The sequence below is a fragment of the Salmo trutta genome, chromosome 13 (genome assembly GCF_901001165.1).
Source record: "Salmo trutta chromosome 13, fSalTru1.1, whole genome shotgun sequence".
Taxonomy (NCBI): Eukaryota; Metazoa; Chordata; class Actinopteri; order Salmoniformes; family Salmonidae; genus Salmo; species Salmo trutta.
This window is the reverse complement of record NC_042969.1, coordinates 18719316-18863494: the sequence shown is the minus strand read 5'-3', so window position 1 is coordinate 18863494 and position 144179 is coordinate 18719316. Positions and strand designations below refer to the sequence as shown.

At 41.6% G+C, this 144179-nt stretch overlaps 4 protein-coding genes across 12 annotated transcripts in view; all 4 read right to left on the bottom strand.

Annotated features, from left to right (window-relative positions):
• Positions 1 to 35847: 35847 nt before the first annotated feature.
• On the bottom strand, positions 35848 to 70798 carry LOC115205385 (uncharacterized). 4 transcript variants are annotated; one of them, XM_029771323.1, is made up of 5 exons: positions 70473 to 70798; positions 62002 to 62334; positions 47366 to 47536; positions 36778 to 36891; positions 35848 to 36519 (listed from the first exon to the last, which is right to left on the bottom strand). In XM_029771323.1, exons 1-5 carry the CDS (start codon positions 70522 to 70524, stop codon positions 36455 to 36457), a joined length of 735 nt encoding a protein of 244 aa, XP_029627183.1. In that variant the 5' UTR covers positions 70525 to 70798; the 3' UTR covers positions 35848 to 36454. The 4 variants fall into 4 exon arrangements, with proteins under 4 accessions (XP_029627183.1, XP_029627185.1, XP_029627184.1 ...); XM_029771325.1 differs by having other exon boundaries at positions 35848 to 36523; positions 70473 to 70792; XM_029771324.1 differs by lacking the exon at positions 70473 to 70798 and adding an exon at positions 62780 to 63117.
• Positions 70799 to 82969: 12171 nt separating this feature from the next.
• On the bottom strand, positions 82970 to 86008 carry LOC115205383 (uncharacterized). Of its 3 annotated transcripts, none has more exons than XM_029771320.1 (5): positions 85756 to 86008; positions 85108 to 85446; positions 84496 to 84750; positions 84062 to 84175; positions 82970 to 83951 (listed from the first exon to the last, which is right to left on the bottom strand). In XM_029771320.1, the coding sequence occupies exons 1-5, from the start codon at positions 85802 to 85804 to the stop codon at positions 83863 to 83865; spliced, it is 846 nt and encodes a 281-aa protein (XP_029627180.1). In that variant the 5' UTR covers positions 85805 to 86008; the 3' UTR covers positions 82970 to 83862. The 3 variants fall into 3 exon arrangements, with proteins under 3 accessions (XP_029627180.1, XP_029627181.1, XP_029627182.1); XM_029771321.1 differs by having other exon boundaries at positions 82970 to 83947; XM_029771322.1 differs by having other exon boundaries at positions 82970 to 83944.
• An 11777-nt stretch (positions 86009 to 97785) lies between these two features.
• On the bottom strand, positions 97786 to 124793 carry LOC115205382 (uncharacterized). The gene is made up of 7 exons (XM_029771319.1): positions 124545 to 124793; positions 123896 to 124234; positions 123286 to 123540; positions 122872 to 123081; positions 105231 to 105563; positions 99125 to 99238; positions 97786 to 98906 (listed from the first exon to the last, which is right to left on the bottom strand). The coding sequence occupies exons 1-5, from the start codon at positions 124591 to 124593 to the stop codon at positions 105271 to 105273; spliced, it is 1146 nt and encodes a 381-aa protein (XP_029627179.1). The 5' UTR covers positions 124594 to 124793; the 3' UTR covers positions 97786 to 98906; positions 99125 to 99238; positions 105231 to 105270.
• An 11627-nt stretch (positions 124794 to 136420) lies between these two features.
• LOC115205381 (uncharacterized) overlaps positions 136421 to 144179 on the bottom strand; it is a 24104-nt gene continuing 16345 nt past the window's right edge. For 2 of the 4 annotated variants that reach the window (XM_029771315.1, XM_029771317.1), the window contains 3 exons: positions 143779 to 144111; positions 137671 to 137784; positions 136421 to 137538 (listed from right to left, as the gene is read on the bottom strand). In XM_029771315.1, coding sequence (XP_029627175.1) covers positions 137522 to 137538; positions 137671 to 137784; positions 143779 to 144111 — 464 coding nt within the window. In that variant the 3' untranslated portion in view covers positions 136421 to 137521. Of the gene's footprint in view, positions 137550 to 137670; positions 137785 to 143778; positions 144112 to 144179 lie in introns of all 4 variants that reach the window. The other 2 variants (XM_029771316.1, XM_029771318.1) reach the window with 2 other exon arrangements.

The window sequence follows — 144179 nt, the reverse complement described above, 5'->3', positions numbered from 1 at the left end:
AGGGCAACTTCAGCAAACAGACAAAAAAACACATCTACATTATGTGTCAAATTACTGTATATTTCTTTGGAAGCTAATAGTCATATGTCTTTTTTGTTGTTGTTGAGATAGCCCTTTACCTTCAATGAACAGGTGTAGTCTCCTGGTGGCCAATGAACTTCCATTAGAATGAAATGTTTCTAAGAGGTATTCATCAGAATCCGATCTTTCTGTGTTATCCATCCTAAATGTCCTGTTGTTCATGAAGAACTCTGATCTAGCTTTAATGGAGTCAGCGATTATCATTTTGTTTCTTCTCATTCGGAGTATCTCTGTTGGTACACCAGTGGGATCTTTTTTAAATGTGAGTTCAGATACTGTGGTATCAGTCAGCTGGAGATAGACAGTTACACCCAGAGCTCCATAACAATGACATGCATTCTCTCTAGCATCACTGGAGGAGGTCATCATGCCTGAATTACATTCTCTGGAATATATTGCACAATGTGGAAGGTGTGCTAACGCATCGTGGAGTTGCATTATTTTTCGGAGAACGCACAGAGCCCTGAATTGATTATTGCTTTCATACCATCGCTATAAATTAACATACTTGCCTCTAGAATGTATTCCTTTGCCAATAGAAATGTGCCAACATCCACTGAAGTAGCTAGCAAGTCTAGCTAGCTAAATAGCTACAGTAGTTGTCTTGGTAATAAAAAAAAAGAAATGCTAGCTCAACTAACCAAACCGTCATTTTTGCTTACTATTATGAAAATCTAATTCAACAATGCCAATAATATTTTCAATTTGACGTTTGCTTTCAAAAGCAGCTAAAAAATAAAACATGTAAGAATGAGCTTCATAGCCATTGAATTAGACCAAGCAATTATACCGTGCGTTATAGGGAAATAATGCACGCTCCAGAATGCCCTTCAAGCCAATCAAAAACAAGTATTAAACAATGCAATGGTACAATTGTTTATAATCTAATTATCTGATTTGGAGGCTTGAACATCACAATAACATACACTTATAACTATTACAATCCTCTAAATGTATGAAGAGAGAAATAAAGCAAAAACGAGAAATGGACATTAATACCACTGCTGATTCACAGCTGCCAACAAAACAGAAAAACAATGAATAAAAAATAAACTACTACCATAAAAATATTTATTAGAAGTTAATTAATGCACACACTGAAAAAACTAAGGAAATTGTTTGGGCTGTTTTGAAAAAGGAATGAGTATTTTGTCTCCATTCTAGTTACTTATCAATCACTACTCTCTGGAAGCCTACTAATGAGTCCTAAACCTCTATCTCCCCTCTGTTAGCAAGTATCACAGGTTTGATCGCCTTTCCTCATTCTGAAGGCTGAGGTCCTTTTAGTTCTGCATCTGAAATGTGAGATGGGGTAAATCAGTGGTGTGAAGACACATTAAGTCAGATCCTAAGTAGTGGTGACACACATCTGTGCTGTACTGTAGCCTCATTGATAGTAACTATGGTAACATTATAGGTGGGGTGCTTGCTGTGTTCTAACCTGTGGTGCTGGACTTCTCCTTCTCCTCTGAATACAGCAGGCTACCAGCATCACTGCTAGGAGAAGACCACCAGCTGAACCTGACCCCAAGATGAGCGCAATGGGTAGACCTGGTCCTAGATAGAGGAGCAATAACATGGTGGAGAGGTGATGAGCATATTAATGAGTAGTAATAAACACAACACAACATACACCGACTGTACAATAAGAACACCTTCCCAATATTGAGTTGCAACCCCCCTTCTGCCCTCAGAACAGCCTCAATTTGTCAGGGCATGAACTCTACAAGGTGTTGAAAGTGTTCCACAGGAATGCTGGCCCATGTTGACTCCAATGCTTCCCACAGTTGTGAAAAGTTGGCTGGATGTCCTTTGAGTGGTGGACCATTCTTAATAAACACTAAACTGTCGAGCGTGAAAAACCCAGCAGCGTTGCAGTTCTTGACACAAATCGGTGCACCTGGCACCTAATACCATACCCCGTTCAAAGGCACTTAAGTGTTTTGTCTTGTCCATTCACCCTCTGAATGGCACACATACACAATCCATGTCTCAATTGTCTCAAGACAATCCTTCTTTAACCTGTCTCCTCCCCTTCATCTATACTGATTGAAGTGGATTTAACAAGTGACATCAATAAGGGACCATAGTTTTCACCTGGAATCACCTGGTCAGTCTTTGTCATGGAAATAGAAGGTGTTCCTAGTGTTTTGTAGTCTCAGTGTAGATGTATATCCAGGCACGTGCACAAATAGAGCTGTGCCCTCTTATAAAAAAGTGCCCTAGCAGCATGGTGGCATTTTGTCAAATGTAATAGTAATTTAAAAAAATACTTTGTGTCTTTCAAATGTTTTAATTTTAAATGTAAAAAAGTGCACATCAAACTGACTCATTTAAAAAACTTGAATCTTGGAAAATGTCCACTCCCCTGCACTTCAGCCTCTCACCCACACTCCAGCCCCACTTGTGCGCTTGTCTGACTTCTGCATGCAGTGGCCTCTGACTACGGACACTGGGCGGAGAGTGTGCATACTGGAAGGCTATGTTTGAGTTGGATCTGTAATGTGTATCTCTCTCTGTTAGGGACAGTGAAGGTGGCCATTGGACTGCTTGTTTGTATGAGGCAGATGTCAGCAGCAGCAGAAAAAACTCAAATCAACTAAAAATGAGACAGCATAGCCAATTAGCTGGTGTCATGACGTGGCCCTTTCTGGGTATAGATCGTGGCATCCCCCTCTCTCTCTCTCCTACACCCAAGTTCTGTTATCTCAGGTTGTAAATTCCTGCCGGAGACTCTCTCCCCCTGGCCATGCAGAATGAGAGACACATAGAGAGAACAAAGGATTTCACATGGCGAACTCCTAAATCCCCAAAATGGGAATTCGATACAAAATGTCCACTTGTGAGAAGGTGGGACAGGTCACTTAAGGGACGGGTATGACGAGTGTGTTTCATTTGGTGACCTCAGAGAGGACAGGAAACCAACATAACTATATCTCTGAAAGTGTACATTTGTCAATTATGGGGCTTGCATCTAATTCTTATATAAAATGAATGAGTAAAGATGAAGCTATTTGGGAAATGATGTAATGTGATGTTAAACCTTTAGTGTGAAAGAATTGTATTCCATTTAAAGTTTAACTAAGTCATTGGCCCGCCCCCGTGAGCACAGACATGATCTGGCGTCATAGAACAGCCCTTTTCTATTGATACAAATAAAACTCCCTCCTGGGGAAATCCTCTTCAGACCACAAAATCCTCAGTTTAAGCTAAGTTTGCAATGGTTGTTGAATTCCTAACCATACCACGTGGAGCATTGGCTACATGGCGGGAAATGGTTAAACTCTAAGACTATCGATCCCAACAGAATAAGAGCAAAACTTAGATACTAATTACTAGTCTGCAGCTAGAAATTATGTCAACCTGGGATGCGAAGACCGACAACCGCCGAAACATCTATCTATAAGAACATTTCTGAATGGTACTCTGAAGTATCCATCTAACCACGAAAGACTTGATCTCCAGGGAAGCAGAGAGAGAGACGATGATGAACTGACTCTCCAACAGAAGGACTGACGATTCCAACAGAGATCACAATGACACACTGGGCGTAAATATATATATTGATTGCAAATATTCCCGAATGTGTGAGCGTTCATTGTGCAAAGCATTGTGCAAAGCATTAGCATTTCAATTAATATAGTTATAGTAGTACTGTGTGTAGTGAGCCTTCTGTTCTCTCCCAGCTGTTCTCAGTCCACAACCACTTCCCTTTGTCCACCAAGCCGTCATATCGGCTTAGCCCACTAGGGAACCTCGCCTATCATTTCCTTGTAACCATATCTACTGTGTTTGTTTATGCATTTCTGTGATTATTAAGTTAGTTAGTAAATAAATGATTAAGACAATTGGTGTTTGGATGATTCATAGTAAAGGCTGGGTTCGTGCAGATAACCAACTATTTACGACGTTTGGAATGAGACTAACATGAGGTAACGAATAATTAATTAATTAGAAGACTAATTGATCAGATATTAAAATATCTAAAGAGTTATATTAGGAAGATTATAACTTTGTAATCTGAAGATTTTCCTTGCTGCCCCGACTTCCTAGTTAATTACATTTACATGATTAGTTTAATCACGTAATAATAATTAGAGAATTGATTTGATAAAATAACAGTCTTCACTTTAATGATTCCAAAGATATGTCACTAGCTAGCAGAATAACATCATCATTCACTATGATAGCCACTCTTTTCCTACTGTCAATAATTGAGTTGTCTCTAGACCAGTTACTAGGAGTTAATGTAACTTACTTGCTTACAATCTGTGATGAGGCCATAATGAATTGGCCTACACATATTGAAATTTGGAAACAGAGACAGTTGGTACAGTTTCCATTTCTATTTATGAAACAGGCCCATGTGGGCAGCCCTGTTTACAGCTGATGAGGACCCCCTGACTGAATTCAGGCCACCGTTACCAGGCAACAACACCCACAGAGCACAACAACAGCACTTATCTACAGAAGGTGGTAACACAGAAGCACATATAGCACGCTGACCACTTCCTTTTTGAGAATATAAGTATAGCATCCTAAACTGAAGGTCTAAATTATTCTTAAACTCTTACTGGCTGTTTGCATTCAATGATTCCATGGCTTTTAAGCCCCATATACATACGGAGTCTATAGAAGTCTACGCCCCCTTTTTTCCACATTTTTGTTAATGGCATTTTAAATTATTTAATTGTAATTTGTTTTACATTGATCTACACAAAATACTCCATAATGTCAAAGTGGAAAGAACATTTTACATAATTGTTTTTCAAATTAATAAAAATGTAATAACTACAATAGTCATGGCATAAGTATTCATCCCCTTTGTTTAGACAAGCCTAAATTAGTTCAGAAGTAAAATGTGGCTTAACAAATCACATAATAAGTTATATGGACTGAAATAATAGGTGTTGACATGATTTTTGAATGACTACCACTTCCAATGTCCCCCATACATACAATATCTGTAAGGTCTCTCAGTCAAGTATTGAATTTCAAGCACAGATTCAACTACACAGACCAGGATGCTTTTCGAAAGCTTCATAAAAATGGGCAGTGATTGAGAGATGGGTAACAATAACAAATCAGACATTGAAGATATCTTTAAATATGGGCAAGTTAATAATTATGCTGTGGAGAATGTATTAAACCACACACATCAAAGATGCAGATGTCCTTCTGAACTGAGCTGTAGGACAGGAATGACTGCTTGGGGATGTCACAATGAAGCCATTGGTGATTTTAAAACAGCTATAGAGTTGAAAAGTTGTTATGGGAGAAAACTGAGGATAGATCAACAATATTGTAGTGACTCCACAATAATGACCTAAATGACAGAGTGAAAAGAAGAATACAAATATTCAGAATGAAAATGTTCCAACAAGGCACTAATGTAATACTGCAAAAAAAAACATGGCAAAAGAATACAATTTTTGGCCTAAATGCAAAGCCTTATGTTTGGGGCCAATCCAACACAACACATCACTGAGTAACTGCCTACTTATTTTCGGCAAAGACTGGATGAAAAGAAGGATGAAAAGAAGTGAGATGGAGCAAAGCAGAGGTAAAACCTGCTCCAGGCCACTTTACACCACACACTGGGAGAGGAATTCACCTTTCAGCAGGACAATAACCTACAACACCAAGACAAATCTACACTGGAGTTGCTTACCAAGAAGACAGTGAATGTTCCTGGTCAAGTTAAAGTTGTGACTTAAATCTGCTTGAAAATCTAAGGCAAGACTTGAAAATTGCTGTCCAGCCATGATCCCAGACACCCTTTGAAAAGAATAATGGGAAAATATTGCACAATACAGGTGTGCAAAGCTCTTCTGCGACTTACCTAAGAAGACTCAGATGTAATTACTGCCAAAGGTGTTTCTAACATGTATTGACTCAGGGAGTGAATACTTATCTAATCAAGGTACTGTATTTTTTGTTAAAGGAATAATCCACCCCAAAATACTAATTGTGGGATTAACAGTGTTAAATAGTGTTAAAAAAAAAAAAAAAAAAAAAAAAATATATATATATATATATATATATATATATATATATATATATATATATATATATATATATATATATATATATATATTCAGTTGAAGTCGGAAGTTTACATACACCTTAGCCAAATACATTTAAACTCAGTTTTTCACAATTCCTGACATTTAATCCTGATAAAGAAAATCCCTGTCTTAGGTCAGTTAGGATCACCACATTATTTTAAGAATGTGAAATGTCAGAATAATAGCAGAGAGAATGATTTATTTCAGCTTTTATTTCTTTCATCACATTCCCAGTGGGTCAGAAGTTTACATACACTCAATTAGTATTTGGTAGCATTGCCTTTAAATTGTTTAACTTGGGTCAAACGTTTCGAGGAGCCTTCCACAAGCTTCCCATAATAAGTTGGGTGAATTTTGGCCCATTCCTCCTGACAGAGCTGGTGTAACTGAGTCAGGTTTGTAGGCCTCCTTGCTCGCACACGCTTTTTCAGTTCTGCCCACACATTTTCTTTGGGATTGGGGTCAGGGCTTTGTGATGGCCACTCCAATATCTTGACTTTGTTGTCCTTATGCCATTTTGCCACACCTTTGGAAGTATGCTTGGGGTCGTTGTCCATTTGGAAGACCCATTTGCGACCAAGCTTTAACCTGTTGGGGATAGGGGGCAGTATTTACACAGCCGGATAAAAAACATACCCGATTTAATCTGGCTACTACTCCTGCCCAGTAACTATAATATGCATATAATTATTGGCTTTGGATAGAAAACACCCTAAAGTTTCTAAAACCGTTTGAATGGTGTCTGTGAGTATAACAGAACTCATATGGCAGGCAAAAACCTGAGAAGATTCTGACCAGGAAGTGGCCTGTCTGACAAGTTGCTGTTCATCTTGGCTCTTTTTATTCAAGACTGAGGATCTTTGCTGTAACGTGACACTTCCTACGGCTCCCATAGGCTCTCAGAACCCAGGAAAAAGCTGAATGACGTAATTCAAGGCCCAGGCTGAAACACAATAGCGCGTTTGGCAAGTGCTCTATCAGAGGGCCATTAGACGAGGCTCGTGCATGAGGGGATAACATGCTTTTACTTTTTCTCTCGTTGAATGTAAACAGGCTTTGCCAGTCGGAATATTATCGCTTTTTTACGAGAAAAGTGGCATAAAAATTGATTTTAAACAGCGGTTGACATGCTTCGAAGTACGGTAATGGAATATTTCGAATTTTTTTGTCACGAAATGCGCTATGCTCGTAACCCTTATTTACCCTTCGGATAGTGTCTTGAACGCACAAACAAAATGCCGCTGTTTGAACATAACTATGGATTATTTGGGACCAAACCAACATTTGTTATTGAAGTAGAAGTCCTGGGAGTGCATTCTGACGAAGAACACCAAAGGTAATAACATTTTTCTTATAGTAAATCTGACTTTGGTGAATGCTAAACTTGCTGGGTGTCTAAATAGCTAGCCCTGTGATGCCGGGCTATCTACTTAGAATATTGCAAAATGTGCTTTCACCGAAAAGCTATTTTAAAATCGGACATATCGAGTGCATAGAGGAGTTCTGTATCTATAATTCTTAAAATAATTGTTATGTTTTTTGTGAACGTTTATCGTGAGTAATTTAGTAAATTCACCGGAAGTGTTCGGTGGGAATGCTAGTCACATGCTAGTCACCTGCTAATATAAAATGCTGGTTTTTGATATAAATATGAACTTGATTGAACAGACATGCATGTATTGTATAACATAATGTCCTAAGATTGTCATCTGATGAAGATCATCAAAGGTTAGTGCTGCATTTAGCTGTGGTTTGGGTTTATGTGACATTATATGCTAGCTTGAAAAATGGGTGTCTGATTATTTCTGGCTGGGTACTCTGCTGACATAATCTAATGTTTTGCTTTCGTTGTAAAGCCTTTTTGAAATCGGACAGTGTGGTTAGATTAACGAGAGTCTTGTCTTTAAAATGGTGTAAAATAGTCATATCTTTGAGAAATTGAAGTAATAGCATTTCTAAGGTATTTGAATAACGCGCCATGGGATTCAACTGGCTGTTGAGTAGGTGGGACGCAAGCATCCCACCTAGCCCAGAGAGGTTTTAACTTCCTGACTGATGTTTTGAGATGTTGTTTCAATATATACACATAATTTCACTTCCTCATAATAACATGTATTTTGTGATGTGCACCAGTCCCTCCTGCAGCAAAGCACCCCCACAACATGATGCTGCCACCCCCGTGTTTCACGGTTGGGATAGTGTTCTTTGGCTTGCAAGCCACCCCCTTTTTCCTCCAAACATAACGATGTTCATTATGGCCAAATAGTTCTATTTTTGTTTCATTAGACCAGAGGACATTTCTCCAAAAAGTACAATCTTTGTCCCCATATGCAGTTGCAAACCGTAGTCTGGCTTTTTTATGGAGGTTTTGGAGCAGTGGCTTCTTCCTTGCTGAGCGGCCTTTCAGGTTATGTCGACATAGGACTTGTATTACTGTAGATATCGATACTTTTGTACCTCTTTCCTCCAACATCTTCACAAGGTCCTTTGTTGTTTTTCTGGGATTGATTTGCACTTTTTGCACCAAAGTACGTTAATCTCTAGGAGACAGAACGCGTCTCCTTCCTGAGCGATATGACGGCTGCATGGTCCCATGGTGTTTATACTTGCATACTATTGTTTGTACAGATGAACGTGGTACCTTCAGGCATTTGGAATTTGCTCCCAAGGATGAACCAGACTTGTGGAGGTCTCAATTTTTTTTCTGAGGTCTTGGCTGACTTCTTTTGATTTTCCCATGATGTCAAGCAAAGAGACTCTGAGTTTGAAGGTCGGCCTAAACTAAATACTGCAAAGTTGCTTAGGAGCTAGAAGCAGAGCTGCCATGTCTGTCTGCACCATCTAACTCTATATCAGCATGTGAAGTAGCTAGCTACTGTAGCTGTAAAATCGGCCAAACAAACTGCACTATCAATTTAGGAGTCTATCTCACTGAATTCAACTTGCTGCTCGTCTCTGCCCAGAATAAGAGCAGAGTATGTTTCTTTTGAGGAGATGGGAAACTCCATTAGACTCGTATTAACGCTCATTGTGTACATTGCCAAAGCATTGTCAATGGACCATGCTGTGCATTCTTGGTGATTCTGAGAGCTCTCCTTCAAGGAGTGAATGGGAGTCAATTGAGATAATTAACTTGTTCTCTGTAATATCGTATAGTTTTGGACATTACATACTTTCGAGGCAAATAGGCAGTTTTCTCAACTCATACCCTGACTTTGAGAAGGGATTGAGTGACAATTAGTTTAGCAACCCCGTGCCGCAGCATGACAATGTGAATGCAATGGGTTGACAGTCACTTGGTGGGACGTTTCTCCATTCATTGCCCAATGGGATTCCTATCACCTCCTTTCTGTAATATCTCTGTTTTCCAGACACACAGGATGCATTGCGACATGATACTTGAAGGAGAAACCGAGTTGAATAATTTGGTACACTGTTTAGATTGGGCACATCTAAGCAAAATATATACTTTGTCATGACTTTGTGATCTGTTTGCTGGTAATTATTTTAAAAGCATTATGAAATGTGATAGTTTGTTATCCCCAATCTCCAGTGACGAGAATGCTGTAGCTATGATGTGTTCCTACACAATTTCCTGACTTTCACAGATGGACCACTTAGAAGTTAAATCATGGGGACATTTGTTATTTTACCCACTGATAGAACATAGGCTTTCACCAAATTGACAGGAGTTTCATGCTTTTTATTTCTGGGGGTGTTTGAATTTCTCGTCCACTTTGATGTTACAGAGTATGTTGTTTAGATCAATGATAAAAAATTACAATGAAATCCATTTTAATTCCACTTTGTAAACAATAAAATGTGCAGAAATCCAAGGGGGGTGTAGACCTTCAATAGGCACTTGTAAGCCTACATGAATGTGGATTTTTCAGTGTTGCCACATGTGCTGTCTCAGCATATTGTATTCACCTATGTCACACAATTTGTTTCAATATCCAGCAGTTTAAGGAAATGGTTAGTTGTAAGGAAGTAGTACTTATGATCTCTGCATAATGGAGATGTTGATGGTTTAGCTGGCAGTTACTTGGCTACTTTGATCTGCTGCACCTTATTACATTTGTTTTCGATTAAAATATCTTGTGTTATATGATGTTACTTACCTTCAATGTCCAGTTGTACTCGTCTGGTTCCCAAACGTAACCCATTGGAATCGTAGATCTCCACAAGGTATTGCCCAGAATGAGTCCTCTCCACATTGGTTAACCTAAAGGTCCCATTGTTGATAAAGAACTTTGATCTTTTTTCACTCGTTCCCCTAAAGGTGACCTTGTTTCTTTTCAGTGAGAATATCAGTTCGGGACCATCGGTGAGGTTCTTTTTAAACAACAATTCACATCCACTAGCATTGGTCATCAGCTGGAGATCCAGAGTTCCACTCAGAACCACAGAACACTGGGATGAGTTCTGAGTAGCATTACAGGTGGTCACCATGTCTGTGGCTGAGGAGAGAGAGACAGAAAGACAGACAGAGACAACTAATGATAATCACAATCTTGTCATTGGGATCTCAATGAAAGACATAATGGCCCCAAAAATGACATCTCTCTTTAAATAATTTGTGGCAATAGTGGCACTCATCTAATGCATGATGCTGTTTGCGCATTTGACTCAATAACCATTCACATCGTTACAATACAAAGTAGACAATAGAAACCATGTAGCAGATGCAGAATAAGAGGATAAGAAGCATCTTACCATGAGACACTCCTGTTAACATCACCATCACTAGTCCAAACACAGCCTCCATGTCTCTTCACACAACAACCTTCTAAGTCCAGTTACATTAAAAAAGAAAATAGTTACAGTAACTGATCCTTAAAGCCAGAAATGTATTTCCTTTTGATGAACCTAGTTGTCAAACAAGTAGTGTGGTGGTTGAGTCAGGAAACCAAGTGATGGTGTTGCCTCTGTCAAGAGGGGAGGTGCTTAACACATGGATCACATCTCACTTCTACATCCCATGGAGTCTGGCTTCTACCTCTTTGCTGTTTGGGATTTTAGGCTGGGTTTCTGTATAGCACTTTGTGACATCTGCTGATGTAAAAAGGGCTTTTTAAATAAATGTGATTGATTGATTGGCATGCAATGTCATACTGCTCTGAATAATAGAGGCACTTACACAACTGAAAGGGGAAAACATATTTTGCACACAGTCTATAGAAACAACTTGATCAGATGTTATATGTTTTTATAGTACTAGTGTGTCCTTTATTTTGCTGTGTTTATTTGGGCTCAGCATTGTAGGTGGCCTGTGTCAGTTACAAACCATTATGATCAGAATCGGAATCACCTTCATTCACCAAGTATATTTACACATGCTCAGAGTTGTACTTGGCGATATGGTGCTGCTAGTGATAGACAACACAGTCAGTTTTACTTGGTGATATAGTGCTGCTAGTGACAGACAACATACTGAGAGTTTTACTTGGTGATATGGTGCTGCTAGTGATAGACAGAAAACATACTGAGAGTTTTACTTGGTGATATGGTGCTGCTAGTGATAGATAACATACTGAGAGTTTTACTTGGTGATATGGTGATGCTAGTGATAGACAACATACTGAGAGTTTTACTTGGTGATATGGTGCTGCTAGTGATAGACAACACAGTCAGTTTTACTTGGTGATATAGTGCTGCTAGTGACAGACAACATACTGAGAGTTTTACTTGGTGATATGGTGCTGCTAGTGATAGACAACATACTGAGAGTTTTACTTGGTGATATGGTGCTGCTAGTGATAGACAGACAACATACTGAGAGTTTTACTTGGTGATATGGTGCTGCTAGTGATAGACAACATACTGAGAGTTTTACTTGGTGATATGGTGCTGCTAGTGATAGACAACATACTGAGAGTTTTACTTGGTGATATGGTGCTGCTAGTGATAGATAACATACTGAGAGTTTTACTTGGTGATATGGTGCTGCTAGTGATAGACAACATACTGAGAGTTTTACTTGGTGATATGGTGCTGCTAGTGACAGACAACATACTGAGAGTTTTACTTGGTGATATGGTGCTGCTAGTGATAGACAACATACTGAGAGTTTTACTTGGTGATATAGTGCTGCTAGTGACAGACAACATACTGAGAGTTTTACTTGGTGATATGGTGCTGCTTGTGACAGACAACATACTGAGAGTTTTACTTGGTGATATGGTGCTGCTAGTGACAGACAACATACTGAGAGTTTTACTTGGTGATATGGTGCTGCTAGTGATAGATAACATACTGAGAGTTTTACTTGGTGATATGGTGCTGCTAGTGATAGACAACATACTGAGAGTTTTACTTGGTGATATGGTGCTGCTAGTGATAGACAACATACTGAGAGTTTTACTTGGTGATATGGTGCTGCTAGTGACAGACAACATACTGAGAGTTTTACTTGGTGATATGGTGCTGCTAGTGATAGATAACATACTGAGAGTTTTACATGGTGATATGGTGCTGCTAGTGATAGACCACATACTGAGAGTTTTACTTGGTGATATGGTGCTGCTAGTGATAGACAACATACTGAGAGTTTTACTTGGTGATATAGTGCTGCTAGTGACAGACAACATACTGAGAGTTTTACTTGGTGATATGGTGCTGCTAGTGATAGACAACATACTGAGAGTTTTACTTGGTGATATGGTGCTGCTAGTGATAGATAACATACTGAGAGTTTTACTTGGTGATATGGTGCTGCTAGTGATAGACAACATACTGAGAGTTTTACTTGGTGATATGGTGCTGCTAGTGATAGACGACATACTGAGAGTTTTACTTGGTGATATGGTGCTGCTAGTGATAGATAACATACTGAGAGTTTTACTTGGTGATATGGTGCTGCTAGTGATAGACAACATACTGAGAGTTTTACTTGGTGATATGGTGCTGCTAGTGATAGACAACATACTGAGAGTTTTACTTGGTGATATGGTGCTGCTAGTGACAGACAACATACTGAGAGTTTTACTTGGTGATATGGTGCTGCTAGTGACAGACAACATACTGAGAGTTTTACTTGGTGATATAGTGCTGCTAGTGACAGACAACATACTGAGAGTTTTACTTGGTGATATGGTGCTGCTAGTGATAGATAACATACTGAGAGTTTTACTTGGTGATATGGTGCTGCTAGTGATAGACAACATACTGAGAGTTTTACATGGTGATATGGTGCTGCTAGTGATAGACAACATACTGAGAGTTTTACTTGGTGATATGGTGCTGCTAGTGATAGATAACATACTGAGAGTTTTACTTGGTGATATGGTGCTGCTAGTGATAGACAACATACTGAGAGTTTTACATGGTGATATGGTGCTGCTAGTGATAGACAACACAGTCAGTTTTACTTGGTGATATAGTGCTGCTAGTGATAGACAACATACTGAGAGTTTTACTTGGTGATATGGTGCTGCTAGTGATAGATAACATACTGAGAGTTTTACTTGGCGATATGGTGCTGCTAGTGATAGACAACATACTGAGAGTTTTACTTGGTGATATGGTGCTGCTAGTGATAGATAACATACTGAGAGTTTTACTTGGTGATATGGTGCTGCTAGTGATAGATAACATACTGAGAGTTTTACTTGGTGATATGGTGCTGCTAGTGATAGACACCATTTAGAGACACAATTAGAGGTCGGCCGATTATGATTTTTCAGCGTCGATACCGATACCGATTATTGGAGGACCAAAAAAGCCGATACGGATTAATCGGCTGATTTTTTTATTTATTTATTTGTAATAATGACAATTACAACAATACTGAATGAACACTTATTTTAACTTAATATAATACATCAATAAAATCAATTTAGCCTCAAATAAATAGTGAAAGATGTTCAATTTGGTTTAAATAATGCAAAAACAAAGTGTTGGAGAAGAAAGTAAAAATGCAATATGTGCCATGTAAAAAAGCCAACGTTTAAGTTCCTTGCTCAGAACATGAGAACATATGAAAGCTGGTGGTTCCTTTTAACATGAGTCTTCAATATTCCCAAGTAAGAAGTTTTAGGTTGTAGTTATTATAGGACTATTTCTCTCTATACGATTTGTATTTCATATACCTTTGACTATTGGATGTTCTTATAGGCACTTTAGTATTGCCATTGTAACAGTATAGCTTCCGTCCCTCTCCTCGCTCCTACCTGGGCTCGAACCAGGATCACATCGACAACAGCCACCCTCGAAGCAGCATTACCCATGCAGAGCAAGGGAAACAACTACTCCAAGTCTCAGAGCGAGTGATGTTTGAAATGCTATTAGCGCGCACCTGCTAACTAGCTAGCCATTTCACATCGGTTACACCAGCCTAATCTTGGGAGTTGACAGGCTTGAAGTCATAAACAGCGCAATGCATTGCGAAGGGCTGCTGGCAAACGCACGAAAGGGCTGTTTTTAATGAATGCTTACGAGCCTGCTGGTGCCTACCACCGCTCAGTCAGACTGCTCTATAAAATCATAGACTTAATTATAACACACAGAAATACGAGCCTTAGGTCATTAATATGGTCGAATCTGGAAACTATCATCTCGAAAACAAAACGTTTTTCCTGTCAGTGAAATACGGAACCATTCCGTATTTTATCTAACGGGTGGTATCCCTAAGTCTAAATATTCCTGTTACATTGCAAAACCTTCAATGTTATGTCATAATTACGTAAAATTCTGGCAAATTAGTTCGCAACGAGCCAGGCGGCCCAAACTGTTGCATATACCCTGACTCTGCGTGCAATGAACGCAAAATGACACAATTTCACCTGGTAATATTGCCTGCTAACCTGGATTTCCTTTTTAGCTAAATATGCAGGTTTAAAAATATATACTTCTGTGTATTGATTTTAAGAAAGGCATTGATGTTTATGGTTAGGTACAGTCGTGCAACGATTGTGCTTTTTTCGCAAATGCGCTTTTGTTAAATCATCCCCCGTTTGGCGAAGTTGGCTGTCTTTGTTAGGAAGAAATAGTCTTCACAGTTGGCAATGAGCCAGACGGCCCAAACTGCTGCATATACCCTGACTCAGTTTGCAAGAGAAGTGACACATTCTCCCTAGTTAAAATAAATTCATGTTAGCAGGCAATATGAACTAAATATGCAGGTTTAAAAATATATACTTGTGTATTGATTTTAAGAAAGGCATTGATGTTTATGGTTGGAGCAACATGTACCTAAGCGATTATATGCAACGCAGGACAGGCTAGATAAACTAGTAATATCATCAACCATGTGCAGTTAACTAGTGATTATGATTGATTGATTGTTTTTTATGAGATAAGTTTAATGCTAGCTAGCAACTTACCTTGGCTTCTTACTGCATTCGCGTAACAGGCAGGCTCCTCGTGGAGTGCAATGTAAAGCAGGTGGTTAGAGCGTTGGACTAGTTAACCGTAAGGTTGCAAGATTGAATCCCGAGCTGACAAGGTAAAAATCTGTCATTCTGCCCCTGAACAAGGCAGTTAACCCACCGTTCTTAGGCCGTCATTGAAAATAAGAATGTGTTCTTAACTGACTTGCCTAGTTAAATAAAGGTCTAAAAAAATAAAATAAAATAAACAAAACAACAACAACAAAAAGTTTGGCAAATCGCCGTCCAAAAATACCGATTTCCGATTGTTGTGAAAACTTGAAATCGGCCCTAATTAATCGGCCATTCCGATTAATCAGTCGACCTCTAGACACAATACAGACAGAGCAGTTTACAAAAAATGTACATTCATTCATATCCGTAGGGAAGTAAGGGTGCTGAGGGTGCTGCACCCCCAAAGTACTTCTTGCGGCTATGCATACATTATATGCAATTAGGTAGAGTGATATACACATATACAGTGGATAATACAGTTGATATGAAGAGGATTATACAGTTGATATAGAGTGGATTACACAGTTGACATACAGTGGATTACACAGTTGACATACAGTGGATGTACAAATGTAGTATAGTTCAGTTATTTTGTGTACCATTCAGAAATGTGATATGTTGATTTCTTTGACAGCTCGGACTGAAGGAGAAAATGTTTTTACCACAGAGAGTTTGTGTGGCCAACAATAACATTGTGTTAAAGTAGGCCAACTGACCGGAAAGATTAGCTACGAAGCAAAACCAGGCCTTTTAACTAGTTTATTAAGTAGAAGTCGGAAGTTTACATACACCTTAGCCAAGTACATTTAAACTCAGTTTTTTACAATTCCTGACATTTAATCCTAGCAGAAATTCCCTGTCTTAGGTCAGTTAGGATCACCACTTTATTTTAAGAATGTGAAATGTCAGAATAATAGTAGAGAGAATAATTTATTTAAGCTTTTATTTCTTTCATCACCATTCCCAGTGGGTCAGAAGTTTACATACACTCAATTCGTATTTGGTAGCATTGCCTTTAAATTGTTTAACTTGGGTCAAACGTTTTGGGTAGCCTTCTACAAGCTTCCCACAATAAGTTGGGTGAATTTTGGCCCATTCCTCCTGACAGAGCTGGTGTAACTGAGTCAGGTTTGTAGGTCTCCTTGCTCGCACATTCCTTTTCATGTTCTGCCCACAAATTTTCTGTAGGATTGAGGTCAGAGCTTTGTGATGGCCACTCCAATACCTTGACTTTGTTGTCATTAAGCCATTTTGCCACAACTTTGGAAGTATGCTTGGGGTCATTGTCCATTTGGAAGACCCATTTGCGACCAAGCTTTAATTTCCTGACTGATGTCTTGAGATGTTGCTTCAATATATCCACATAATTTCCCTTTGTCATGATGCCATCTATTTTGTGATGCACCAGTCACTCCTGCAGCAAAGCACCCCCACAACATGATGCTGCCACCCCCGTGCTTCACGGTTGGGATGGTGTTCTTTGGCTTGCAAACCACCCCCTTTTTCCTCCAAACATAGCGATGGTCATTATGGCCAAACAGTTCTATTTTTGTTTCATCAGACCAGAGCACATTTCTCCATCAAGTATGATCATTTTCACAAGGTCCTTTGCTGTAGTTCTGGGATTGATTTGCACTTTTCACACCAAATTACGTTAATCTCTAGGAGACAGAACACGTCTCCTTCCTGAGCGGTATGATGGCTGTGTGGTCCCATGGTGTTTATACTTGTGTACTATTGTTTGTACAGATGAACGTGGTACCTTCAAGCGTTTGGAATTTGCTCCCAAGGATGAACCAGACTTGTGGAGGTCTACAATTTTTTCTGAGGTCTTGGCTGATGTCATTTGATTTTCCATTATGTCAAGCAAAGAGGCACTGATTTTGAAGGTAGGCCTTGAAATACGTCCACATGTACACCTCCAATTGACTCAAATGTCAATTAGCCAATCAGAAGCTCCTAAAGCCATTACATAATTTTCTGGAATTTTCACAGTCAACTTAGTGTATGTAAACTTCTGACCCACTGGAATTGTGATACAGTGAATTATAAGTGAAATAATCTGTCTGTAAACAATTGTTGGAAAAATGACTTGTGTCATACACAAAGTAGATGTCCTAACCGACTTGCCAAAACGATAGTTCGTTAACTAGAAGTTTGTGGAGTGGTTGAAAAACAAGTTTTAATGACTCCAACCTAAGTGTATGTAAACTTCCGACTTCAACTGTACATGTTCTGTACCACCATACAGACCATTCTGTTGATAGGTTAGAGTTGATCTACTGGAGTGACTTGAAAGGGAAGTGAGAGAAGAGGTTAGCCTTATGGTGGCATAAAAACGTAGTTTCTCCTAACTTCTCCTAACTGAAGGCAATGTCCCTCAGTAATCACATTGATATGTCTAGTCCACAAAATTCAGTGTGATGAGATGAAGGCCCATTGGTCTGACCTCTTTGATCTACCTCAGAAAGGTAATTTGAGGAAGACAGTGGATGTGTGATGTTTTTCACATTCATTCATATTTAATTTGATCATTCTCAAGAGATTCTCCAACACTAAAAGAAAAGTATACAACATCAGACATAATTCATGTTTGAATGGGTTATCTTTATATATTATCAACAACTATCCTACAGTATAACGGACAATGGATAAATCATCCATAGGTCTACAGGGTACTGAGTCCTCATTTTATCAGCAGAAAAATACATACAGCAAGACCTACTGTCACAGGTGCTATGTGAGGTATGTGTCGTTGGACTGAACTCAGACTCTTAGCTCTGCCCAGAGTACGACATGTGATTTCATAGTCAACCTCATTCGGAACACAAATCAGATAGCCAGTGTTTAAACAAGAAGACATACATAAACATACAGGTTGTGGAGTGTAATTGATTTAATAGGCTGGTTCCACATCGTCGCTATAGGGAGCTTTAAGACTGAAGCAGCTCCTCTATCCGGTTGGCCATGATCCTAGTGTTTAGTCTCCTGAAGAAGGATTTAGTTTTGGACAGTTTATACTTCCTCTTCCTGTCCTTGCTCTTTTTGTGGTAGACCCCGTACCCGTGCTCCTCCTCCCCTTCCCTGTCCACAGTCCCCACACACCCCCGTTCAGGTCCGGGTCACCCCGGTGTTCTCCGAGGAGTACCTCATAGGGACCAAGGTCAGGTTCCAGAATATCAACCATGCCAGCAGCTTCTTTAAACACGTCCGTTCGCTGCTCTGCCAAGTCGTGGCTTTTTGTGGAGTTCATTAAAGTGCCGCACTGTCTTCTGAGGTTCTAGGTGATGTTCCAGGTTCCACTGTCTTCTGAGGTTCTAGGTGGTGTTCCAGGTTCCACCAGCTGGCAATATATCAACTATAAATTATCAAAATCTAATTAGAAAAACAGACAGATATATGGATCAACCAATGCAGTACTGGATGCAGTAGTGCTCCAGCTTCACTCCGTCCACTGCCAGTTTATCTAGCGTCAGTGTCTGGATGTCGGAGCCATGGTAAAAGATGAAATTGAATCCCTGATCATCCGTCATGATGAAGGTGACGTGGAATGGTGCTGGAATGTAGCTACCGCTTGAATGTATAGTTGCTGTTTTACGGGCTGTTGAACAAATCTGCAATATTGCTTGTTTTTTCGCGCTGATCTTAACATTGTTTGTACATAATGACTCCTCCATCATTTCCAGTGACTGAAAATGGCTTCTGGACATCGGAACCACATTCCAAGATGGCGTAGCAGTCAGGCATCTTTGTCTTCGTCTTGTCGTGTCCCATGTATATATCTTTTTTCTTCACATTTTCTTCGCATATTTTTCGTATATATTTTTAAAATATTTTTTTAACCTCAACTCCAACATACTTTCCTGCAACCCGCCTCGCCCAATGTGGTATGGATCTGCTATTTTCTTTACTTTAGAACCGGAACCCCCAACAGAAGCTAGCCAGCTAACTAGCTAGTAGTCAGCTAGCCACTGCTAGCGGTCAACAGCTAACCTTTAGCCCGAACAACTCCTGCCAGTCTGCACAGCGCTATTCAACCCAGAGCATACCGGACTCTTTTTCCCCACATCTACGGATTCCTACCACAAGCTCTTAACCTTTTCACCTGAATCACTGTAGAGCCTCCAGCCCTGCTCAATATGCAGGATAAGACAGGAGAAATACTCCAGATATAACAGACTGACCCTAGCCCCCGACACATAAACTACTGCATCATAAATACTGGAGGCTGAGACAGGAGGGGTCAGGAAACACTGTGGCCCCATCTGATGATACCCCCAGACAGGGCCAAACAGGAAGGATATAACCCCACCCACTTTGCCAAAGCACAGGCCCCACACCACTGGAGGGATATCTTCAACCACCAACTTACCATCCTGAGACAAGGCCGAGTATAGCCCACAAAGATCTCCGCCACGGCACAACCCAAGGGGGGGCGCCAACCCAGACAGGAAGACCACATCAGTAACTCAACCCATTCAAGTGACGCACCCCTCCTAGGGACGGCATGGAAGAGCACCAGTAAGCCAGTGACTCAGCCCCTGTAATAGGGTTAGAGGCAGAGAATCCCAGTGGAGAGAGGGGAACCAGCCAGGCAGAGACAGCAAGGGCGGTTCATTGCTCCAGTGCCTTTCCGTTCACCTTCACACTCCTGGGCCAGACTACACTCAATCAGAGGACCTACTAAAGAAATGAGTCTTCAATAAAGACTTAAAGGTTGAGACCGAGTCTGCGTCTCTCACATGGGTAGGCAGACCATTCCATAAAAATGGAGCTCTATAGGAGAAAGCCCTGCCTCCAGCTGTTTGCTTAGAAGTTCTAGGGACAATTAGGAGGCCTGCGTCTTGTGACCGTAGCATACGTGTAGGTATGTACGGCAGGACCAAATCGGAAAGATAGGTAGAAGCAAACCCATGTAATGCTTTGTAGGTTAGCAGTAAAACCTTGCCTTAACAGGAAGCCAGTGTAGGGAGGCTAACACTGGAGTAATATGATCCGTTTTTTGGTTCTAGTCAGGATTCTAGCAGCTATATTTAGAACTAACTGAAGTTTATTTAGTGCTTTATCCGGGTAGCCGGAAAGTAGAGCATTGCAGTAGTCTAACCAGAAGTAACAAAAGCATGGATTAATTTTTTCGGCATCATTTTTGGACAGAAAGTTTCAGATTTTTGCAATGTTACGTAGAAAGTTAGCATTATGTTTTCGAATGACATCCCCAAGAGGTAAAATATATAGTGAAAACAATAGTGGTCCTAAAACGGAACCTTGAGGAACACCGAAATTTACAGTTGATTTGTCAGAGGACAAACCATTCACAGAGACAAACTGATATCTTTCTGACAGATAAGATCTAAACCAGGCCAGAACATGTCCGTGTAGACCAATTGGGGTTTCCAATCTCTCCAAAAGAATGTGGTGATCGATGGTATCAAAAGCAGCACTAAGGTCTAGGAGCACAAGGACAGATGCAGAGCCTCGGGCTGGCGCCATTAAAAGGTAATTTACCACCTTCACAAGTGCAGTCTCAGTGCTATGGTGGGGTCTAAAACCAGACTGAAGCATTTCGTATACATTGTTTGTCTTCAGGAAAGCAGTAAGTTGCTGCGCAAGAGCTTTTTCAATTTTTTTTGAGAGGAATGGGAGATTCAATATAGGCCAATAGTTTTTTATATTTTCTGGGTCAAGGTTTGGCTTTTTCAAGAGAGGCTTTATTACTGCCACTTTTAGTGAGTTTGGTACACATCCGGTGGATAGAGAGCCGTTTATTATGTTCAACATAGGAGGGCCAAGCACAGAAAGCAGCTCTTTCAGTAGTTTAGTTGGAATAGGGTCCAGTATGCAGCTTGAAGGTTTAGAGGCCATGATTATTTTAATCATTGTGTCAAGAAATAGTACTAAAACACTTGAGTGTTTCCCTTGATCCTAGGTCCTGGCAGAGTTGTGCAGATTCAGGACAACTGAGCTTTGGAGGAATACAAAAATTTAAAGAGGAGTCCGTAATTTGCTTTCTAATGATCATGATCTTTTCCTCAAAGAAGTTCATGAATTTATTACTGCTGAAGTGAAAGCCATCCTCTCTTGGGGAATGCTGCTTTTTAGTTAGCTTTGCGACAGTATCAAAAATACATTTTGGATTGTTCTTATTTTCCTCAATTAAGTTGGAAAAATAGGATGATCGAGCAGCAGTGAGGGCTCTTCGATACTGCACGGTACTGTCTTTCCAAGCTAGTCAGAAGACTTCCAGTTTGGTGTGGCGCCATTTCCGTTCCAATTTTCTGGAAGCTTGCTTCAGAGCTCGTGTATTTTCTGTATACCAGGGAGCTAGTGTCTTATGACAAATGTTTTTAGTTTTTAGGGGTGCAACTGCATCTAGGGTATTGCACAAGGTTAAATTGAGTTCCTCAGTTAGATGGTTAACTGATTTTTGTCCTCTGATGACCTTGGGTAGGCAGAGGGAGTCTGGAAGGGCATAAAGGAATCTTTGGGTTGTCTGAGAATTTATAGCACGACTTTTGATGCTCCTTGTTTGGGGTCTGAGCAGATTATTTGTTGTGATTGGAAACGTAATAAAATGGTAGTCTGAAAGTCCAGGATTATGAGGAAAAACATTAAGATCCACAACATTTATTCCATTGGACAAAACTAGGTCCAGAGTATGACTATGGCAGTGAGTAGGTCCAGAGACATGTTGAACAAAACCCACTTAGTCGATGATGACTCCTTTTGGAGTGGGTCTGTGGACTTTTCCATGTGAACATTAAAGTCACCAAAAATTAGAATAGTATCTGCTATGACTACAAGGTCCGATAGGAATTCAGAGAACTCAGTGAGGAACGCTGTATATGGCCCAGGAGGCCTGTAAACAGTAGCTATAAAATGTGACTGAGTAGGCTGCATAGATTTCATGACTAGAAGCTCAAAAGATGAAAACGTCCGTTTTTTGGGGTAAATTGAAATTTGCTATCGTAAATGTTAGCAACACCTCCGCCTTTGCGGAATGCGCGGGGGATATGGTCACTAGTCTAACCAGGTGAGGCCTCAGAGATCATATCATCACTTAACCATGACAATAAATGAAAGCTAAATATTTTTATTATTGAATATTAATATTAATACATACTCTTATTTGAAAAAATAAGTTGTGTTCTGCACTGTTAATTATTTTTTTTTTTTGTCTTATATAGCTCGAGCTATCTTTTGATGGTTTTTATGCCTCATAACAGGTGATTGACCGTCCCCAGTGTTGCTTGTTGTTTTGACTTTGGTTGGAGGTGCTTTTTTTATCTGTAAGGTTTAGAAATATTGTCTCTTCCTACCAAAAACCTAGAAAGTCTTGGTTCTGTCTTACAATACTTGCCAAACAAAGCTACACTGACTGGCCTTGACATTTAACTATTTGAACATTGCTCTCAACGTATATATTTGTTTCTTTTTAGAAGTGCAAACTGAAGGTCAATTGAAAAAAGAAGATGGAGGGGAGTAAATTGGGTTATAATGCCTGAAGTAATTTGAGGAAAAAAGCAGCAAAGAATCCGTTAATTCTGTCAGTCCAGAGAGAGGTTCTGGAGGGTGTTCCGGAATTTGATGGCACAGGTCAAGACCCTAGCGTTGAAGATATGGACATGTCTGGTGTAGAAGTGGCGGATTGGGAAGGGTCAGGTGTTGACAATTTGTCAGACAGTGAGAGAAGTGAGGGAGAAAGTTCTACTGGTGATGAGAGTGAAGGCTTGATGGGCACCTGGCAGACTGGGCTGTAGTTTAGGATCCTGTTGATTACTTTGTCTGCCATGTTGATCATTTTTCAAATTTACCACCTTTTTCTTCCCAAAGATGGGCGATCTTTACTGGGCATCAAAACTCTGTACAAAATTGAGACACTGGCGGATGTCTCATTTCACTAATTTGGAATAGTCAATGTGCTTAACAAACAATTGCAAAGACTATGGTCTTGTGTTCCGGAAAGGTATGCTGTTAAGTTGCAGCTTAACTTTGATGGCCTTCCTCTTTTCAAGAGCTCTTTCATTCAGTTTTGGCCAATACTCTGAATTATCCAAGAACATGTCAAAAGGTCTGTGATTATTGCTTTATTTCTCGGTCCTCAAAACCAACTTCTTTGAATGAGTACTTAAGCAAGCTGGTCACTGAGTAAAAAAGCATAAGTGTGGGTTTTCTTTTCATGGGATTTTATTTCTTTCTTAAATGTAACTTCTGTAATATGTGATGCCCCAGCTAGATAATTTATAAAAAGTGTCAAGTCCCACACTGGATATAGTGGCTCTGACAAGTGCTACCAAAGGGGTGTCTACAAAGGCAACTGTGTGACATTTCCTGAGGTTAATGTCAGGCCTAGAACGAACAAGTACTTTAATCAGTTACTGGATGAAGAGCACCACCATAACCAGTCTCCTCTTTCGCATACTAATATTGATATGGTGACAGGCTTCCTTCATGAGTAGATGCATTTTCTTTGTTTTGGGGTCATGAAACGCCTGTTGGATCTGTGGATGGGCAGTAGTGGTCCACTGCACTGTCATATTTCTTCCTGTCAAATTAAATCAAATCACATGTTATTTGTCACATGCACCGAATACAACCGGTGTAGACATTACAGTGAAATGCTTACTTATAAGCCCTTAACCAACAATGCAGTTTTAAGACATTTTTGTTGTTGAAATATAACAAATAATTAAGTAGCAACAATAAAATAACAATAGCGAGGCTATATACAGGGGGTTCCGGTACAGAGTCAATGTGTGTCGGCACCGGTTAGTTGAGGTAATTGAGGTAATATGTACATGTAGGTAGAGATTAAGTGACGGTGCATGGATAATAAACAGAGTAGCATCAGTGTAAAAATGTGGGGTGGGGTGGGGAAGCTGTTAGGAAGCCTTTTTGACCTAGACTTGGAGAGGTTGTTATCCTGGCACCACACTGCCAGGTCTCTGACCTCCTCCCTATAGGCTGTCTCAATGTTGTCAGTGATCAGGCACTGTTGTTTCGTCACTGTTGTGTCGTCGGCAAACTTAATGATGGTGTTGGAGTCGTGCTTGGCAAGGCAGTCATGGGTGAACAGGGAGTACAGGAGGGGACTGAGCACGCACCCCTGAGGGGCCCCTGTGTTGAGGATCAGCGTGGCAGATGTGTTGTTACCTACCCTTTCCAACTGGGGACGGCCCGTCAGGAAGTCTAGGATCCAGTTGCAGAGGGAGGTGTTCAGTCCCAGGGTCCTTAGCTTAGTGATGAGCTTTGAGGGCACTGTTGTGTTGAATGCTGAGCTGTAGTCAATGAATAGCATTCTCATGTAGCTTCCTCTATCTTAGAAAGGCTTGTAGCTTTAAGGAGGTACACCCTAATGGAGTTTGCCAGAAAACCTTGTCCACTTGCTGACAGATTAAGATGGAAAGTGACAGAGCTGTGTCAGTTTTTACTCTACACAGGTCCACTTGTTCTCAAGGATGGGTTGTTATCTTTTAGCGAGTCCAGAATATTATATAACAATAAATGACCAACACATTACTTGTCTCAATTTTATTTGTAAAATTTTATTTCACCTTTATTTAACCAGGTAGGCTAGTTGAGAACAAGTTCTCATTTGCAACTGCGACCGGGCCAAGATAAAGCAAAGCATTTAGACACATACAACAACACAGAGTTACACATGGAATAAACAAACATATAATCAATAATACAGTAGAAAAAGTCTATCTACAGCATGTGCAAATGAGGTAGGATAAGGGAGGTAAAGCAATAAATAGACCATGGTGGCAAAGTAATTACAATATAGCAATTAAACACTGGAATGGTAGAATGTGCAGAAGATGAATGTGCAAGTAGAGATACTGGGGTGCAAAGGAGCAAGATAAATAAATAAATACAGTATGGGGATGAAGTATTTGGATGGGCTGTTTACAGATGGGCTATGTACAGGTGCAGTGATCTGTGAGCTGCTCTGACAACTATTTATTATTATTATTTATTATTATTATATTATTATTTGTGCCCTGGTCCTTGTTCAGCACTTTGGACAACTGTATGGTCAGGTATTTATCGTTTATCGTCCCGTACCCCTTCAAACATTCAACCTCCAGCTGCGTACCCCCTCTTGCACCAGGGTGAGCGCACTCTCAAATGCTGTTTTTTTGCCATCATTGTAAGTCTGCCACACAAACACTATATGCTACATTTATTAAACATAAGAATGAGTTTTTGTCACAGCCCGTCTTGTGGGAAGGACCAGGGCACAAATAATAATCTAATAATAATAAATAGTTTTGCTCTTTATTTAGCCATCTTACATATAAAACCTTATTTGTTAATCACGAATTGTGAATAACTTACCACAGGTCAATGAGAAGGGTGTGCTTGAAATGATGCATATAACTATTATTTTCACACACAAAATCATACAACAACGGAAAGACCTGTGTGTTGTTCTTGTTAATGCAGACAGAGAAGACCTCCAACTTCTTAATCATTGTAGTGGTCTGGGTATAGCCGGTGCAGAGGAGTCAGGCGCAGGACAGCAGAGATGAGTAACACAAGTAACTTTACTTTAACCTGTTATGGATAGGGGGCAGTATTTTCACGGCCGGATAAAAAACGTACCCGATTTAATCTGATTATTACTCCTGCCCAGAAACTACAATATGCATATAATTATTAGCTTTGGATAGAAAACACCCTAAAGTTTCTAAAACTGTTTGAATGGTGTCTGTGAGTATAACAGAACTCATTTGGCAGGCCAAAACCTGAGAAGATTCCAAACAGGAAGCGCCCTCTCTGACCATTTCTTGGCCTTCTTTGTTATCTCTATCCAAAATAAAGGATCTCTGCTGTAATGTGACATTTTCTAAGGCTCCCATAGGCTCTCAGAAGGCGCCAGAACGTTGAATCATGACTCTGCAGTTACTGGCTGAAAAACAGTAGCGCATTTGGTAAGTGGTCGATCTGAGAACAATGAGACGGGTGCGCGCGTGCACGAGACGACTCCATTTTCAACTTTGAGTCTTTGAACGAAAACAGGGTTTCCCGGTCGTAATATTATCGCTATTTTACGAGAAAAATCGCATAAAAATTGATTTTAAACAGCGTTTGACATGCTTCGAAGTACGGTAATGGAATATTTTTATTTTGTTTGTCACGATACGCGCAGGGCGCGTCACCCTTCGTTACCCTTCGGATAATGTCTTGAACGCACGAACAAAACGCTGCTATTTGGATATAACTATGGATTATTTGGAACCAAACCAATATTTGTTATTGAAGTAGAAGTCCTGGGAGTGCATTCTGACGAAGAACAGCAAAGGTAATCCAATTTGTCTTATAGTAAATCCGAGTTGGGTGAGTACCAAACTTGGTGGGTGTCAAAATAGCTAGCCTGTGATGGACGGGCTATCTACTCAGAATATTGCTACGTAACAGCCAGTGGAATCCTGTGGATTCAAATACCTTAGAAATGCTATTACTTCAATTTCTCAAACATATGACTATTTTACACCATTTTAAAGACAAGACTCTCGTTAATCTAACCACACTGTCCGATTTCAAAAAGGCTTTACAACGAAAGCAAAACATTAGATTATGTCAGCAGAGTACCCAGCCAGAAATAATCAGACACCCATTTTTCAAGCTAGCATATAATGTCACAAAAACCCAAACCACAGCTAAATGCAGCACTAACCTTTGATGATCTTCATCAGATGACACACCTAGGACATTATGTTATACAATGCATGCATGTTTTGTTCAATCAAGTTCATATTTATATCAAAAACCAGCTTTTTACATTAGCATGTGACGTTCAGAACTAGCATACCCCAACAACTTCCGGAGAATTTACAAAAAATTTACTAAATTACTCACAGTAAACGTTCACAAAAAGCATAACAATTATTTTAAGAATTATAGATACAGAACTCCTCTATGCACTCGATATGTCCGATTTTAAAATAGCTTTTCGGTGAAAGCACATTTTGCAATATTCTGAGTAGATAGCCCGGCATCACAGGGCTAGCTATTTAGACACCCACCAAGTTTAGCACTCACCAAAGTCAGATTTACTATAAGAAAAATGTTATTACCTTTGGTGTTCTTCGTCAGAATGCACTCCCAGGTCTTCTACTTCAATAACAAATGTTGGTTTGGTCCCAAATAATCCATAGTTATATCCAAATATCCTCTGTTTTCTTCGTGCGTTCAAGACACTATCAAGACACTATCCGAATGGTAAAGAAGGGTGACGAGCACGACGCATTTCGTGACAAAGAATTTCTAAATATTCCATTACTGTACTTCGAAGCATGTCAACCGCTGTTTAAAATCAATTTTTATGCCATTTTTCTCGTAAAAAAGCGATAATATTCCGACCGGGAATCTGTGTTTAGGTTAAAAGACGAAAGAAAATAAAAGCATGGGGTCGACTCGTGCAAGCGCCTCAGCCCATTGTCCTCTGATAGAGCACTTGCCAAAAGCGCTAATGTGTTTCAGCCTGGGGCTGGAATTACATCATTCAGCTTTTTCCCGCCTTCTAAGAGCCTATGGGAGCCGTAGGAAGTGTCACGTTACAGCAAAGATCCTCAGTCTTCAATAAACAGAGTCAAGAAGCTCAAGGAATGGTCAGACAGGCCACTTACTGTAAGGAATCTTCTCAGGTTTTTGCCTGCCATATGAGTTCTGTTATACTCACAGACACCATTCAAACCGTTTTAGAAACTTTAGGGTGTTTTCTATCCAAATCAAACAATTATATGCATATTCTAGTTACTGGGCAGGAGTAGTAACCAGATTAAATCGGGTACGTTTTTTATCCGGCCGTGCAAATACTGCCCCCTATCCCCAACAAGTTAAATGTTTTACTCCCCGTACCTGCTTCGTCTCTCCAGCGTCATTCCATGTGACGGAATGCAGCAGCCATTACACGAAGCATCGGGGAGTACTGGCGTTCCGGTTGGTATGGTGGCATTGGCTCTGGGTCGCCACCGATGGAACCGGGGATGCCTAGCCAACTCGACAGGCTTCCACACCCTGGCTGGCTCAAGAGGTTTCCTTGCCCCGGTTGGCTCGGCAGCTTCCCATCCCACGTCACTCTCCACCAGATCATCGGGCTCCCTCGCTGCAGCAGGATCGACAGGTGTCTTGCCTCAGTCGGATTGTCTGGCTTCCATGCCTCAGCCGGCTCGCCAGGCTCTCACGCTCCTGCCGGTTCGTTGGGCTCCCACGCCCCAACCGACTTGCTCAGAGCTCGTCTCGGCCGGTTCGCCCAGGTGGGATGCCGGGTGGAGCCCCAAGGGGGGGGGGGGGGGGGGGTACTGTCATATCTGCTCCCGCTCTTCCCCCCCTGGCGCTTGAGGGCGCTAGGCTGCCCTGCATCACGCACTCCTTCCATCCTTTACGCACACCTGCCATCCCTCGTCATGCGCATCAGTGAAATTGGACTCACCTGGACTCACTCATCTGTTTATTTCCTCCCCTATATTTGTCAGTTCCCTTGCTCAGTTCTCCGCTGCTGCATTGATTGTCTTTTGTTCGTTACCGGTTTGCTGACGCTGTTCCTGTCTCGTTCAATGTCCGTTATTTAATGTTTTACTCCCCATACCTGCTCCGTCTCTCCAGCATCATTCCATGTGACACTGACTAAAGGAATAATCAACCACAAACCACTAATTCCTAGGATTAACAAAGTTAAATAACACTAATATGTAATTTAACCTCTCTGGGGTATGCGGGACACACTCGCCAACAACCAGTGAAATAGCAGGGCGCCAAATTCAAAATAACAAAAATCTCATAATTCTAATTTCTCAAACATACAACTATTATATCCCATTTTAAAAATACACTTCTCGTTAATAAATGTGCAACATTTTGAGGTTTGTCTATTTTCTGAAGATGCATATAATTATAGTAGACTGTATTTTATGGTATTCTGATTTAATCTGATCATAGGGCAACAGAACATAAGTGGTTGCCTATGCAATGTTTTACCATAACTTATGAGGGACTTAATGGTGTTCTACAGCTCGATAAATTACTTTGCAATGACTCAGTGTCACAAATGATGGCTTCTATTGATTGTACAGCATACCCTGGGATAGCCTCGTATGTAATATAGCTGGACGCATTGGTCAACTAACGTTAGCTAATCATGGTGCCTCATGCTAGTTGTGTTAAACCCAGCTATAGTTTTGTTTCATTACTGGTAACAAGTTGGTTTAATCTATTAGTGATCATTAAATTGGTGATTGATTTAACGGGTAGTCATGGATACAGCACACTACTGATTACATGGCCAACGACGTGTGCCTCACCATTCAATAATCACTCCAAATGCATCTTCTCGTTATTGATTACATACCTTTCAACATCTGTTGGAAACTGGAAAAAGGACTTTCCTCCCTTGCTCTGGACAGTATTGTAGCCGATTGCTGCACATAGCCTCATCTTTGTATCTTCATAAAATTGCAGTAGTTATCAGTATCTTTGACAATAACACACATTACATTTTTTTAAGTTGCTTCCCCTCCCCTAAACAAAATCACAGAGAACATTTTACAGTAAAACATGTATTTATTGATGACATGTGTCTTATCGTGAAAAAAAGTTGATTCACAGAAGGAGTACTAGTGGCAACCTGCAAAGACATCGATTTCTAGCTATTTAAGCCAATAATTGTTTTTTAAATTGTGAATTAGCTAGCCAGCTAGATATCTACTTGGGACAAGCTAGTTAGCTAGCTATCGTCAAGAAGAGGATGAAGACCATTTGTGCCTTACTGAATAAGCATCATGTTCATTAGGAAAATGCCCACTATTTAGTGCATTTGTCCTAAACAAAGTCATCTCTATAAATAATTAGGTAAGTCAAGTCAACCAAACTTAGTGCACTGTGTTTGTTACAGATTCTAGTTTTGTAAACAGAAAACTGTATGGAGATCAAATGTTTAATTGATGAGAAAATTAGCAGAATGTCAGCCAAAATCCATCTAGCTCAATCTTCTCCCACTGCCGGCCACTGGTCTAACCATATTTGGTAGTGAGAGGAAACTCCAACCGGATAATTCACATTGATAGAACAATGAGACAGATATTTCACTGGATCTATCTGTGCTCATACCCTGACTTTGAGAAGGGATTGCGTGACGATGAGTTTAGCTACCGCGTGACACAGCATGAAAACATGAATGCGATGGGTCGACAGTCAGTTGGGTGGGATGTTTCTCCATTCATTGCCGAATGGGATTCCTATCACCTCCTTTCTGTAATATATCTGTTTTCCAGACACACAGGATGCATTGCGACATGATACTTGAAGCAGAAACCGAGTTGGATAATTTGGTACACTGTTTAGAATGGGCACATTTAAGCAAAATAAATACTTTGTCATGACTTTGTGATCTGGTGTGCAGGTAACTGTTTTAAAAGCGTTATGAAATGTGCTATTGTGTTATCCCCAATCTCCAGTGATGAGAATGATGTACAGTTCAAGTCGGAAGTTTACATACACCTTAGCCAAATACATTTAAACTCAGTTTTTCACAAGTCTTGACATTTAATCCTAGTAAGAATTCCCTGTCTTAGGTCAGTTAGGATCACCACTTTATTTTAAGAATGTGAAATGTCAGAATAATAGTAGAGAGAATTATTTATTTCAGCTTTTATTTCTTTCATCACATTCCCAGTGGGTCAGAAGTTTACATACTCAATTAGTATTTGGTAGCATCGCCTTTAAATTATTTAACTTGGGTCAAACATTTCAGGTAGCCTTCCACAAGCTTCCCACAATCAGTTAGGTGAATTTCGTCCCATTCCTCCAGACAGAGCTGGTGTAACTGAGTCAGGTTTGTAGGCCTCCTTGCTCGCAGGCGCTTTTTCAGTTTTGCCCACAAATTGTCTGTAGGATTGAGGTAAGGGCTTTGTGACGGCCGCTCCAATACCTTGACTTTGTTGTCCTTAAGCCATTTTGCCACAACTTTGGAAGTATGCTTGGGGTCATTGTCCATTTGGAAGACCCATTTGCGACCAAGCTTTAACTTCCTGACTGATGTCTTGAGATGTTGCTTCAATATATCCACATCATTTTACTACCTCATGATGCCATCTATTTTGTGAAGTGCACTAATCCATCCTGCAGCAAGCACCCCACAACATGATGCTGCCACCCACGTGCTTGAGGGTTGGGATGGTGTCATTATGGCCAAACAGATCTATTTTTGTTACATCAGACCAGATGACATTTCTCCAAAAAGTATGATCTTTGTCCCCATGTGCAGTTGCAAACCGTAGTCTGTCTTTTTTGGGGGCGGTTTTGGAGCAGTGGCTTCTTCCTTGCTGAGCGGACTTTCATGTTATGTCGATATAGGACTCATTTTACAGTGGATATAGATACTTTTGTACCTGTTTCCTCCAGCTTCTTCACAAGGTCCTTTGCTGTTGTTCTGGGATTGATTTGTACTTTTCGCACCAAAGTACATTCAACTCTAGGAGACAGAATGTGTCTCCTTCCTGTTTGTACTTGCATACTAATGTTTGTACAGATGAACGTGGTACCTTCAGGCGTTTGGAAATTGCTCCCAAGGATGAACCAGACTTGTCGAGGTCTACAATTTTTTCTGATTTCTTTTGATTTTCCCATGATGTCAAGCAAAGAGGCACTGAGTTTGAAGGTAGGCCTTGAAATACATCCACAGGTACACCTCCAATTGACTCAAATGATGTCAATGAGCCTATCAGAAGCATCTAAAGCCATGACATCATTTTCTGGAATTTTCCAAGCTGTTTAAAGGCACAGTCAACTTAGTGTATGTGAACTTCTGACCCACTAAAATTGTGATACTGTGAATTATAAGTGAAATAATCTGTCTGTAAACAATTGTTGGAAAAATTACTTGTGTCATGCACAAAGTAGATGTCCTAACCGACTTGCCAAAACTATAGTTTGTTAACAAGAAATTTGTGGAGTGGTTGAAAAACAAGTTTTAATGACTCCAACCTAAGTGCATGTTAACTTCCGACTTCAACTGTAGCTGTGACGTGTTCCTACACAATTTCCTGACTTTCAAAGACGGACCACTTAGAAGTTAAATCATGGGGACATTTCTTATTTTACGCAGTGATAGAACATAGGCTTTCACCAAATTGACAGGAGTTTATTGCTTTTTATTTCTGGGGGTGGATTCCTTAAAGAAAATGTTAGAATTTTTCTTCCACTTTGACATTACAGTTTATTTTGTTTAGATCATAGACAGAAAATTAGAATGAAATCCATTTTAATCTCACTTTGTAATAAAATGTGCAGAAATCCAAGGGGGTGTAGACCTTCTATAGGCACTTGTAAGCCTAAATGAATGTGGATTTTTCAGTGTTGCCACATGTGCTGTGTCTCAGCATCTTGTATTCACCTATGTTACACAAATTGTTTCAATCTGACAGTATTTCCAGCCGTTTAAGGAAATGGTTACTGGGTCTAAGGAAGTAGTACGTATGATCTCTGCATAATGTTGATGGTTTCCCTGGCAGTATCATGGCTACTTTGAACCGCTGCACCTTATTACATTTGTTTTGTATTTGGTCATTTTAATAGACAGGGGAAAATAAAATATGTATTATATGTGTTACTTGCCTTCAATGTCAAGTTGTACTCGTCTGGTTCCCAAACGTAACCCATTGGAATCGTAGATCTCCGCAAGGTATTGCCCATTGTTGATAAAGAACTTTGATCTTTTTTCACTCGTTTCCCCAAAGGTCACCTTGTTTCTTTTCAGTGAGAATGTCAGTGCGGGACCGTCGGTGAGGTTCTTTTTAAACAGCACTTCACATCCACTAGCGTTGGTCATCAGCTGGAGATCCAGAGTTCCACTCAGAACCACAGAACACTGGGATGAGTTATGAGAAGCATTACAAGTGGTCACTGTGTCTGTGGCTGAGGAGAAAGAGAGAGAGATAGCTCCATACATAGCTACATCTGATGTGCTACAGTAGAAATGACAACATGATATACAGAAACTATAATGTTAACGTAATAAGGCAGTTACTTTGATAGGAACGAAAAACATGTTCAAAAGTAATATTACTAAGGAAAAAACTACAAAGGCAATGTGGGCGCCAGCCAGAGGGGGGGAAAGTTCATGCAAGTTCTGAAGTTCTGTTCTGACTGGAGATGGCCAAATGTCTGCATTCTTGATCTGGAAGAACACTGGGGAAGTGCTTGGGCTTTCATCGAAGAGAAGTTTGTCCGGCTCAGTAATGATATTTGGAACCCAAGCATGAAAAAGTTAATACAACATGTTGATTATTTGAAATGATGAGTGCTTCTCGCAGTCACCTTTTCATGTTGTTTATTAAAATACTTTTTATTCAAATCATATGGTTTGGTTTCAATACTTCAAAACCAAATGGTGGGTCCAGGTAATCACAACAATAGATAGATGTTGAATAAATTGTGATTTCAATGAATGGAGCGAATTTGGAGCAGCATTTATTAAAAACAATTGCGAGGAGCAGTTTTTAGCAGAGCAATAAGCAGGATTTTCGACTGCTCAACTCCGTTTACATACTCTGCTTCGAGGCAAGCAACACTGAACCCTGCATAAGAGCACCTGTTGTTCCGTAGCAATGTGAGTGAGGCCTTTGAAATAGGTTAACATTCAGGGCCAGACTGATTACAAGGACGCATTATCAGAGCATGCACTGAACAGCTCGCAAGTGTCTTCACTGACATTTTCAACCTCTTCCTGACCCAGTCTTTAATACCTACATGTTTCAAGCTGACCACCATAGTCCCTGTGTCCAAGAACACCAAGGTAACCTGTCTAAATGACTATCACCCTGTCGCACTGGTCATGGTTCACATCAACACTATCCTCCCAGACACCCTGGACGCACTCTAATTCGCATACCACCACAACAGATCCACAGATGACGCAATCTCTATTGCACTCCACACTGCCCTTTCCCACTTGGACAAAAGGAACACCTACCTGAGAATGTTATTCATTGACCACAGCTCAGCATTCAACACGATGGTGCCCTCCAAGCTCATCACTAAGCTAAGGACCCTTGCACTGAACACCTCCCTCTGCAACTGGATCCTGGACTTCCTGACGGGCCTTCCCAGGTGGTAAGGATAGGCAACAACACATACACCACACTGACCCTCAACATAAGGGCCACGCGTGACCGCCCACAACTCAAACACCATCATTAAGTTTGTGGTACGGTGGCCTGATCACCGACAACGATGAGACGACCTATAGGTAAGAGGTCAGAGATGTGGTAGTGTGGTGCCAGTGTAGTACATGGGGATGTTTCAAACATACTCCTCAGCATTAAGTGTCCCGCTTGCATGGGCTCATTAGCTAGCTTTTGTGGTGGCACGATCGGCTAATACGCTCGAGGGAGGACAGTCAAGTGTGTTGGTGAGGAAAAGGTCCCGAGGTCGTGTGAGGTACGGGCCGATTTGGGAGGAAGTGGTACTCGCTACTTTACTTTTCAATTATTTCTCTATTTTGTTTCTCTCTGCAATGTTGGGAACGGCCCATATGCATTTCACTGTTAGTCTACACCTGTTGTTTACGAAGCATGTGACAAATACAATTTGATTTGATTTGTGAGGGTGACCTTCATTTTAAGAAAGTGTTACAGGTTCATGCTGTTTAATTTTTCATGAGAAAAAGTATTCGAACGCAATTTGTTTCCGTATACTTTGAAAATGTATTAATGCCATTGCTAATTCATATATGGCAACAGAATATAAAAAAGAAATGTAAAGCCAATACCATATAAAAATGTATTAGAAGTCAATTAATTAATACAATGAAAGAGCAAAGGGCTTTGTGCTTTCTTGAAAAGGTTATGTCGTGGAAATTCTTACGCAGGAGCACACAAAGTCAATCTTAAATCAATCATTGTCTATTGTCAGCATGCTGGAGAGGTTCCAACAAACATAATGCACCATAGTAAATGTCTGTCAGGAGCTGTGCTGGGGCAGTCCCAGCAGTTGTCTTATATACGGCTATACACAGACAAGTTATATTTGCATAATTAATTCATCATTACCATTTGTTTCATTCATGTGACCGACCAATACTGGTTCATAACATGTGACAGAATAATACCTCACGAGGCTTCTTCTCTCTAAGCAGAGACCTTGAAACTGAGATATCATTCGTTCTCAAAACAAGGTCTGGGCATACTGCCAAATTGCAGATACTGAGGATTCATTCAATCAGTCACTTGCATGAACACAGAAATTGGTTTATAGAAAAGCACAAACATAGAACATAGAAATTGGTAATCGAAAAGCACAAGTATAGAAGGTACTTATATTTTCTCTCTATTCCAGTTTATTTCAACTCTCAAACATTTCTGTTACTGTATATCACAACCCTGCAATGCAATCAATACACTGTAATCTACACTCCTTTAACATTTTAAATGATACTTAACACTAGAAAAGCCTAGAGGGACCCCCTTCAAGCCAATGAGGAGTCTTTCAGATGTCAACATGCTAACAGTCTAATTAATTAGTCATGTATGCTATTGGTAAAATAATAATTTGTTTGTGCTTAAGAAGGTAACATTATAATATGAAAGAAAATGTATTTTTTTAAAACAACTTTTTAATTGGTTTATGTAACAGTATGAACAAAATAAAAAGCACTAAAACACAACAACTCAAGAGTTAAAATCCATGAAATAAACATCATCACATAGATCATTCACTAGTCATGTTGTTAAGGGCAGGTCTTAAGGAGCATTATGAAATTAAGAAAATAAATGTCCAAAGAATAGAATTGCATTTTTGGGGTTTAAATACATTACCGTGCTTTGAGTTTCAAGATTAAAAGAGTGATAAGCAGTATTATATCATCGTTAGTCATTATTTCATAAGGTAATCTCAAAGCCTGGTTGATTCCCACAGCAACTCTTAGGACATCAACACCCTCCTCTGAGTCCCACCATGATCCACCTGAGATTCTTCATATTCCTCTGCTTACTGACCATCATCGAGAGAGAGAGAGAGAGAGAGAGAGAGAGAGAGAGAGAGAGAGAGAGACAGAGAGAGAGAGAGAGAGAGAGAGAGAGAGAGAGAGAGAGAGAGAGAGAGAGAGAGAGAGAGAGAGAGAGAGAGAGAGAGAGAGAGAGAGAGAGAGAGAGAGAGAGAGAGAGAGAGAATTAAGCAGAATAAAATGAGAAACATTTAAAACAAAGCTAGACCTTAATTGAAAGGTACAGTGCATGATTACTGACCTTGTTCTTGAGGACAGGTTTTCTTCTTGTAGAAACAGTATGATCCCAGACAGATTGCCATCAGAATGAAGACTTCAGCAAGTTGGAAATAAACAAACACATTGAACCCAGATCCTGTGGAAAAGAGAGACAGAATAACACATAAATTAAGAGGGGAACAGTAAACATGTCATCCCCCACGAATTATTCAGTCTCTTAGCTAAGCCACACCCTGTACTCCATGTAATGCACCAAAGAAAAAACGCCACCTGCTGGAGAAAAAGATTTTGGGTCCAGTTATCCCTCTCGCTTCACCTCCTCCTCTCCAGGTGTGAATCACAAATTTCATTTCAATACTATAGCTCCCACCTTGGGCCAATTGGTATATATTTGTAAATGCTGGATCTCTATGGGAAGACACATTTTACACCCAAGTTTCATAAAAATCGGGACAGTGCTGTCTGAGATATCGCATGTGACCAACATGCTGACTACACCGCCCACGTGTTGAGGGCACGAGCATTGAAAAATAAACATACAGTACATGTTATCAAACCCTTTTATCCACTCGTGCGCGTCAACGGGCGTCTGCATAGCCAGAAGCTAAAATAGAACTTGGTTCTATTTTAGACACTTGATGCACTGCAAGTCCCCAGTAGCAGTGCGTGGGTAAAATCACTGGGGAAGCCAAGCTAGAAGAAAAAGCCATATTACAACCTATATGTTGTGATAATTGGTGTTTGCTCTGTAACCTGTTATTTCATATGCCTTGCGACCATGATACAGTGAGGGAAAAAAGTATTTGATCCCCTGCTGATTTTGTACGTTTGCCCACTGACAAAGAAATTATCAGTCTATCATTTTAATGGTAGGTTTATTTGAACAGTAAGAGACAGAATAACAACAAAAACATTAAAAAAAACGCATGCCAAAAATATTATGAATTGATTTGCATTTTAATGAGGGAAATAAGTATTTGACCCCTCTGCAAAACATGACTTAGTACTTGGTGGCAAAACCCTTGTTGGCAATCAGAGGTCAGACGTTTCTTGTAGTTGGCCACCAGGTTTGCACACATCTCAGCAGGGATTTTGTCCCACTCCTCTTTGCAGATCTTCTCCGAGTCATTACGGTTTCGAGGCTGACGTTTGGCAACTCGAACCTTCAGCTCCCTCCACAGATTGTCTATGGGATTAAGGTCTTGAGACTGCCTAGGCCACTCCAGGACCTTAATGTGCTTCTTCTTGAGCCACTCCTTTGTTGCCTTGGCCGTGTATTTTGGGTCATTGTCATGCTGGAATACCCATTTTCAATGCCCTGGCTGAGGGAAGGAGGTTCTCACCCAAGATTTGACGATACATGGCCCCATCTATCGTCCCTTTGATGCGGTAAAGTTGTCCTGTCCCCTTAGCAGAAAAACACCCCCAAAGCATAATGTTTCCACCTCCATGTTTGACGGTGGGGATGGTGTTCTTGGGGTCATAGGCAGCATTCCTCCTCCTCCAAACACGGCGAGTTGAGTTGATGTCAAAGAGCTTCATTTTGGTCTCATCTGACCACAACACTTTCACCCAGTTGTCCTCTGAGTCATTCAGATGTTCATTGGCAAACTTCAGACGGGCATGTATATGTGCTTTCTTGAGCAGGGGAACCTTGCGGGCGCTGCAGGATTTCAGTCCTTCACGGCGTAGTGTGTTACCAATTGTTTTCTTGATGACTATGGTCCCAGCTGCCTTGAGAGCATTGACAAGATCCTCCCGTGTAGTTCTGGGCTGATTCCTCACCGTTCTCATGATCATTGCAACTCCACGAGGTGAGATCTTGCATGGAGCCCCAGGCCGAGGGAGATTGACAGTTCTTTTGTGTTTCTTCTATTTGCGAATAATCGCACCAACTGTTGTCACCTTCTCACCAAGCTGCTTGGCAATGGTCTTGTAGCCCATTCCAGCCTTGTGTAGGTCTACAATCTTGTCGCTGACAGCCTTGGAGAGCTCTTTGGTCTTGGCCATATTGGAGAGTTTGGAATCTGATTGATTGATTGCTTCTGTGTACAGGTGTCTTTTATACAGGTAACAAGATGAGATTAGGAGCACTCCCTTTAAGAGTGTGCTCCTAATCTCAGCTTGTTACCTGTATAAAAGACACCTGGGAGCCAGAAATCTTTCTGATTGAGAGGGGGTCAAATACTTATTTTGACATGCGTTTTTCTTAATTTTTTTGTTGTTATTCTGTCTCTCACTGTTCAAATAAACCTAGCATTAAAATTATAGACTGATAATTTCTTTGTCAGTGGGCAAACGTACAAAATCAGCGGGCGATCAAATACTTTTCTCCCTCACTGTACATAAGAAGACACAGTGGCAGAATAAATTCAACAACACATTTGTTTCATCACAAAACCGGACAGCAACAGCTGTCTGGTGAAATCCACAAAGCATACAGCATGGTCAAGCAAGTTAATGTTTCTGACATTTTCGGACTACTAAACAACTATTGATTTAAAACCAGAGAGTCGCAAAGAAAGTCGCAAAGAAAACAGGAGCAGCCTCCACTTTTCCAGCACCATTTCAACATCAACATTTCAACATCATCAAATCACCTGTGCTTAGTCTAACACAGTGACAACTAAAAGATACCAAAAACAATTTAATCCAATTAACGTACGCTAAATATGATGTGGCTGTCCATGGTTCTGATTTCTGTGTGTGTGTGTGTGTGTATGTTCGTGTGTGTGCAAGTAGAAAAACTCCCCCTACTGGCAGAGAAATGGCAATGCCATCCATCCTCCTCTCTTTCATGTTAACGAAACAGTCTCTCTCTGTCATACAGTACACGCTTTTATTTTTTATTGTCCTAGGCTACCTTACAAAAATGCTTGCTTGCATGGGCAACATTATCTAGTTATTAACATTAGCCTTCTACATCTAGCTACATACTGAACTTCCATCCTTTCTGTCACGTCCTGACCAGAAAAGGGTCATTTAGTTATTGTAGTTGGTCAGGAGGTGGCAGGGGTGTGTTAGTTTTGTGTGTTTCTGGGTTTTTTGGGTTATGTTCTATGTTAATATATTTCCATGTTCGGTCTAGATCTTATATTTCTTTGTTTAGTTTATTGCGCTGACCTTCAATTGGAGGTAGCTGTTCCTCGTTGCCTCTCATTGAAGGTCCTATTTAGTAGGGGTGTTTTTCCATGGGTTTTGTGGGTAGTTGTTCCATGTATAGTCAGAGCACCTTACAGGACTGTTTTTCGTCGTTCTTTTGTTCAGTGTTCATTTCTTTAATAAATACAAGAAGATGTTTCATGTTCCCGCTGCAGTTTGGTCCCATCATTACGACGAATATGACAGAACTACCCACCTACAATGGACCAAGCAGCGGAGGAAGGAGCAGCAGAGGTATCTGGAGTTGTGGACACGGGAGGAAATTTTGGACGGGGCAGGTCCATGGCACCAGGCTGGGGAGTACCGACGCCCTAAGGAGGAGCTGGAGGCAGCCAAGGCGGAGCGGCGCCATTACGAGGCGTTATACGCAGGGTTTGGCGAGTGCGAGAGGCAGCCCCAAAAGAAGTTTGGGGGGGCACACGGGTAGTATGGCTAAGTCAGGTCGTAGATCTGAGCCAACTCCCCGTGCTTATTATGGGGAGCAACGGATCATGAAGGCACCGAGCTATGCGGAAATACGCTCGGCAGTCATCATGCCTCAGCACAGCCCAGTTTGCCCTGTGCCAGCACTCCGCCCGTGCCGAGCTATGGTAACAATCCAGCCAGAACGGGTTGTGCAGGTTGTGCGCTCTAGATCTCCAGTGCGTAGTCAAGGCCCCATGTATCAAGTTCCTGCTCCTCGCACTAGCCCTGTGGTGCGTGTCCCTAGTCTGGCGCCTCCAAAGCCAGTCCCACGCACCAGGCCTCCAGTGCATCAGCCCAGTCTAGAATGTCCTGTTCCTGCTCCTCACACTAGCCTTGAGGTGTGTGTCCCTAGTCTGGCGCCTCCAAAGCCAGCCCCACGCACCAGGCCTTTAATGCGCCTGTCCAGTCCAGAGCTTCCGGCGACAGTTCCCCATCCAGAGCTTCCGGCGACAGTTCCCCATCCAGAGCTTCCGGCGACATTTCCCCGTCCAGAGCTTCCGGCGACAGTTCCCCGTCCAGAGCTTCCGGCGACAGTTCCCCGTCCTGTGCTTCAGACAGAGACGGCCTACAGTCCGGAACCGACAGAGACGGCCTACAGTCCGGAAACGACAGAGACGGCCTACAGTCCGGAACCGACAGAGACGGCCTACAGTCCGGAACCGACAGAGACGGCCTACATTCCGGGACCGACAGAGATGGCCTACAGTCCGGATCCGGCGCAGCCAGAGTCACCCTACAACAGTCCGGAACCGGCGCAGCCAGAGTCGCCCTACAACAGTCCGGAACCGGCGCAGCCAGAGTCGCCCTACAACAGTCCGGAACCGGCGCAGCCAGAGTCGCCCGACAGTCCGGAACCGGAGCTCCCAGAGTCACCCGACAGTCCGGAACCGGAGCTCCCAGAGTCGCCCGACAGTCCGGAACCGGAGCTCCCAGAGTCGCTCGACAGTCCGGAACCGGAGCTCCCAGAGTCGCCCTCCAGTCCGGAGCTCCCAGAGTCGCCCTCCAGTCCGGAGCTCCCAGAGTCGCCCTCCAGTCCGAGGTCTCCAGAGACGCGCCTCAGCCCGAGTTCTCCAGCGACGCGCCTCAGCCCGAGGTCTCCAGCAACGCGCCTCAGCCCGAGGTCTCCAGTGACACGCCTTAGCCCTGAGCCTTCAGCAGGGGTGGACAGGTTAGGTTGGGGACTAGGGCCAGAACCAGAGCCACCTCCGTATTGGGGAAGGGGGTTTGTTTGCACAGGAACCGTCGGTGACGGTGGCCACCCTCCCTTCCCTCCCTGTAGTTTTGGGATTTTTGTTGTGGGTTTTTGTTTGTGTCATATGGTTAAGGTGCATTCGGTGTCTGCACCTTTGGGGGGGGTATTGTCACGTTCTGACCAGAAAAGAGGTCATGTTGTTATTGTAGTTGGTCAGGACGTGGCAGGGGTGTGTTAGTTTTGTGTGTTTCGGGGGTTATGTTCTATCTTAATATATTTCTATCTTCGGTCTAGTTCTTATATTTCTATGTTTAGTTTATTGGAATGACCTTCAATTGGAGGCAGCTGTTCCTCGTTGCCTCTAATTGAAGGTCCTATTTAGTAGGGGTGTTTTTCCATGGGTTTTGTGGGTAGTTGTTCCATGTATAGTCAGAGCACCTTACAGGACTGTTTTTCATCGTTCTTTTGTTCAGTGTTAATTTCTTTAATAAATACAACAAGATGTTTCAAGTTCCCGCTGCAGTTTGGTCCCATCATTACGACGAATATGACACTTTCAGGCCAGGGACAATTTATGGTTGTATCAGAATTGCCGTTATAATCATTGGCCAGTATGGAGAACTAAGAAAAACCACAGGTCCAAATCCCTATCTCAACTAATGGCTAATTTAGAAAGGGACAATTATAACTAGCTAGCTAGCCAACAGAGGACAACAACACAACGAAATGCAACAATTCAAGTTGTTTCTGCTCTCGATGTGATATCAGTGAAGCCAAATCCAAACTGGCTTCCCTTTAAATGTTTTGTTGTTGCGCCAGGACCATTCACATTTGAGCTACTTCAGATTAGCTCAAAGCTGATTGGCTATTATTTTATACTTTTTTTACTAAGGGAGGCCAAATACTCACTGGCTTCCCTTGCAACAATGTCACACTCTTTTTAACCAGACAGCATCGGATAGATAGCCAACACATAATGTGACAGAGGGATGCTGTTACGCTTGCGTGGATGCTTACTCTGGTGAGATTCTATTAGCCTCTTGCGAATTTAAGGAAAATTATGAAACACAGAGAGTCAAAATAGTCATTATTTATGTTTTTTTCTTGGTAATTTTTTGGGGGGAAGACTGACTTACCTTGGCATCCATGAATACAAGCCACTACAAGTCCCACCTCTCCCTTCTACTCATTGTTTTTTACAATCATATACCCATGTGGACGATTGAAAGATAAACAAGGTCCACACTCCAGCAGGGGTTGGAAAGTAAATTATTTTCCAATTGTTTCATTCTGAACAGTACCATTTTTTTAGTTCCGTTCAGCTGTTCCGACCCAAAAAATTAAGTTCTGAACCGGTTCGAACCTAAAAACAGTAACGGTTTACATTTTTACTTTCTGTTCCTTTATAAACCTCTGAAATCAATTTTTTTTTTACATTTAGCTCAACATTAAATTACTTCACCAATGGATATAGCAGCTTGCTATGGTGCGGGCAAGCCATGCACAGTCATTGGACAGACAAGTGTTGTGTAGAGTGAGAGATGCGACTGAAACTTTGTGGGTGATGAGAGCACTGGGAATGAAGCGCTGGGCATCTTATTGTTATGACATACATTATCTGAACTGGGCCCTCAGAAGTATACCTTTGGAGGAGTGGCTTCTATGGAGGAACTTTGAATGTCTTTTACCTTCAGAGTTGGCTTAACTAACATTTGGACTAAAGCTAGCCCTTGATCATAACTCTCAGTTCCATTAAAGTACACATAATGCCATCTAGAGTTTGAGATCTAGACCAGAGCTTGCTAAGTTAGCTAGCTAACAAGCTTGTGTGCGCAGAGTGGCACCAGAATTAAAATTAAAATACATCTTACCTTTTTGTAGTTAATAAATCCAATATAAAACGTGATAACAATCGTATCCTTAACTAGCATTGAAAAAGTGAATGCATTCTTCTCTAATTCAATATCTCTTTCCCTAATTTCTGAATGAGGCTTGTAATGTCAGTAGCTAGAGTATACTATGCTTCGGAGGGAGGGGAGGCGCAGGTAGCCTATACACACACTGGCAAAGATTTTCAAGTTGCAGGCAGGCAGACACTGGAATAAGTTTCTAAGTGACAATGTGAGGGTTTGCTGTGGGACTGGAAAAATAATGTTCTCATGCTTTTAAAATAACAGTTATGTTCTGGAACAGTATAGATCACTTTCATTCTCGGTTCTGGTTCTGTTCCTCTTAAAATATCATTATTTTGTGGTTTTCAGTTCTTTTCCCTGAACCGGTTCCAACCCCTGCACTCCAGTCCATTTAGTGGTGGTAATGCACCTTAAAGTTAGTTTCCAACTGCCATCCAGAGAAGAAGAAGAATGAACGACAAGAGATTAATCAAAGAAAACAAACTAAAAAAAGAACTAGGTTCCCCCTTTGTCTGTGGATTATTTGTCGGAGTAGAGAACACACAACTTTGTGTAACTCAAAATGGGCATAACAATGAACCTCAGGATCTCGTCACGGTTTCTATATGCATTCCAATTGTCATCATTAAAATGCAATTGTGCTCCTTGTTCGTAGCTTATGCCTGCTCTTACCATAACCCCGCCGCCACCATGGAGCACTCTGTTCACAATGTTGACATACACGTGGTCTGTGGTTCTGTTGCCAGTTGGACGTACTGCCAAATTCTCCAAAATTACATTGGAGGCAGCTTATGGTAGGGAAATGTATCATTAAATTATCTAACAACAGCTCTGGTCAGCATGCCAATTGCACACTCCTTCAATACTTAAGGCATCTGTGGCATTGTATTGTGTGACAAAACTGCACATTTTAGAGTGGCCATTTATTGTACCCAGCACAAGGTGCACCTGTGTAATGATCATGCTGTTTAATCAGCTTCTTGATATGCCAAACTTGTCAAGTGGATGGATTATTTTAGCAATGGAGAAATGCTCACTAACAGGGATGTAAACAAATTTGTGCACAACATTTGAGAGAAATAAGCTTTTTCTAACCTCTTAGTGATCCCTTCACGCGCCAATCCCTTTAGCGGGATCAATTTGACAACATCTGGTGAAATTGCAGAGCGCCAAATTAAAATTAAAATACTATAACTTCTTACGGATCAAATCCCTTTAGCGGGATCGATTTGACAACAGCCAGTGAAAGTGCAGGGCGCCAAATTAAAAACAACAAACATCTCGTAATTAAAATTCCTCAAACATACAAGTATTATACACCATTTTAAAGATAAGATTCTCATTAATCCAACCACAGTGTCCAATTTCAAAAAGGCTTTACAGCGAAAGCACACCAAACGATTATGTTAGGTCAGCACCTAGTCACACAAAAACATACAGCCATTTTCCAGCCAAAGAGAGGAGTCACAAAAAGCAGAAATATAGATAAAATGAATCACTAACCTTTGATGATCTTCATCAGATGGCACTCATAGGACTTCATGTTATACAATACATGTATGTTTTGTTCGATAAAGTTCATATTTATATCCAAAAATCTCAGTTTACATTGACGCGTTATGTTCAGTAATGTTTTGCTTCCAAAACATCTGGTGACTTTGCAGAGAGCCACATCAATTTACAGAAATACTTATCATAAACTTTGATAAAATATACAAGTGTTATGCACAGAATTAAAGATACACTTCTCCTTAATGCAACCGCTCTGTCAGATTTCAAAGAATCTTCACGGCGAAAGCACACTTTGCAATAATCTGAGTACAGCACTCAGACACCAAAATAAGCTATACAGATACCCGCCATGTTGTGCAGTCAACAGAAGTCAGAAATAGCGTTATAAATATACACTTACCTTTGATGATCTTCCTCGGAATGCACTCCCAGGAATCCCAGTTCCACAATAAATGTTTGTTTTGTTCGATAAAGTTAATCTTTATGTCCAAATACCTCCATTTTGTTCGCCGTTAGGTTCACTATTCCAAATGCAAGGCGCATGCTTACTAAGTCCAGACGAAAAGTCAAAAACGTTATACTACAGTTTGTAGAAACATGTCAAACGATGTATAGAATCAATCTTTAGGATGTTTTTATCATAAATTTTCAATAAAATTCCAACCGGACAATTCCTTTCTCTTTAGGAATGAAGATGAACTCAGCTCGCTCCCTAGGCCGCGCACGTGACTGAGCTCATGCCTTTTTCTCAGACACCTGGTTCCATTAGCTCTTATTCTCTCCCCATTCACAGTAGAATCCTGAAATAACGTTCTAAAGACTGTTGACATTTAGTGGAAGCCTTAGGAAGTGCAATATGACCACACAGACACTGTATATTGGATAGGGAATCACTTGAAAAACTACAAGCCTCAGATTTCCCACTTCCTGGTTGGATTTTTCTCAGGTTTTCACATGCCATATGAGTTATGTTATACTCACAGACATCATTCAAACAGTTTTAGAAACTTCAGAGTGTTTTCTATCTAAATCTACTAATAATATGCATATCCTAGCTTCTGGGCCTGAGTAGCAGGCAGTTTACTCTGGGCACGCTTTTCATCCGGACGTGAAAATACTGCCCCCTATCCCAAAGAGGATAAATATTTAACTTTCATAAAATCACAAGTGCAATACATCAAAATAAAGCTTAACTTCTTGTTAATCCCGCCAAGGTGTCAGAATTCAAAAAGGCTTTATGGCGAAAGCAGACCATGCTATTATCTGAGGACAGCACCCCGCATACAAACACATGAAAATGAGATTTCAACCAGCCAGGTGCGACACAAAAGTCAGAAATAACGATATAATTCATGCCTTACCTTTGAAGATCTTCTTCTGTTGGCACTCTAAAATGTCCTAGAAACATAATAAATGGTCCTTTTGTTCGATACATTCCTTCTTTATATCCCCAAAATGTCAATTTATTTGGCGCATTTGATTCAGAAATACACCGGTTTCAACTCGCCCAACATGCCTACAAAGTATCTAATAAGTTACCTGTAAACTTGGTCCAAACATTTCAAACAACTTTCCTAATCCAAACTTAGGTACCCTAAAACGTAAATAATCGATCAAATTTAAGACAGGATAAACTGGGTTCAATACCGGATGAAAACAAAGTGAAGCGAGTTCCAGGTCGCACGCACCAGAAGACTTGAGTCCCTCTGAGTGACACATGGAACGAACAGGAATACTTCTTCATTTCTCAAAAGAAAAACATCAACCAATTTCTAAAGACTGTTGACATCTAGTGGAAGCCATAGAAACTGCAAGCATATTTATATTTCTTACCATAGAAATCTAAGGGAAAACCGCAAAAAAACAATTCCCTGGCTGGATTGTGCTCGGGGTTTTGCCTGCCAAATCAGTTCTGCTATACTCACAGACATTATTCAAACAGTTTTAGAAACGTCAGAGTGTTTTCTATCCAAATCTACTAATGCTGTGCATATCCTAGCTTCTGGGCCTGAGTAGCAGGCAGTTTACTTTGGGCATGCTTTTCATCCGGGCTTGAAAATACTGCCCCCTAGCCCAAAGAGGTTTTAAGAATGGAACATTTCTGGGATATTTTATTTCAGCTCATGAAATGAATAACACTTTACATGTTGAGTTCATATTTTTGTTCAGTATAGTTGGTTGAGTTCACAGTTGGTTTTGGTATTTTAACCTGCGTGTCTGGTGAGGATAGACAAAATCAATATGGGCACCATTGGAGACAGTTTGGTCTGAGACCGATTCACTGTCCCCTCCCAAATTTCATCTGTGAGGGACAACTAATCAGCAAATGAATAAAATCTGTTAAAAAATTACTATATCCAACTTACCAATAGCACCAGCGGTTACTTGACAGTGGAACTGGTTTACGGTTGGATTGTTGATATCATTTTTGACTGTATTGGCAGTTGTAGCCTCAACACGCTGGGGATCGTCAGTGGCATTCACCCACCCTGATATCTTTGTCCCGGTGGATAACGTACAGTTAACATATATGAGCCCTGTAGGCAAAATAAACAGTCACAAATCTGTGTTGAAAAGTGGTGAATCCCATGCTGCTTCTCCTAAAGGTCTATTGATGATTATGACAATGATGATGATGTTGATAATAATCATGTGTAATGTTTTGATAATATATCTGCTAAACTAAACAAAGACAGAATTGGATATTTGAACCATAACTCATATTCTATCTTAATATATAAGGGAGATGGACTTGACAGGATATGGTTTGACCATGCATGAAAATATTGGTGGGGCACACTCAATTAACAAAACGCATATGCATCGAAACCAGTACACATTGGCTACACATTCAATGCACTAATAACCAATCTCAGAAATGAGTTTTGAGCCACACACAAACATAACATTTGGGTTATGATCAGTTTATGGCAACTTCCCATATCTTTAGCTCTTATTGCACAAAAGACCACGGTAGTTGAGCATACTTTTATAGAGTGAACTATCTAGTAACCTGTCTGCAAAATTGTGACACTGCTTGCATCTGCGTGCCTGTTAATACAAGGTCCTGGTTAACAATATGCAATTTTTTCAACTGACGTTATTCCCTCACTTCATCTATATATTGTGGCAAAGAAGGGGGTCGAGTGATAAATGGCAGATATGTGAGGGCAGAACTAATAAACGGGCTCTGCCCGATCACTAAAATGGCCACCCCGATCAGAACTACAGATCACAAAATGGCCGACTGCCAAAACTACAATTCCCAGAAGCAAGGGGAACCCTCAGAAGGTGGAGCCGACCCACAGATAAAAGGTCAAGAAAAACCAGGAAGAGAGAGAGAGGGCGGGAAGGATCTATGAACCATAGAGAGAGAGACATTCTACATTGGCTGGATTTACCGTGTACGAGCTGGACTGTTTTGGACTTACCTGTTGGCGTTTAGACCTGGACCTACCGAGAACCAGATTTGTGTACCGAACCCTGCTATCCTTGACCTTACCTGCGGCCTGGGTGGACCAGGACAGAATAACAAACATACAGGTACTGTCATGTTCGAAAGAACTTTAATTCTGGGCTGACTTTGGTGACAGTTTCTCACTTAATTTGTGACAAACGCTCCTAGCTTACACACACACACACATATATATATATATATATATATATATATATATATATACACACATTGATCATCCTTGATGTGTTTCTACAACTTGATTGGAGTCCACCTGTGGTAAATTCAATTGATTGGAAATGATTTGGAAAGCCACACACCTGTCTATATAAGGACCCACAGTTCAAATCAAATCAAACCGAATTGTGTTAGTCATATACACGTGTTCAGTATATTCTATTGCGGGTGTAGCGAAATACTTGTGTTTCTAGCTCCAACGGTGCAGTAATATCTAACAAGTAATATCTAACAATTTCACAACAATACATACAAATCTAAAGTAATGAATGGAATTAAGAATATATAAACATTTGGAAGAGCAATGTCAGAGCATCATAGACTAAGATACAGTAGAATAGAATACAGTATAAACGTATGAGATTAGTAATGCAAAATACACTGCTCAAAAAAATAAATGGAACACTTAAACAACACAATGTAACTCCAAGTCAATCACACTTCTGTGAAATCAAACTGTCCACTTTGGAAGCAACACTGATTGACAATAAATTTCACATGCTGTTGTGCAAATGGAATAGACAACAGGTGGAAATTATAGGCAATTAGCAAGACACCCCCAATAAAGGAGTGGTTCTGCAGGTGGGGACCACAGACCACTTCTCAGTTCCTATGCTTCCTGGCTGATGTTTTGGTCACTTTTGAATGCTGGTGGTGCTTTCACTCTAGTGGTAGCATGAGACGGAGTCTACAACCCACACAAGTGGCTCAGGTAGTGCAGCTCATCCAGGATGGCACATCAATGCGAGCTGTGGCAAGAAGGTTTGCTGTGTCTGTCAGCGTAGTGTCCAGAGCGAGGAGGCGCTACCAGGAGACAGGCCAGCACATCAGGAGACATGGAGGAGGCCGTAGGAGGGCAACAACCCAGCAGCAGGACCGCTACCTCCGCCTTTGTGCAAGGAAGAGCAGGAGAAGCACTGCCAGAGCCCTGCAAAATGACCTCCAGCAGGCCACAAATGTGCATGTGTCTGCTCAAACAGTCAGAAACAGACTCCATGAGGGTGGTATGAGGGCCCGACATCCACAGGTGGGGGTTGTGCTTACAGCCCAACACCGTGCAGGACGTTTGGCATTTGCCAGAGAACACCAAGATTGGCAAATTCGCCACTGGCACCCTGTGCTCTTCACAGATGAAAGCAGGTTCACACTGAACACGTGACAGACGTGACAGAGTCTGGAGACGCCGTGTAGAACGTTCTGCTGCCTGCAACATCCTCCAGCATGACCGGTTTGGCGGTGGGTTAGTCATGGTGTGGGGTGCCATTTCTTTGGGGGGCCACACAGCCCTCCATGTGCTCGCCAGAGGTAGCCTGACTGCCATTAGGTACCGAGATGAGATCCTCAGACCCCTTGTGAGACCATATGCTGGTGCGGTTGGCCCTGGGTTCCTCCTAATGCAAGACAATGCTAGACCTCATGTGGCTGGAGTGTGTCAGCAGTTCCTGCAAGAGGAAGGCATTGATGCTATGGACTGGCCCGCCCGTTCCCCAGACCTGAATCCAATTGAGCACATCTGGGACATCATGTCTCTCTCCATCCACCAACGCCACGTTGCACCACAGACTGTCCAGGAGTTGGTGGATGCTTTAGTCCAGGTCTGGGAGGAGATCCCTCAGGAGACCATCCGCCACCTCATCAGGAGCATGCCCAGGCATTGTAGGGAGGTCATACAGGCACGTGGAGGCCACACACACTACTGAGCCTCATTTTGACTTGTTTTAAGGACATTACATGAAAGTTGGATCAGCCTGTAGTGTGGTTTTCCACTTTAATTTTGAGTGTGACTCCAAATCCAGACCTCCATGGGTTGATAAATTGGATTTCCATTGATTATTTTTGTGATTTTTGTCAGCACATTCAACTATGTAAAGAAAAAAGTATTTAATAATATTATTTCTTTCATTCAGATCTAGGATGTGTTGTTTAAGTGTTCCCTTTATTTTTTTGAGCAGTATATATATATATATATATATATATATATATATATATATATATAAAATACGGAATTCTAATTTGAGCAGCAGCAGCTGAAAAATGAGCTCTTACAAATATTGAAATTTACATGGTTTTTAGAGTGAAGTACATCGGAAAAAATCAAAAGAAAACTGCAAGACTGAATAGGAGAAAAAACAAGAAACAAACAAAGAAGATAGGCTTTTGAAAAAAGTTACTATTTTTCATAAAATTGTAGTTATCTTAGCTAGCTGAATTGTTTACCAGTTGCTAAGCAGTTGCTAAGCAGTTGCTAGGGACTCTTTTGGAAGAAGCTAGCTAGCTAACGAAGAATAACAAAGAATATCTAGTTAACAGAAGAAAAGAAAGAGAAAATCAGGACAGAAGAAAAAGGATATCAAAGTGAAACAGTTCTCTAAAGACACGAGATAATAATACAAGAAACAACACTTCTGTAGCTTGTCAACTATGTGTCTGTCTATCCCTGTTCTCTCCCCTCTGCACAGGCCATACAAACGCTTCACACCACGTGGCCGCTGCCACTCTAACCTGGTGGTCCCAGCGCGCACGACCCACGTGGAGTTCCAGGTCTCCGGCAACCTCTGGAACTGCCGGTCTGCGGCCAACAAGGCTGAGTTCATCTCAGCCTATGCTACCCTCCAGTCCCTAGACTTCCTGGCGCTGACGGAAACATGGATTACCACAGATAACACTGCTACTCCTACTGCTCTCTCCTCGTCTGCCCACGTGTTCTCGCATACCCCTAGAGCATCGAGCCAGCGGGGTGGTGGCACTGGAATCCTCATCTCTCCCAAGTGGACATTCTTTCTCCCCTGACCCATCTGTCTATCTCCTCATTTGAATTCCATGCTGTCACAGTTACCAGCCCTTTCAAGCTTAACATCCTTATCATTTATCGCCCTCCAGGTTCCCTTGGAGAGTTCATCAATGAGCTTGATGCCTTGATAAGTTCCTTTCCTGAGGATGGCTCACCTCTCACAGTTCTGGGTGACTTTAACCTCCCCACGTCTACCTTTGACTCATTCCTCTCTGCCTCCTTCTTTCCACTCCTCTCCTCTTTTGACCTCACCCTTTCACCTTCCCCCCCTACTCACAAGGCAGGCAATACGCTTGACATCATCTTTACTAGATGCTGTTCTTCCACTAATCTCATTGCAACTCCCCTCCAAATCTCCGACCACTACCTTGTATCCTTTTCCCTCTCGCTCTCATCCAACACTTCTCACTCTGCCCCTACTCGGATGGTATTGCGCCGTCCCAACCTTCGCTCTCTCTCTCCCGCTACTCTCTCCTCTTCCATCCTATCATCTCTTCCCTCTGCTCAAACCTTCTCCAACCTATCTCCTGATTCTGCCTCCTCAACCCTCCTCTCCTCCCTTTCTGCATCCTTTGATTTTCTCTGTCCCCTATCCTCCAGGCCGGCTCGGTCCTCCCCTCCTGCTCCGTGGCTCGACGACTCACTGCGAGCTCACAGAACAGGGCTCCGGGCAGCCGAGTGGAAATGGAGGAAAACTCGCCTCCCTGCGGACCTGGCATCCTTTCACTCCCTCCTCTCTACATTCTCCTCTTCTGTCTCTGCTGCTAAAGCCACTTTCTACCACTTTAAATTCCAAGCATCTGCCTCTAACCCTAGGAAGCTCTTTGCTACCTTCTCCTCCCTCCTGAATCCTCCTCCCCCCCCCCCCCCCCTCCTCCCTCTCTGCGGATGACTTCGTCAACCATTTTGAAAAGAAGGTTGACGATATCCGATCCTCGTTTGCTAAGTCAAACGACACCGCTGGTCCTGCTCACACTGCCCTACCCTGTGCTTTGACCTCTTTCTCCCCTCTCTCTCCAGATGAAATCTCGCGTCTTGTGAAGGCCGGCCGCCCAACAACCTGCCCACTTGACCCTATCCCCTCCTCTCTTCTCCAGACCATTTCCGGAGACCTTCTCCCCTACCTCACCTCGCTCATCAACTCATCCTTGACCGCTGGCTACGTCCCTTCCGTCTTCAAGAGAGCGAGAGTTGCAACCCTTCTGAAAAAACCTACACTCGATCCCTCCCATGTCAACAACTACAGACCAGTATCCCTTTCTTTTCTCTCCAAAACTCTTGAACGTGCCGTTCTTGGCCAGCTCTCCTGCTATCTCTCTCAAAATGTACTTCTTGATCCTAATCAGTCAGGTTTCAAGACTGGGCATTCAACTGAGACTGCTCTTCTCTGTGTCACGGAGGCTCTCCGCACTGCTAAAGCTAACTCTCTCTCCTCTGCTCTCATCCTTCTAGACCTATCTGCTGCCTTTGATACTGTGAACCATCAGATCCTCCTCTCCACCCTCTCCGAGTTGGGCATCTCCGGCGCGGCCCACGTTTGGATTGCGTCCTACCTGACAGGTCGCTCCTACCAGGTGGCGTGGCGAGAATCTGTCTCCGCACCACGCGCTCTCACCACTGGTGTCCCCCAGGGCTCTGTTCTAGGCCCTCTCCTATTCTCGCTATACACCAAGTCACTTGGCTCTGTCATATCCTCACATGGTCTCTCCTATCATTGCTATGCAGACGACACACAATTAATCTTCTCCTTTCCCCCTTCTGATAACCAGGCGGCGAATCGCATCTCTGCATATCTAGCAGACATATCAGTGTGGATGACGGATCACCACCTCAAGCTGAACCTTGGCAAGACGGAGCTGCTCTTCCTCCCGGGGAAGGACTGCCCGTTCCATGATCTCGCCATCACGGTTGACAACTCCCTTGTGTCCTCCTCCCAGAGTGCTAAGAACCTTGGCGTGATCCTGGACAACACCCTGTCGTTCTCCACTAACATCAAGGCGGTGACCTGATCCTGTAGGTTCATGCTCTACAACATTCGCAGAGTACGACCCTGCCTCACACAGGAAGCGACGCAGGTCCTAATCCAGGCACTTGTCATCTCCCGTCTGGATTACTGCAACTCGCTGTTGGCTGGGCTCCCTGCCTGTGCCATTAAACCCCTACAACTCATCCAGAATGCCGCAGCCCGTCTGGTGTTCAACCTTCCCAAGTTCTCTCACGTCACCCCGCTCCTCCGCTCTCTCCACTGGCTTCCAGTTGAAGCTCGCATCCGCTACAAGACCATGGTGCTTGCCTACGGAGCTGTGAGGGGAACGGCACCTCCATACCTTCAGGCTCTGATCAGGCCCTACACCCAAAAAAGGGCACTGCGTTCATCCACCTCTGGCCTGCTGGCCCCCCTACCTCTGAGGAAGCACGGTTCCCGCTCAGCCCAGTCCAAACTGTTCGCTGCTCTGGCACCCCAATGGTGGAACAAGCTCCCCTCACGACGCCAGGACAGCGGAGTCAATCACCACCTTCCGGAGACACCTGAAACCCCACCTCTTTAAGGAATACCTGGGATAGGATAAAGTAATCCTTCTAACCCCCCCTTAAAAGATTTAGATGCACTATTGTAAAGTGGTTGTTCCACTGGATATCATAAGGTGAATGCACCAATTTGTAAGTCGCTCTGGATAAGAGCGTCTGCTAAATGACTTAAATGTAATGTAAATATAAACATTATTAAAGTGACTAGTGTTCCATTATTAAAGTGGCCAGTGACTTCAAGTCTATGCATATATGGCAGCACCCTCTAATGTGATAGTGATGACTATTTAACAGTCTGATGGCCTTGAGATAGAAGCTGTTTTCAGTCTCTCGTTCGTATCTTTGATGTACCTGTACTGACCTCGTCTTCTGGAGAATAGCACAGGCAGTGGCTCGGGTGGTTGTTGTCCTTCATGATCTTTTTGGCCTTCCTATGATATCGGGTGCTGTAGTTGTCCTGGAGGGCAGGTAGTTTCCCCCCGGTGATGTGTTGGGCAGACCGCAACACCCTTTGGAGAGCCCTGCGGTTGCGGGTGGTGCAATTGCTGTACCAGGCAGTGACACAGCCCAACAAGATGCTCTCATTTGTGCATCTGTCAAAGTTTGTGAAGGTTTTAGGTGTCAAGCCAAATTTCATCAGCCTCCTGTGGCTGGTTTTCCCATTGTAGTCCGTGATTGTCTGTAGACCCTGCCATATGCGTCTCATGTCTGAGCCGTTGAATTGCTACTCCACTTTGTCTCTATACTGACATTTTGCCTGTTTGATTGTCTTACAGACGAATACACTGATACAGTTACTGACTTTACCAGGAAGTGTATAGGAGATGTTGTACCTATACACTTCCTGATAAACTTAGTCACTGTATCAGTGTATTCGTCAATGTTATTCTTGGAGGCTATCATCCGGAACATATCCCAGTCCGCGTGATCAAAACAATCTTGAAGCGAGGATTCTGATTGGTAACACCAGCGTTGAATAGTTCTTAGCACGGGTACTTCCTGTTTGAGTTTCTGCCAATAGGAAGGGAAGAGCAAAATGGAGTCGTGATCAGATTTGCTGAAGGGAGGGCGGGGGAATGCCTTGTAGGCATCCCGGAAGTTGGAGTAGCAGTGTCGAGTGTTTTAGCAGCGCAAGTACTACAGTCAATGTGTTGATAGAACTTTGGTAGTGTTTTCCTCAAATTTACTTTGTTAAAATCCCCAGCTACAATAAATGTGGCCTCGGGATATGTGGTTTCCAGTGAAGTTATTTGAGGGCCGTCGTGGTATTGGCTTGAGGGGGAATATACACGGCTGTGACTATAACCGAAGTGAATTCTTTTGGGAGGTAATACTGTCAGAATTTGATTGTGAGGTATTCTAGGTCGGGTGAACAAAAGGACTTGAGTTCCTGTGTGTTATCACAAACACACCATGAGTAGTTAATCATGAAACATACACCCCTGCCCTTCTTCCTGGAGAGATATGTATTCCTGTCTGAGCGATGAACTGAGAACCCAACTGTCTGTACAGACTCAGACAGTATATCCCGAGAGAGCCATGTTTCCGTGAAACAGAGGATGTTACAATCCCTGATGGAAGGAAATCCTCGCCCTGAGCTCATCAACTTTAATATCCAGAGACTGAACATTAGCAAGTAATATGGTCGGAAGCGGTGGGTGGTGTGCGTGCCTCCTGAGTCAGACTAGAAGTCCACTCCGAATACCTCTTCTCCGCCAGCAGTGTTTTGGATCAGCTTCTGGAATCAGTTCAATTGCCCTGTGTGGTGCGAACAAAAGATCAAATTTGTGAAAGTCGTATTCCTGGTCGTAATGCTGGTGAGTTACCGCCACTCTGATATCCAAAAGTTCTTCCTGGCTGTATGTAATAACACAAAAAAAATTCTGGGCTAATCATGTAAGAAATAACACATAAAAAACAAAATACTGCAAAGTTGCCTAGGGACAAATAGCACGGCTGCCCAATCTATTGGTGCCATTTTCCGTGGTGTTCAGTGGTTGACAGTGTATGTCAGAGCAAAAACCAAGCCAGGAGGTGGAAGGAATTGTCCGTAGAGCTCCGAGACAGAATTGTGTCAAGGCACAGATCTGGGGAAGGGTACCAAAAAATGTCTGCAGCATTTAAGGTCCCCAAGAACACAGTGTCCTCCATTGTTCTTAAATGGAAGAAGTTTGGAACCACCAAGACTCTTCCTAGAGCTGGCTGCCCGGCCAAACTGAGCAATTAGGGGAGGACCTTGCTCAGGGAGGTGACCAAGTACCCGATTGTCACTCTGGTAGAGCCGCAGAGTTCATCTGTGGAGATGGGAAGGACAACCTTCTCTGCAGCACTCCACCAATCAGGCCCTTATGGTAGAGTGGCCAGATGGAGGCCACTCCTGAGTTTTCCAAAAGGCACCTAAATGACTCTCAGACCATGAGAAACAAGATTCTCCGCTGATGAAACGAAGATTGAACTCTTAGGCCTGAATGCCAAGCGTCACATCTGGAGGAAACCTGGCACCATCCCTACAGTGAAGCATAGCGGAGGCAGCATCATGTTTTGTGGGTGTTTTTCAGTGGAAAGGACTGGTAGACTAGTCAGGATTGAGGGAAAGATGAACAGAGCAAAGTACAGAGAGATCCTTGATGAAAACCTGCTCCAGAGTGATCAAGACCTCAGACTGGAGTGAAGGTTCACCTTCCAACAGGACAATGGCCCTAAGCACAGAGCCAAGACAACGCAGGAGTGGCTTCGGTCTCTGAATGTCCTTGAGTGGCCCGGCCAGAGGCCAGACTTGATCCCGATCGAACATCTCTGGAGAGATCTGAAAATAGCTGTGCGGTGACGCTCCCCATCCAACCTGACAGAGCTTGAGAGGATCTGCAGAGAAGAATGGGAGAAACTCCCCAAATACAGGTGGGCCACGCTGGTAGCGTCATACTCAAGAACACTTGAAGCTGTAATCGCTGCCAAAGGTGCTTCAACAAAGTACTGAATAAAGGATCTGAATATTTATGTAAATGTAATATTTCAGTGTTTTATTTTGAATACATTCAATTTTCTTAAAACCTGTTTTTGCTTTGTCATTATGGGGAATTGTGTGTAGATTGATAAGGAAAAATAACAATTGAATCAATTTTACAATAAGACGAACATAACAAAATGTGGAAAAAGTCAAGGGGTCGGAATACTTTCCGAATGCACTGTGTGGGTGTGTGTGTGCGTGCGTGCATGTGCGTGCGTGTGTGTGTAGACATCATGGACAGTATGTGAATAGAATATTTAGTATATCTGTAGAATACGTTGGATAGAATAGTACATTTCCAGTAATAGTTGAATGGGATGGCTGTGTGGTCCTCCCACTACTTGGGAAACCATACAGTCTATTAGGCTACTGATTAAATAAATAATGATGAAATTCACATAGTGGTAAAAGTGCACGGTGATGAGCTTGATGCTGCTATCCAGTAAATATCGAGGGTCATATTCTGGTGACATGATTATCGATGCTTGGCTGCCGTTTGACAAATAAAAACATTCTAGCTCTTATCCATAATAATCTCATCATGTAGACGAACTAACCTACCCGCACAGCCTACCCGCACCGTATCTGCCAGCTATTGGCTAGAATGCACGTGCCAAGACCAGAGTAGCCACATTTGTTATTTAACGCAACAGTTTTTGTGATTAAACTATTGGTAGAGTTTAAAATACAATGGAAACACATTGAACTTTTGATTTTTATTCGGGACATGAAAACCTAAGCTAAAAGTACATGTTGTGTGCACTTTGTCATCACGCACTGATTTTTATCCGCAACAACTCTGTTTTGTGGAAAAACCACTGGTGGGAAAATGTTACACATTTTAGAATATTCGCATGAAAATCTGTCAACAACTGGACAGAAATCTAGCTAATGACACTTATTCAGATAATAATTTGTTATAATATTGGACTGTAGACAAGCTTTTGTTATTATTTCAGAGGCTAAAAACAATGTCTATCAAAAACACCTTAAAGCAGAGGGTTGATGAAAAACAAATTACTCAGTATGTACTCCACCATATCTCTAATAGTGTAACAACTGGAAAACAAATGTGTCAGCATTTCAGGTCCGTCATTGCAGAAGGTACACTTGACAGCAATGTATATAAACCTTGACACCATTGTGTTGGAGGGGTACATATCTTGCAGAATCTTTAGGTGCACCTATTTTATCCTCTAGAAATACAAAACGTAAAGGGACAAAGCCAAGCCTTTAACCATTGAATGTCTGACAGCTGTTAAATTCCAAAAGGATTTCCCTGTTTCCTTGTTCTTTTTATGAAAATTATTATCTTATGTGTTTATTTGTACACTTGGGACTTTTGATATCAATACCATTAATAAATAGACTGGGTTCTATTCTAAGTATACCTTAAAATTAGATTTTTCATTAGCTGAGAAATACCTGAGGGAATAGCATTAACCACAGAACGATATTCCTTGTGTGTAACTAGGGAAGGCTTTGACTCTTATTAACACTAGAACCCCATAGGCCGACGGCCACTAACGGCCCCCCAAAAAACCTACAAAAAAAGCTAAGCTCATTTGTCAGAATTTTTTAATCACAAACAGAACACTATTTAGAGCCTTTTTTCCCCACACCCATTCCTAACCTACAGCCAAGACAATATGCTGTAGGACAGGCGCTAATGCGTCTCTCTCTCCTCACTGAATGAACGACAAATGGACGAATGGGTGATAATTGTGCACCTTACTTCACAATTTAATTTAAATTAGGACTAACTGAATGACAAGGAGGGTCAAGAGGTTGATTTAATTTAGAACGACGAGTTTGTGCTATACCTATTTGTCAGTGTTGGCGCTCATGTCAAAAATTTGACTGCGTACCTTTTTACTTTGTAAAAATAACCTGTTTTGGGACTGTTTTCTTTACTATAACTCTACTACTAATCAAACGTATTTTAAGAGAACAAAAAAATGCTACATGTTGCAGTAGGCCTTCATAATAATGCAAAACATATCCTTGACTCTATCCAGCTGCCAGCCCACTGAATGAATGGCAAATGGATGGAATGGGCGATAACTGTACAAGTTACTTCACAATCGAATTTAAATTAGGCCTAACTGAATGATGAGGGTGAAGAGGTTGATTTAATTTGGAACAATATTAGTGTAATGGTGAGTTTGTGTTAAGCCTATTTATCAGCATTGGCACTCATGTTAATAATTTGACCGTGTGCCTTGATACTATTCTCCTTTACGTTTTACTTTGTAATAATAAGCTGTTACAGGACTATTGTATTTACTGTAGCTCTATTACTAATGTAGTGTAAGGGAAACGAAATCATGACCACTAACGCAGCATAATTGCTCTGGCTACTCAGCAAACACTAGTAACGTAATACATGTGACATTTAAATATGTTTTTCTGTCATCAATGGATGAATGTGCGATAAAAACCAGATAGAAACTGATAATGGTACATGTTACTTCAGTTAACTTTTGGTTAGCCGCTGATGTTGAAACCAAGTACGTGCTCAATGGCTTCCCATATCAGGGTAAAGATGAAACCAGGTCAGCCGGTGAGCGAATGTCTGAGACTGTGGTTTTGAGACTAATGGAGCCTTACATGTGCAAAGGCAGAAATGTGACCATGGACAACTTCTTCAGTTTCCCTGGCAGACAAGTTGATTGCAAAGAAAACTAGCCTGCTAGGAACAGTGAACAAACAAAGGTGGGAGCTGCCCCCCTCTGCGCAGAACAACATACCAGCAGAGCTGTACTCCACATCAGTGATGGAGAGTGGTAAAGCAACACTCACGGTGTACCGATATAAAATAAATAAGTGTTTGCATTCTCAGCGCCATGCATACCACTGGATCTGGCATGTGAGCTTCGTGAGCCGCCAAGCAGACCGAAACGGCAGCAGGTCCTGCTTTACCTCTTCCCCAAGCACCACAGCTCCCACACGGAAAAATAAAACACAATGTTAAGTTGGCAGGTGCACACGAAACAAGGGCCATGAAAACTGTGTGCAGTGCAACCGATTTGTTTGTAGGGCTTGCTCACACAAAGCCCCGAAGCTGTGTGCTGACTGTGGACCCGAAGCCCAAAGAGAAGACGGGATTGATTCTCATGTGTAAAGGCACAATACAGTGTCCATTGTAATCAACAAATGATTGTTTTTATATATTGTCATAAATATATTTACACAAATATTTCTTTATGCAATTATTCCTTTACAAGTGTTAATGCACGGGTGAATTTGTTTAGGATTACAGCAAATCATTTCACCTGCGCACCTGGCTGGTTATTTTATTATTATTATTATTATCCTCTTTTGCATTTCTTCTTTGTCAAAAGAACCTGTAACTGGACTTTATTAATTACTATAACTCTATTACTAATGGAATCTACAAATAAAGTTGGTCAAATGGATTACACTAATGGCTTTAATGTAAGGGAAACTAAAACAGGCTATAGGCCTATGTTTTTTCTAGGACTTTGTAGAATTATACAAAACATATCCTTGACTCTGGCTAAACAAATAACTATTGTTGTTATTTTTTATTGATATATTCCCATGAATGTTTAGTCATGCAATTAATCCTTTACAATAGTTAATGTCCTATTTATCAAGCATTTATTTATCAAGCATTGTTGATATGCATCTGAAGCATATGCTAAAGTAGACCCCCCCAACGTTCTCTAGGGGGTGCTGATAAACTGAAGGGACTTTGGCAACGTTCTCTAGTGGGTACTAACAGGCTGAAAGGCCAGGCGGTTCCAGTGTGAATTACTTCGTAACTTAACATTTGGCCACCACTATCAAACATGTCACCTACAAATATTATACTTTTCTCTGTCCAATTTTGCATAAAAATTATTTAGTTTTTAATAGTGATATTTCCATTATTTCACAGACTAGCTTTAAGAGGTGAAAAGTCATGCACAAAAATCATGTCCATGCCATAAGGGCTTGCTGATAGAAAAATATATATGTTGTAATTACAAGACAACAAAAATTGTAAACTCCCAATTTTCTTAAATATATTATGAAGAATAAAAACGATAAAGTCTCTGGAGGTGTTGTGCCTTTTTTTCAACCACTTAATCTTAAAGGTATTATTCATATCCACAAAATCCAATAACTGAAAACCTCTTTCTGCCCTAGTCACAGAGAGCAGAGATGATGTTTGTTTTTCCATACAACATTGGTAAATGAGTTGTTCATCTCCTTACATGTGGATTCATGTACAAAAAGAAATAGAACTGAATAAACAAACCTAGAGACACCATCAGCCTTCGTAAATAGAACCCTTACTAAAATGGATGTTTTGCTGGCTAGCTCTCCCAGCTGTTGCTGCAATGAAGTATATATATATTGCTGTGACATGGAATAATAGAACTGCTTGCAAATCACCTGCACTTGATGCATCTCCACTGTGACCATGGTGATTTCAATATTGTTTGTTTAAATCGATCAATAGTAGAGGACTTTCAGGACCATGCATTGTCATGTTGCACTGCAGTTAATCAGGAGATGAAGGCGTTGTTGTGGTATAGCTGACCCCAATCATTTCTGATTCATTTAGGATTTTAGACAAATATGACAAAGTTGACCAAAACTCTGGACACATTTTTTTAGGAATCACAGTTTTGAGAGAAATATTATTTAAAGTCAGAGAGGGCTATTGTAAGAAACTACATGAGCTCCTTTAATTAACAGTTATTGTATTTTTTCTCCAGTTTTTAGAATTTTAAACACTTTTTGGGGGAGTTTGAAATGGTGAAACTTTGCTCTAGACAAGGGCATTTCCTGGCACAGAGCCCACATGGAAATGAAAAATATTGAAAATATTTGACCTTTTAAAATTCCCTAAATGTATTTTTTAGGCTCAAATAATGAAATCAATAAAATTAAATAAAAAAAGTTTCCCTCCCAGACAAGGATTGCCCAACTTTCAAGTATCCCTATATAGTCAAGAGGGTTAGCTATTTACCTTCAATGAATAGGTGTAGTCTTCTGTTGGCCAATGAACTTCCATTAGAATGAAATGTTTCCAAGAGGTATTCATCAGAATCCGTCCTTTCTGTGTTATCCATCCTAAATGTCCTGTTGTTCATGAAGAACTCTGATCTAGTTTTAATGGAGTCAGCGATTATCATTTTGTTTCTTCTCATTCGGAGTATCTCTGTTGGTACACCAGTGGGATCTTTTTTAAATGTGAGTTCAGATACTGTGGTATCAGTCAGCTGGAGATAGACAGTTCCTCCCAGAGCTCCATAACAATGACATCCATCCTCCCTAGCATCACAGGAGGAGGTCAACATGCCTGAGGACAAAGTTGAACATTGTGTCACAATTCTGACACAACTGGTATAAGTGGGTAAAGTGAAAATATGTCACAACTATGACTGAACTGGATAGCTTTTTTGTAATCTAATTTTCTGACACTGAGTTGCCAATAACTTCAAAGATGACTTCTACAATGAGTGGGATACAGCAGAAAACAGTATTGAAACATTCAGATGGAGCTGTCTCAGGTTTAGCAGGAATATGCATATCTTTTATCATCAATATAGTTTCCAGACACCAATTATGCTGTTGCAATGATAAGGACACACAAGCAATCAAATGTTATACTCAGATATGGTTGGAATGGAAAACCTCTCTATAAGTCTCTGCATCCCTCCTGTCTCCATATAGCCATAGTCTTCAGTCTGAAAATAGTAGGCTCTTGCATAATGAGCTACGGCACAAATAAAGACGTAACTTACCATGAGACACTCCTGCTATCATCACCAACAATCCAAAAACAGCCTCCATGTCTCTCTCTTCAATCCCTAATTCAATTAACTGACTTCAAATGAGCCCCAAAAAGACGTTTCCTTTACTGTTGTCCACAAGTCTAGCAATGCAAGTCAAACTGAGAAAAAGCTGCAACTGAAACCTCTCTTGATGTGTTGTCTTCCTCGTTCTAGAATGAACAGTTCTTATCCAGCAGTTCTTATATTAGCTAGCCCCCCTTTCTCTGACAAAAAGGTGCGGAAACACAAGGTTGCTATTTAACTTCCTTATTTTGATAAAACAATGATACATTTGTCTCTAGACAAGAAGTCTTCAAATTTAGTTATCAAATCCAGAGCAAATACTATCATATTCAAATACACAGTAGGCGAGACTGAGGAACAAAGTAGCACAAGGCACAAAGTAACAACACAGTAACTCAGATTAGAAATGACGCAGAAAGCTGTTACTCAATCTGTTAATGCTTGGTTAGTGTATCTACATAACTAGGACGTTTTGCTTAAATACATAAATAATGTTTCGTTTTATTGACAATAAAAACATTTTCAGGCTGAATTCTAAATATTCTTGCCTACTCTCTTTCTTGATTATTGACCTCCAGCTCATTCCCCATGTATTTAATCATATCAGTTTTACAGTGGAACATTCCCCATGTATTTAATCATATATCAGTTTTACAGTGGAACATTCCCCATGTATCTAATCATGTATCAGTTTTACAGTGGAACATTCCCCATGTATTTAATCATGTATCAGTTTTACAGTGGAACATTCCCCATGTATCTAATCATATATAAGTTTTACAGTGGAACATTCCCCATGTATCTAATCATATATCCTTTTTACAGTGGAACATTCCCCATGTATCTAATCCTACAGTGTCTTCGGAAAGTATTCAGACCCTGTGACACCTTTGGCCGTGATTACAGCCGAGAGTCTTCTTGGGTATGATGCTACAAGCTTGGCACACCTGTATTTGGGCAGTTTCTCCCCATTCTTCTCTGCAGATCCTCCCAAACTCTGTCAGGTTGGATGGGGAGCGTTGATGCACAGCTATATTCAGGTCTCTCCAGAGATGTACAATCAGGTTCAAGTCTAGGCTCTAGCTGGGCCACTCAAGGACATTCAGAGACTTGAACCAAAGCCACTCTTGCGTTGTCTTGGCTGTGTGTGCAGGGTTGTTGTCCTGTTGGAAGGTGAACCTTCGCCCCAGTCTGATGCCCTGAGCACTCTGGTGCAAGTTTTCATTAAGAATCTCTCTGTACTTTGCTCCATTCATCTTTGCCTCGATCCTGACTAGTCTCTCAGTCCCTGCCGCTGAAAAACATCCCCACAGCATGATGCTGCCACCACCATGCTTCACCATAGGGATGATGCCAGGTTTCCTCCAGACGTGAAGCTTGGCATTCAGGACAAAGATTTTTATCTTGGTTTCATCAGACCAGAGACTCTTGTTGTAGGTGCCTTTCGGCAAACTCCAAGTGGGCTGTCATGTGCCTTTTACTGAGAAGTGGCTTCCGTCTGGCCACTCTACCATAAAGGCCTGGTTGGTGGAGTGCTGCAGAGATGGTTGTCCTTATGGAAGGTTCTCCCATCTCCACAAAGGAACTCTAGATGTCTGTCAGAGTGACCATTGGGGTATTGGTCACCTCCCTGACCAAGGCCCTTCTCCCCCGATTGCTCAGTTTGGACAGGTGGCCAGCTCTAGGAAGAGTCTTGGTGTTTCCAAACTTCTTTCATTTAAGAATGATGGAGGCCACTGTGTTCTTGGGGACCTTCAATGCTGCAGATATTTTTTGGAACCCTTCCCCAGATCTGTGCCTCGACACAATCCTGTCTCGGAGCTCTAGGTCCCCACATTCTTTTGACCTCATGGCTTGGTTTTTGTTCTGACATGCACTGTCAACTTTGGGACCTTATATAGACAGGTATGTGCCTTTCAAAATCATGTCAAATCAATTGAACTTACCACAGGTGGACTCCAGTCAAGTTGTAGAAACATCTCAAGGATGATCAATGGAAACAGGATTGCACCTGAGCTCAATTTCGAGTCTCATAGCAAAAGGTCTGAATATTTATTTAAATAAAGTATTTCTGTTTTTGAAAAAGCTGTTTTTGCTTTTGTCATTATGTGGTATTGTGTGTAGATTGCTGAGGAGTTTTTATTTATTTAATCGATTTTAGAATAAGGCTGTAACGTAACTAAATGTGGAAAAAGTCAAGGGGTCTGAATACTTTCCGAAAGCACTGTACATCCATTTTCTCAGTTAGAAGAGATCTTTTGATTGGTGTAGTTGATGACAATAATTATTGTTGTATTTTCTGAAAAGACTTAGGTTGAACTCAGATTTGTAATGGGGTAAATTGTAACATTTGTTAAAATTAACCCTTTACCTAAAATGTACCTAAGGGTATTTAATATGGCATTTAGACACATTCACATAATGATATAACATTTCACATTTTTACATCAAGTTTGCTAGTACAACTAAGATAACACCTTATAAAAATACATTACTTTTGCCTAAAAGAGGAAATGAAAACATGTTTTGTCAATTTGGGGTATTTCATCTAAATATCAGTTTTAACCCAGAATGTTTTCAACCAGCCCTCATTCATACCATTGAAGATGTAACAATTAACCCCGTGAGAAACACAAGAAACAACTTCCACAACTGTCGGTTGAATTATAATCATTACAGTGGGTAATGGTAGATAAAATATGTATGTTGTGTGTATAAAAATATGAATTCAACTCAAATATTATTTTCATACTAAGAAAAAGTATAAAACTGTTACTTTGTTCCCCGGGCTCCCCTACAATACAAAAAGCTATCACACAACAGTACAAATATTCTTTCACTTTTACTATAATTGAAGTGTTAAAATGCTAAAGAGCCTTTCCAAATCATTACATTTACATTTTAGTCATTTAGCAGAAGCAAAAAAATAACAAAATAAAAATAACCCAAAATGTGCAACAGCATTTCATATCATACTGATCGAGAAATCTTTTGAAACATGTTTTTGAAGTGCACTGTATCTTCCAGTTTTGTGTGAATATCACACCAAATGTAGTGGGGCATCAGGGGCATCATACACATTTAAAGTTCAAAGCAATAATGACATAGTTGTTATGTTGAAAAATGTCTTCATATAAAAACATATTACATTCATATTTATTGGCAAGTTAAAATGCAGTCATTCATCTGTTATCCTGATGAAAGGTTTTGTTCATTCTGATGCCTCAACTAGCCTACTACCTAGCTCTACCTTTTTTATATTGTAAGGATTCTGCTAGATGTATGGACTCTATGGTTGCTGCAGAGTCCATACATCTTATTGCCAGGGTTACAGGTTCAAGCATTGTGAATGATGTGATTCACATCCTCTCTCCAGAACATAATTGCATACGTGAGCCCACTTGCAACAACACTTTGGTAGAACAAACATGCAGAGTAGTTGTATTGCATTGTATCTATGGAACAAAGTAAATGTAAACAAGTTTGGGTTTCTTGAAAAGGGCATTTTCTCTCCATTGCAGTTTCTTATCAATAACCACTCTGCTTGGCCTCCTAATGAGTGCACAACCTCTATCTCATCTCAGTTATAAGTTACCACAAGTTTGATCATTCTGAAGGCTGAGGTCCATTTAATTCTGGGTCAGAAAATGTGAGATGGGTGAAATCAGTTATTTTATGACAGTCAGATCCTAGTCTCTCAAGCCAGACGGCTTGCTTCTGCAATCTTTGAATCTGTTGCCTACAGGCTTACAATCAGGGACGGACTACCGCATTTTCGGCCACGGGGGAAATCAACTAACTTCCTGCATTTCAACACGTTGCAATGGGGGCAGTGATATTTTTAGCTGTTTTATAGCTCATCTCACGCTTTTGTTCACACTTTGCCATGAGGATGAGAGAAAATGTTGCAGTTTTAAAGCCAATTTTTTGCAACTGTACCCGTTGCTATCATATGCTATCTGGGGTCCCTCGACTTCCAGGGGGCCCCCAACCCACGTGCCCTGCGTACCCCGTTCGGTAATCCAGCCCTAATTATGATGCTCTAAGGTCGGGATATCCAAGACTAGTCAGATCCTAGGTGAACACACATCTGTACTGTAGCCTCATTGATAGTAACTATGGTAACATTATGGTTGAGGTGATTGCTGTGTTCTAACCTGTGGTGCTGGACTTCTCCTTCTCCTCCGAATACAGCAGGCTACCAGCATCACTACTATAAAATATCTGCATTCACTGGTCCTAATACTCGTCCTTTAAGCTTGTTGCCTGTGTTAAGTAAATGATTGTATCTGTTCAAATCAATGATTATTTATCATGTAATGGTCTGATAACGGGTTTCCAGCATGCATACAAAGAAGGGCATTCTACGAGTACGGCCTTAGCACAAATGACAGATGATTGGTTAAAGAGTATGGATGACAGGAAGTTAGTTGGTGCAGTGTTGCTGGATTTCAGTGCTGCTTTTGATGTAATTGATCATGAACTGTTACTAGGAAACCTCAAATGTTATGGTTTTAAGTCTGCAGCTCTATCCTGGATGGAAAGCTATCTATCCAGGAGAAGGTAAAAAGTGTTATTTAATGGTAGCTTTTAAAATAGTAAAGATATACACTGTGGTGTTCCTCAAGGAAGTTACCTAGGCCCACTTCTCCACTCTATCTTTACTAATGATTTACCTTCAGTAATGAACAAAGCAAGTGTGGTCATGTATGCTGATGACTCTACAATGTATAGTGCAGCATCAGAATGTAATGAGCTAACAGATGTACTGAGCAGTGAACTAAGAATGGTGTCTGAGTGGGTTGATATGAACAAATAGCTGTTGAACATTTGTAAAACTAAATGTATTGTATTTGGTTCAAGATTTATGCTTGCCGATGATCCCCAATTGAATGTGCCGATGAATAGAATGCATGTAGAGCAAGTGAAAAAAACAAAACTACTAGGCGTCATGTTGGACGCAGCTTTATCATGGTCAGAACACATATAATATTGTTATTAAGATGGGTAAGGGAATTGCTGTCACAAGAAAATGTTCAGAGTATGTAACATCTAGCGCACTGAGTAAGATGATTCAATCCCTGGTTCTATCACACTTAGAGTACTGTCTGGTTATATAGTAATCTGCAGCAAAGAAGGATATAAAAAGCTCCAAATGGCTCAAAACAGGGCTGCCAGATTATCTCTTTATTGCTCTATTATCCAAATGCATCAGAATCTCTCATGGCTTCACGTTAAAAACAAATTACTATGTAGTTTTCTGATTTCTTTAGGAATGTTATATTTTTCAAAAAAACACAGTATTTTTAAGTCCAATTAGTACATACTAGCAACCACCAAACCAGACAGGCAAATTCAGGGCAGCTTAAACAACTCAAGCCAAGGACAAATCGCCCTAAATCTATAGTTTTATATAAAGCCATAGCTGAATGGATCTTTTTACCAATCCATATTTCTCAGGCAAAAAGTAAATCCACCTTCAAGAAAAAAAAAATACATCTAATGTGACAGACCATATGACTGGACAGCAAATAGAAAGCATCAAGTGAATGTTATGTGTTTCCTGTCAGGTATTTTATTTATCTGTATTGTCTACTTGTTGAGTGTTTGTGAAGTCTTGATTGTGGTTGTTTGTAATGTCTTGTTAATTGGTGTTGGACCTCGGGAAGATTAGCTTATGGTGTTAGCTAATGGTGATCCTAATAGAAATTACTAGGATACTACCAGCTGAACCTGACCCCAAGATGAGCACCATGGGTAGACCTGGTCCTAGGTAGATGAGAGTTAACATGGTGGAGAGATGAGCATATTAATGGTAATACACACTACCTATATTTATAGCTGATGCAGGACCCTAACTGAATTTAGGCGACTGTTACCAGGCAACAACACCCATAGAGTTCCCACTGGGAACAACACATCATTTCAACTTGGACTTTTGGGTAATATTTGTGAGACGTTGATAGATGAGATTAGAACCTATATTCACTCACTCAAAAAGACAGACACAAATTTGTTGAATTCCCAATGTGTTATCACTATGCTTTCAACCATCTAAAAGAACAACTAAATTCCAATAGAAAAATAATGTTAAATTTAACTCTCTCTCCTCTGCTCTCATCCTTCTAGACCTATCTGCTGCCTTTGATACTGTGAACCATCAGATCCTCCTCCACACCCTCTCCGAGTTGGGCATCTCCGGCGCGGCTCACTCTAGGATTGCGTCCTACCTGACAGGTCGCTCCTACCAGGTGGCGTGGCGAGAATCCGTCTCCGCACCACGTGCTCTCACCACTGGTGTCCCCCAGGGCTCAGTTCTAGGCCTAGGCCCTCTCCTATTCTCGCAAGTCACTTGGCTTTGTCATATCCTCACATGGTCTCTCCTATCATTGCTACGCAGACGACACACAATTAATCTTCTCTTTCCCCCTTCTGATAACCAGGTGGCGAATCACATCTCTGCATGTCTGGCAGACATATCAGTGTGGATGACGGATCACCACCTCAAGCTGAACCTCGGCAAGATGGAGCTGCTCTTCCTTCCGGGGGAAGGACTGCCCGTTCCATGATCTCGCCTCCACGGTTGACAACTCCATTGTGTCCTCCTCCCAGAGTGCTAAGAGCCTTGGCGTGACCCTGGACAACACCCTGTCGTTCTCCGCTAACATCAAGGCGGTGACCCGATCCTGTAGGTTCATGCTCTACAACATTCGCAGAGTACGACCCTGCCTTACACAGGAAGCGGCGCAGGTCCTAATCCAGGCACTTGTCATCTCCCGTCTGGATTACTGCAACTCGCTGTTGGCGGGGCTCCCTGCCTGTGCCATCAAACCCCTACAACTCATCCAGAACGCCGCAGCCCGACTGGTGTTCAACCTTCCCAAGTTCTCTCACATCACCCCGCTCCTCCGCACACTCCACTGGCTTCCAGTTGAAGCTCGCATCTGCTACAAGACCATGGTGCTTGCCTACGGAGCTGTGAGGGGAACGGCACCTCCGTACCTTCAGGCTCTGATCAGTCCCTACACCGAAACAAGGGCACTGCGTTCATCCACCTCTGGCCTGCTGGCCCCCCTACCTCTGCGGAAGCACAGTTCCCGCTCAGCCCAGTCAAAACTGTTCGCTGCTCTGGCACCCCAATGGTGGAACAAGCTCCCTCACGACGTCAGGACAGCGGAGTCAATCACCACCTTCCGGAGACACCTGAAACCCCACCTCTTTAAGGAATACCTGGGATAGGATAAAGTAATCCTTCTAACCAACCCCCCCCAAAAAATTTTTTTTTAAATAAAGATATAGATGTACTATTGTAAAGTGGTTGTTCCACTGGATATCATAAGGTGAATGCACCAATTTGTAAGTCGCTCTGGATAAGAGCATCTGCTAAATGAAGTAAATGTAAATGTAAAATAATCACCATCTTGTCAGTGGGATCTCAATGAAAGACATGATGCCAAAAATCTCTTTATATAATTTGTGTGCTATTGAAATCACAGTTACAAAAAGCAATGATAACACTGATGTAATGCATGATACTGTATGTGCATTTGACTCAATAACCATTCACATCGTTACAATACAAAGTAGACAATAGAAACCATGTAGCAGATGCAGAATAAGAGGATAAGAAGCATCTTACCATGAGACACTCCTGTTAACATCACCATCACTAGTCCAAACACAGCCTCCATGTCTCTTCACACAACAACCTTCTAAGTCGAGCTACATTAAAAAAAACTTGTTTAGGTAGTCTCTTAATTAAAAAATGTTTTTCCTAAAGGCAAAAACATATTGATGAACCTAGTTGTCAAACAAGTAGTGAGGTGGTTGAGTCAGGAAACCAAGTGATGGTGTTGCCTCTGTCAAGAGGGGAGGTGCTTAACACATGGATCACATCTCACTTCTACATCCCATGGAGTCTGGCTTCTACCTCTGCATTGCTGTTTGGGATTTTAGGCTGGGTTTCTGTATAGCACTTTGTGACATCTGCTGATGTAAAAAGGGCTTTATAAATACATTTGATTGATTGATTGGCATGCAATATACTGCTCTGAATTAAATGTGTATGTGTTTTTTTGGGCTCAGCATAGTAGGTGGCCTGTGTCAGTGACAAACCACTGATATGTTTCTTTCTTTGGCACATCAGACTGAAAGAGGAAGTGTTTGATAACAGAGTTTGTGTGGCCAACAATAACATTTTGTTCAAGTAGGCCAACTGATTGGTTAGATTAGCTACTAGGCAAAGCCAGGCCTTTTTACCAGCTTATACATGTTCTTTACCACCATACACACCAGTGGAGGCTGCTGAGGAGAGGACAGCTTATAATAATGGTTGGCATGGTATCAACCACATGGAAACCACTTGTTTAATGTGTTTGATACCATTCCATTGACTCCATTTCAGCCATTATTATGAGCCGTCCTCCCTTCAGCAGCCTCTACTGATACAGACCATGTTGTTGATACTCTATATAGAATGGAGTGGGTTCACTTCTGATCTACTGGAATGACTTGAAAGGGAAGTGAGAGAAGAGGTTTTAACCTTATGGTGGCATGGGGCGCGTGCAAGATGGCGGTCAGTGCAGATCATTTGTTTTGGTAGCTGAAGGAATTATTGGATTTCCTTACCCAATTATGACCATTGGATAATTTCTATGGGTATGTTTTTGGGTACTCCTCTTCAGAATGTAACTGTGGGGGGAAATACTGCAATGGGTGATGAAAATGTGGTGAGCACAGTCCCCAGTTCATGGCCATTACCTTACGACCCCGGCCCTCCTGTCAAGCCCCAGGGGATAAAGATGAGGTCAAGAGGGTATGTCACTTCTTGAGATGCAAAACAATATTGTAATGCTTTTGACAGCAAAGATAGATGAAAGGGCAAATGGCTTGGAGGACTTGGTTAGGGAGAAAACGATGAAAATTGAGGCCATTAAAAAATCTGTTGACTTTATCTTTGGAGAAGTGAAAACCCTCAAAAGTGACATGAAGAAAGTGGAAGTTATCTGCCAGGAAAATGAAAAGAAGGTGGCTGAAATCGAGCAAAAGGTGAATGAGGCAGAGGCGCTGTCATTCCCGAATCAAAAGCCAAACTACAGGAAAATGTAGGCATCGTCCATCGTTTGGGAAGACTCAAGGATCAAGACAAGAGACCGAGGACAACCATCATCCGGTTCACCAACAGATCTACACGTGATCTTCTCTGGAGGTGAGCGAAGAATTGTGAATTCCTCTTGAAGCAAAAATTGAGGTTCATGGAGGATCTGACCTCAGCAGACAAAGTGACAAGAGAGAAACTGTGGCAGATGGTGGCTGCAGCTCGAAAGGCAGGGAAAACGGCATTTTCTATCGGTGCAAGAGTGATCATCGATGGGAAAGAAATGCGGCCAAATCGGAACATTTGAGAGAGAGCCAGAGTCTAACTCAGACAGAACTGTCAGGCCAAAAAACTGATTGCCAGGTGAAAAGCAGCCTTTTATTATAACAAATGTACACAAACACTTGAATGAGAAAAGGCTGACCTGAGAACTGGTAAACTAAATACTAACTATAGGTGAATAACTGCGTATTGTAAAGTCTACACAATGTCTCCCCCTTGTGGGAGTAAGAACACTTTGGTAACTTTATGACCAATATTAGTTTGTTTTTTTGTTGGAGAGGTTAATAATGGGATGGAAATCCTTTTGAGTTACATATCCTTAGGAAAAGCTTATATTAGCATAACAAGGTTGTTGGTCGAAGTTTATGCCTTTATCTCTTTGTTCAACTAATGTCAGGGGTTTTCGCAATTTAAACAAGAGTAAAGCTATTTTCCTGTATTGCAAATGGTTTAATGCAGACTTTTACTTTTTACAAGAGACTGATGCTTGTTCTTCCGAACTATCTTTTTGGAAAAATCAATGGGGTAACGATATCTGGTTATCATATGGCAACAAATCATTTTATAACATTTTTGACATGCGTTTTTCTGGATTTTTGTTGTTGTTATTCTGTCTCTCACTGTTCAATTAAACCTACCATTAAAATTATAGACTGATCATTTCTTTGTCAGTGGGCAAACGTACAAAATCAGCAGGGGATCAAATATTTTTTTCCCTCACTGTATGTGGACAACTACAAATACCTAGGTGTCTGGTTAGACAGTAAACTCTCCTTCCGGACTCATATTAAGCATCTCCAATCCAAAATGACATCTAGAATCGGCTTCCTATTTCGCAACAAAGCATCCTTCACTCATGCTGCCAAACATACCCTCGTTAAACTGACTATCCTACCGATCCTTGACTTCGACGATGTCATTTACAAAATAGCCTCCAACACTCTACTCAACAAATTGGATGCAGTCTATCACAGTGCCATCCATTTTGTCACCAAAGCCCCATATACTACCCACCACTGCGACCTGTACGCTCTCATTGGCTGGCCCTCGCTTCATACTCATCGCCAAACCCCCTGGCTCCAGGTCATCTACAAGTCTTGCTAGGTAAAGCCCCTCCTTATCTCAGCTCACTGGTCAATCATAGCAGCACCCAACCGTAGCACGCGCTCCAGCAGGTATATTTCACTGGTCACCCCCAAAGCCAATTTCTCCGTTGGCCGCCTCTCCTTCCAGTTCTCTGCTGCCAATGACTGGAACGAACTGCAAAAATCAAAGCTGGAGACTCATATCTCCCTCACTAGCTTTAAGCACCAGCTGTCAGAGCAGCTCACAGATCACTGCACCTGTACATAGCCCATCTGTTAATAGCCCATCCAACTACCTCATCCCCATACTGTTATTTATTTATTTATTTTGCTCCTTTGCACCCCAGTATCTCTACTTGCACATTCATCTTCTGCACATTTATCACTCCAGTGTTTAATTGCTATATTGTAATTACTTCGCCGCTATGGCCTATTTATTGCCTTACCTCCCTTATCTTATCTCATTTGCACTCACTGTATATAGACTTTTTCTATTGTATAATTGACTGTATGTTTGTTTATTCCATGTGTAACTCTGTGTTGTTGTTTGTGTTGCACTGCTTTGCTTTATCTTGGCCAGGTCACAGTTGTAAATGAGAACTTGTTCTCAACTAGCCTACCTGGTTAAATAAAGGTGAAATAAAAAGAAGAAAAAAAGGAGTTTACCACATCAGTTACTGGCTTCATTAAAGTCCAGGTAGCAGATAAAGGACTCTTATCAGATATGTGTATATAGTTGGTGTTGTATATTAAGTAATATACATGGGTTCTAACTTGAACAATTATTTGTTAGTTTACGATTTAAAAATGTATGCTCCCTGCATATAAAAAACACAAAAACTGCTGGAAAGGCCCGAACACAAGATCGTAATTCTGATGACTCACATAGTGAGCCTACTGTAGCCATAGTACACATAGTAAGCTGGCGCGCACCAATATGTACTTCACTTTTTAGTATGGAAAACGGTAGTGATGTGAATTACTTAAGTAAAAGTACTTTAAAGTACTACTTATGTAGTTTTTTGGGGTATCTGTACTTTACTTTACTATTAATATACATTTATCCTGACACTCAAAAGTACTCGTTACATTTTGAATGCTTCGGAGGACAGGAAAATTGTGTAATTCACAAGAGATCATTCCTGGTCTTCCCTACTGCCTCTGATCTGGCGGACTCCCTAAACACAAATGCTGAGTTTGTAAATTATGCTTGACTGTTGGAGTGTGCCCCTGGCTGTCTGTAAATAAAAAAAGAAAAGAAAATGGTGTTTTCTGGTTTGCTTAATATAAGGAAGATAAAATGATTTATACTTTTACTTTTACTTTTGATACTTAAGTATATTTTATCATTACATTTACTTTTGATACTTAAGTATATTTAAAACCAAATACTTTTTGTCTTTTACTCAAGTAGGATTTTTCTGGGTGACTTTCACTTTAACTTGAGTCATTTTCTAATAAGGTATTGTCATGGAAATTCTTACACAGGGACACTCAAAGTCAATCTTAAATGAATCATTGTTTATTCTCAGCGCGCTGGAGAGGTTCCAACCAACTCAATGCACCATAGTACACATGTCAATCAGGAGCTCCCCTGGGCAGACCTAGCAGTTGTCTTATAAACGGCTATACACAGACAAGTTAATTTGCATGATTTAGCATAATTAATTAATCATTACCTTTTGTTTCATTCGTGTGACCGACCAATACTCTTTCATAACGTGACAGACCAACACCTCACGAGGCTTCTCCTCTCTAAACTGAGACCTTGAAACTGAGATATCTTTTGCGTCTTCTCAAAACAACATCTGGGTGTACTGCCAAATTGCAGCTACTGATAAGTGAGGATTTGTACAGTCAGCCACTTGCATGAACACATAAATTGGTTAATAGAACAGCCACTTGCATGAACACATAAATTAGTTAATAGAACAGCCACTTGCATGAACACATAAATTGGTTAATAAAACAGCACATGAATAGAACATATAAATTAGTTCTAAGAAAAGCACAAACATTAAAATTCCCATTACAGTGTCTTTAATTTTACTCAAGTATGTATTTATTCCACCACTGGAAAACAGCTTTGAGGATTTTTCGACAATATTCAGAACATTGACACAATTACAATCTTTATAGAAACAAATCTAATTTAATCAATTGCATGTGAAAAAAAATGTATTTGAGTGAACATTATCAAGCCAGCAGTAGATAAAACAGTAAGTTAGTTCTCTCCCAAGTTTTAGCTTGCAGCTATCACTGTCTAGCTGTCTAGCTTAAGGATATGTCCATACCAGTGACAAACTTGGCTATGTTATCGAGATATGACAGTACACAAACAAAATCTAGCTCACTTATTTTGCCAGCTAGAAAGAAACGGCAACAAATTAATTCACAAACGGAGGAAGATCCTAAGAAAAAAAAAATAATGTTCCCTTGGAACAAAATCTACTCCTCCAAAGAAAGCCTGTCCCCAGATCAGCAATCAGATCCATAACCAGAACATCGCAGGATCTATAGAAAACCCCGGTGCCCCAGACACCATCCAACGACCCATCCACACACACACACAGAGCCTAAGTGCAGACAGCCAGAGGCTCCCAAAACACAACACATGCAGCAAGCTCCAGAAATAAACTTTCCCATTGAGCAAAATCCACAATGCAACCCTCTAAAGAAAACCTGGCTCCTTTCTCCGAAATTCTACCAGATCCACAATTGAATACCTGGCCAAAGCGTCACATTTTGGTTTAGCCCACCATCCACACACATACACACACACACAGTTTCGGGCCCAGCCACAGGGCTCTATACTTAAGCAAAAGTCCCGAGGAGGTGTGCTATATGGTGAATATACCATGGCTAAGGGCTGGTTTTATCCACGACGGAACGCGGAGTTCCTGGACATAGTCCTTAGCCATGGTATATTGGCCATATACCACACCTCCATCGCGACAAAAACTATTTTAGTCTTTTCTCATAGGCTTCGACTATCTATAGTATGACAGCACCAGCAGTTAGCTACCAACAGCTGGCAGACATGTTAATTTGGTTACTTCAGCATTAATCAGTGTTATTTAGATGGAATGCAGTAGCTCTATAGCTATCTAGTGTTAGCATAGAGGTAGTAAGCAAGCTCTTTAACTTACCTGGTGAAGCCCTGATAATGCTCTGTCTCTGCTGGTGCTGCTGGCTTTGTGATACTTTATAACCACGTTGTTGGCAGGGACTGCACTACATTTGAAGAGCAATGTTTTTCAGAAGCTATCCTTCCATTGTTGGTAGCCGTGGAAGTTCTCAAGGATGAAATGTTCCCCGCAGATTGACGAATAGATGCCCAATTCACCTGCCTCATTTTTACAAATGTATTCTTCTTTTTACGAGGTGGTTAATTTGCGTGCCAATAGAAAGATACTCACATTTGCATATCAAGTGTTGCTATACCCTGCATCTACACAAAGCTTGGCCATCTTGATGAATAAAAATTGAATTTCTAGCTAGCTCCATACTACTGACCCACAAATGTATTTTTGTGGTTGTTGTTGTTTTTTTACCCACAAGTACATGAAGGGTGAGCATGGATTTTATTCCCTCACCATGTGACGCTGACCACGGAGCGTTGTGGGATTGCTTCCAAAGTTAGACCTGATTTTGAGAAAGCCTCAAACACAACTTTGAGAACAATATTACAGTATTATAAAAATATATTTAAGTGTTTGTATTTTGGGGATGTTTTCTCGGGGTGCTCTAAGGTACAATTATATGCGTTTCTGTAATTGAGAAATTGCTGCTTGCCCTCTCAGGAGTGCGTGCTTAGTCCACTCCTGTACTCTTTGTTCACCCACAACCGCGTGGCCGCGCACAACTCCAACACCATCATTAAGTTTGTTGACAACACAGTGTAGTGCCAACAACCTTTCCCTCAACATCAGCAAGACAAAAGAGCTTTATGGAGGGCTACAGTAAACGGCGGGCTGAGAACGGCCCCATTCATATCGACGGGGCCGTAGTGGAGCAGGTCGAGAGCTTCAAGTTACTCGGTGTTCACATCACTAAGGATCTATCATGGTCCAAACACACCAACACAGTCGTGAAGAGGGCACGACAACACCTCTTCCCCCTCAAGAGGCTGAAAAGATTTGACATGGGCTCTCAGATCTTCAAAAAGTTCTACAGCTGCACCATTGAGAGCATCTTGACTGACTGCATCACTGCTTGGTATGGCAACTGCTTGGCATCAGACCGCAAGGCGCTACAGAGGGTAGTGCATATGGCCCAGTACATCACTGGGGCCGAGCTCCCTGCCATCCAGGACCTCTATACCAGGCAGTGTCAGAGGAAGTGCCTAAAAATGGTCAAAGACTCCAGCCACTCAAGTCATATACTGTTCTCTCTGCTACCGCACGGCAAGTGGTACCGATGAACCAAGTCTGGAACCAAAAGGATCCTGATCAGCTTCTACCCCCAAGCCATAAGACTGCTAAATAATTAGTTCAATAGTTAACCAAATAGCTACCCGGACTATCTACATTGACCCTTTTTGCACTAACTTTTTTGACTCATCATATACACTGCTGCTGCTGTTTATTATCTGTCACTTTATTCCTAGTTATATGTAAATATCTACCTCAATTACCTCGTACCCCTGCACATTGACTCAGTCTGGTACCCTGTTAATATAGCCATGCTATTACCTCATACCCCTGCACATTGACTCGGTACTGGTAACCCGTGTATATGTAACCAGTGGGAAATGGCTAGCTAGTTAGCGGGGTGCGCGCCAGTAGTGTTTCAATCGGTGACGTCACTTGCTCTGAGACCTTGAAGTAGTTGTTTCCTTGCTCTGCAAGGGCTGCGGCTTTTGTGGAGTGATGGATAATGGTGCTTCGAGGGTGACTGTTGCGAATGTGTGCAGAGGGTCCCTTGTTTGAGCCCAGGTAGGGGCGAGGAGAGGGATGGAAGCTATACTGTTGCATTGATGCTTTTGACCCGGATTACTGGTTGCTGCGGAAAAGGAGGAGGTCAAAAGGGGGGTGAGTGTAACTGGTGTGAAATGGCTAGCTCATTAGCGGGGTGCGCATTAATAGCGTTTCAATCGGTGATGTCACTTGCTCTGAGACCTTGAAGTAGCTGTTTCCCTTGCTCTGCTTTTGTGGAGCGATGGGTAATGGCGCTTCGAGGGTGACTGTTGTCGATGTGTGCAGAGGGTTGCTGGTTCGAGCCCAGGTAGGGGCGAGGAGAGGGACGGAAGCAATACTGTTACATATATAGCCATGTGTCATGACGTTGCCCTCTTTGAGTACAGGGAGGACAGTTGACCCCCTCCCCCTTGCACCCTCCCCCCACCTACCTCCCTCCACCCAGGCCCTGTGTGAAGGTGTGGTAAAATTCTAGAGGAGAATCTCTTGCCACATGGCCCAGTTGAGACACAGAGGGGTTTCATAGAGAGACAGGAAATTCTTCCAACTCACAGAATTGGGGAACCGAACGACATTTATGTTCTGGAGAAGGTATAAAAGATTGGTGAAGAATCCAGCTACGAACTGGTCTGCTTGGTACAATTTTGTGATACTCAGAAGAGACAATATAGCCATATTACCATAAAACTGTTTATATAATAGCCTCAGCTATGGGACTTGCATCCAAATGGTTGTATAAAATGTATTAATAAGGATACAGCTATTTGGAATACGTTGAGATGCCATGTACTGATGTTAATGTGATAGAATGTATTTCTGTTCAAAGCATCGGCACGCCCCCCATGGACACAGACAGGACCAGGCATCATGTGACAAGCCTGTTCTATGTTCACGTATAAAACCCCACCCTGATTTACTTTCTTCAGACCAGGCCTCCACTCCATGACGAGTTGGCCAATAGGTTTGACCACCCAATTCCTCTACAGAAGGTTAAACTTTTAGACTATCGAGACCGACAGAATAAGAACAAGTCTTTGATATTAATTATTAGTCTGCAGCTAAGTAAATTATATAATTGAACGCGAAGACCAACAAAACATCCATTCTATAACGACATTAATGAATGTCGCTTTGAAAGATCCATTCTAACCGAGAGAGAGAGAGAGAGAGAGAGAGAGATCTCTCCAACAGAACGACTCTCCAACAAGGATCCCGACGACACACTGAGCGTAAATATATATTGATTGCAATTGTTCCCGAATGAGTGAGCGTTCATGTGCAAAGGATTAGCATATCAATTGTTAATATTAATGAACTCTGCGTGCCTTCTCAGCTGCCCTTTATGACCCTTTGTTTAACAAGACACCAGCCATGTCTGTTTAGCCCACTAGGGCACATTACTCTACCAATTCTTTGTGACGATAATTACTGTTTGTATACTTTCTGTGAATTACTTAGTTTAGTAAATAAATGATTTTAATACAATTGATGTATGGATGACTTTAGTAAAGGCTGGATTTGTGCAGATACAACAATTTACGACGTTTGGAATGAGACTGGACGCGAGGTAAAATACATCATTTAAACCAGAAGATAATCGGCCTATACTATAATATAATATATAATGTTATAATATAGGAAAGTTATATTAGGAAAATTATAACTTTGTAATCTGAAAATTTTCCTTGGTGCCCCGATCTCCTAGTTAATTACAATTAAACGATTAATCAGTTTAATCGCGTGATAATAATTACAGGGAGTTAATTGATAAACATGTCTTCAGTTTAATGGTGCCCCAAAAACACGACACATGTTATTACCTCGTACCCCTGCACATTGACTCGGTACTGGTAGCCCGTGTATATAGCCATGTTATTAACTTGTACCCCTACACATTGACTCGGTACTGGTACCCTGTGTATATAGCCATGTTATTACCTCGTACCCCTGCACATTGACTCGGTACTTGTACCTCGTGTATATACTGTAGCCATGTTTCTGTTACTCATTGTATCTATTATTATGTTTATTGTAACTTTTTTTACTTTTCTATTATTTCTCTATTTTCTTTCTCTCTGCACTGTCGGGAAGGGCCTGTAAGTAAGCATTTCACTGTTAGTCTACACCTGGTGTTTACGAAGCATGTGGTGAATACAATTTGATTTGCTTTGTGAGGGAGAACTTCATTTTAACAAAGTGTTACAGGTTCATGCTGTTTGTTTTACTTGAGAAAAAGTATTCAAATGCAATTTGTTTCCATATTCTAAGAAAATGTGGTAATGCCATTGCTAATTCCTGTTTGCCAAAAAAATATAAATAAAAGCCAATACCATAGAAATATGCATTAGAAATCAATGAATGAATACAATGAAAGACCAAAGGGCTTAAGAAATGAGAAATGAGGTCCAGAATGTTTCGAAAGTAGTAGATAATGAGAAATTAGGTCCAGAATGTGTCAAAAAGTTACATGCTTTTATTATTTTCTATGCATTCAAAACACAAATACATCAAATCAAAACATGATGAAGTTAAAATAAGAAGGGAAGTGTCTATGTTACAGTTTCCCCGATTAAAGCCATCCCAAACTCATACATTTCTGTTACTGTACATCACAAGCAACATAAAAGAAAACACTTCAATATATTGTACTATATACCCCTTTCAAATGTTTAACAATAATTAACACTAGAATAGCCTTGTTTCGAGGAACTCCCCTTCGAGCCAATGTCCCTCCCCCCACACTCTCAGTTTTTTAGCTTACTTTATTATTTCATGTCTATTGCTTCTGATATTGTTATGTAGACCAGACTGTTGTCTCTTTTCAATTATATGTGACATTTGATTGTCCATTTTTTATATTCTTCTACATATATTCTTCTACATATTCCTAATATGCACTGACTCTCTTGCTAATATGCACTGACTCCCTATTCGCCAGTATCTAATCAACTATCTGCTTGCACCTGTTACGCACATAAGCTGTCTTCATAATTTGTTTGTACAGCACTGATGAAGGCATGAGGTCAAAACGTATAATCCGTTTTTGTTTTATAGCACCTTTTTGTATTCTTTTGAGCATGGATTAAATGAAGTACATTATTTTTGCATCTCCTTGGGTTATTCCTTTTCATGGTTTTGAGTGCAAGTACCTTTTGAATGCTACATACAGTACCAGTCAAAAGTTTGGACACACCCACTCATTCAAGGGTTTTTCTTAATCTTTACTGTTTTCTACATTGTAGAATAATAGTGAAGATGTCAAAACTATGAAATAACTCATATGGAATAATGTAGTAACAAAAAAATTGTTCAACAAATCAAAATAAATAGATTCTTCATAGTAGCTACACTTTGCCTTGATGACAGCGTTGCACACTCTTGGCATCCTCTCAACCAGCTTCAGCTTGAATGCTTTTCCAACAGTCTTGAAGGAATTTCCACATATGCTTAGCGCTTGTTGGTTGCTTTTCCTTCACTCTGCAGTCCAACTCATCCCAAAACATCTCAAATGGGTTGAGGTTGAGTGATTGATGAGGCCAGGTCATCTGATGCAGCACCCCATCACTCTCCTTCTTGGTCAAATAGCCCATACACAGCCTGGAGTTGTGTTGGGTCATTGTCCTGTTGAAAATCAAATGATCCCACTAAGCACAAACCAGATGGGATGGCGTATTGCTGCAGAATGCTGTGGAAGCCATGCTGGTTAAGTGTGCCTTGAAATCAAAATAAATCACAGACAGTGACACCAGCAAAGCCCCCCCCCCCCCCCACACCATCACACCTCCTCCATGCTTCACGGTGGGAACAACACGTGCGGAGATCATCTGTTCACTTACTTTGCGTCTCACAAAGACACGACGGTTGGAACCAACAATCCAAAATTTTGACTCATCAGACCAAAGGACAGATTTCCACTGCTCTAATGTCCATTGCTCGTGTTTCTTGGACAAAGCAAGTCTCTTCTTATTGCTGTCCTTTTATAATGGTGTCTTTGCAGAAATTCGACCATGAAGGCCTGATTCACGCAGTCTCCTCTGAACAGTTGATGTTGAGATGTTTCTGTTACTTGAACTCTGAAGCATTTATTTGGGATGCAATTTCTGAGACTGGTAACTCTAATGAACGTATCCTCTGCAGCAGAGGTAACTCTGGGTCTTCCTTTCTTCCTGTGGTGGTCCTCATGAGAACTTGTTTCATCATAGAGCTTGATTGTTTTTGCAACTTCACTTTCAAAGTTCTGGAAATTTACCGCATTGACTGACCTTTATGTCTTAAAGTAAGGATGGACTGTCGTTTCTCCTTGCTTATTTGAGCTGTTCTTGCCATAACATGGACTTGGTCTTTTACCAAATAGGACTTTCTTCTGTATATCAACCCTACCTTGTCACATCACAACTGATTGGCTCAAACGCATTAAGAAGGGGAAAAAATCCACAAATTAACTTTTAACAAGGGACTCCAGTTCATTTAAATGCATTCCAGGTGACTAACTCATAGTCCATCATTCTAGGAAGTAGGAGACAGATCTGGTGACGTGAGATGTGGTCTATGATGTTGAGATGTGGTCTATGACATTGTGATGTTTGACTGACTACACCTCAACATTGGCTCTTCATGAAGGGAAGTGCTACAGTCTGTGTGATAACATTTCTTTCAGTGGCCCATAGAAAAGTCAGAAAACCCTGCACATATTCACTTAGTTTGTTGTGCTTCAAACAAAAAGTAGTAGATAATGAAAATGACAAACAATGACTGTTTCTCAAATAACCAACAGATGATTTAATGTTGATGGATGTGGTTATGACTCTTTGTACCAACTACAGTAACATATGAAAATAAAAATGAGCAGGGAGAGAGAGAGAGTGGTTAGTGAAGAAGCAGGTTTAAATACCCTGAGCCCAGGTGGCTCCAATCACGCCAGCTCCAATCACTAACGACCCTCCTCTGCCTGCAGGAGGAACCGCCCCTGCACTGCAGAGGGGCCGTGACAATGGTTACACATGAAATGCATTTCTCATTATTTGTATTATTAGGTAGTCACATATTTGTAGTTCAGCCAGAGCAATATGTAGAGCTTGTCAAAGTTACCATTTGTAATAATTATTTGGCAAGTTATTAAAATGAGGTCCAGAATGTTTTAAAAGTAGTAGATAATGAGAAATGAGGTCCAGAATGTTTCAGGAAGTAGTAGATAATGAGAAATGAGGTCCAGAATGTTTCAGGAAGTAGTAGATAATGAGAAATGAGGTCCAGAATGTTTCAAAAATAGTAGATAATGATAAATAATGTCCAGGATTTTTTGGAAGTAGTAGTTAATGGAAAATGAGGTCCAGAATGTTTAAAAAGTTGCTTGCTTGTATTTCTATGAATTCAAAATCATACAAATACGCTATATTAAAGCATAATAAAGTTAAGAAGGAAAGCGTTTTGTTACCTTTCACCATTTAACAAGTCTTCCAATATCATACATTTAGGTTACTGTATGTCACAAGTAACATAAAACAAAACACTGCAATGCAATACACTGTACTATAAACTCATTAAAAATTCAAAATGATAATAAAAGCTTAATTAAACTTTAAAAGAGCGAAATCAAATATTTTCAATGGTAAGCAATATTAAATCATCATCAGGTAATCTCACAGCCTAGTTGGTCTCCATAGCACCTCTCAGGACAAAAACACCCTCATCTGAGTCCCACCATGATCCACCTGAGACTGCATACACTCTGCTTACTCAACATCAGAGAGAGAGAGAGAGCGAGAGAAAGAGAATTAAGCAGAATAAAATTAGAAACATATTAAACAAAATATCTTCAGTAAAGGTACAATGGTGCATTACTGACCTTGTTCTTGAGGACAGGTTTCCTTCTTGTAGAAACAGTATGATCCCAGACAGACTGTCAGAAGAATGAAGACTTCAGCGAGTTGGAAATAAACAAACACACTGACTCCTCGTTCTAGGGAACAGAAGGGAAACAGAATGACACTTAAATTAAGTATTCAGCTAATTTTGACAAGCTATGTGTTTAAAAATAGTCAAAAATCTGATTTATTGAAGTTTCCATGTGGTCTATATTAAAGAAAATATCAAAGGGATGCAAAAGGGCCTAATTTCGTAGAACAACCCTAAAGGTCATGATGATAATGACGATGAAGTCAATCATCATCATCATTAATATCAATATAATCATGTATTATTTTGCATGATGTGTCTGCTAAACTAATCAAAGTGACACAGAGAGTACAGGGTTGACAATGTGAGAGTACAGTAGCTTACCTAGACAAGGTGAGATTCTCTTGCTGATAGAATCACTGCTGATGTAGTTTCTGATGGTACAGGTGAGATCTCCTGACAGGCCTTTCTTCAGAGTGATGGTGTTTGTCTCATTTCCAGGAGAGGTCTCAGTGTCTCTCAGTGTCTGTCCATCCAGAGTCCAGCTGTACTGGGGACCATCCCCCTCAGAGGAACAGGACACCCTCATCTCTCCATGGGACAGACACTCAGAGGACAGCTGAGGACTGGACACTGGAGCTGTGGGGGAAGAAGGATATGTAACTGTAGTAAGAGGGCATAACACATTAGAACTCAACACCAGCCATTCTTCTTGAAAGCCACAGAAACTACTGTAGTCAACAGGAGCAGCAGATTCATGACACACAATGACTGCATTTCAAATAACCAACAGATGGTTTAATGTTGATGGATGTGGTTATGACTCTATGTACCAACTACAGTAGACTATGAAAATAAAAATCACTCCATGGTTACACATAAAATGCATTTCTCATTATTTGTATTATTAGGTAGTCACATATTTGTAGTTTAGCCAGAGCAATAGCTTGTCAAAGTTGTCATTTGCAATTATTATTTGGTAAGTTAGTTATTTACCTTCGATGAACAGTTGTAGTCCTCTGATCCCTGATGATATCCCTACTGAATTAAATGTTTCTAGCAGGTATTCACCAGAATCTGTACTTCTTGCGTTATTTAACCTAAATGTCCCATTGTTTATAAAGAAGTCTACTCTGTCTTTAATGGGGGTGTCTCTTATTACCCATTTGTCCTTCCTCGTTTCGAGTATCTTTGTTTTAGCACCAGTTGGGTCTTTATAAAATGAGAGTTCATCATATCTCGTGTCATCAGTCACCAGCTGGAGATAGACAGTTCCTCCCAGAGCTCCATAACACTGAGATACATTCTGTCTAGCATCACAGGAAGTCTCCAAGCCTGAAGATCAAGAAGAAAAGACAATGTAGTGACGATCACTGTTCTAACCCATGTCAAGTCATGTATAATTTTTCAGATGAGGATATAAGTAACTAACAGTATAACCAAACCAACAGCATCAATGTGATAGGGATCATTAAGTCAGTGATCATTATCATGGGACAATGAGTAAAGAGACAACTGTCTTCTACCATGTTCTGAATGTTGTCTATCATCATCTGTCATTTCTGTTACGTGATATACAAGACTCTGATACTATATTCTGCATAAAAGAAGAGGAAAACCAACACATATAAAGATGTTTCTTACCATGAGACACTCCTGCTGAGATCACCAACAGTCCTAAAACAGCCTCCATGTCTCTTTACAACACAGGGTCTCAGTTTATGAAATTAACTTCGGTACTTCAACAATGTCCTCTATTTTCTATTCAGAGCTGAATTTCCATAATCTGGCAATGTTTTACGGCACAAACAAAAACCAATGCAAGGAAAGTATGAGAGATAGCTGTTCCTGCCACTCAGAATAATTCACCCAGTGTGACAAGCAAAAGAAGAAGTGTAATTTTGACCCTATTCATCGGTTCTGACAGAGGAAAGAGGAAGAGCCTCATCAAAGTTTCACTTTTCATTATATGAACAGCCAGTGGTGTTCAGAGCAGTAATTCAGAGCAGGTGGGACACCTGTTTTTAGTCCATCTGTTCATCTAGCTTTTTTTGTTGTTGCCTGTTTTACATGTTATTTTGGTATTAATACGTGTTACATATCAGTTTGCAAACAATGTAAAAATTAAGAGTCATTGACTTAATAAAGTCACATACAAACATTTTCTTGAGTAAGGCAGCTCCAAAATGCAGGTGTTTCAGCCTAGCTCAGGGCTTTCTGTGGTGGAAAATACGGAGCGCAGGGGTTGGTGAAGTTTTCTAGTTGCGCCTTGATTAGCTCAGTGTTCTGTCACTCATGGGGACACTAGATCACCGCAAAATGGAAAATTCAAGCCCCTTGAGTGCTGCCATAGAGTTACATTAGAAGTGCCCTTCCAAGAAGGCTCAAGGTCATTGGCCACAGGTGAAATAACATCAAATCACGTTATATGTACCGTAACTGTAAGGGGGTGTTTGTTTAGAGTGTTTCAGGGTTTGTTGGGCTATGTTCTAGTATGTCTATTTCTATGTGGTGTTTGTTGGGTTGACCTTCAATTGGAAGCAGCTGCTCCTAGTTGCTTCTAATTGAGGGTCCTATTTAAGAGGGGTGTGTTGTTATGGGATTTTGTGTGTAGTTGTTTCTTGTTTAGCTGTGTGCCTGACAAGACTGTTATCGTTGTTATTTTTGTATACTTTTGTTTTGGTTTTCCTTCTTTCTGCCTATTAAAAAGAAGATGAGTATACATATTCCCGCTGCGTTTTGGTCTAATCCTTACGACACCCGTGACAGTAGCATTGATTGGATTGATCATGTCAACATCATACTTTCAAAATCTTAGCTGCCAATCATCATCATGAATCAAGTGGACAATCTACTGGCAAATCCTTTTCAAACCTTGTCATATGAAGAGAAAATATGAAGAGAAATTATTGATAAAATGTATCGGCGCTCATCACAAATTCAACAATGAGTGGTTTGGAAGGAATCAGTGGCTAATTGCAAGCGTTCCAAAGCAATCACTAGCCAGCTATTCAGTGGAGTGGGTGTGTGGTCCAAGTCTGGGTTTAAGGGTCTCTTTTCCTTGCTTAAACGTATAAACATTCAACATTGGCCATGCTGTCAATCCAGCATGACTTCTGCCACGTTCAAAACAACTGGAAACTCAGAATTGGGAAATCACAGACTTCAGTAAGTTCAGGAAAACTGGGAACTCAGAAATCGTGACGTCAGTGATCTTCAGGTCGAAGCTCTGGAAAAAGGCCCGAGTTCCCAAAACGTATTTTCCAAGTCGGAGCACCATAAATCCAGAGAATGACAGACTTTGATGACAACATTTTCCCACCAAGGACCGCTGCGCTACCTTCCTGCTCAAGTGAGCACAGCACAACAAGATGAGTCCAAAAATGTATTGTATGCTGCTGCATAAATTATGGAATATGCCAGGGAGATATGTATACTGTAGCTAAGAAAGTAATACTAAGTGTATGTTGTGTAGTGAGCTGTTAATTTGGTCCCTTTCCCCCTCATCATTTAGCCTACTGTTCTGACTTGGTGGTGCACATGTAGCCTTTAGCCTGTTTTAGAGAAATGTCATCATGGAATATTGTAAGACCTTCCATTGTCTGCTTATATGTTCCCTTTTGTAATGAACACTAGGGGAGACAGAGAGCTGGTTTCAAGTGCAGGGCGCAGCAGGTGTTTATTGCAAAGGACCACAGGAGGAGGCAGGTAGCTGTGTCCAGGGGCAGGCAGAAGGTCATACACAGGAGGAGGCAGGTAGCTGGGTCCAGGGGCAGGCAGAAGGTCATACACAGGAGGAGGCAGGTAGCTGGATCTAGGGGCAGGCAGAAGGTCATACACAGGGGGTCCCAAAGGGCGACAGTACAGGCAGGGAAAAGGCTAGTAACGTAGTCCGGGAGCTCAGGCAATAGGTATATAACAGGAAATCCGAGGCAAAAAGGCGTCGTTAGTGAGGCAGGCAAAAACTATCATACACGGGAGAAGAAAATCACTGGGAAAACCAGAACTCTGAAAGACGAGTGACACAAAACAAGCAATACCTCATAGTGATGGGGTGCAAGAACTGAACTACACAGTGTGTGTAAATGACATACAGGTGTGTGAACAGGTGATCAAAATTCAGGTGATTGGGATTTGGAGAGTGAGAAGCAGACGTTACAAAAACATGTTAAATCAATAACAGAAGGACTCACTACGGCAAATGCACACCGTTTAGTTGTTGGGTTGTTCATGCATATTTCATAAAAATATGTACAGAAATATGGGAACGCTAGATACAATTAGTTACAGTAACAAATGAAGCAACAAATCTTTAATACTTTGTATAAAGACCAACCCTTCACAACCTGGCCTACGTCGAAGAATCTCTCTCATTGGTCAAGCTGTATTCCAGCACACACAGTCTCCTCCCGCCCCTCAGGTCTGTCTCTCTCTGTGGTTGGTCTGGAACCCTTCAATACTACGACCTGTCCATACCCCACCTCCTCTGGAACCTCCCTGTGTTTCTCCATCTTCTTTAGAATATTGATGTCAGCATGTTCCAGTTCTGGACTCTCATCAGCATCTGTGGGGAGATGCGACATGAGTGTTTGGGAAAAAAAAGGGTAGGATACTGCACAGATCGTTTGTTGACATTTAACATTTGGGGGTATGTTAGTAGCCTACAGAAGCACTATGGTTGGAGTGTGGGTAAAGTAGCTATAGATCCCTACTGTATCAAAGGTCATCCAATGTCATGAGAGGAGTTAGAAATAGCATCCAATCACCTAAGGTACTTCACATACACTTGGCCTATCTGTAGATCTGGAAATAGCCCCATTGAAACGTATCTAGGCAGTCCTAAGGTGAGCTACAACACTGACACAACAGTCACATGAGCTGACTGAATGTGGTAACCATCTGTGTATTGTATAGAGTAATCTTTGAGGTTTACTAGATTTGCTAGACTGTCACAGAATTGGTATGGTTTGGTTTAGTATGGTATGGTTTGGTTTGGTATGGTATGGTTTGGTTTGGTTGATATGGTATGGTATGGTTTGGTATGCAAACGTTTGGTATGGTATGCTATGGTTTGGTATGGTATGGTAAGGTTTGGTTTGGTATGTATGGTATGGTTTGGTATCCAATGGTTTGGTACGGTATACTATGGTTTGGTATGGTATGGTTTGATATGGTATGGTTTAGTATGGTATGGTATGGTTGGTTTGGTATGGTATGGTTTGGTATGGTGCGGCCCTGTTTATAGCTGATGAGGACTCCCTGACTGAATTCAGGCCACCGTTACCAGGCAACTGTCACGACTTCTACCGAAGTCGATGCCCCTCCTTGCTCGGGTGGTGCTCGGCGGTCGACGTCACCGGTCTTCTAGCCATCATTGATCAGTTTTTCATTTTCCATTGGTCTTATCTTGTCTTGTCTTCCTACACACCTGTTTCCAATCCCATTAATTACATGTTGTGTATTTAACCCTCTGTTTCCCCTCATGTCCTTGTCGGTGATTGTTTGTGATGTTACGTTACGTGTGTTTTTGTATCGGTATGCGACGGGTATATTTTACCCATGTTATTTTCTACTTTGGTTTTGGAGTTTGTTTTTTCATTAAATACTCCAGATTAACCAATTTGGTTTCTCCTGCACCTGACTTCCCTGCCACCTACATACACGATTATGACAGCAACAACACCCACAGAGCACAACAACAGCACTCATCTACAGGTGGTAACACAGAAGCACATATAGCACGCTGACCACTTCCTTTTTGAGAACATAAGTCTAGCATCCTAAACTGAAGGTCTAAGTTATTCTTAAACTCCTACTGGCTGTTTGCATGGCTTTTAAGCCCCTTATACATATAGTGTTGTGTTATATAGTGGGATTGAAAAATATTATTTGATCTACACAAAATACTCCATAATGTCAAAGTGAAAAGAACATTTTACATAATTTTTTTTTCAAATTAATAAAAATGTAATAACTAAAATAGTCACTGTGTAAGTATTCACCACCTTTGTTTAGGCAAGCCTAAATTAGTTCAGAAGTAAAATGTGGCTTAACAAATCACATATTAAGTTAAATGGACTGACATATTAGGTGTTGACATGATTTGTAAATGACTTCCCCTTCCTCTGTCCCCCATACAGTCAAGTATTGGATTTCAAGCACAGATTCAACTACAAAGACCAGGGACTTTTTCGAAAGCCTCATAAAGACAGGCAGTGATTGGTACATGGGTAACAATAACAAATCAGACATTGAATATATCTTTAAGAATGGTCAAGTTAATAATTATGCTGTGGATGATGCATTAAACCACCCAGACACATCAAAGATGCAGTAGTTATTTTGAACTGAGCTGCAGGACATAGGCTTTCAACAAATTGACAGGAGTTTCATGCTTTTTATATCTGGGTGTGGATTCATCTTTTTTTAATGTTCTTCCACTTTGACATTACAGAGTATTTTGTTTAGATCATTGACCAAAAATTACAATGAAATCCATTTTAATCCCACTTTCTAACACAATAAAATGTGCAGAAATCCAAGGGGATGTAGACCTTCTATAGGCACTTGTAAATCTACATGAATGCACATGTGCTGTGTCTCAGCATATTGTACTCTCCTATGTTACATAATTTGTTTCAATTTGACAGTATTTCCAGCCATTTAAGGAAATGGTTACTAGGTCTAAGGAAGTAGTACATATGATCTCTGCATGGAGATGTTGATGGTTTACCTGGCAGTATCATGGCTACTTTGTTCTGCTGCACCTTATTCCATTTGTTTTGTAATTTTAATAGATAGGGGAAAATAAAATCAATCAATCAATCAAATGAATTTATAAATCCACCTTCAAGAAGAAAAAATAATAACATCTAATGCGATAGACCATATATATATATTTTTTAAGGTGGATTTAGTTTTTGCCTGAGAAATGTGGAGTGGTACGAGTTCCATTCAACTATGGCTCTATATAAAACTGTAGATTTAAGGTGATTTTTTTCCTTGCCTTGGGCTCATAGATGCCCTGAATTTACTTGTCTGTTTTGGTGGTTATGCGTGTTGCTAGTATGTACTAAATGGCCTGAAAAATACAGTTTGTTTTTTTAAATATAACATTCCTGAAGAAAATCAGAAGACTGGATAGTCATTTATTTTCATTGTGAAGCCATTATCCAAATGCATCCGAATGCATTTGGATAATATCCAAATGCATTCGGATAATATCCAAATGCATTCGGATGCATTTGGATAATATTCATACGGCTAGAGCAATGAAGAGCTAATCTGGCAGACGTATTGAGCGATTTTGATCTTTTTTATATCTTTCCTTGCTGCAGAAACTTCCTGTCATCCATACTCTTTAACCAATCATCTGTAATTTGTACTTGTAGAATGCCCTTCTTTGTATGCATGTTAGAAACCCGATATCAGACCATTACATGAGAAATAATCCTTGAAATAATCCTCTTCTTGAACTGCACTGTTGGTTAAGGGCTTGTAAGTAAGCATTTCATGGTAAAGTCTACACTTCTATTCGGCGCATTTGACAAATAAAGTTTGATTTGATTTGTACAGACACAATTTCTTTCCAATAATTTTCTTAACACAGGCAGCAAGCTTATAGGACGACTATTAGGACCAGTGAATGCAGATGTTTTATCCTTAGGTAGTGGAATAACCTTTGACTCTTTCCAGACTTCTGGGCACACCCTATACATCGAGCACTTATTACAAATATGAGAGATTGGGGTAGATATTTGGTCAGCTGTAACTCTAAACAATTTGCCATCAAGATGATCTGTACCAGGTGACTTGCCATCCGAAAGAGACAACAGAATCCTTTCTACCTCTCCATTTCTACTTGGTGAAATTCGAACATGCATTGTCTCTCTCTCCTTCATGATACAATCTTTTATATGGGTATATGACATGGAGCCATCAGTTGTAATCATAGCATTCCTCAACTTGTCCACTTTGACTGTAACATATTCATTAAAGTAGTTTGCGATGTCATGTGGTTTTGTAATAAATATACCCTCTTATTCAACAAAAGAGGTAGATGTTCGAATTCCTACCCATAATAGCATTCAACATTCTCCACAGTTTTTTCCCATCACCTTAACTTCATCAATTTTGTGCTGATAGAATCCCTTCTTCTTTCCTTTGTTTAGCTTGATCGCAAGATTTCTTAATTTACAATAACTTTGCTTATCAAACAGAGTAACAGATTTATCTGCTGCTTTTTTGGCATCATAACGTTGAATCATTGCATTTCTTAGCTCATCAATCCATGGGGCACCGTTTGACCTCAGTGTATTTTACCTTAGGGCCTTTGGTATTGTAGTTTTCCTAGTGAGTGCAACCAAGTTATCATGACTACAACCTAGTGCCACTGATACAGCTTTAGAACAATGTTTAGCCATGTTAGTAAAAATGTGATCGATACAAGTTGATGATGTGATATTGGACCTTTGGCTGAGGAAAGAGAGAGAGAGAGAGTGTTTACAGAACACATGTTGAAGGGGCTGTGTTGTCTACCATCACTCACTTCCGGAAGTTTACTCGAAAGACAAGTGAACGATCCCTTCACTTCATTTTGTTATAACTTATTTGGTCTGACAGACGTTCGCGTGACAACCAGAATGCATTGTATGATGTCAACAAGCATGGCGCGGCACATAGCTGACAATTAGCTTAGCAATAGCTCATTGTTATCAGTACAACCTTGAAAAAATTATTTTACACACATCATATGTGTCCATTACAATCTACGCAAGAATCGGAATGCATGAATTTTTTGTTTAATTTACCTTAATTTAACTGTTCTGACTGGAGATGCACAAATGTCTGCCTACTTGATCTGGAGAAACACTGGGTAGTGCTTGGGCTCTCATCGAAGAGAAGTTTGTCCGGCTCAGTAATGATATTTGGAACTCAAGCATGAAAAGGTTAATATGGCATGTAGATTATTTGAAATGATGAGTGCATCTTACAGTCACCTTTTATGTTATTTATGAAAATACTTTTCATTCAAATCATATGGTTGGGTTTCAATACTTAAAAACCAAATGGTAGGTCCATGTAGTCACAACAATACAGTAGATGGATGTTGGATAAATTGTGATTTTATTGAATGGCCCAAATTTGGAGCAGAGTTTTATTTATTTTTGTTGAGCGAGGAGCAGTTATTAGCGGAGCAATGAGCAAGATTTTGGACTGCTCAACTCTGTTCACATACTCTGTTTTGTGGCAAGCAACACTGAACCATGCATAAGAGCACCAGCTGTTCCGTAGCAATGTGAGTGAGACCTTTGAAACAGGTTAACATTCAGGGCCAGACGGATTACCAGGGTGCATACTCAGAGCATGTGCTGACCAGCTCGCAAGTGTCTTCACTGACATTTTCAACCTCTCCCTGACCGAGTCATTAATACCTACATGTTTCAAGCAGACCACAACAGTCCCTGTGCCCAAGAACGCCAAGGTAACCTGTCTAAATCACTATCGACTCATAATACTGGTCATGGCTCACATCAACACCATCATCCCAGACACCCTGTACAGTACACACTCCAATTCACATACCACCACAACAGATCCACAGATGACACAATATCTATTGCACTCCACACTGCCCTTTCCCACTTGGACATAAAGGACCACCTATGTGAGAATATTTTTCATTGACTACAGCTCAGCGTTCAACACCATACTGCTCTCCAAGCTCATCACTAAGCTAAGGACCCTTGCACTGAACACCTCCCTCTGCAACTGGATCCTGGACTTCCTGACGGGCTGACCCAGATGGTGAGGATAGGCAACAACAAATCCGCCACATTGACCCTCAACACAGGGGCCCCGCGTGGCCGCCCATGACTCCAAAACCATCATTAAGTTTGACGACGACGCGACAGCGGTAGGCCTGATCACCGACAACGATGAAACGGCCTATAGGTAAGAGGACAGAGATGTGGCAGTGTGGTGCCAGTGTGGTGCCAGTGTAGTACATGGGGATGTTTCAAACATACTACTCAGCATTAAGTGTCCCGCTTGCGTAGACTCATTAGCTAGCTTTGAGGTGGCACGATTGGCTAATATGCTTGAGGGAGGACAGTCGAGTGTTGGTGAGGAAAATGTCCAGAGGTCGTGCCGGGTATGGGCCGAATCGGGAGGAAGTGGTACTCGGTACTGTACTTTTCTATTATTTCTCTATTTTGTTTCTCTCTGCATTGTTGGGAAGGGCCCATATGCATTTCACTGTTAGTCTACACCTGTTGTTTATGAAGCATGTGACGAATACAATTGATTTGATTTGTGAGGGAGAACTTCATTTTAAGAAAGTGTTCATGCTGTTTATTTCGCATGAGAAAAGTCTTCAAATGCAATTTGGTTCCCTATCCTTTGAAAATGTATTAATGGTATTGCTAATTCATATCTCGCAACTTCATGTTTTTTTTATTTTTAAATGCCAATACCACATAAATATGTATTAGAAGTCAATGAATGAATACAATGAAAGAGCAAAGGACTTTGTGCTTTCTTGAAAAGGGTACATATATTTTCTCTCCATTCCAGTTTCTTGTCAAGAATCACTCTCTACCAGGCACTAATCACATCAGACCACAGAACTGGTTACGTGAGATGTGGTCTATGACATTGTGATGTTTGACTGACTACACCTCAACATTGGTTCTTCATGAAGAGAAGTGCTAGTCTGTGTGATAACATTTCTTTCAGTGGGCCCATAGAAAAGTCAGAAAACCCTGCACATTGTCACTTAGTTTATTGTGCTTTAAACAAACAGTAGTAGATAATGAAAAATGAGGTCCAGAATGTTTCAAACAGTAGTAGTTAATGAGAAATAAGGTTTAAAATGCTTAAACAGTCGTAGATAATGAAAAATGAGGTCCAGAATGTTTCAACCAGTATTAGATAATGAGAAATTAGGTCCAGCATGTTCAAAAGGTAATAGATAATGAGAAATGAGGTTCTAATGTTTTAAAAGTTGCTTGCTTTTATTTCTGTACATTAAAAATCACACAAATACATCAAATTAAAACATGATCTAAGATGATGCCAAAGAAGATGGCTGATGTTTTAAATGCTCCTAACCAGCTGTGCTATTTTGTTAGTTTGTGTTGTTTTTAACATTTTTTTAAACTTATTTTGTACATAATGTTGCTGCTACCGTCTCTTATGACCAAAAAGAGCTTCTGGATATCAGAACAGCGATTACTCACCATGAACTATTTACCACCACAGACCGATGCTGGCACTAAGTGGCCAGGGAGTTTAATACAGGCAAACTTAAATCGGTTTTACCACATTTTTACCAGCAAGTCAAATGTGCAACCAGAGGAAAAACAACTCTAGACCACCTTTCCTCCCCACACAGAGATGCATAAAAATCTTTCCCCCGCCCTCCATATGGCAAATCTGACCATAATTATATCCTCCTGATTCCTGCTTACAAGAAAAAACTAAAGCAGGAAGTACCTGTCACATTCGTTGAAATAATGATCGGACCAAGGCGCAGCGTGAGTAGCATTCCACATAATTTATTAGAAAGTGAAACTTTAGAAAAATACAAAACAAATAAAGAATAAATGAACTGTGACTACAAAGCAACTACACATAAACAATATCGTATAACCCACAAGTGAAAAACAAGCTACTTAAGTATGATCCCCAATTAGAGACAACGATTACAAGCTGCCTCTAATTCGGAATCATACAAATCACCCAAACATAGAAAAACTAAACTAGAACCCCACATAGAAAATAATATCTAGACAAACCCCCAGTCACGCCCTGACCTACTCTATCATAGAAAATATTAGCTTTCTATGCTCAGGACGTGACAGTACCAGTGACTCGCTCAACACAGAAGTGGTCAGATGACGCGGATGCTACGCTACAGGACTGTTTTGCTAGCACAGACTGGAATATGTTCTGGGATTCATCCAATGGCATTGAGGAGTATACCACCTCAGTCATCAGCTTCAACAATAAGTGCATCGACGACGTTGTCCCCACAGTGACCATACGTACATATCCCAACCAGAAGCCATGGATTACAGGCAACATCCGCATCGAGCTAAAGGCTAGAGCTGCCGCTTTCAAGGAGCGGGACACTAATCCAGATGCTTACAAGAATTTCAATCAGATCAGCATAGTCCCTGTGCCCAAGGAAGCGAAGGTAACCTGCCTAAATGATTACTGCCCCGTACCACTCACGTCAGTAGCCATGAAGTGCTTTGAAAGGCTGGTCATGGCTCACTTCAACAGCATCCTCCCGGATACCCTAGCCCCACTCCAATTTGCATACCGCCCCAACAGATCCACAGATAACGCAATCTCAATCACACTCCACACCTCCCTTTCCCACCTGGACAAAAGGAACACCTATGTGAGAATACTGTTCATTGACTACAGCTCAGCGTTCAACACCGTAGTGCCCATGAAGCCCATCACTAAGCTAAGGACTCTGGGACTAAACGCCTCCCTCTGCAACTGGATCCTGGACTTCCTGACTGGCCGCCCCCAGGTGGTAAGGGTAAGCATCAACAAGTCTGCCACATTGATCCTCAACACTGGAACCCCTCAGGGGTGTTTACTTAGTTCCCTCCTGCACTCCCTGTTCACCCACGACAGCATGGCCAAACACGACTCCAACACCATCATTAGTTTGCTGACGACACATGCTTGCTGACGTGGTATGCCTCATCACCGACAACGATGAGACAGCCTATAAGGAGGAGGTCAGAGAACTGTCAGTGTGGTGCCCGGACAACAACCTCTTCCTCAATGTGAGCAAGACAAAGGAGCTGATCGTGGACTACAGGAAAAGGTGGGCCGAACAGGCCCCCATTAACATCGACAGGAATGTAGTGGAGCGGGTCGAGAGTTTCAAGTTACTTGGTGTCCACATCACCAACAAACTATCATGGTCCAAACACACTAAGACAGTCATGAAGAAGGCACGACAAAACATTTTCCCCATCAGGAGACTGAAAAGATTTGGCAAGGGTCCCCAGATCGTCAAAAAGTTTTACAGCTGCACCATCGTACGGCCCTGGGGCCAAGCTTCCTGCCATCCAGGACCTATATAATAGGCGGTGTCAGAGGAAAGCCCATAAAATCATCAGAGACTCCAGTCACTCAAGTCATAGACTGTTTTCTCTACTACTGCACGGCAAGCAGTACCGGAATGCCAAGTCTAGGACAAAAAGGTTCCTTAACAGCTTCTACCCCCAAGCCATAAGACTGCTGAGCAATTAATCAAATGTTCACCAGACTATTTACATTGACCCCCCCCCCCCTCCCCCTCCATTTGTTTTGTACACTGCTGCTACTCACTGTTTATTATCATGCATAGTCACTTCACCCCTACCTACATGTACAAATTACCTCAACGAACCTGTACCCCCGCACACTGACTCGGTACCGGTACCTCTTGTATATAGCTTTGTTATTGTTATTTTATTGTGTTACTTTTTATAATTTTTTACTTGAGTTTATTTGGTAAATATTTTCTTAACTCTTCTTGAACTGCGCTGTTGGTTAAGGGCTTGTAAAGTAAGCATTTCACGGTTAGGTCTACACTTGTTGTATTTGGCTGTCACGTCTGATTTGGACTGGCGGATAGGCGGAATCAAATGCAGGAGACAGAGGTGCTGGAGGTGAGTGTCTTTTAATAAAAACGGACACACACAAACGCCGAAAAGCACAGGGCGCTATACAAAGTGCGCCTGGGAGAAACACCTTCCCATAAAACACAAAATATAATTCAAAGGCAAGGAGCGCAGCCCGGTAAATCCTTCCCGTATAATTGACGCTAACACAACGTGGACAATAAACAATCCCGCACAAAATCCCAACTGAAAACACATTAAATAAGTCCCCACTAATGACATACACAAAACAGGTGCGGAACAGACAGACAAAACTAAACGACACAGAAACAACGATCGGTGGCAGCTAATAGGCCGGCGACGACGACCGCTGCCCGACCGAGGGGCGCCACTCGTTGGAACCTGTGACATTGGCGCATGTGACAAATAAAGTTTTTGATTTGATAAAGTTACAGAAGGAATGAAAGTCTGTTAGAGTTCCCTATTTAAAAAGACTTTCAACTCTCATACATTTCTGTTACTGTATATCACAAGCAATAAAAAACGAAACCCTGCCATGCAATCAATACACTGTAATATGCACGCCTTTAACATTTTAAATATACTTAACACTAGAAAAGCCTAGAGGGACCCCCTTCAAGCCAATGATGAGTCTTTCAGATGTCAACATTCTAACAGTCTAATAAATACATGTCATGTATGATATTGGTAAAATAATCATTTGTTTGTGTTTAAGAAGGTAGCATTAGAATATGAAAGAAAATGTATTTTCAAAAACAACTTTTTCATTAGTTTATTTAACAGTATGAACAAAATAAAAAGCACTAAATCACTACAATTCAAGATTTAAAATTCATCAAATAAACATCATCACATAGATCATTCACTATTCATGTTGTTAAGGGCAGGTCTGAAGGAACATAATTAAAATAAGAAAATAAAAGTCAAAAGAATAGAATGGCATTTTTTTGGTTTAAATAGATTACTGTGCTTTGAGTTTCAAGATTAAAAGAGTGATAAGCAGTATTATATCATCGTTAGTCATTATTTCATAAAGTAATCTCAAAGCCTGGTTGATCCCCATAGCAACTCTTAGGACATCAACACCCTCCTCTGAGTCCCACCATGATCCACCTGAGAGTCTTCATATTCCTCTGCTTACTGACCATCATCGAGAGAGAGAGAGAGAGAGAGAGAGAGAGAGAGAGAGAGAGAGAGAGAGAGAGAGAGAGAGAGAGAGAGAGAGAGAGAGAGAGAGAGAGAGAGAGAGAGAGAGAGAGAGAGAGAGAGAGAGAGAGAGAGAATTAAGCAGAATAAAATGAGAAACAATTATAACAAAGCTAGACCTTAATTGAAAGGTACAGTGCATGATTACTGACCTTGTTCTTGAGGACAGGTTTTCTTCTTGTAGAAACAGTATGATCCCAGACAGATTGCCATCAGAATGAAGACTTCAGCAAGTTGGAAATAAACAAACACATTGAACCCAGATCCTGTGGAAAAGAGAGACAGAATAACACATAAATTAAGAGGGGAACAGTAAACATGTCATCCACCAGGAATTATTCAGTCTCTTAGCTAATCCACACCCTGTACTCCATGTAATGCACCAAAGAAAAAACGCCACCTGCTGGAGAAAAAGATTTTGGGTCCAGTTATCCCTCTCCCTTCACCTCCTCCTCTCCAGGTGTGAATCACACATTTCATTTCAATACTATAGCTCCCACCTTGGGCCAATTGGTATATATTTGTAAATGCTGGATCTCTATGGGAAGACACATTTTACACCCAAGTTTCATAACAATCGGGACAGTGCTGTCTGAGATATCGCGTGTGACCAACATGCTGACTACACCGCCCACGTGTTGAGGGCACGAGCACTGAAAAACAAACATACAGTACATGTTATCAAACTGTTTTATCCGCTCGTGCGCGTCAACGGGCGTCTGCATAGCCAGAAGCTAACACAGAACTTGGTTCTAACTTGTTTCTATTTTAGACACTTGACGCGCTGCAAGTCCCCAGTAGCGGGGCGTGGGTAAAATCACTAGGGAAGCCAAGCCAGAAAAAAAGCCATATTACAATCTATGTGTTGTGATAATTGGTGTTTGCTCTATAAGCTGTTATTTCATATGCCTTGCTACCATGATATACTGTATAAGAAGACACAGTGGCAGAGCAAATTCAACAACACATTTGTTTCATCACAAAACCGGACAGCAACAGCTGTCTGGTGAAATCCACAAAGAATACAGCATGGTCAAGCAAGTTTCCGACATTTTCGGACTACTAAACAACTATTGATTTAAAACCAGAGAGTTAACGCAAGTCGCAAAGAAAACAAGAGCAGCCTCCAATTTTCCAGCACCATTTCAACATCATCAAATCACCTATGCTTAGTCTAACACAGTGACAACTAAAAGATACCAAACACAATTTAGTCCGATTAACCTAAGCTAAATATGATGTGGCTGTCCATGGTTCTGATTTCTATATGTGTGTGTTTGTGTGTGTGCAAGTAGAAAAAACATGTTGACTCACCCTACTTGCAGAGAAATGGCAATGCCATCCATCCTCCTCTCTTTCATGTTAACGAAACAGTTTATCTTTGTCATACAGTACACGCTTTTATTTTTTGTTGTCCTAGGCTACCTTACTAAAATGCTTGCTTGCATGGGCAACATTATCTACTTAACATTAGCCTTCTACATCTAGCTACATACTGAACTTCCATCCTCTCAGGCCAGGGACAATTTATGTTTGTATCAGAATTGCCGTTATAATCATTGGCCAGTACGGAGAACTAAGAAAAACCACAGGTCCAAATCCCTATCTCAATTAATGGCTAATTTAGGAAAGAGACAATTTTAACTAGCTAGCTAGCCAACAGAGGACAACAACACAACAAAATGCAACAATTCAAGTTGCTTCTACTATCGATGCAATGTGATAGGAGTGAAGCCAAATCCAAACTGGCTTCCCTTTAAATGTTTTGTGGTTGCGCCAGGACCATTCAGAGTTGAGCAACTTCAGATTAGCTCAAAGCTGAATGGCTAATATTTTGTACTTTTTTTTTTACTAAGGGAGGCCAAATACTCGCTGGCTTCCCTTGCATTCAATGCTACAAGCGGCAACAATGTCACACTCTTTTTAACCAGACAGCATCGGATAGATAGCCAACACATACAGAGACAGAGGGGTGCTGTTACCCTTGCGTGGATGCTTACTCTGGTGAGATACTATTAGCCTCTTTCAAATTTAAGGAAAATGTTGAAACACAGAGAGACGAAATAGTAATTATTAGTTTTTTTCTTGGTCATTTTTTGGGGGAAGACTGACTTACCTTGGCATCCATGAATACAAGCCACTACAAGTCCCACCTCTCCCTTCTAGTCATTGTTTTTTACGATCATATACCCATGTGGACGATTGAAAGATGAACAAGTTCCACTCCAGCAGGGGTTGGAAAGTAAATTATTTTCCAATTGTTTCATTCTGAACAGTACCATTATTTTTTTCATTCCGTTCAGCTGTTCCGACCCAAACAATTAAGTTCTGAACCGGTTCGAACCTAAAAACAGTAACGGATTATATTGTTCCTTTCTGTTCCTTTATAAACCTCTGAAATTGATTTTTTTTTTTACATTTAGCTCAACATTAAATTACTTCACCAATGGATAGAGCAGCTTGCTATGGTGCGGGCAAGCCATGCACATTCATTGGACAGACAAGTGTTGTGTAGAGTGCGAGATGCGACTGAAATTGCATTGGTGATGAGAGCACTGGGAATGAAGCGCTGGGCATCTTATTGTTATGACATACATTATCTGAATTGGGCCCTCAGAAGTATACCTTTGGAGGAGTGGCTTCTATGAAGGAACTTTGAATATCTTTTAACTTAGAGAGTTGGCTTAACTAACATTGGACTAAAGCTAGCCCTTGATTATAACTCTCAGTTCCATTAAGGTACACATAATGCCACCTAGAGTTTGAGATCTAGACCAGAGCTTGCTAAGTTAGCTAGCTAACAAGCTTGTGTGTGCAGAGCGGCACCAGAATTAAAATAAAAATACATCTTACCTTAATTGTAGTTAATAAATCCAATATGAAACGTGATAACAATCATATCCTTAACTAGCATTGAAAAAGTGAATCCATTCTTCTCTAATTAAATATCCCTCACCCTAATTTCTGAATGAGGCTTGTAACGTCAGTAGTTAGAGTAGACTGTGCTTCAGAGGGAGGGTGAAGGGCAGGTAGCCTATACACACACACTGGCAAAGATTTTCAACTGGCAGGCAGGCAGACACTGGAATAAGTTTCTGAGTGACAAAGTGAGGGTTTGCTGTGTTTTTTGCGGGACTGGAAAAATGCAAGTCCGTGGGTTGCCTACTAGGCAGCCTACCACGATGGTAACTATTCAGCCCCTCAGTAACCCGGCGGGTAGCAGCGCCCTCACTCCGGTTTCCCGGGAACCCCGCTTACCTCCCCCGGAGCGCTTTGATGGAGAATCGGGCACCTGTTGGCCGTTTCTCACTCAGTGTTCCCTCGTCATGTAGCTGCAGTCTTCCTCCTTTCCTTCGGACCGCTCTAAGGTAGCGTACCTCATCACACTGATGTCCAGGAGGGCCCTCGCCTGGGCTATGGCTGTTAGGGAACAACAGTCGACCATTTGCTTCAGTCTGGAGGAATTCGTGGAGGAGGTGAAAAAAGGTTTAGAGTTTTCGGTGTCCGGGAAAGAGGCTGTTACTCCAGCTTCGGCAGGACTCCCTCAGTGTAGCAGACTATGCTGTGGATTTCCGCACGCTAGCAGTGGAGGGTGCCTGGAATCCAGAAGTGCTCTTCGACACATTCCTGCATGGATTATCGGAGGAAGTAAAGGATGAGCTTACAGCCTGGGAGTTACCGCCGGATCTCGACTCACTCATCGCTTTAACCATCCGGATCGATTGTCGGCTACAGGAACGTAGGAGGGAGAAGAGGTCTGATTGCAGTCCCAATAACTCACTCAAGGATCCCACCTTGCATCTGAGGAACTCCGGAAGTTCCCAGCGTCTACGTCCCCGAGAGGATCCGAGCTTACCCAAATTCCTATAAGAGCCTCCGAAGACTTCCGATTCACCTCTTACCGAGCCGATGCAGCTCGGCAGGGCTAGGCTGTCTCCTGCCAAACACGTACGCAGACTTGATATCCAGAGTTGTCTGTATTGTGGTACTGCCGGTCATTTTGTGTCTACCTGTCCTTTCAAGAGACCAAGCTAATTTGTTGGAGTGAGTACACTGGTGGGTCTTAAAGATAATTGTTCTTCTCCCCTTACTCGCCCCTCTCTCCATGCCAGCTGTCGGGCGACCAGTCCAAGTCTCCCCAGGTACTCATCAACTCGGAGGCTGATGTGAGTCTTATGGACAGGTGAAGTTGGAGTTGTGGGTCAAGTTGGATTTGTGGATGCACCTGGTAGTAAAAAGGGGTCTTACTGGAGTGAACATCCCCCCCCCCCCCCCACTAAAGGCAGGACCAGAAGCCATAACATCCTGATGAGCTGCCTTGTGCCTGAGAATTGCGACAGCAAAAGGGGCAGAGTGGAGAGAGGTCAACAAAGAGTAACAAAAGGCCTTTATTGGTTTAACCCTCATCGACAACATGGAGAAAAGGTGGGATGTCTCCACACGGGAGCTATTTTTGGATCCACTGCAGAATCCAATGTATAAGGCCACCATGTCGGTCTGAAGATATGAGGATATCCGTCGCTACCTGAGGCTTGATGACAAGTGGACCAGAGTGTTGAGAAGCAACGGACCACCTGGCAGCCTTCCGGTATGTGTGGGACCTTTTCCTAGCAAACTGTAGAGGAAGGTTCATCCCTAGTGACGCAACTGTGGATGAGCAGCTTTCCTCCAGACGTGACGCTTGGCATTCCGTCCAAAGACTTCAATCTTGGTTTCATCAGACCAGAGAATCTTGTTTATCATGGTCTGAGTCCTTTAGGTGCCTTTTGGCAAACTCCAAGCGGGCTGTCATGTGGCTTTTACTGAGGAAGGGCTTAAGGCTGGCCACTCTACCATAAAGGCCTGATTGTTGGAGTGCTGCAGAGATGGTTGTCTTTCTGGAAGGTTCTCCCATCTCCACAGAAGAACTGAGTCAGTATAAAGATGTGGGGTGACGAAAGAGAGCCATGTCACCACCACTCAGAGCAGCCATGGCCAAAGGGAAGAGGTGCCAGCTCTGACCAAGAGCAAAGGATAGTAAAGTCAGCTGCTGGTGTTCTCAGTGCAACACACCCGTCTGCAAAGAGCACAGTCACATGCTTGTTGTTGGTAACAAATGCATGGACCAAGACAGCATGACTAAGCATCACACAGACGCACACTTTGTTCCTTTTAGTGTTCATGTATTCTAAATTCACAATTGTTGTTGTTGTCGTTTATATTGATGATGAACTTTGGATTTTCCAATAAATATTTTGAAATATTATAAAACATGCTTAAGGTGGTTTTATTTTGTTCTTCACACTAAAAGTTTGAATGTGAAACTTTGATTGTAAGATTGATTGTAAGAAAATGATGCTAATATTTTCAATTGCTGTTATGAATTTTCATATGTTATCATTGTAATGAGTATCATACTGTTGAAGAGCGACAAAAAACATTTCAAACAATAAAATAATTATTGAAAGGTCCAAATCATCAATCAAAATAATTATGTTCCACAAAATGGATAATATTTTAGACCCATATAAATAAAACACAGATATTACATTATCAGGTAATTTTGACCCAGCATATGCATTCTTGGGGCGCCATGTTTACTATGCATCCTAGGGTTAAATCTTTCAAAAGTAGAGGACTTTCAGGACCATGTCTTGTTACACTACAGTTAATCAGGAGATGAAGAAGGCATTGTCATGGTACTCTGGACAAATTTTTTTTAGGAATCACAGTTTTGAGAGAAAAATTCTTTAAAGTCAGAAAGGGCAACTGCAGGAAACTACATGAGCTCCTTTAATAACAGTTATTATACATTTTTGACCGTTTTTAGAATTGTAAACACTTTTTTAAAATTGTGATCCTTTGCTCTAGACAAGGGCATTTCCTGGCACAGAGCCCACATGGAAATGAATAATATAAAAATAATTGACCTTGTAAAATTCCCCTAAATGTATTTTTTTGGCTCAAATAATGAAAACTATTTTTTTTTTGTTTCCCTGGCAGACAAGGATTGTCCCAACTTTGAAGAATCCCTATATATTTTGGGGTGGCAGGTAGCCTAGTGGTTAGAGCATTGGTACAGTAAATGAAAGGTTGCTAGATCGAATCCCCGAGCTGACAAGGTAAACATCTGTCGTTCTGCCACTGAACAAGGCAGTTAACTCACTAGGCCGTCATTGTAAATAAGAATTTGTTCTCGACTGACTTGCCAAGTTAAATAAAGGTTAAATAGAAAAATAGTCATTTAGCTATAGTTTTTAAAGATGGTTAGCTCCTTACCTCCAATTATCAGTTGTACTCCTTTGGTGCTCAAACGTGCTCATTGTGAATCATAGATTTCTAAGAGATATTCACCAGAATCACTATTTTCTGTGTTAGATATCCTAAATGTCCCGTTGTTGATAAAGAACTCTGATCTTGCTTTAATAGAGTCATGGAAGCTCACTGTGTTGTTTTTCATGCTGAATATCCTTATACTTGCACCAGTGGGTTTTTTTTTTAATATGAGTTCAGACCCTGTGGCATTATTCATCAGCTGAAGACAGACAGTTTCTCCCAGAGCTCTGTGACATGACATGTGCTCTCTAGCATCACAGGATTTCTCCTCCATACCTGAGGAAAGGAGGGAAAATGACATTTGTTGATAGTGATTACTGTTATTCTTCATCTGAAACTCTAAGAAAATTTCATTTTGTGACATTATGAATTGCCAAGCAGCATATCACCCTGCATCTCTCTGCTGGCTTGCCTCTAAAGCTGAGCAGGGTTGGTGCCTGGATGAGACACCAGATGCTGCTGGAAATGGTGTTAGAGTGTCAGTAGGATGTACCTTGTCCTCTAGTCTAATTTTTTATATTCATATCCCAGTGCACCAGGGCAGTGATTGGGGACATTGCCCTGTGTAGGGAGCAGTCTTTCGGATGGGACACTAAATGAGTGTCCTGACTCTCTGTGTTCACTAAAGATCCCATGGCCCTTACCGTAAGAGTAGGGGTGCTAATCCCGGTGTCCTGGCTAAATTCCCAATCTGGCCACCTAATCATCCCCCCTACTCTCCCCTGTAACTATTCTCCAGGTCGTTGCTGTAAATGAGAACGTGTTCTCAGTCAACTTACATGGAAAAATAAGTGGTAAAAAAATATCTAATTTGACAAGTAAATAATTTAAGATTGCTTGTGAAGTATTAAAGCTATCAAACATGATATGCTCTGCGATAGGCCTATTACATTGAATTGTGTCTGTATCTTTTCTCCTCATAATAACACAGGATTGAACTCTGCTGTAATTATTCAGTTACCCTTTATAACACTGCCTTATTGTTAGAACGTGCATGTCACGATTTCTGCCAAAGTTGAAACCCCGCCTTGTTCGGGTGGTGCTCGATGTCACCGGTCTTCTAGCCATCACTGATCCATTTTTCATTTGTTTTGTCTTGTTTTCCTAAACACCTGGTTCCAATCCCATTCATTACATGTTGTGTATTTAACCCTCTGTTTCCTCTCATGTTCTTGTCCGAGATTGTTTGTTTTGTTATTTTTGTCGTGTATTATGTATTGGTGAGCGCCGGGTATTTTTATGTACGTTAGTTTTGGAGTTTGTTTATTTGTTTATTATTTATTAAACAACTCCAGTGAGTTGTTTACTAACAGTAAAATACAAGTTGGTTTCTCCTGCGTCTGACTTCTCTGCCACCTACACCCACGACGATGACAGTGCATGACCTCCAGAGGCAACCAACTGTAGCCTCTTACCATTAGAGAGTCCAGTTAACATCACCAGGAGTCCAAACACCACAAGCATGTTGTCTTCACAATGGCCAACCACTGATATGTGTTGGCAACTATAGATTCACTATACAAATCTCAAATTCAGATTCTAAACCTGCCACACCGTGTGACTAGGATGTTTGAGCAAAACACGCGATAGATTGTGTCACTTCAGGGATGAAAAAGGAAGTGTTTGAACACAGTCTTGATCTCACTTCTTCCTTTCAAAGACCAATGCATGAAAATGTTATATACAATAAGGCATTAAATATGATACAAAGAAGTAAGATACAGCACACACACAAGAGTACAAGAGATCTTGAGAATAGATTTGCATGAGGGCTGAAAGAGGAAATGTGATACAGAAGAAATTAACACACTACATTTGGTCTGTGACAACTTTGTATTTCTGTACCACAGACCGAGCCCTGTGGTAGGTCCATGTCAATCTACACTGTAAGTTATTTAGTAAAGACTATGCCCTTTATAAAGCTGTGTCTGTTAGTGTTTCTCTGACACTAACTCGGTCTCAAGTGATAGTTTAACCTGTGCAAGGAAGGTTGAGAAACAATGTTACACCACACAGTGTCACGGTCGTCGTATGAATGAGACCAAAGCGCACTGTGTGTATCGTTCCACATTTTTATTTAACTGTGAAACTATGCAAGACATACAATAAACTAATAAACAAAAACAACAAACCGTGACGAAGAGGTGCAACATACACTAACTCAAAATAATCTCCCACAAACCCAGGTGGGAAAAACAACTACTTAAATATGATCCCCAATTAGAGACAACGATGACCTCTAATTGGAGATCATCCCCCCCAAAAAACATAGAAAAACAGAAACTAGAACATAACAACATAGAAAAACAAAGTAGCCTTCTCTGACACCAGGTAGCCTTGAGGTCGGAGCGTTGGCCCAGTAACTGAAAGGTCGCTGGCCCCACAATGATAGCAGTACAATGATAGAGGTGACTACAGAGCATATAAAGAATGGAACCAGGCTAGCATATAGAGGCATCATCCCATCTTTAACAATAGCATCCAGGGGAACATATCTGACCTGCCACAACATTTTCTGTGGCCCTCATTGTTAATTCAGTTCACAAACTAAAGGTCTATTAAAACACAACTTGATTTTTAATGGAATAAATGTATTTCCACATCAGGGCTGCAGGTGGCCTAGTGGTTAGAGCATTGGGTCAGTAACCGAAAGGTTGCTAGATTGATTCCCCAAATCGTTCTGCCCCTGAACAAGGCAGTTAACCCACTGTTCCTAGGCCGTCATTGTGAATAAGAATTTGTTCTTAACCGACTTGCCTAGTTATATAAAATTAGAATGCTCACAGTCAACACAGTGGTGTAATGTTTTGGGGTATCTGTACTTTACTACTTATATTTTTGACAACAAGAAAATAATATACTTTTTACTCCATACTTTTCCCCAAATGTACTCATTACATTTTGAATGCTTAGCTGGACAGGAAAATGGTCCAATTCACACATTTAACAAGATAACATCCCTGGTCATCCATACTGCCTCTCATCTGGCAGACTCACTAAACACACATGCTTCATTTGGAAGTTATATCTGAGTGTTGGAGTGTGCCCCTGGCTATCTTAAAAAATGAAAGAAAAGAAAATGGTGCTGTCTGGTTTGCTTAATATAAGGAAGAGAAATGATTTATACTTTTGATACTTCGGTATATTTTTGCAATGACATTTACTTTCACGTCAGTATATTTAAGTATATTTAAAGCCAAATGATTTGACTTTTACTCGAGTAGTATTTTACTGGATGACTTTCACTTTTATTTGAGTCATTTTCTATTAAGGTATTTTACATTTACTCAAGTGTGACAATTTGGTACTTTTTCCACCACGGAGTGAACACGTGACCAGTGTGGTGTAACAGTGTTTCTCAACCTTTCTTGCACCAGAGATGGTTGTTCCTCCTTGGAGGAGTGAATTAAGTTAAACTAGTACATGAGAACTGACTGAGTTGGTGTCAGAGAAACACTGTAACATATATTCAGTGGGGAGAACAAGTATTTGATACACTGGCGATTTTGCAGGTTTTCCTACTTACAAAGCAGGTCTGTAATTTTTATCATAGGTACATTTCAACTGTGAGAGACGGAATCTAAAACAAAAATCCAGAAAACCACATTGTATAATTTTTAAGTAAATAATTTGCATTTTATTGCACGACATAAGTATTTGATACATCAGAAAAGCAGAACTTAATATTTCGTACAGAAACCTTGGTTTGCAATTACAGAGATCATACGTTTCCTGTAGTTCTTGACCAGGTTTGCACACACTGCAGCAGGGATTTTGGCCCACTCCTCCATACAGACCTTCTCCAGATCCTTCAGGTTTCGGGGCTGTCGCTGGGCAATACGGACATTCAGCTCCCTCCAAAGATTTTCTATTGGGTTCAGGTCTGGAGACTGGCTAGGCCACTCCAGGACCTTGAGATGCTTCTTATGGAGCCACTCCTTAGTTGCCCTGGCTGTGTGTTTCGGGTCGTTGTCATGCTGGAAGATCCAGCCACGACCCATCTTCAATGCTCTTACCGAGGGAAGGAGGTTGTTGGCCAAGATCTCGCGATACATGGCCCCATCCATCCTCAATACGGTGCAGTCATCCTGTCCCCTTTGCAGAAAAGCATCCCCAAAGAATGATGTTTCCACCTCCATGCTTCACGGTTGGGATGGTGTTCTTGGGGTTGTACTCATCCTTCTTCTTCCTACAAACACGGCGAGTGGAGTTTAGACCAAAAAGCTCTATTTTTGTCTCATCAGACCACATGACCTTCTCCCATTCCTCCTCTGGATCATCCAGATGGTCATTGGCAAACTTCAGACGGGCCTGGACATGCGCTGGGTTGAGCAGGGGGACCTTGCGTGCGCTGCAGGATTTTAATCCATGACGGCGTAGTGTGTTACTAATGGTTTTCTTTGAGACTGTGGTACCAGCTCTCTTCAGGTCATTGACCAGGTCCTGCCATGTAGTTCTGGGCTGATCCCTCACCTTCCTCATGATCATTGATGCCCCACGAGGTGAGATCTTGCATGGAGCCCCAGACCGAGGGTGATTGACAGTCATCTTGAACTTCTTCCATTTTCTAATAATTGCGCCAACAGTTGTTGCCTTCTCACCAAGCTACTTGCCTATTGTCCTGTAGCCCATCCCAGCCTTGTGCAGGTCTACAATTTTATCCCTGATGTCCTTACACAGCTCTCTGGTCTTGGCCATTGTGGAGAGGTTGGAGTCTGTTTACGGCATTGACCCACTCCAGGGCTTTGCCTGAGAGGCAGGAGACAAGGGCAAACAAGCTCTCACGTCCCGAAGGTGCCGGGTGGACGGTCGTCCCATCATACTCCCTCGGGAGCGCGAGCCGAATCCCGCTGGGCCCAGGTGAAGGATGGGTGGACAGTGGGACCTCCTGTAGTGGGGCTGGTGGAGGCGCTGGAAGACCTCCTCTCTCCAAACGATCCATCGTCTGCAGCACGCAATCCATGGCGGTGCCCAGACGTTGCAACATGGTCGCGTGCTGCTGGATGCACTCCTCTATCGCCACAGGGAGGGCGTCTGCTGCTGCTGACTCCATTCTTAGGTGAGTAATTCTGTAAGCAATCCTGTGTGTAGCTGGTGTAGAGTAGTCAGGCGCAGGACAGCAGATATGAGTAATTAACATACTTTACTCAAAAATTACAAATACAATGCAAAATAACGAGCCCACAAATAACGGACCATCTTACAATAAACAATGACTCACAAACAAACATGGGGGAACAGAGGGTTGAATAATGAACAAGTAATTGGGGAATTGAAACCAGGTGTGGAAGACAAAGACAAAACAAATGGAAAATGAAAAGTGAATCGGTGATGGCTAGAGGGCCGGTGACGTCGACCGCCGAACGTCACACGAATAAGGAGAGGGACCGACTTCGGCGGAAGACGTAACAATGGCTTTTGGTTGGGGTATGTACGTACGGTCACTGTGGGACAAGGTCATCGATGCACTCATTGATGAAGCCAGTGACAGATGTGGTGTACTATGCAATGCCATCGGAAGAATTACGGAACATATTCCAGTCTGTGCTAGCAAAACAGTCCTGTACCTTAGAATCTGCTTCATCTGACCACTTTCTTATTGACCGAGTCACTGGTGCTTCCTACTTTAGTTTTTGCTTGTAAGCAGGAATCAGGAGGATAGAATTATGGTCAGATTTGCCAAATGGCGGGTGAGGGAGAGCTTTGTACGCGTCTCTGTGTGTGGAGTAAAGGTGGTCTAGAATTTTTTTCCCTCTGGTTGCACATTTAACATACTGGTAGAAATTAGTTAAAACAATTTGAGTTTCCCTGCATTAACCTCTACGGGCTAGGGGGCAGTATTGAGAATTTAGGAAAAAATATGTGCCCATGTTTAACTGCCTCCTACACCAACTCAGAAGCTAGAATATGCATATTATTGTTCAGGTTTGGATAGAAAACACCCTAAAGTTTCTAAAACTGTTTGAATGGTGTCTGTGAGTATAACAGAACTCCTATGGCAGGCAAAAACCTGAGAAGGTTTCATGCAGGAAGTACCCTGTCTGACAAGGTGTTGTTGTTGTTCTTGCTTCTGTTTATTGAAGAGTCAGGATCTTAGCTGTAATGTGACAATTCCTAGGGCTCAAATAGGCTCTCAGAACCCGGGAAAAACCTGAACGATGACGAGGCAGCCTCAGGCTGAAACACAGAATCCCCTTTTCCAAGTGGCCCATCAGAGGACAATGGAATTAGGCGCGTGCGCGATTCGACCCCGTGCAGTATTTTCCTTCGGCTGTTTAGCTAATTGCAGATTCCCGGTCGGAATATTATCACTTTTTTACGAGAATAATGGCATAAAAATTGATTTTAAACAGCGGTTGACATGCTTCGAAGTACGGTAATGGAATTTTTAGAAATTTTTTGTCACGGCATGCGCTCGACCGTGATTTACCATTCTGATAGTGTCTAGAACGCACGAACAAAACGTTGCTGATGGAACATAACGATGGATTATTTGGGACCAAACCTACATTTGTTATTGAAGTAGAAGTCCTGGGAGTGCATTCTGACGAAGAACAGGAAAGGTAAGACCATTTTTCTTATAGGAAATGTGATTTTGGTGAAGGCTAAACTGGGTGGGTGTCTAAATAGCTAGCCCGTGATGGCTGGGCTATGTACTTAGAATATTGCAAAATGTGCTTCATCCGAAAAGCTATTTTAAAATCGGACATATCGAGTGCATAGAGGAGTAATGTATCTATAATTCTTAAAATAATTGTTATGCTTTTTGTGAACGTTTATCGTGAGTAATTTAGTAAATTGTTAGTAAATTCCCCGGAAGTTTGCGGGGGGTATGCTTTTTCTGAACGTCACATGCTAATGTAAAAAGCTGGTTTTTTATATAAATATGAACTTGATTGAACAGACATGCATGTATTGTATAACATAATGTCCTAGGTGTGTCATCTGATGAAGATCATAAAAGGTTAGTGCTGCATTTAGCTGTGGTTTGGGTTTTTGTGACATTATATGCTAGCTTGAAAAATGGATGTCTGATTATTTCTGGCTGGGTACTCTGCTGACATAATCTAATGTTTTGCTTTCGTTGTAAAGCCTTTTTGAAATCGGACAGTGTGGTTAGATTAACGAGAGTCTTGTCTTTAAATAGCTGTAAAATAGTCATATTGTCACGGTTGTCGTCGGTGAAAGAGGACCAAAATGCAGCAGGTACGTGTATGCTCATTTTGAGATTTATTAACTTCCACTGAATGAACATACAAAATAACAAAAACAAAAGAACGAGCGAACAACCACAAACAGTCTGGCAAAGCCTAGGGCTGAACACAGAACAATCACCCACAAATCACAAACACACCCTTATATATGGGACTCTCAATCAAAGTCAGATAGACAACACCTGCCTTCAACTGAGAGTCCCAACCCCAATTAACCAACATAGAAACACACTCACCAGACTAGACATAGAAATACATAAACATAGACTATAAACCAAAACCCCGGAAATACTAAATCAAACACCCCCTTTGAACAAACACACCACCCCGAATCACATAAAACGAATACCCTCTGTCACGCCCTGACCAAACTACAAAACAATTAACCTTATATACTGGCCAGGACGTGACACATATGTTTGAGAAATTGAAGTAATAGCATTTCAAACGTTTTAAAAATCGCGCCACAGGATTCAACTGGCTGTTACGTAGGTGGGACGAATTCGTCCCGCCGGTCCCATAGAGGTTAAAGCCCCCGGCCACTGTGGTAGCTAATTTCTGCATTACAAAATGAGGAGAGTTACAAACTTCACACACCAGTCAGAGTTATACGTAAACTACATCTTCAACCAGATAACATTCGCTATAAATTATTGTTCAGTTTGGTCCCTAATGACGAGGTTCTAATCTCGTTCCTGGTACTTCATAGTACAAAAACACCATCTCATCCAATGGCATATATCAATTGTCAACTCTAGATACTCTCAATGCAAGTAAACCCCCTCTTGATCCCACTCCTGGACAAGCTCACTGAGGGGAGTGACTTGCACACAGACATTGTGGAAACAAATAATTGGTTCCCCATTAATCACGCCATCTCTTCACATGGTTTAAGAATAGGTAAAGACACATTCACATATGAAGACAATGTTCCATTTTGTCCTCCTCCCTGTCTGATATTCTGCATAGCAACAGAGATATGTCAACGACAAGTCTGACCTTTCCCCTCTCTGGGCCCCAAGTGACTGAGCCCCAGCTAAGGGAAAAGTGCAACTAAAAGACACCAGATTCCAAAGGATACATTCTAATGACAAGTATCTTACATAAGCATATTATGCTAATAAACATCTTAATTATCTATGTTACCCAACTAATTCTGATTCATCCGCCACACCACTAAGAAAGCCGCCTCTGGAGGAGAGTTTTCCTGTTTGCTTATGGCTGTATACAGCTCATTGAGTGCGGTTTTAGTGCCAAAATGCCAGTGGTATTTTGACAGCTACGAAATATACAGATGAAAACTCTCGGTAAATAGTGTGGTCTACAGCTTATGATGAGATGCTCTACCTCAGGCGAGCAAGACATCGAGACTTCCTTAGATTTCGTGCACCAGCTATTGTTTACAAATTTACATAGACTGCCACCCCTTGTCTTACCAGAGGCCGCTGTTCTGTCCTGTCGATAAAGCTTAAAACCCGCCAGCTGTATGTTATTCATGTCGTCGTTCATGGGTTAATCCTTTTCATGGTTTTGAGTGCAAGTACCTTTTGAACTCTACATTTTTGCTATCGCAAAAAAAATGTGTTTGTGTTTATGAAGGACTTAAGTCACATTCGAATACGCAGGAAAATGTATTTTCAAAAACACAGAAGAATTGACGCTGTAATTGCTGCCAAGGGTGCTTCAACAAAGTACTGAGTAAAGGGTCTGAATGTAAATGTAATAAATACCTGTTTTTGCTTTGTCATTATGGGGTACTGTGTGTAGATTTATGAAGGGGAAAAAACAATCCTATCCATTTTAGAATAAGGCTGTAACGTAACAATATGTGGAAAAAGTTATGGGGTTGGAATACTTTCCGAATGCACTGTATGTAGCCTAAGAAACAAGGTTCATGAAATCAAAAACTTGCTAGTAACAGATGACATTCATATTCTGAAACTCATTTAGATAATTCTTTGATAATACAGTGGAAGCAATACATTGTTATAACATTTACAGAATAGACAGAAATACCAATGGGGCGGTGTTGCAGTCTATATTCAGAACCACATTCCTTTAAAGCTTAGAGACTCTCATATTAAATACTGTGGAAGCAATATGGCTACAGGTTAATCTGCCTAACCTAACTTCCATTCTTGTGGGAAGCTGCTACTGACCACCAAGTCCTAACAGTCACTATCTGGATAATATGTGTGAAATCAAATAACATTTTATTAGCCACATACACATATTTAGCAGATGTTATTGATGGTTTAGCGAAATGCTTGTGTTCCTATTGCCAACAGTGTAGTAGTATCTAACAATACACACATATCTAAAAGTAAAAGAATGGAATTAAGAAATATATAAATATTAGGACGAGCAATGTCAGAGTGGCATTGACTAAAATACAATAGAATAGAATACAGTATATAAAAATATATCCAGTTGAGCAACGGGGTGGTAGTCGGCTAGTGATGGCTATTTAACAGTCTGATGGCCTTGAGATAGAAGCTGTTTTTCAGTCTCTCTCTTGATGCACCTGTTTTTTACTGTTGTGCCTTCTTCACCACATTGTCTGTGTGGGTGGACCATTTCAGATTGTCAGTGATGTGTATGCCGAGGAACTTGAAGCCTTTCACCTTCTCCATTGCAGTCCCGTCGATGTGGATAGGGGTGTGCAACCCACTACTGTTTCCTGAAGTCCACGGGATAGGGCAGTGTGCAGTGCGATGGCGATTGCATCGTCTGTGGATCTATTGGGGCAGTATGCAAATTGAAGTGGGTCTAGGGTGTCAGGTAAGGTAGAGGTGATATGATCCTAACTAGCCATTCTACGCACTTCATGATGACAGAAGTGAGTGCTAAGGGGTGATAGTCATTTAGTTCAGTTACGTTTACTTTCTTGTGTACAGGAACAATGGTGGACATCTTGAAGCAAGTGGGGACAGCAGACTGGAATAGGGAAAGAATGAATATGTCGGTAAATACTCCAGCCAGCTGGTCTGCGCATGCTCTGAGGACGCTGCAAGGGATGCCGGCATCCCCTGTACTGACGTTTTGCCCGTTTGATTGCTTTACGGAGGGAATAACTATGCTGTTTGTATACAACCATATTCCCAGTCACCTTGAAATGGTTAAATGCAGTGGTTCGGGATTTCAGTTTTGAAAGGATGCTGCCATCTATCCAAGGTTTCTTGTTTGTTGTCACAATGTCCACAGAAGGTGGCACCTCTCCCCGTTCGGGTGGCGCTCGGCGGTTGTCGGCGCCGGCCTACTAGCTACCACCGATCTCCTTTTCTGTTTCTTTTGGTATGTTGGGGATTTATTTTTCCTCAGGCCGTTACTCATTTTGGGCATTAGGGTTGCTGGCCTGCGTCCCGACTCGTTCCAGGACTGTTTAGTCTTCGTGGGTATTTATTTTACCCCGCCTTGTTTGTTCTGCTTTTGGACTGTTGTTTCATTAAACATGTTTCCACGTACCTGACTCTTCTGCGCCTGACTTCACCCCTCCTGCATTATCTATTTTATGACAGAATCCCGCACCATTTTTCATGGAGTCAGCAGGAGCAGAAGCGCCAGCCATGTCCATGGAGGAATGGTTCATCCAGCAAGCCAACATCCTCCATCGCCTGGGTACGGCAATGGATCAGGTGTTGGCATCTCTAGAGAGCTGGGAGAGAAGTGCTCCCCCACCCACACCAGCTGCTGTCCAACACCCTGCGCCCCAACCAGCGCCGACGGAGTCCAGCCAGAGTGGGATTAAGCTCGAGCTCCCAAGGGAGTTCGATGGGACGGCAGCTGGGTTTAAGGGGTTCCTGCTCCAGCTGGAGCTGTGCCTAGCGACCGTTCGCCCCACTCCCTCAGGAGAGGAGAGTGTGAGTACCCTCATCTCTTGTCTCATGGGTAGAGCCCTGGAATGGGCCAATGCCGTCTGGGAGGGTCCAGATTCGGCCAGGGATGACCCGCCTCCAGTTCTTTTGTCACGAAATGAGTAGTAACCAGATTAAATTGGGTACGTTTTTTATCCGGCCGTGAAATAACTGCCCCCTATCCCAAACAGGTTAATGAGAGTCTTATCTTTAAAATGTTGTAAAATAGTCATATGTTTGAGAAATTGAAGTTATAGCATTTTTTAGGTATTTGTATTTCGCGCCACGCAATTCCACTGGCTGTTGACTAGGGTGGGACGCAAACGTCCCACTGGCCCAGAGAGGTTAACCGGGGTCGGAGTGGGGCAATTATGCACGGCCAAAATGCGGTCACATTCCATCACCACCCCGGATGTGGAAATGCGATACCCCAGAAAAGAAACGGCTCGTTTGGAGAACTCACACTTCTCGGCCTTGATGTACAAGTCATGGTCCAACAGTCGCCAAGCACTTTACGCACCAGAGACACATGCGCGGCGCGTGTGGCGGAGTAGATCAGAATGTCATCGATGTACACCACCAAAACCCCGACCGAGCAGGTCCCGGAGAATCTCGTCCACAAAGGATTGGAAGATGGCTGGAGCATTCTTTAAGGAGGTGCAGCGGTTCTTATGGTTTGCTAATTACTACCGGAGGTTTATCCGGGGCTTTGGGCAGGTGGCGGCTCCCATTACCTCACTGATGAAGGGGGGCCCGGTGCGACTGCAGTGGTCGGTGGAGGCGGACAGAGCCTTTTGTCGGCTTAAGACCCTGTCTACCGACGCCCCAGTGCTAGCTCATCCGGACCCCTCTTTGCCATTCATAGTGGAGGTGGACGCGTCCGAGGCAGGGGTTGGAGCTGTGCTGTCGCAGCGTTCAGGCGCGCCCCCCCAAAGCTTCGTCCCTGTGCATTCTTTTCTAAGAAGCTGAGTCCGGCGGAGCGTAACTATGATGTGGGGGACAGGGAGTTGCTAGCCGTGGTCAGGGCCCTGAAGGTGTGGAGACATTGGCTAGAGGGGACACTACACCCTTTTCTCATCTGGACTGATCACCGTAATCTGGAGTACATCCCGGCAGTGAGGAGACTGAACCCACGCCAAGCCAGGTGTGCTATGTTTTTGACGAGATTTCAGTTCACTATCTCGTACATCCCAGGTTCCCGGAACATCAAGACCGACGCACTGTCTCACCTCCATGACGCCGAGGAGCGGTCCATCGACCCCACTCCCATACTTCCATTCTCCTGTCTGGTGGCACCGGTGGTCTGGGAGGTGGATGCGGACATCGTGCAGGCATTGCGGTCAGAACCCACTCCCCCTCAGTGTCCCGCAGGGCAGAAGTACGTCCCTCTCAGTGTCCACTATCGTCTGATCCAGTGGTCGCACACGCTACCCTCCTCGGGTCATCCTGGGGTTGAGCGGACAGTGCGGGGTCTTAGAGGGAAGTACTGGTGGCCCACTTTGGTGAAGGACGTGAGGCTCTTTGTCTCTTCCTGTTCGGTGTGCGCCCAGTGTAAGGTGCCTAGACACCTGCCTAGAGGGAAATTACAGCCCCTCCCCATTCCACAGCGACCATGGTCCCACCTTTCGGTGGATTTCCTCACGGATCTCCCGCCGTCTCAGGGGAACACCACGATCCTGATCGTTGTGGATCGGTTCTCTAAGTCCTGCCGTCTACTCTCTTTGCCCGGTCTTCCTACGGCCCTACAGACCGCGGAGGCCCTGTTTACTCATGTCTTCTGGCACTACGGGGTGTCTGAGGACATCATCTCTGATCGAGGTCCCCAGTTCACGTCCCGGGTGTGGAGGGCGTTTATGGAGAGACTGGGGGTTTCGGCCAGTTTAACCTCGGGTTTTCACCCCGAGAGTAATGGGCAGGTGGAGAGAATTAACCAGGATGTGGGCAGGTTTCTGCGGTCCTATTGCCAGGACCGGCCGGGAGAGTGGGCGAGGTTTGTGTCGTGGGCCGAGATGGCGCAGAACTCTCTTCGCCACTCTTCTACTAACCTGTCACCCTTTCAGGTGGTGTTGGGTTACCAGCCGGTCCTGGTGCCCTGGTATCAGAGCCAGACAGAGGCTCCTGCAGTGGAGGACTGGGTACAGCGCTCTAAGGAGACCTGGAGTGCCGTCCAGGAATCCCTTAAACGGGCTGTGGGACAGCACAAGGAGAGCGCTGACTGCCGCCGCAGTGAGGCCCCCGTGTTTACTCCGGGGGACAGGGTCTGGCTCTTGACCCGGAACCTGCCCCTCCGCCTGCTCTGCCGGAAGTTGGGTCCGCGATTTGTGGGGCCGTTCAAAGTCCTGAGGAGAATAAACGAGGTGTGTTATAGGTTACAGCTCCCTTCGTATTACCGTATTAACCCCTCGTTTCATGTGTCTCTCCTCAGGCCGGTGGTAGCTGGTCCACTGCAGGACGCTGAGGTGCGGGAGGTCCCTCCGCCCCCCCTGGACATCGGGGGGGCCCCAGTGTACACAGTCCGGTCCATCTTGGACTCCAGGCATCGGGTAGGGGGCCTACAGTACCTCGTGGACTGGGAGGGGTACGGTCCGGAGGAGAGGTGCTGGGTACTGGTGGAGGACATCTTGGATCCTTCAATGTTGCGGGAGTTCCACAGCCTCCATCCGGATCGCCCTGCGCCTCGCCCTCCGGGTCGTCCTCGAGGCCGGCGTCGGCGCGCAGCGGAAGCCGCGCCTCAGGGGGGGGGTACTGTCACAACGTCCACAGAAGGTGGCGCCTCTCCCCGTTCGGGCGGCGCTCGGCGGTCTTCGTCGCCGGCCAACTAGCTGCCACCGATCTCCTTTTCTGTTTCTTTTGGTAATGTCTGTTTAGGGTAGCACCTGTTTTGTGTTTAGTAATTAGTGGGGTATTTAGTCTGTCTGTTTTTTGTTTGGGGTTGTGCGGGATTGTTTCGTGTCAGTTGTTGTATGTTGGGGATTTATTTTTCCTCAGGCCGTTATGCATTTTGGGCATTAGGGTTGCTGGGCTGCATCCCGACTCGTTCAAGGACTGTTTAGTCTTCGTGGGTATTTATTTTACCCTGCCTTGTTTGTTCGGCTTTTGAACTGTTGTTTCATTAAACGTGTTTCCTGCGCCTGACTTCACCCCTCCTGCATGAACTATTTTATGATATTTGTGTAGGTTATAATAGTCACAGTTGGAACAAAATCACCTATATACTTCCTGATGAAATCAATCCCCATGTCCATGTATACGTCAATGTTATTCTCAGAAACTATCCGGAACATATCCCAGTCCACGTGATAAAAAAAAGCATTGATTCCGATTGGTCAGACCAGCTTGAGTAGACTTTAGCAAGGGTACTTCCTGTTTGATTTTCTGCCTATAGGAAGGGAGGAGCAAAATGGAGTCGTGATCTCGGAAGCAGGGGATGGTTTGCAAGCCTCCTGAGTCGGACTAGAAGTCCACTCCGAATACCTCTTCTCTGCCGGCGGCGTCTTGGAGCAGCCTATGTTCAATTTCCTTGGGGGTACAAATAAAGGATCTGATTTGGGAAATTCCTGATCATAATGCTGGTGATTTACCGCATCTCAAATATCCAAAATTCTTCCCGGCTGTATGAAATTACACAAAAAATGTTCTGGGCTACGAAATATCACATCTGACTTGATAATATATGTGATATCAACAGAGAGGTATATTTTCTGGGTGATTTCAATATTGACTGGATTTCATCAAGTTGCCCACTCAAGAAACAGCTTCAAACTGTAACTAGTGCCTGCAAACTGTTTCAGGTTGTCAGTCAACCTACCAGGGTAGTTACAAACAGCACAGGAATGAAATCATCAACATGTATCACATCTTTACTAATGTAACTGTTTTAAAGCAGTATCCAAGTCCATTGGCTATAGTGACCACAATATAGTAGCCACATATGGGAAAACCAAAGTTCCAAATGCTGGGCCTATTATAGCGTATAAGAGGTCATTCGATACGTTTGTAATGATTCTTATGTTGATGATGTAAAAAATATTTGCTGTTCTGTGGTGTAATGAGGAGCAACCAGACGCTGCAGTTGACACATTTATGAAATTGCTTATTCCAGTTATGAATAAGCATGTACCCATTAAGAAAATGACTGTAAAAAATGTTAAATCCCCATGGATTGGCGAGAAATTGAAAAATGGTATGGTTGAGACGGATGTGGCAAAAGGAATGGCAAATAAGTCTGGCAGCACAACCGATTGGCAAACGTACTGCAAATTGAGAAATCATGTGACTAAACTGAATAAAAAGAAGAGGAATCTATACAATGAAACAAAGATATATGACATAAACATTGATAGTAATAACCTTTGGAACACCTTAAATGAAGTTTTGGGCAAAAAAGGCGAACTCAGCTCCGTCATTCATTGAAACAGATGCCTCATTCATCACAAAACCCACTGATATTACCAACTACTTTAATGATTTCTTCATTGGCAAGACTAGCATACTGCTTGAAGTAACACTGGATTGTCTGGCCCTTAAATGTCAATGGAGAGCTAACATTAATAATATGCATGTCAATCTCTCATGGCTCAAAGTGGAGGCGAGATAGACTTCATCACTACCTGTTTTTGTAAGAAGTGTTGACAAGCTCTTTAAAATAACAGAACACAGCTCGGACACCCATGCATACCCCACAAGACATGCCACCAGAGGTCTCTTCACAATCCCCAAGTCCAGAACAGACTATGGTAGGCGCACAGTACAACGTACAGCCATGACTACATGGAACTCTATTCCACATCATCAGGTAACTGATGCAAGCGGTAGAATCAGATATAATAAATGAAAATACACCTTATGGAACAGCGGGTACTGTGAGAGACACACACACACAGGTACAGACAAACACATACGCACACAAACGCTAGCATGTGCACTCTACACACACGTACATTGTAATATTGTTGTATGGTCGTATTCTACATGTTGTATTGCAGATATGTAGTGGTGTAATAATGTTATATGATGTGCTGTTTATCTGTTGTTCCTTAATGTGTTTGGACTCCAGGAAAACTAGCTGCTGCCTTGCCAACAGCTAATGGGGATCCCTGATAAATAACAATACATACAGTTAACATAAATAAACCCTAGTGGCAATAAAACATTTAAAGGAATCACATATCTGAGTTGATGTGACAAATGCTATGATGCTGCTACTTCAAGAGGGTCGTTCAGTGAAATTAGTCCCTTTTAGGTAGTGTAACCTGAAAATGAATCACTAATCTCTCAAGTGGCTAGATGTTCTTTACCATTCGGCCATCAGATTTGCCACTAATGCTCCTTATAGGACACATCACTGCACTGTATACTCCTCTGTAAACTGGTCACCTCTGTAAACTGATCATCTCTCAAGACCCACTGGTTGATGCTTATTTATAAAACCCTCTTAGGCCTCACTCCCCCTTATCTGTGATATCTACTGCAGCCCACATCCTCCCCATACAACACCCGTTCAGCCAGTCACATTCTGTTAAAGGTCCCTAATGCACACACATCCCTGGGTCGCTCTTATTTTCAGTTCGCTGCAGCTAGCGACTGGAACAATCTGCAACAAACACTCAAACTGAACAGTTATATCTCAATCTCTTCATTCAAAGACTTAATCATGGACACTCTTACTGACAGTTGCTGCTGCTTTGTGTGATGTATTGTTGTCTCTACCTTTTTGCCCTTTTTGCTGTTGTCTGTGCCCAATAATGTTTGTACCATGTTTTGTGCTGCTACCATGTTGTGTTGCTACCATGTTGTTGTTATACATTTACATTTGACATTTTATTAAATAGTTATGTTGTGTTGCTACCATGCTGTTTTGTCATGTGTTGCTGCCTTGCTATATTGTTGTCTTAGGTCTCTCTTCATGTAGTGTTGTGTTGTCTCTCTTGTTGTGATGTGTGTTTTGTCCTATATTTATATTGAATTTGTCTTCTTTTTTTTACCCCAGGCCCCCGTCCCCACAGGAGGCCTTTTGCCTTTTGGTAGGCTGTCATTGTAAATAATAATTTTTTCTTAACGGACTTGCCTAGTTAAACAAAAGGTAAATAAAAAAATAAAAAAACAATCACATATTATAAAGAGAAATCTTCAGAAATGACTTTGGCAAAGCAACAAAATAAGGCTTTACAATAATGGTGAACACCTGGAGACATTTTGGGATGAAGTGGGTTAAAATCTTCCTAGAAGTCACAGAGGGTGACAGAGGGACGTTAGCAACTGTTTTTTCATATAGAAAATTAGAGATATTGAATTCTTGGTCTATATTGAAGAAAAGATCAAATAGGGACTAATTTTGTGGAACGACCCTAGAGGTCATGATGATGATGATGATGACGATGACGTCAATCATAATAATCCTCATCATCATCATCTTTATCAATATAATTTGGTATTATTTTGCATGATGTGTCTGTTAAATTAAACATAATGACACAGAGAGTACAGCATTGAAAATGTCATGCCCCTGGCCCTTACCAGTGGAGGTTTTACTGATGGGGGACTCAGTCACAGTCGCCACTGTTGTAGACTCAACACACAGGGTATTACCAGTGGAGGTTTTACTGATGGGAGCCTCAGTCAATGTCACCACTGTTGTAGACTCAACACACAGGGTATTACCAGTGACATTCACCCACTCTGATACTTTTGTCCCGTTGGATGAGGTGCAGTTAACATATATCAGCCCTGTAGGCAATCCAAACAACATTAATCACATGTGAATCTGAATTACATGTAAATACTGGCAAATGGATAGTGCTGTTTTGAAACAGGTCAATTCTTATTGATAAGAATTGATCAGTGATCATAAATCATCATTATTATTATCATAAATCATTGATATTGTTGATCATAATTTTTTTTAACAAAGTAAATTAAACAGTAGATTACCTGGACAGTGTGAGATTCTCCTGCTGACAGTATCACTGCTGATGTTGTTTCTGATGGTACAGGTGAGATTTCCTGACAGGCCTTTCTTCAGAGTGATGGTGTTTGTCTCATCACCAGGAGAGGTCTCAGTGTCTCTCAGTGTCTGTCCATCCAGAGTCCAGCTGTACTGGGGACCATCCCCCTCAGAGGAACAGGACACCCTCATCTCTCCATGGGACAGACACTCAGAGGACATCAGAGGACTGGACACTGGAGCTGTGGGGGAAGAAGGATATGTAACTGTAGTAAGAGGGCATAACACATTAGAACAACACCAGCCATTCTTCTTGAAAGCCACAGAAACTACTGTAGTCAACAGGAGCAGCAGATTCATGACACACAATGACTGCATTTCAAATAACCAACAGATGATTTAATGTTGATGGATGTGGTTATGACTCTATGTACCAACTACAGTAGACTATGAAAATAAAAATGACTCCATGGTTACACATAAATTGCATTTCTCATTATTTTGTTTATTAGGTAGTCACATATTTGTAGTTTAGCCAGAGCAATAGCTTGTCAAAGTTACCACTTGTAATAATTATTTGGATAGTTAGTTAATTACCTTCGATGAACAGGTGTAGTCCTCTGGTCCCTGATGATATCCCTACTGAATTAAATGTTTCTAGCAGGTATTCACCAGAATCTGTACTTCTTGTGTTATTTAACCTAAATGTCCTATTGTTTATAAAGAAGTGTACTCTGTCTTTAATGGTGGTGTCTCTTATTACCCATATGTCCTTCCTCGTTTCGAGTATATTTGTTTTAGCACCAGTTGAGCCTTTATAAAATGAGAGTCCATCATATCTCGTGGCATCAGTCACCAGCTGGAGATAGACAGTTCCTCCCAGAGCTCCATAACACTGAGTACCATTCTGTCTAGCATCACAGGAAGTCTCCAAGCCTGAAGATCAAGAAGAAAAGACAATGTAGTGACGATCACTGTTCTAACCCATGTCAAGTCATGTATCATTTTTCAGATGAGGATATAAGTAACTAACAGTATAACCAAACCAACAGCATCAATGTGATAGGGATCATTAAGTCAGTGATCATTATCATGGGACAATGAGTAAAGAGACAACTGTCTTCTACAGTGTTCTGAATATTGTCTATCATCATCTGTCATTTCTGCTACGTGATATACAAGACTCCTGATACAATGTTTTCCATAAAAGAAGAGGAAAACCAACACATATGAAGATGTTTCTTACCATGAGACACTCCAGCTGAGATCACCAACAGTCCTAAAACAGCCTCCATGTCTCTTTACAACACAGGGTCTCAGTTTATCAAATTAACTTCGGTACTTCAACAAAGTCCTCTATTTTCTATTCAGAGCTGAATTTCCAGAATCTGGCAATGTTTTACGGCACGAACAAAAACCAATGCAAGGAAAGTATGAGAGATAGCTGTTCCTGCCACTCAGAATAATTCACCCAGTGTGACAAGCAAAAGAAGAAGTGTAATTTTGACCCTATTCATCGGTTCTGACAGAGGAAAGAGGAAGAGCCTCATCAAAGTCTCACTTCTTCATTATATGAACAGCCAGTGGTGACCCGTAATTCAGAGCAGGTGGGACACCTGTTTTTAGTCCATCTGTTCATCTAGCTTTTTTTGTTGTTGCCTGTTTTACATGTTATTTTGGTATTAATACGTGTTACATATCAGTTTGCAAACAATGTAAAAATTAAGAGTCAATGACTTAATAAAGTCGCATACAAACATTTTCTTGAGAAAGGCAGCTCCAAAATGCAGGTGTTTCAGCCTAGCTCAGGGCTTTCTGTGGTGGAAAATACGGAGCGCAGGGGTTGGTGAAGTTTTCTAGTTGCGCCTTGATTGGCTCAGTGTTCTGTCACTCATAGGGACACTAGATCACTGCAAAATGGAAAATTCAAGCCCCTTGAGTGCTGCCATAGAGTTACATTAGAAGTGCCCTTCCAAGAAGGCTCAAGGTCATTGGCCACAGGTGAAATAACATCAAATCACGTTATATGTACCGTAACTGTAAGGGGGTGTTTGTTTAGAGTGTTTCGGGGTTTGTTGGGCTATGTTCTGTTTTGAGAGGGGTGTTTGTTTAGAGTGTTTCGGGGTTTGTTGGGCTATGTTCTAGTATGTCTATTTCTATGTGGTGTTTGTTGGGTTGACCTTCAATTGGAAGCAGCTGCTCCTAGTTGCTTCTAATTGAGGGTCCTATTTAAGAGGGATGTGTTTCTATGGGATTTTGTGGGTAGTTGTTTCTTGTTTAGCTGTGTGCCTGACAAGACTGTTATTGTCGTTATTGTTGTATACTTTTGTTTTGGTTTTCCTTCTTTCTGCCTATTAAAAAGAAGATGAGTATACATATTCCCGCTGCGTTTTGGTCTAATCCTTACGACACCCGTGACAGTAGCATTGATTGGATTGATCATGTCAACATCATACTTTCAAAATCTTAGCTAGCAATCATCATCATGAATCAAGTGGACAATCTACTGGCAAATCCTTTTCAAACCTTGTCATATGAAGAGAAAATATGAAGAGAAATTATAGATAAAATGTATCGGCGCTCATCACAAATTCAACAATGAGTGGTTTGGAAGGAATCAGTGGCTAATTGCAAGCGTTCCAAAGCAATCACTAGCCAGCTATTCAGTGGAGTGGGTGTGTGGTCCAAGTCTGGGTTTAAGGGTCTCTTTTCCTAGCTTAAACGTATAAACATTCAACATTGGCCATGCTGTCAATCCAGCATGACTTCTGCCACGTTCAAAACAACTGGAAAGTCAGAATTGGGAAATCTCAGACTTCAGTGAGTTCAGGAAAACTGGGAACTCTGAAATCGTGACGTCAGTGATCTTCAGGTCGGAGCTCTGGAAAGAGGCCCGAGTTCCCAAAACGTATTTTCCCAGTCGGAGCACCATTAATCCAGAGAATGACAGACTTTGATGACAAAATTTTCCCACCAAGGACCGCTGCGCTACCTTCCTGCTCAAGTGAGCACAGCACAACAAGATGAGTCCAAAAATGTATTGTATGCTGCTGCATAAATTATGGAATATGCCAGGGAGATATGTATACTGTAGCTAAGAAAGTAATACTAAGTGTATGTTGTGTAGTGAGCTGTTAATTTGGTCCCTTTCCCCCTCATCATTTAGCCTACTGTTCTGACTTGGTGGTGCACATGTAGCCTATAGCCTGTTCTAGAGAAATGTCATCATGGAATATTGTAAGAGCTTCCATTGTCTGCTTATATGTTCCCTTTTGTAATGAACACTAGGGGAGACAGAGAGCTGGTTTCAAGTGCACGGCGCAGCAGGTGTTTATTGCAAAGGACCACAGGAGGAGGCAGGTAGCTGTGTCCAGGGGCAGGCAGAAGGTCATACACAGGGGGTCCCAAAGGGCGACAGTACAGGCAGGGAAAAGGCTAGTAACGTAGTCCGGGAGATCAGGCAATAGGTATATAACAGGAAATCCGAGGCAAAAAAAGGCAAAAAGGCGTCATTAGTGAGGCAGGCAAAAACTATCATACACGGGAGAAGAAAATCACTGGGAAAACCAGAACTCTGAAAGACGTGTGTCACAAAACAAGCAATACCTCATAGTGATGGGGTGCAAGAACTGAACTACACAGTGTGTGTAAATGACATACAGGTGTGTGAACAGGTGATCAAAATTCAGGTGATTGGGATTTGGAGAGTGAGAAGCAGACGTTACAAAAACATGTTAAATCAATAACAGAAGGACTCACTACGGCAAATGCACACCGTTTAGTTGTTGGGTTGTTCATGTATATTTCATAAAAATATGTACAGAAATATGGGAACGCTAGATACAATTAGTTACAGTAACAAATGAAGCAACAAATCTTTAATACTTTGTATAAAGACCAACCCTTCACAACCTGGCCTACATCGAAGAATCTCTCTCATTGGTCAAGCTGTATTCCAGCACACACAGTCTCCTCCCGCCCCTCAGGTCTGTCTCTCTCTGTGGTTGGTCTGGAACCCTTCAATACTACTACCTGTCCATACCCCACCTCCTCTGGAACCTCCCTGTGTTTCTCCATCTTCTTTAGAATATTGATGTCAGCATATTCCAGTTCTGGACTCATCAGCATCTGTGGGGCGATGCGACATGAGTGTTTGGGGAAAAAAAGGGTAGGATCCTGCACAGATCGTTTGTTGACATTTAACATTTGGGGGTATGTTAGTAGCCTACAGAAGCACTATGGTTGGAGTGTGGGTATAGAAGCTATAGATCCCTACTGTATCAAAGGTCATCCAATGTCATGAGAGGAGTTAGAAATAGCATCCAATCACCTAAGGTACTTCACATACACTTGGCCTATCTGTAGATCTGGAAATAGCCCCATTGAAACGTATCTAGGCAGTCCTAAGGTGAGCTACAACACTGACACAACAGTCACATGAGCTGACTGAATGTGGTAACCATCTGTGTATTGTATATAGTAATCTTTGAGGTTTACTAGATTTGCTAGACTGTCACAGAGTTGGTATGGTTTGGTATGGTTTGGTTTGGTTGATATGGTATGGTATGGTAAGGTATGGTTTGGTTTGGTATGTATGGTTTGGTATCCAATAGTTTGGTACGGTATGCTATGGTTTGGTATGGTTTGATATGGTTTGGTTTGGTATGGTTGGTAAGGTTTGGTTTGGTTTGATATGGTTTGGTATGGTTGGTATGGTATGGTTTGGTATGCAATGGTTTGGTATGGTTTGCTATGGTTTGGTTTGATATGGTATGGTATGGTTGGTTTGATATGGTATGGTGCGGCCCTGTTTATAGCTGATGAGGACCCCCTGACTGAATTCAGGCCACCGTTACCAGGCAACTGTCAGAACTTCTACCGAAGTCGATGCCCCTCCTTGCTCGGGTGGTGCTCGGCGGTCGACGTCACCGGTCTTCTAGCCATCATTGATCAGTTTTTCATTTTCCATTGGTCTTGTCTTGTCTTCCTACACACCTGTTTCCAATCCCATTAATTACATGTTGTGTATTTAACCCTCTGTTTCCCCTCATGTCCTTGTTGGTGATTGTTTGTGATGTTATGTTACGTGTGTTTTTGTATCGGTGTGCGACGGGTATATTTTACCCATGTTATTTTCTACTTTGGTTTTGGAGTTAGTTTTTTCCTTAAATACTCCAGATTAACCAATTTGGTTTCTCCTGCACCTGACTTCCCTGCCACCTACATACACGATTATGACAGCAACAACACCCACAGAGCACAACAACAGCACTCATCTACAGGTGGTAACACAGAAGCACATATAGCATGCTGACCACTTCCTTTTTGAGAACATAAGTCTAGCATCCTAAACTGAAAGTCTAAGTTATTCTTAAACTCCTACTGGCTGTTTGCATGGCTTTTAAGCCCCTTATACATATAGTGTTGTGTTATATAGTGGGATTGAAAAATATTATTTGATCTACACAAAATACTCCATAATGTCAAAGTGAAAAGAACATTTTACATAATTTTTTTTTCAAATTAATAAAAATGTAATAACTAAAATAGCCACTGTGTAAGTATTCATCCCCTTTGTTTAGGCAAGCCTAAATTAGTTCAGAAGTAAAATGTGGCTTAACAAATCACATATTAAGTTAAATGGACTGACATAATAGGTGTTGACATGATTTGTAAATGACTTCCCCTTCCTCTGTCCCCCATACAGTCAAGTATTGGATTTCAAGCACAGATTCAACTACAAAGACCAGGGACTTTTTCGAAAGCCTCATAAAGACAGGCAGTGATTGGTACATGGGTAACAATAACAAATCAGACATTGAATATATCTTTAAGAATGGTCAAGTTAATAATTATGCTGTGGATGATGCATTAAACCACCCAGACACATCAAAGATGCAGTAGTTATTTTGAACTGAGCTGCAGGACATAGGCTTTCAACAAATTGACAGGAGTTTCATGCTTTTTATATCTGGGTGTGGATTCATCTTTTTTTTATGTTCTTCCACTTTGACATTAGAGTATTTTGTTTAGATCATTGACCAAAAATTACAATGAAATCCATTTTAATCCCACTTTCTAACACAATAAAATGTGCAGAAATCCAAGGGGATGTAGACCTTCTATAGGCACTTGTAAATCTACATGAATGCACATGTGCTGTGTCTCAGCATATTGTACTCTCCTATGTTACATAATTTGTTTCAATTTGACAGTATTTCCAGCCATTTAAGGAAATGGTTACTAGGTCTAAGGAAGTAGTACATATGATCTCTGCATGGAGATGTTGATGGTTTACCTGGCAGTATCATGGCTACTTTGTTCTGCTGCACCTTATTCCATTTGTTTTGTAATTTTAATAGATAGGGGAAAATAAAATCAATCAATCAATCAAATGAATTTATAAATCCACCTTCAAGAAGAAAAAATAATAACATCTAATGCGAGTTTTTGCCTGAGAAATGTGGAGTGGTACGAGTTCCATTCAACTATGGCTCTATATAAAACTGTAGATTTAAGGCGATTTTTCCTTGCCTTGGGCTCATAGATGCCCTGAATTTACTTGTCTGTTTTGGTGGTTATGCGTGTTGCTAGTATGTACTAAATGGCCTGAAAAATACAGTTTGTTTTTTTAAATATAACATTCCTGAAGAAAATCAGAAGACTGGATAGTCATTTATTTTCATTGTGAAGCCATCAGAGATTCGGATGAATTTGGATAATATTGATACGGCTAGAGCAATGAAGAGCTAATCTGGCAGACGTATTGAGCGATTTTGATCTTTTTTATATCTTTCCTTGCTGCAGAAACTTCCTGTCATCCATACTCTTTAACCAATCATCTGTAATTTGTACTTGTAGAATGCCCTTCTTTGTATGCATGTTAGAAACCCGATATCAGACCATTACATGAGAAATAATCCTTGAAATAATCCTCTTCTTGAACTGCACTGTTGGTTAAGGGCTTGTAAGTAAGCATTTCATGGTAAAGTCTACACTTGTATTCGGCGCATTTGACAAATAAAGTTTGATTTGATTTGTACAGACACAATTTTTTTCCAATAATTTTCTTAACACAGGCAGCAAGCTTATAGGACGACTATTAGGACCAGTGAATGCAGATGTTTTATCCTTAGGTAGTGGAATAACCTTTGACTCTTTCCAGACTTCTGGGCACACTCTATACATCGAGCACTTATTACAAATATGAGAGATTGGGGTAGATATTTGGTCAGCTGTAACTCTAAACAATTTGCCATCAAGATGATCTGTACCAGGTGACTTGCCATCCAAAAGAGACAACAGAATCCTTTCTACCTCTCCATTTCTACTTGGTGAAATTCGAACATGCATTGTCTCTCTCTCCTTCATGATACAATCTTTTATATGGGTATATGACATGGAGCCATCAGTTGTAATCATAGCATTCCTAAACTTGTCCACTTTGACTGTAACATATTCATTAAAGTAGTTTGCGATGTCATGTGGTTTTGTAATAAATACACCCTCTTATTCAACAAAAGAGGTAGATGTTTGAATTCCTACCCATAATAGCATTCAACATTCTCCACAGTTTTTTCCCATCACCTTAACTTCATCAATTTTGTGCTGATAGAATCCCTTCTTCTTTCCTTTGTTTAGCTTGATCGCAAGATTTCTTAATTTACAATAACTTTGCTTATCAAACAGAGTAACAGATTTATCTGCTGCTTTTTTGGCATCATAACGTTGAATCATTGCATTTCTTAGCTCATCAATGCATGGGGCACCGTTTGACCTCACAGTGTATTTTACCTTAGGGCCTTTGGTATTGTAGTTTTCCTAGTGAGTGCAACCAAGTTATCATGACTACAACCTAGTGCCACTGATACAGCTTTAGAACAATGTTCAGCCATGTTAGTAAAAATGTGATCGATACAAGTTGATGATGTGATATTGGACCTTTGGCTGAGGAAAGAGAGAGAGAGAGTGTTTACAGAACACATGTTGAAGGGGCTGTGTTGTCTACCATCACTCACTTCCGGAAGTTTACTCGAAAGACAAGTGAACGATCCCTTCACTTCATTTTGTTATAACTTATTTGGTCTGACAGACGTTCGCGTGACAACCAGAATGCATTGTATGATGTCAACAAGCATGGCGCGGCACATAGCTGACAATTAGCTTAGCAATAGCTCATTGTTATCAGTACAACCTTGAAAAAATTATTTTACACACATCATATGTGTCCATTACAATCTACGCAAGAATCGGAATGCATGAATTTTTTGTTTAATTTACCTTAATTTAACTGTTCTGACTGGAGATGCACAAATGTCTGCCTACTTGATCTGGAGAAACACTGGGTAGTGCTTGGGCTCTCATCGAAGAGAAGTTTGTCCGGCTCAGTAATGATATTTGGAACTCAAGCATGAAAAGGTTAATATGGCATGTAGATTATTTGAAATGATGAGTGCATCTTACAGTCACCTTTTATGTTATTTATGAAAATACTTTTCATTCAAATCATATGGTTGGGTTTCAATACTTAAAAACCAAATGGTAGGTCCATGTAGTCACAACAATACAGTAGATGGATGTTGGATAAATTGTGATTTTATTGAATGGCCCAAATTTGGAGCAGAGTTTTGTTTATTTTTGTTGAGCGAGGAGCAGTTATTAGCGGAGCAATGAGCAAGATTTTGGACTGCTCAACTCTGTTCACATACTCTGTTTTGTGGCAAGCAACACTGAACCATGCATAAGAGCACCAGCTGTTCCGTAGCAATGTGAGTGAGACCTTTGAAACAGGTTAACATTCAGGGCCAGACGGATTACCAGGGTGCATACTCAGAGCATGTGCTGACCAGCTCGCAAGTGTCTTCACTGACATTTTCAACCTCTCCCTGACCGAGTCATTAATATCTACATGTTTCAAGCAGACCACCACAGTCCCTGTGCCCAAGAACGCAAAGGTAACCTGTCTAAATCACTATCGACTCATAATACTGGTCATGGCTCACATCAACACCATCATCCCAGACACCCTGTACAGTACACACTCCAATTCACATACCACCACAACAGATCCACAGATGACACAATATCTATTGCACTCCACACTGCCCTTTCCCACTTGGACATAAAGGACCACCTATGTGAGAATATTTTTCATTGACTACAGCTCAGCGTTCAACACCATACTGCTCTCCAAGCTCATCACTAAGCTAAGGACCCTTGCACTGAACACCTCCCTCTGCAACTGGATCCTGGACTTCCTGACGGGCTGACCCAGATGGTGAGGATAGGCAACAACAAATCCGCCACATTGACCCTCAACACAGGGGCCCCGCGTGGCCGCCCATGACTCCAAAACCATCATTAAGTTTGACGACGACGCGACAGCGGTAGGTCTGATCACCGACAACGATGAAACGGCCTATAGGTAAGAGGACAGAGATGTGGCAGTGTGGTGCCAGTGTGGTGCCAATGTAGTACATGGGGATGTTTCAAACATACTACTCAGCATTAAGTGTCCCGCTTGCGTAGACTCATTAGCTAGCTTTGAGGTGGCACGATTGGCTAATATGCTTGAGGGAGGACAGTCGAGTGTTGGTGAGGAAAATGTCCAGAGGTCGTGCCGGGTATGGGCCGAATCGGGAGGAAGTGGTACTCGGTACTGTACTTTTCTATTATTTCTCTATTTTGTTTCTCTCTGCATTGTTGGGAAGGGCCCATATGCATTTCACTGTTAGTCTACACCTGTTGTTTACGAAGCATGTGACGAATACAATTGATTTGATTTGTGAGGGAGAACTTCATTTTAAGAAAGTGTTCATGCTGTTTATTTGTCATGAGAAAAGTCTTCAAATGCAATTTGGTGCCCTATCCTTTGAAAATGTATTAATGGTATTGCTAATTCATATCTCGCAACTTAATGTTTTTTTATATTTAAATGCCAATACCACATAAATATGTATTAGAAGTCAATGAATGAATACAATGAAAGAGCAAAGGACTTTGTGCTTTCTTGAAAAGGGTACATATATTTTTTTTCCATTCCAGTTTCTTGTCAAGAATCACTCTCTACCAGGCACTAATCACATCAGACCACAGAACTGGTTACGTGAGATGTGGTCTATGACATTGTGATGTTTGACTGACTACACCTCAACATTGGTTCTTCATGAAGAGAAGTGTTAGTCTGTGTGATAACATTTCTTTCAGTGGGCCCATAGAAAAGTCAGAAAACCCTGCACATTGTCACTTAGTTTATTGTGCTTTAAACAAACAGTAGTAGATAATGAAAAATGAGGTCCAGAATGTTTCAAACAGTATTAGATAATGAGAAATTAGGTCCAGCATGTTCAAAAGGTAATAGATAATGAGAAATGAGGTTCTAATGTTTTAAAAGTTGCTTGCTTTTATTTCTGTACATTAAAAATCACACAAATACATCAAATTAAAACATCATCTAAGATGATGCCGAAGAAGATGGCTGATGTTTTAAATGCTCCTAACCAGCTGTGCTATTTTGTTAGTTTGTGTTGTTTTTAACATTTTTTTTACTTATTTTGTACATAATGTTGCTGCTACCGTCTCTTATGACCAAAAAGAGCTTCTGGATATCAGAACAGCGATTACTCACCATGAACTATTTACCACCACAGACCGATGCTGGCACTAAGTGGCCAGGGACTTTAATACAGGCAAACTTAAATCGGTTTTACCACATTTTTACCAGCAAGTCAAATGTGCAACCAGAGGAAAAACAACTCTAGACCACCTTTCCTCCCCACACAGAGATCCATAAAAATCTTTCCCCCGCCCTCCATATGGCAAATCTGACCATAATTCTATCCTCCTGATTCCTGCTTACAAGAAAAAACTAAAGCAGGAAGTACCTGTCACATTCGTTGAAATAATGATCGGACCAAGGCGCAGCGTGAGTAGCATTCCACATAATTTATTAGAAAGTGAAACTTTAGAAAAATACAAAACAAAAAAAGAATAAATGAACTGTGACTACAAAGCAACTACACATAAACAATATCGTATAACCCACAAGTGAAAAACAAGCTACTTAAGTATGATCCCCAATTAGAGACAACGATTACCAGCTGCCTCTAATTCGGAATCATACAAATCACCCAAACATAGAAAAACTAAACTAGAACCCCACATAGAAAATAATATCTAGACAAACCCCCAGTCACGCCCTGACCTACTCTATCATAGAAAATATTAGCTTTCTATGCTCAGGACGTGACAGTACCAGTGACTCGCTCAACACAGAAGTGGTCAGATGACGCGGATGCTACGCTACAGGACTGTTTTGCTAGCACAGACTGGAATATGTTCTGGGATTCATCCAATGGCATTGAGGAGTATACCACCTCAGTCATCAGCTTCAACAATAAGTGCATTGACGACGTTGTCCCCACAGTGACCATACGTACATATCCCAACCAGAAGCCATGGATTACAGGCAACATCCGCATCGAGCTAAAGGCTAGAGCTGCCGCTTTCAAGGAGCGGGACACTAATCCAGATGCTTACAAGAATTTCAATCAGATCAGCATAGTCCCTGTGCCCAAGGAAGCGAAGGTAACCTGCCTAAATGATTACTGCCCCGTACCACTCACGTCAGTGGACCATGAAGTGCTTTGAAAGGCTGGTCATGGCTCACTTCAACAGCATCCTCCCGGATACCCTAGCCCCACTCCAATTTGCATACCGCCCCAACAGATCCACAGATAACGCAATCTCAATCACACTCCACACCTCCCTTTCCCACCTGGACAAAAGGAACACCTATGTGAGAATACTGTTCATTGACTACAGCTCAGCGTTCAACACCGTAGTGCCCATGAAGCCCATCACTAAGCTAAGGACACTGGGACTAAACGCCTCCCTCTGCAACTGGATCCTGGACTTCCTGACTGGCCGCCCCCAGGTGGTAAGGGTAAGCATCAACAAGTCTGCCACATTGATCCTCAACACTGGAACCCCTCAGGGGTGTTTACTTAGTTCCCTCCTGCACTCCCTGTTCACCCACGACAGCATGGCCAAACACGACTCCAACACCATCATTAGTTTGCTGACGACACATGCTTGCTGACGTGGTATGCCTGATCACCGACAACGATGAGACAGCCTATAAGGAGGAGGTCAGAGAACTGTCAGTGTGGTGCCCGGACAACAACCTCTTCCTCAATGTGAGCAAGACAAAGGAGCTGATCGTGGACTACAGGAAAAGGTGGGCCGAACAGGCCCCCATTAACATCGACAGGAATGTAGTGGAGCGGGTCGAGAGTTTCAAGTTACTTGGTGTCCACATCACCAACAAACTATCATGGTCCAAACACACTAAGACAGTCATGAAGAAGGCACGACAAAACATTTTCTCTATCAGGAGACTGAAAAGATTTGGCAAGGGTCCCCAGATCGTCAAAAAGTTTTACAGCTGCACCATCGTACGGCCCTGGGGCCAAGCTTCCTGCCATCCAGGACCTATATAATAGGCGGTGTCAGAGGAAAGCCCATAAAATCATCAGAGACTCCAGTCACTCAAGTCATAGACTGTTTTCTCTACTAATGCACGGAAAGCAGTACCGGAATGCCAAGTCTAGGACCAAAAGGTTTCTTAACAGCTTCTACCCCCAAGCCATAAGACTGCTGAGCAATTAATCAAATGTTCACCAGACTATTTACATTGACCCCCCCCCCCCCCCCCCCCCCCCCCCCCCCCCCCCCCCCCCCCCCCCCCCCCCCCCCCCCCCCCCCCCCCCCCCTCCATTTGTTTTGTACACTGCTGCTACTCACTGTTTATTATCATGCATAGTCACTTCACCCCTACCTACATGTACAAATTACCTCAACGAACCTGTACCCCCGCACACTGACTCGGTACCGGTACCTCTTGTATATAGCTTTGTTATTGTTATTTTATTGTGTTACTTTTTATAATTTTTTACTTGTGTTTATTTGGTAAATATTTTCTTAACTCTTCTTGAACTGCGCTGTTGGTTAAGGGCTTGTAAAGTAAGCATTTCACGGTTAGGTCTACACTTGTTGTATTTGGCTGTCACGTCTGATTTGGACTGGCGGATAGGCGGAATCAAATGCAGGAGACAGAGGTGCTGGAGGTGAGTGTCTTTTAATAAAAACGGACACACACAAACGCCGAAAAGCACAGGGCGCTATACAAAGTGCGCCTGGGAGAAACACCTTCCCATAAAACACAAAATATAATTCAAAGGCAAGGAGCGCAGCCCGGTAAATCCTTCCCGTATAATTGACGCTAACACAACGTGGACAATAAACAATCCCGCACAAAATCCCAACTGAAAACACACATTAAATAAGTCCCCACTAATGACATACACAAAACAGGTGCGGAACAGACAGACAAAACTAAACGACACAGAAACAACGATCGGTGGCAGCTAATACGCCGGCGACGACGACCGCCGCCCGACCGAGGGGCGCCACTCGTTGGAACCTGTGACATTGGCGCATGTGACAAATAAAGTTTGATTTGATAAAGTTACAGAAGGAATGAAAGTCTGTTACAGTTCCCTATTTAAAAAGACTTTCAACTCTCATACATTTCTGTTACTGTATATCACAAGCAATAAAAAACGAAACCCTGCCATGCAATCAATACACTGTAATCTACACTCCTTTAACATTTTAAATATACTTAACACTAGAAAAGCCTAGAGGGACCCCCTTCAAGCCAATGAGGAGTCTTTCAGATGTCAACATTCTAACAGTCTAATAAATACATGTCATGTATGATATTGGTAAAATAATCATTTGTTTGTGTTTAAGAAGGTAGCATTAGAATATGAAATAAAATTTATTTTCAAAAACAACTTTTTCATTAGTTTATTTAACAGTATGAACAAAATAAAAAGCACTAAATCACTACAATTCAAGATTTAAAATCCATCAAATAAACATCATCACATAGATCATTCACTATTCATGTTGTTAAGGGCAGGTCTGAAGGAACATAATTAAAATAAGAAAATAAAAGTCAAAAGAATAGAATGGCATTTTTTTGGTTTAAATACATTACTGTGCTTTGAGTTTCAAGATTAAAAGAGTGATAAGCAGTATTATATCATCGTTAGTCATTATTTCATAAAGTAATCTCAAAGCCTGGTTGATCCCCATAGCAACTCTTAGGACATCAACACCCTCCTCTGAGTCCCACCATGATCCACCTGAGAGTCTTCATATTCCTCTGCTTACTGACCATCATCTAGAGAGAGAGAGAGAGAGAGAGAGAGAGAGAGAGAGAGAGAGAATTAAGCAGAATAAAATGAGAAACATTTAAAACAAAGCTAGACCTTAATTGAAAGGTACAGTGCATGATTACTGACCTTGTTCTTGAGGACAGGTTTTCTTCTTGTAGAAACAGTATGATCCCAGACAGATTGCCATCAGAATGAAGACTTCAGCGAGTTGGAAATAAACAAACACATTGAACCCAGATCCTGTGGAAAAGAGAGACAGAATAACACATAAATTAAGAGGGGAACAGTAAACATGTCATCCCCCAGGAATTATTCAGTCTCTTAGCTAATCCACACCCTGTACTCCATGTAATGCACCAAAGAAAAAACGCCACCTGCTGGAGAAAAAGATTTTGGGTCCAGTTATCCCTCTCACTTCACCTCCTCCTCTCCAGGTGTGAATCACAAATTTCATTTCAATACTATAGCTCCCACCTTGGGCCAATTGGTATATATTTGTAAATGCTGGATCTCTATGGGAAGACACATTTTACACCCAAGTTTCATAAAAATCGGGACAGTGCTGTCTGAGATATCGCGTGTGACCAACATGCTGACTACACCGCCCACGTGTTGAGGGCACGAGCACTGAAAAACAAACATACAGTACATGTTATCAAACTGTTTTATCCGCTCGTGCACGTCAACGGGCGTCTGCATAGCCAGAAGCTAACACAGAACTTGGTTCTAACTTGTTTCTATTTTAGACACTTGACGCGCTGCAAGTCCCCAGTAGCGGGGCGTGGGTAAAATCACTAGGGAAGCCAAGCCAGAAAAAAAGCCATATTACAATCTATGTGTTGTGATAATTGGTGTTTGCTCTATAAGCTGTTATTTCATATGCCTTGCTACCATGATATACTGTATAAGAAGACACAGTGGCAGAACAAATTCAACAACACATTTGTTTCATCACAAAACCGGACAGCAACAGCTGTCTGGTGAAATCCACAAAGAATACAGCATGGTCAAGCAAGTTTCCGACATTTTCGGACTACTAAACAACTATTGATTTAAAACCAGAGAGTTAACGCAAGTCGCAAAGAAAACAAGAGCAGCCTCCAATTTTCCAGCACCATTTCAACATCATCAAATCACCTATGCTTAGTCTAACACAGTGACAACTAAAAGATACCAAACACAATTTAGTCCGATTAACCTAAGCTAAATATGATGTGGCTGTCCATGGTTCTGATTTCTATATGTGTGTGTTTGTGTGTGTGCAAGTAGAAAAAACATGTTGACTCACCCTACTTGCAGAGAAATGGCAATGCCATCCATCCTCCTCTCTTTCATGTTAACGAAACAGTTTATCTTTGTCATACAGTACACGCTTTTATTTTTTGTTGTCCTAGGCTACCTTACTAAAATGCTTGCTTGCATGGGCAACATTATCTACTTAACATTAGCCTTCTACATCTAGCTACATACTGAACTTCCATCCTCTCAGGCCAGGGACAATTTATGGTTGTATCAGAATTGCCGTTATAATCATTGGCCAGTACGGAGAACTAAGAAAAACCACAGGTCCAAATCCCTATCTCAATTAATGGCTAATTTAGGAAAGAGACCATTTTAACTAGCTAGCTAGCCAACGGAGGACAACAACACAACGAAATGCAACAATTCAAGTTGTTTCTACTCTCGATGCAATGTGATAGGAGTGAAGCCAAATCCAAACTGGCTTCCCTTTAAATGTTTTGTGGTTGCGCCAGGACCATTCAGAGTTGAGCAACTTCAGATTAGCTCAAAGCTGAATGGCTAATATTTTGTACTTTTTTTTTTACTAAGGGAGGCCAAATACTCGCTGGCTTCCCTTGCATTCAATGCTACAAGCGGCAACAATGTCACACTCTTTTTAACCAGACAGCATCGGATAGATAGCCAACACATACAGAGACAGAGGGGTGCTGTTACCCTTGCGTGGATGCTTACTCTGGTGAGATACTATTAGCCTCTTGCAAATTTAAGGAAAATGTTGAAACACAGAGAGACGAAATAGTAATTATTAGTTTTTTTCTTGGTCATTTTTTGGGGGAAGACTGACTTACCTTGGCATCCATGAATACAAGCCACTACAAGTCCCACCTCTCCCTTCTAGTCATTGTTTTTTACGATCATATACCCATGTGGACGATTGAAAGATGAACAAGTTCCACTCCAGCAGGGGTTGGAAAGTAAATTATTTTCCAATTGTTTCATTCTGAACAGTACCATTATTTTTTTCATTCCGTTCAGCTGTTCCGACCCAAACAATTAAGTTCTGAACCGGTTCGAACCTAAAAACAGTAACGGATTATATTGTTCCTTTCTGTTCCTTTATAAACCTCTGAAATTGATTTTTTTTTTTACATTTAGCTCAACATTAAATTACTTCACCAATGGATAGAGCAGCTTGCTATGGTGCGGGCAAGCCATGCACATTCATTGGACAGACAAGTGTTGTGTAGAGTGCGAGATGCGACTGAAATTTCATTGGTGATGAGAGCACTGGGAATGAAGCGCTGGGCATCTTATTGTTATGACATGCATTATCTGAACTGGGCCCTCAGAAGTATACCTTTGGAGGAGTGGCTTCTATGAAGGAACTTTGAATATCTTTTAACTTAGAGAGTTGGCTTAACTAACATTGGACTAAAGCTAGCCCTTGATTATAACTCTCAGTTCCATTAAGGTACACATAATGCCACCTAGAGTTTGAGATCTAGACCAGAGCTTGCTAAGTTAGCTAGCTAACAAGCTTGTGTGTGCAGAGCGGCACCAGAATTAAAATAAAAATACATCTTACCTTAATTGTAGTTAATAAATCCAATATGAAACGTGATAACAATCATATCCTTAACTAGCATTGAAAAAGTGAATCCATTCTTCTCTAATTAAATATTCCTCACCCTAATTTCTGAATGAGGCTTGTAACGTCAGTAGTTAGAGTAGACTGTGCTTCAGAGGGAGGGTGAAGGGCAGGTAGCCTATACACACACACTGGCAAAGATTTTCAACTGGCAGGCAGGCAGACACTGGAATAAGTTTCTGAGTGACAAAGTGAGGGTTTGCTGTGTTTTTTGCGGGACTGGAAAAATGCAAGTCCGTGGGTTGCCTACTAGGCAGCCTACCACGATGGTAACCATTCAGCACCTCAGTAACCCGGCGGGTAGCAGCGCCCTCACTCCGGTTTCCCGGGAACCCCGCTTACCTCCCCCGGAGCGCTTTGATGGAGAATCGGGCACCTGTTGGCCGTTTCTCACTCAGTGTTCCCTCGTCATGTAGCTGCAGTCTTCCTCCTTTCCTTCGGACCGCTCTAAGGTAGCGTACCTCATCACACTGATGTCCAGGAGGGCCCTCGCCTGGGCTATGGCTGTTAGGGAACAACAGTCGACCATTTGCTTCAGTCTGGAGGAATTCGTGGAGGAGGTGAAAAAAGTTTTAGAGTTTTCGGTGTCCGGGAAAGAGGCTGTTACTCCAGCTTCGGCAGGACTCCCTCAGTGTAGCAGACTATGCTGTGGATTTCCGCACGCTAGCAGTGGAGGGTGCCTGGAATCCAGAAGTGCTCTTCGACACATTCCTGCATGGATTATCGGATGAAGTAAAGGATGAGCTTACAGCCTGGGAGTTACCGCCGGATCTCGACTCACTCATCGCTTTAACCATCCGGATCGATTGTCGGCTACGGGAACGTAGGAGGGAGAAGAGGTCTGATTGCGGTCCCAATCACTCACTCAAGGATCCCACCTTGCATCTGAGGAACTCTGAAAGTTCCCAGCGTTTACGTCCCCGAGAGGATCCGAGCTTACCCAAGTTCCTATAAGAGCCTCCGAAGACTTCCGATTCACCTCTTACCGAGCCGATGCAGCTCGGCAGGGCTAGGCTGTCTCCTGCCAAACACGTACGCAGACTTGATATCCAGAGTTGTCTGTATTGTGGTACTGCCGGTCATTTTGTGTCTACCTGTCCCTTCAAGAGACCAAGCTAATTTGTTGGAGTGAGTACACTGGTGGGTCTTAAAGATAATTGTTCTTCTCCCCTTACTCGCCCCTCTCTCCATGCCAGCTGTCGGGCGACCAGTCCAAGTCTCCCCAGGTACTCATCAACTCGGAGGCTGATGTGAGTCTTATGGACAGGTGAAGTTGGAGTTGTGGGTGAAGTTGGATTTGTGGATGCACCTGCTAGTAAAAAGGGGTCTTACTGTAGTGAACATCCCCCCCCCCCCCCCCCCCACTAAAGGCAGGACCAGAAGCCATAACATCCTGATGAGCTGCCTTGTGCCTGAGAATTGCGACAGCAAAAGGGGCAGAGTGGAGAGAGGTCAACAAAGAGTAACAAAAGGCCTTTACTGGTTTAACCCTCATCGACAACATGGAGAAAAGGTGGGATGTCTCCACACGGGAGCTATTTTTGGATCCACTGCAGAATCCAATGTATAAGGCCACCATGTCGGTCTGAAGATATGAGGATATCCGTCGCTACCTGAGGCTTGATGACAAGTGGACCAGAGTGTTGAGAAGCAACGGACCACCTGGCAGCCTTCCGGTATGTGTGGGACCTTTTCCTAGCAAACTGTAGAGGAAGGTTCATCCCCAGTGACGCAACTGTGGATGAGCAGCTTTCCTCCAGACGTGACGCTTGGCATTCCGTCCAAAGACTTCAATCTTGGTTTCATCAGACCAGAGAATCTTGTTTATCATGGTCTGAGTCCTTTAGGTGCCTTTTGGCAAACTCCAAGCGGGCTGTCATGTGGCTTTTACTGAGGAAGGGCTTAAGGCTGGCCACTCTACCATAAAGGCCTGATTGTTGGAGTGCTGCAGAGATGGTTGTCTTTCTGGAAGGTTCTCCCATCTCCACAGAGGAACTGAGGCAACAGAAAGCTGTGGGGTGATGAAAGAGAGCCACCACCACTCAGAGCAGCCAGGGCCAGAAGAGGAAGAGGTGCCAGCTCTGGCCAAGAGCAAAGGATAGTAAAGTCAGCTGCTGGTGTTCTCAGTGCAACACACCCGTCTGCAAAGAGCACAGACACATGCTTGTTGTTGGTAACAAATGCATGGACCAAGACAGCATGACTAAGCATCACACAGACGCACACTTTGTTCCTTTTAGTGTTCATGTATTCTAAATTCACAATTGTTGGTGTTGTCGTTTATATTGATGATGAACTTTGGATTTTCCAATAAATATTTTGAAATATTATAAAACATGCTTAAGGTGGTTTTATTTTGTTCTTCACACTAAAAGTTTGAATGTGAAACTTTGATTGTAAGATTGATTGTAAGAAAATGATGCTAATATTTTCAATTGCTGTTATGAATTTTCATATGTTATCATTGTAATGAGTATCATACTGTTGAAGAGCGACAAAAAACATTTCAAACAATAAAATAATTATTGAAAGGTCCAAATCATCAATCAAAATAATTATGTTCCACAAAATGGATAATATTTTAGACCCATATAAATAAAACACAGATATTACATTATCAGGTAATTTTGACCCAGCATATGCATTCTTGGGGCGCCATGTTTACTATGCATCCTAGGGTTAAATCTTTCAAAAGTAGTGGACTTTCAGGACCATGTCTTGTTACACTACAGTTAATCAGGAGATGAAGAAGGCATTGTCATGGTACTCTGGACACATTTTTTTTAGGAATCACAGTTTTGAGAGAAAAATTCTTTAAAGTCAGAAAGGGCAACTGCAGGAAACTACATGAGCTCCTTTGATAACAGTTATTATACATTTTTGACCGTTTTTAGAATTGTAAACACTTTTTTAAAATTGTGATCCTTTGCTCTAGACAAGGGCATTTCCTGGCACAGAGCCCACATGGAAATGAATAATATAAAAATAATTGACCTTGTAAAATTCCCCTAAATGTATTTTTTTGGCTCAAATAATGAAAACTATATATTTTTTTGTTACCCTGGCAGACAAGGATTGTCCCAACTTTGAAGAATCCCTATATATTTTGGGGTGGCAGGTAGCCTAGTGGTTAGAGCATTGGTACAGTAAATGAAAGGTTGCTAGATCGAATCCCCGAGCTGACAAGGTAAACATCTGTCGTTCTGCCACTGAACAAGGCAGTTAACTCACTAGGCTGTCATTGTAAATAAGAATTTGTTCTCGACTGACTTGCCAAGTTAAATAAAGGTTAAATAGAAAAATAGTCATTTAGCTATAGTTTTTAAAGATGGTTAGCTCCTTACCTCCAATTATAAGTTGTACTCCTCCGGTGCTCAAACGTGCTCCATGTGAATCATAGATTTCTAAGACATATTCACCAGAATCAGTCTTTTCTGTGTTAGATATCCTAAATGTCCCGTTGTTGATAAAGAACTCTGATCTAGGTTTAATGGGGTCATGGAATCTCACTCTGTTGTTTTTCATGCTGAATATCCTTATATTTGCACCAGTGGGGTCCTTTTTGAATACGAGTTCAGACCCTGTGGCATTATTCATCAGCTGAAGATAGACAGTTTCTCCCAGAGCTCCGTGACATGACATGTGCTCTCTAGCATCACAGGATTTCTCCTCCATACCTGAGGAAAGGAGGGAAAATGACATTTGTTGATAGTGATTACTGTTATTATGAATTGCCAAGCAGCAT

What these genes read in the sequence shown, in the direction of transcription:
- LOC115205382 (XM_029771319.1), bottom strand. Translation starts at nt 124,593, where the DNA reads ATGGAGGCTGTTTTAGGACTGTTGGTGATCTCAGCTGGAGTGTCTCAT. An exon ending in CTCAGCTGGAGTGTCTCATG is followed by an intron (nt 124,235 to 124,544) that starts GTAAGAAACATC and finishes CTTGATCTTCAG; the next exon opens with GCTTGGAGACTTCCTGTGAT. An exon ending in ACTACACCTGTTCATCGAAG is followed by an intron (nt 123,541 to 123,895) that starts GTAATTAACTAA and finishes CTTCCCCCACAG; the next exon opens with CTCCAGTGTCCAGTCCTCTG.
- LOC115205385 (XM_029771323.1), bottom strand. Translation starts at nt 70,524, where the DNA reads ATGGAGGCTGTGTTTGGACTAGTGATGGTGATGTTAACAGGAGTGTCT. An exon ending in AGTAACCGCTGGTGCTATTG is followed by an intron (nt 36,892 to 47,365) that starts GTAAGTTGGATA and finishes TCTTTTCCACAG; the next exon opens with GATCTGGGTTCAATGTGTTT. An exon ending in AACCTGTCCTCAAGAACAAG is followed by an intron (nt 36,520 to 36,777) that starts GTCAGTAATCAT and finishes ATGGTCAGTAAG; the next exon opens with CAGAGGAATATGAAGAATCT.
- LOC115205383 (XM_029771320.1), bottom strand. Translation starts at nt 85,804, where the DNA reads ATGGAGGCTGTTTTAGGACTGTTGGTGATCTCAGCAGGAGTGTCTCAT. An exon ending in GAGAATCTCACCTTGTCTAG is followed by an intron (nt 84,176 to 84,495) that starts GTAAGCTACTGT and finishes TCTGTTCCCTAG; the next exon opens with AACGAGGAGTCAGTGTGTTT. An exon ending in AACCTGTCCTCAAGAACAAG is followed by an intron (nt 83,952 to 84,061) that starts GTCAGTAATGCA and finishes TCTGATGTTGAG; the next exon opens with TAAGCAGAGTGTATGCAGTC.